General features: G+C 37.0%; 5 protein-coding genes and 1 long non-coding RNA gene across 9 annotated transcripts; 2 read left to right on the forward strand and 4 right to left on the reverse strand.

The window, feature by feature from the left end:
• Positions 1 to 23234: 23234 nt before the first annotated feature.
• LOC147410050 (geraniol 8-hydroxylase-like) lies at positions 23235 to 41828 on the forward strand. Of its 2 annotated transcripts, none has more exons than XM_086432241.1 (2): positions 23235 to 24149; positions 32745 to 33254. In XM_086432241.1, the coding sequence occupies exons 1-2, from the start codon at positions 23277 to 23279 to the stop codon at positions 33057 to 33059; spliced, it is 1188 nt and encodes a 395-aa protein (XP_086288367.1). In that variant the 5' UTR covers positions 23235 to 23276; the 3' UTR covers positions 33060 to 33254. The 2 variants fall into 2 exon arrangements, with proteins under 2 accessions (XP_086288367.1, XP_086288366.1); XM_086432240.1 differs by lacking the exon at positions 32745 to 33254 and adding an exon at positions 41096 to 41828 and having other exon boundaries at positions 23237 to 24149.
• A 46-nt stretch (positions 41829 to 41874) lies between these two features.
• On the reverse strand, positions 41875 to 49852 carry LOC147410051 (CST complex subunit STN1-like). 3 transcript variants are annotated; one of them, XR_015175581.1, is made up of 3 exons: positions 49416 to 49851; positions 43056 to 43235; positions 41875 to 42342 (listed from the first exon to the last, which is right to left on the reverse strand). XR_015175581.1 is itself a non-coding variant. In XM_086432244.1 (2 exons), exons 1-2 carry the CDS (start codon positions 49783 to 49785, stop codon positions 42281 to 42283), a joined length of 432 nt encoding a protein of 143 aa, XP_086288370.1. In that variant the 5' UTR covers positions 49786 to 49852; the 3' UTR covers positions 41875 to 42280. The 3 variants fall into 3 exon arrangements, 1 of the variants encoding a protein (XP_086288370.1); XR_015175580.1 differs by having other exon boundaries at positions 42576 to 43235; XM_086432244.1 differs by lacking the exon at positions 43056 to 43235 and having other exon boundaries at positions 49416 to 49852.
• Positions 49853 to 53096: 3244 nt separating this feature from the next.
• On the reverse strand, positions 53097 to 55796 carry LOC147410052 (uncharacterized). Its single transcript, XR_015175582.1, has 2 exons — positions 55317 to 55796; positions 53097 to 55260 (listed from the first exon to the last, which is right to left on the reverse strand). It is a non-coding gene; the product is annotated as an uncharacterized LOC147410052 (long non-coding RNA).
• Positions 55797 to 57934: 2138 nt separating this feature from the next.
• On the forward strand, positions 57935 to 58712 carry LOC147410053 (geraniol 8-hydroxylase-like). The gene has a single exon (XM_086432243.1). It carries the CDS (start codon positions 57968 to 57970, stop codon positions 58577 to 58579), a length of 612 nt encoding a protein of 203 aa, XP_086288369.1. The 5' UTR covers positions 57935 to 57967; the 3' UTR covers positions 58580 to 58712.
• A 366-nt stretch (positions 58713 to 59078) lies between these two features.
• Positions 59079 to 66643, reverse strand: LOC147410054 (CST complex subunit STN1-like). Its single transcript, XM_086432245.1, has 2 exons — positions 66207 to 66643; positions 59079 to 59281 (listed from the first exon to the last, which is right to left on the reverse strand). The coding sequence occupies exons 1-2, from the start codon at positions 66574 to 66576 to the stop codon at positions 59220 to 59222; spliced, it is 432 nt and encodes a 143-aa protein (XP_086288371.1). The 5' UTR covers positions 66577 to 66643; the 3' UTR covers positions 59079 to 59219.
• A 3289-nt stretch (positions 66644 to 69932) lies between these two features.
• Positions 69933 to 94207, reverse strand: LOC147410055 (uncharacterized). The gene is made up of 5 exons (XM_086432242.1): positions 93380 to 94207; positions 91249 to 91307; positions 90954 to 91082; positions 82437 to 82572; positions 69933 to 70620 (listed from the first exon to the last, which is right to left on the reverse strand). The coding sequence occupies exons 1-5, from the start codon at positions 94076 to 94078 to the stop codon at positions 70303 to 70305; spliced, it is 1341 nt and encodes a 446-aa protein (XP_086288368.1). The 5' UTR covers positions 94079 to 94207; the 3' UTR covers positions 69933 to 70302.
• Positions 94208 to 144179: the final 49972 nt, after the last annotated feature.

Here is a 144179-nt window from a genome sequence, read left to right on the forward strand (position 1 = left end):
TTTGAGGATTATTGTAGGATTTTAGCAGTTATTAATTATAGATAAGAAACATATGTTTGTTTGAGGATTTTGTAAACTAATGTATTATGAGATTGAGGATTTGGATTATGACTATGTTTGATGATAGCTTCCACATACTCTAGATATTTATGGTTGTTAGTTATTTTGTAGTTCCGCTGCATTATATCTGTTTAAATCAGGAAGTGTTGTGTTTGTTATGTAGAAAATGAATAGTATTTTCATCACACCTCAAGATTCTAATATAAGAAACCTTGGGATTCGTGTTGAGAATTTGGGGTGTGAAATGTTATAATGAGCTACAATGTCTTTATTCAAGAGAAAATACTATTTCAAAAACTTCCCATGTTACTACTCTGTTCGTGCCTTTTATCATATATCCTACTTACTAAGAAAGTATAAATAATCTAAGAAACATCATTGCATGATTCTCTATTTTCTTATAACTAGCAATAAAAAAAGAAAGTTTAATAAAGAAAATAGAGCAAAACAAAAGAAAGGAAATAATGTGATCCATTGACTAAAATCATATCTTTACTCCTTAACAACAACAACAATCACTTTCCCCATTAGTCACAGAAATGTGCTGGTTTTCAAATCTCATAGGGTGGCCTTTTGTTAGTTTTATCCTCAATTAAAGTGGGAGGGATAGTTTCATCATAGGCCTCACTATCCATCTCCGCATCATGCACATCATGGTCATTGATCATGCCATCAATCTCTCCTAGCTGGGAAAGACTCGACCTCGAGTCAAAATTAAACTCATTAAGCTCACCATAATACGATTGTAAATTAAAAACATTAAAGGTAGTTGAAAGACTTATGTTTCCTGGAAGTTCAATCTAATAGGCATTATCACCAATATGTTTAGGACTCAAAATGGTCCTATAGCTCGATCTTGCAAATTTTCCATAATTGCCAGGAGGAAACCTTTATTTTTGGAGGTGATCCAAACAAGATCACCCTCCTTGAATTCAACATACTTCTTGTGTTTCTCTGATGCCTTATACTTGGCACTACTCTCTTCCAATTTCGTTCGAACTTGTGCATGAAGGTCTTTAATATATTCTGCCATTGCTTCTGTATCACCACTGAATCGATTTGTGATTGGTAATGGAAATAGATTGAACGAACTATTTGGGTTTTTTCCATATACCACCTCAAAAGGGCTTTTCCCCGTAGACTTACTTTTTGATCGATTGTATGCAAACTTTGCTTGTAGTAAGCTTAGATCCCATTGTCGCTTGTTCTCCCCAACTAAACTCCTTAGTAAATTGCCTAATGTCATGTTTACAACCTCGGTCTCTCTATTGGTTTGAGGATAGTGAGAACTATTGACTTGTAACTGAGTCCCCATCTTGTGCCATAAGGTTCTCTAGAAATGTCCCACAAATTTGGCATCGCGATCAGAAGTCACGATCTTTGGTATACCATGCAATCTCACTATCTCCTTGAAATACAACTAAGCTACTCGATTGGCATCAAACATTTTGTTGCATGCTAAGAAGTGAGTCATCTTCAGAAACCTGTCAACCACCACAAGAATAGAGTCTTTACCTTGTTGAGTCCGTAGAAGACCCAACACAAAGTCTAGGCTAATGTCCTCCCAAAGTACCTTTGGTACAGGTAATGGTGTATATAGTCCTGTGTTTTGAGAGTGACTTTTAGCCACATGATATATTTTACATCGTTTCACATATCAGTTGACATCGTTGTTTAATCTAGGTCAATAAAAATTATTTTTGACCAAAGCTAAGGTTTTTTCCCTACCAAATTACCTGCCAAGTCCCTAACCATGACTTTCTTTAATGATAACTACCCTAAGAGAGCAATTTGGGATGCAATTCCCCTCGAACAAGAAGTCATTCTGTAAGGTGTACTCGCCACAGTTACCTCCCTTACATTCAGCCTATACTTTACCAAATCCAGATCTTTCACATACAACTCTTTTAGGAGCTCAAACCCTATCACCTTTACTTGCATAATAGATATTGTGGGGTCAGATTTTGGTGAACGGTGCTGATGGACTCTACCTCACGGATCCAAAATCACTTCTGCCACCTCCTTGCTAGTACTGGCATGGTACCTATAAAAAACTCTTCGATGCTCAAGTTAGAAAACTAAAGGAATAATCAAATATATTGGTTAGACCTCCAATTTTCCAAAAGATTATTTGCTCTATACAAATTGTGCTATTTATAAGTCTTTTCTCCGAATCAAGATTTCCCTTTTCCACGAGAGGTGATCCTAGAAAATCTCTTGATTTCTAGGATCCTAAACAGAATGGGAATCTTCTAGACGAGATATGCTATACAAGAGAGATCTCTAAGCTTGGCGTGTGTGTAGACACCTTATTTTTGCACTCGCCTGATTAGTCAACTCGTCAACCTGATTGTAATGATTCCCAATGATGGATGAATGTTTCACTACTCTATTTTGATGCTAGATATGTTTCAGAAATTCGGATAAGGTATCTCAAACTAACAAAACTGTAGAAATCACGCTACGCTAGAAAAATATAACCCCAAAAACATAGAAATCATCATTTTACAGACAAAAAGAAGCTTTACGATAAAAATCACTAAAAAATTATCAAATTATAAAAATACCCCTAACATCAAAACATTCTTAGAGCCCCCCTTATCCTTAGGAAAATCTTTTTGAATACATAAAACAACAAACTAAAATCAAATAAATTATTTCGCCATTTTTTACCAAATTCTACAAAATTACGAAAATACCCCTCATAGGGTTCACAATCGTTTCATGCAAAAAAAATCGTAAATGAACAACCCATAATCCTATTGAATTTCTAACGAAAAATCGATTCCAAAATATTCCAAAACATCGAAAAATGACTTCTCAACACAAAAATCCTCTTTGGAGGTAAAATGGTAATTTTCCAATTAAAAAATTTTAAATTTTAAAATTAATAAATAAAATATTAATTAACGTAAAGTGAAATCATAATAAAATTAATTTAAAATTTTGAACTAAGAAAATTAATCAATCAAGCCCTCAGGCAAAATTGTTAATAGTTGCCTACTTATTTAAGTGGAGCCCCCTGATATTTATTAAAAGACCCTTCCATCTGAGGGCCTGTAGACACCCCATTTTTGCACTCGCCTGATTAATCAACTCGTCAACCCGATCGCAATGATTCCCAATGATGGATGTGTATTCCATTACTTTATTTTGTTACCAGATGTGTTTCAAAAATCCGGATGAGGTATCTCAAACTAACAAAACCTTAGAAACCACGCTACGCTAGGTAAATACGACCCCAGAAACATAGAAATCATCATCTTGCAAACCAAAAAGAAGCTTCACGATAAAAATCACTAAAAACTATCAAATTACCAAAATACCCCTAATCTCAAAACAACCTTAGAGCCTACGTTACGCTTATGAAAACTCTCTCAAATACATAAAATAACAAATTGAAACCAAATAAATCATTTCACCAATTTTAACAGAATTTGACAAAATTACGAAAATGCCCCTCATAAAGTTCACAATCATTTCACATAAAATTTTTCATAAATGACACAAACCAACATTCTCATTGAATTCCTTACGAAAAACCGATTCTAAAACATCCTAGAACATTAAAAACCGACTTGAAACGTGAAAAGTCCTCTCCGGGGGCAAAATGGTAATTTCACAATTTTCATAATTAAAAAATTCGAAATTAATAAATAAAACATTAAATAATTAAAGTGAAACATTAATGAAATTAATTTAAAATTTTGAACCTAAAAAATCGATCAATCGGGCTCTCAGGCAAAATTGTTGAGGGTTCGTGGGATATTTCTTTAAGGACCCCTCCATTTGGGGGTCCAAAGAATTAAAGAAATAATGAAGGGGGTTCTCCAAAAATCAAAGTAAATCAAGCAAGACTGTAGTCAAAGTATTAAATTCAATCAAGTGAGACTAAAGTCAAAAATTAAAGTCAATTAAGCAAGACTAAAGTCAAGATATTAAAAGTCAATCAATTAAGACTAAAGTCAAAATATTAAAAGTCAATCAAATAAGACCAAAAGTCATAATAGAGATCTAATTAAATAATAACTCTATCTAATAGAGTTCTAACTAAAAAATAATTCTACCTAAAACAATTCTAATTAAAACACAATTCTACCTAAAACAATTTTAACTAAAACACAACTCTAATTAAAAGATCTCTAATTAAACACTAACTCTACCCAAATCAACCCCTAAAAACATCTATAAATAGAGGTGCTCACACCCTATTTTCGTATCAAATCATAAACCCTAAGAGAAGTAGGTCTAGAAGCTCCCCTAGCCCCCCATAAACCCTAGTTTTGGAGCCCCAACTCCTTACCTAACATCCCTCCTTCAATTTTAGTCTAGAAAACACCTAAAATCCCTCCAAAAATACCCCCAAATCCGTAACAAACTTGAAGAGTTCAGATCCAAAAATAAGGAGATACCTTGATCTAGGAGATCCGAAGTCAAATCCGGAGACAGAACAAAGCAAGGGAGTACAGTACAAGTAGCTCTTTTTGTCAGATCTGAGGGAACAAAATCCTTGCTATCAGAAAGGTATGTAATTTTTTTATTTTTATCTAGGTTTTTAGCAATGTGATATATTTGGGAAGTTAGTAGAGACCGGCTTTGGCCGGGCGGGGTTGGTGCCTAACACCTTCCAACCCCGTAACATGATCCCCGAATTCAGATTTTTTATGGTAGATTAGTTCTTTTTATCCATGTTAGAGTCAGTTTGGTTCCTAGACCACAATAACTAGGTGGCGACTCCCAAACCTCAAGGGTCAAAAGCGGATCCGCGCACCCTGCGGATAGATGGCGCTTTCAGGGCCTAATGAATTAAAATATAATTAAGGAGGGTTCTTCAAAAATTAAAAATATATTATTTCATTGTACGTAAGAATTAAAACCCTAATCTAAAGAAACTTAGTCAATCAAATAAGACTTAAGTCAAAATCCTAATTAAAACCTTAATCTAAAGAAACCTAGTAGTCAAATAAGACTTAAGTCAAAATCCTAATTAAACAACCTTATCTTATCTAAAACAAGACCTAGTCAAACCCTAATTCTTTCAAAAAAATTTATAAATAGGAGCCTCCATAACTTAATTTCACAGGTCAAAAAGTCCTCCTAGCCTTCTCCAAATCTTGATTTTGAAGTCCTAACTCCCTACTTATCATCCAAACCCTAGGTTTTGTAGAAAAACTTCGAAAAAATCTTCAAAAAATTACCCATAAATCTCTTTAAAAAATTTAGGAAATACTCAGATCTAAGAAGGAGGTACTTCATTTAAGATATCCGAAACAGATCAAGTGACGGAAACAAAGTGAAGAGTATTTTACGATGAACCATTCTACCATTTCTGAGGGAACAAATTGTTGCGATCGTCGTATAGGCATATTTTTTATTCTATTTATTTTATTTATTTATTTTAGGTTTGTTAGCAATGTAACCCCTTTTTAAAAAATAGTAGAGATCGACGTTTGTCGGGCGGGGTTGGTGCCTAACACCTTCCAACCCCGTAACGTGATCTCCGGACCTGTTCTCTTTGTAGATTAATGTTTTATCTATTAGAGTCAATAATCGGTTCCTAGACCGTAATAACTAGGTGGCGACTCCCAAACCTCAAAAATCAAAAGTAGATCCGCACACCCCGCTGATCGAGAGCGCTTTCAGTGACGTCTCCACTGGGGACATTTGAGGATCAGACTTGAAAACTTAAAAAATTGTTGTATTGCAAAATTAACCTACTTTATTTGTTTTTTATTTAAGTTAATTTTTTTAGGGTATGTTAGTAGAGTTTTTTGGTTAAGTAATTTTTTCATTATTTTGAATTTTTTATTTTGTCGAATCTAATAACAATGAAAGATTCAAAATGAGAATGAAGGATGACGAGAGAGAAACAAAACATGGGTGATGTGAAAAAAATATTTTTAAAATATATATATTTTGCTTTTCGTTTTTTTTTTCTTTCCTCTTTTATAGAATTTTTTTTCCTATTTTGATTGGTATCAAAGAAATAAAAAAACAAAAAAAAACAATATCTCTCTTCTTCTTTCTTTCAATCCAGATAATTCTCGTTGATCTAATTCCATACGAAATCGATTTTCTTGACTTGGTTTCAATAATCTTTGCTTGCTGTTGAAGATTGAATACTTTTGAAAAATTTTAAGATTTTTCTTTTCTCAAACGGTGAGTGGTGATTCCATTTAAGAAATTTCTTTGTTGTTTCTCTATTGTTTACGAGTTTTGATTATTGGGTTTCTCACATTGATTAAAGAAAAACTTCTTTTTGATTGATTATATGTCAGGAATGATGGTCTCATTGATGATATCTTTGTTGGGTTTACGCTTGCTTGGTCGTGGCCGAACAACCTGACGCGCTCCTGAGGATTTTCTGGAGATTAGAGTTTGGTTGCTGATCTATTCATGGGTTTAAGGGAAAAATGGGAAAACCAAAGGGAAGATGCGAAGAAACCCAGATTTCTATCTCCATGGATTCAGAACTAGTGATGAAATCCACACACACACAAAAAAAATATAGGTTAGAAAGTGGCCAGAATCGATTCTTGAAAAGTTAGATCTCGTGTTCGTTGATACCCCTTTTATGGCTGAAGGGAAATCCAACGACAAAGGGATCTTCCTCCTTACTATGAATGGTTCCAGTTCAATGAAGAATTTACAGAGTATAGGAAATTCGATGAATGTCTGGTTTCCCTCCGATGGTCTCCTTGGTTTCTCTCAAGGGGCGATTCTCACAATGGCTTTCCTGGTCTACAAGAATGGGTACTGGTGTAGCACTTACAAAGGTCCCCAAAATAAAATTTCTCATAATTATTGAAGGGGCAAAATTTGGGTTACCAAACCTGAATGAAGAAACTTAGGGTGCGATTGATTGCGCTTCAAAACGCAAATTTACCGGCGTTTGCGTTAAAACGCGGTTTTTTTTTTTTTTTGAGCGTTTGATACAGCGTTAAAACGCAGCGTTTTGATGTTTTAAACGCAATTTTACCATTTTTACCGCTGTTTTGAAAAGCGGGATAGAGGAGCTTTGCGCAATCACGTTAAAACGCGATGATATGAAAAGACCGTTTTGCCCTTCCACTTTTTTATTATTTACATCCCTATCCGCGATTTTAACCTCATTCACATTTACCATTCGATTTCACAGCCGACTGATCTCATTGAAGACGACGACCAGCCGACCGATCTCATCGACGACGACGACCACCGAATCGCCGATCTAACTCTTTGACGACGACGACGACGCCGGTAACTTTGTTCAAACGAAACCCATCGGCGACGACGCCGGTATCTTTGTTCAAACGAAACCCATCGACGACGACAACGCTAGCTTCGGTCAAACGAAACCCACCGACTTGAAAAACCCACCGTCGATCGACACCATCATCTCTGTGAGCTCTCTCTCTCTCTATCTCATCGATTTCACTATCTATTTTTGACGAAATTGCTTATTAACAGAAATTTTTCTGTTAGGTTGTAATTTTTTGGTTGATTTTTATTAAAATAAATTTTTGTTAGAAATATTTGTGAATGATTGTTGTCCATTAACGCCTCTTAGAAATTTTTTTGTTAGAAATTGCATCGATTAATGCCTTTTAGAAATTTTTGTTAGAAACAAGCAATATTTGTTATGAAAGAAGAAAACATTTGGGATATTGAAATTGATTGGGCCTTTACAACGTTGGGATTTCAGCTTTGGGGATTGGAAATTTCTCCCCAATTCAATGAGAGTAATAGCTCACCTTAGAAAAAATTTCAGCTTTGGGGAGGATTTTCATGAATGGCGAGATCATGCCATGTCCACAGCTTTAGAAAAAATTTCAGCTTTAATTTCAAAGCTTTTCTATTATTCTTTATGCTCATAATGCCTACGCCTATATGTTTATGTCATCCAATGACTAAGTGCCATGTTGACTAATACTACTATCTTTTAACCAATGAGATCATGCCATGTGGACTGTTGTAACTTTGTCATACATTTGTAGCTCATCCTACATTAGGAATCGAACTTATCTAATATTTTGATCCAACATTTATGGATTCTTTTATTCCAATACAATCCAACTGCAACAAGGATTGTAATATAATTAAACTTGAGGCTGCAAATGCTCCTTGTAAAGAGATTCCATTTTATAATATTTTTAATTATTAAAATATATTGACTTTTTAATATTTTTACTAATAATATGAAGTAGTGTTCATCGGCCAACTAGATCATTTATTAGCTAATGTGTCTTAATTAGTGGTTGTCTTTGGAGTTCTTTCCCTGTGTTTTATGTGTCTTGTTGTGCGTAACTTGATATCGGAAGGTTTTTTTACTTTATTTACTGTTTTCTTCTCTCTCTATCTCTCTGTTTTTGTCTTTCTCTATTTTTATAAAGGTAGTGTGGTGTAGTGTAGTGTGATTTATACAAATTGAGGGACTACGTGGAATTCACAGAGTCTCATTTTTTTTAATTAATAAAGGTCTTAATTTTACATTGGTAAGGAAATTATCATTTTGCCCTTTTTTTTTAACCTTTATAATTCTTCTGATCTAAGAAAGGTTGTTTACTTGAAAGTCAATGGAGTAAGGATAGGATGAACCTAGAACTAGTAGTTATAACTTATGGGTTATATGTATCACGTTCATATTTTGTGGTCCATACTCCCTAACACCAAATAAATATAGCAAATTAAATTGATGGCACACTTTGACTTCAAGATGTTGAAGCAGCCGCTACTACACCGTCCAAAATTTAAAAAAATATTTTTCTTGACTAATAGCCATGAAAGAAGTCATGTTTTGCTCGGAGACTCTCAGTGCTTGCCATGTCAACCATATAGAAGTAGTTTTGTATTGTTATAAATCACAGTGCCATTCAATCCACGTGGGTACATGTGATTGGTGGATCCCAGATTTGAGCAAATGAAATTATTACGCCTTTTGTTATGTTAGTAAAGCTAGCTTAACTCAAAAGAAAAGAAAAGAAAAATGCTACCATAGTTCATTTCCAATTCTGCCTTTTGTTACAATCTCATTTTTCACAAAGATGATCAATTTCCGAATAGGTAGATCTTTCGAGCTGTTGCTAGACTGATTAACAAGCAAGAAGCAACCAATTGTGCCAAACTTTGACTCAAAATTCTAATGGTCTCATGCACGATGAATCTATTTATTAGATAAACCAACTAGTTTTGTTGAGGACACTGTTTACTCAATTAGTAATTGGCCTCCATATGGACCTAGAATATGACAAGTTGCAATCCATAGACCATATGAATCATCTATTTAAAAAACACATGACCATGTTGTTCTAAACATTAGTATTGTTATCCAAACTCTGTTAGAAACAAGCAAATTTTGTTAGAAATTGCATTTATTTGAAAAAATAACTTGGTTTTACTTATTTTAATTATGTCGATGAGAGTTATATAAATTTTTTATTTTTCAAAACTAATCTAAAGGGGTTTAAGAGATCATTTTCAAACTATGGCCACTAGTTATACCCAAAAATAAGCTTACTTTCTAGATTGAAGAGCAAGAAGCTTTACTAGTGTAATCAGCAAAATCCTAATATGGATTGAGAATTTCTCAAGTATATATCTTTCTCCTCCATATGTTAAAAAAAAAATTATGATTGATTGTACATGTTTAAATTGAGTGCGAGTTATTCTAAGTTCTCCTTCTTTAAATTGTAGATTTTCTTACATTTATTGTATGTATCGTTCATGCACTAGTAGAGCTAAACCAATTCCCTGTGTATTGGATCCAAACCACAATTGGTTTTTCTTATAATATATATGTCTTCTCTAGAGTCCAACGTTGTTGGATAATGTTGAAGTATCTTGTTGGATAATGGTTTTGTTATAGAAGGATGAGCTCTTCCAACCCCCAAAGGATAAGGCATGGATGATGTATGAACTCTTCTAACCCCTTGGGATAAGGCTTTGAATCTGTTATTTGAATCTTGTATTGATACACATTGACTTGTTCTTTGGTACATGGATTAAACTTTCTTCTTAGTAATTTTAAAATTCAATGCAATCTGTTTCTAAGTTCAGTATGGTTTTAAACAATTGAAATTTAATTGTTTCACTCTCATTATCTCAATGACTACCGTGAGACTGAGAATACACACACACACACACAACACACATACAACAATTACTGTGTTTTGTATAGTCAAAGATTGAGAACACAGGGCTCCCTCACCGTGGGACTGAGAACTGTGCATTCTTCCGGCTATCTATATGATAACCTGACATTGCCTCCTGGTTTCTCTCTTTGATTATACACTGTGCAAAAATTGTAGGTTGAGATGGTGTAAATAATTTACATGATTAATAGAAATAGACCATTTAATATTCTGTTCTACTGTCGTCTCTTGTTATTACCATTGGCAGATGGAAGATAACAATTCAAAGAATGCAAAAGCAGATTGGACACCCAAACAACATGAAGTTTGGGTCGAGATTTGCTATGAATTAGTTAAGAAGGGGAGGAGACCGCACAAAGTGCTTGACAAGACCGGTTATGATTTCTTAGTTAAGGAGTTTAATAAGAGAACTAATGTTTATTACGATAGAGGACAAATGAAGAACAAGTGGGATAGACAAAAAGGCATTTGGGGACGTTGGAATAAGATTTGCACGAATACTGGCGTCTCTTATGATGTTGATAATGGCATATTAGATGCAAGTGATGAGTGGTGGGATGGGTGGTTAGAGGTACATTTCTTGTTAATTTTTCATTTTATTTATTTTAAGATTTTTGTCTATCCCACTTGTTGTAAAATAGGGTTTTTTATTTTTTATAGCATCATCCAAAAGATGCAATATTTCGAAAGCAACCTCTGAAGTTTGCGAAACAATTGGATTTCATCTTTGGAGGGACATATGCCACTGGTAGCCGGATGTGGTCACCTGCATCTGGTACAATGCCATCTGCATCACTACCTCAGGATGAGAATCTAGATGAGGATGATCTAGATGATGTCATGCCAACCCAGCATCCAGAGTCTCAGACACCTCTACAGGAGACTCCTGATGATGCTGATGAGTTTGAGGATGATGCTACTCCTATTGTACCCTCACCCACAACCCACGTTCGACGCAGAAGTGGAGATACTCTACTACCTCAAAGTCGTAGGCAGAAGACGACCACTGCTAGGCAAATTGGCCAGTCATTGGAGATGCTCGCAAATGCAGTCCAGAGTCAGATATCCGCTTCTACCAATCCCACTGTAATTAAGAAAGGCAGTATTCAAGAGTCAATCGAGCTCTTAGACCAGCTACCAAATGTACCTACCAATAGTGATCTCTATCGTTATGCATTGAAGATGTTTATAAAAAACAAACAATTCAGAGAGGTTTTTTGTGCATTACGATCAGCAGATGTTCGTCTTGAGTGGTTGAATGGCGAGATGTCTGATTTTATGGCTGGAAAAGGCATTTAGACTTGTTTTATATGTAACTAAAATATTTTTTTGGGTTTTATGATGCACTTATAGAGTGCAATATACATTGGTTATTTTTGGCTGTTAGATGGATATTGTACATATTATATTTTTGGCTGTTAGATGGATATTGTATATATTATATTTTTGGCTGTTAGATGGATATTGTGATTAATATTTCTATTAGATGGATATTTTTATTTGTTGTTAGATAGATATATACTACTAATATGAATTCATAAGCAGGTCATGGATTCAGATGTTGATACGATGAATACTATCGATTCAGCTGATACGGCTGATACTATCGATTCAAATGATGATTCCACCAATACTGTCGACTCAAGTGTTTTAAGTATGACCGCTACAGGAGGCGTCCTAGGTTCTTCATTTTATTACGAGAATTTTTTACATAGGGAGCCACATAATAATAGTCAGTTAAAGGGGATTGATTTTGTGCGGGAGACACTGGATGATAATCGTGCGACGTGTCATTCATTATTTAGAATGGAACGACACGTATTTCTGAATCTGTGTAGTCTTTTGGAAGTTCGAGGTCTATTGAAGATGGAACGCTACATTACTATTCAAGAACAACTAGCGATGTTTTTATTGATAGTAGGACATAATCAAGGACAAAGATTAGTTGCAAATAGTTTTGATCACTCTGTTCATTCAGTTAGTAAGTATTTCAACAAAGTTCTTTTGGGTATGGTGAACTTATCAATGTCCTTAATTGTACCTCCCGACCTCAATGAAGTCTCTTCGCACATCCGTAACAATCCTCGTTTTTGGCCATATTTTAAGGTAATATATATATATATATATATATATATATTTGAAAAATACTTGTTTCATTAATGTTTATATATTAATATACCTTAAAAATATGTAGGATTGTATTGGAGCGATAGACGGGACGCATGTTAGTGCATTTGTACCAATAGCGGAACAAATACGATATCGAGGACATAAGGGACTCACACAAAATGTAATGGCAACATGTTCGTTTGACATGTTGTTCACTCATGTGGTGGTTGGTTGGGAAGGGTCAGCTAATGATTCACGTGTCTTCCTTGAGACATTGAATACTCCCAGTTTAAATTTTCCGTATCCTCCACCAGGTCTGTATTTAAAATTTTTTCAATTATATCTGTTTATATATAATCTTAGAAATTAATATATTTTTTTGGATAATAGGTAAATATTATTTGGTAGATGCTGGGTACCCACTCATGGATGGTTATCTCGCACCTTATCGAGGTGTTCGATACCATCTACAAGACTATAGGAGATCACGGGCAAATGGTCGAAATGAATTATTCAATCATTTACATTCTTCACTTCGGAACGTGATTGAACGAACCTTTGGGGTTTTAAAAGCAAAATGGCCAATCTTGAAGTTGATGCGTTCATATAATTTGGACAAACAACGAAACATTGTTATTGCATGCATGACATTGCATAATTTTATCAGAAAACATGCTATCGTCGATGAAGAATTTGCTCGATTCGAAGAAGAAGGATCAACCGGAGTAGAAGAAGAGGGCATCACTAATCAAGAGTATCCAGTTCCCCCATTAGTAGGTCGTCAGAGTCAACAAACAATGAAAATACATAGAGATTTAATAGCTGATGCCATTTTTACTGGCAATCATTGATGTATTTTCATATTCTGTTGGATAATTTTGTATTGTAATTATAAATACTGTTAAACAATGTTGGAAAAAAGATTATAATGTTTTTAAGTATATTTCGAAGATTCTATACTTATTTATTTATTGTCTTTGTGTATGATGAATAGCATTGATGGCAAACTATACGTATCCACCATGTTGTTCATGTGGTCGAGTGATGACATTAGTCACAGCTAAAACAAAAGAAAATTATGGGAGGATGTTTTATAGGTGTCCATCTTGGCAGGTAATATAATATTGATATTAATGTTGGGTGCGTATTTGTATTTGATGACATTGATATTAATTCATATGTTATTTTACTTTATAGAGACATGCAGGGTCTTTTCTGTGGGTAGATGAAGTTGACATTATCAATGATAATGTTCCTCAAGATAAAGTAACAGAGTCAAACAAGAAGAATGAAAAATATATTTTGTATGCATTTGTTGGATGTATATTTTTTATGTTTTTATTTATTTCAGTTTTACTTATTATATTAACTATGATTATTATGTTTAAATGATGTCAGAATCTAAATGTGGTGGTTGTGGATGTGTTATGTATATACGATGTAATGTGGATGTGCTATGTAAAATGTGAAATTTGGATTGAATTATGCAGGTATTTTGTTTATCAGGAAAATTTTATATGTTCAATTTTAAGAGGAGATGCTGTCGAAATTTTTATAGAATTTTATTATATTTATCTATATTTAGTGTAATTATATATTTATAGGGGTATTTTAGTAATTTTTGATGCATTCTGCGTACATTATGTTGGATTGTGTATTATGCAGGTATTGTGTTTATCAGGAAAATTTTATATGTCTATTTTTAAGAGGAGATGCTGCCGAAATTTCTATAGAATTATAAGTTTTTCTAAATTTTTTTTAGAATTATAAATATTTTAAAATTAAAATAATTATTTTTTTAATTTTTTATATAATTTTATTATATTTATATATATATTTAGTGTAATTATATATGTATAGGGGTATTCTGGCAATTTTTATGCATTCTGGTTGCATTATCAACCTTAAGGGCATTCTGGTCATTTTACCCTACTACAGCAGATTTTAGAAGCTGTATCAAACAGTCCACAGTCAGATTCTAGTCAACAGCACAGCAGTTTTAAAAAGCTCTATCAAACAAGTTTTTCAGCTTTTCAGATTCTGACAGCAGAATCAGACAGCAGATTCAGACAGCAGAAGCTGACAGCAGTTTTAAGAAGCTGAATCAATCGCCCCCTTACTCATCTCGGATTTCATGCCCTCTTGTCCACTTTTTAGGTATTTTTCTCGTAATTTCTTTCCTTGACTGGGGCATTCTTGTTATATTAACTAAACTATGATGGTTGGATGGGTATTCATCTGGTACTCCAAACAGTTGGGGAATTATAGAACTTCAGATCTCCTTTACTGACTTGTGGCAGACACTTTGGGTTTCAAATGATTAGCCCAGCTTTTTGGTTAATTACCAATCAAATCAAGTATCAGTTGGACCAAAAGAGTTGAGTGGATGTTGTGCTGGCATCAACCATTCCATACACGATAAAAAAAAATCCTTTATATGCTTGGCAGATCCTTTATTATAATTTTTATCATAAAAATCTAACTTTATTGACTTTGTTACACAACAAACAAATCATGGTGGGGGCCCGCATTGCAATAACAAACTTCCTTTATAAGTTTGCTATTCAACAAACTTTGAATTGGGGAACTATATCTTTTACAGGGTCAAATTGATTTTATTGACATATAAGATGTGGGTCCATTTTTGTTTGAAGTGACTAAAATTTCTAATTTTAAAATTTGTTGAAGCGGTAAGGCTCACTAATCTAGTGAGATTTCAAATCTTGTTAAAGGTCTTGGACCTCAAGACGTGGCATCTAAAAGCATGATCCAATGTCACATGTTTGTGGCAAACAAATTTTTAAGAATTTTTAAAATAAAATTTTCAAGAAAAAATTTTAAAATTAATTTTCATTTTGAACTTTGATTTTAAATTTGAGATTTCATAATCATCCATTTTCAAAACCTTGGATTTAAGTGGAAAAAAAAATTCAATCCAAACATTTTCCATCAAATCTAAAAAAGTTTTGGAATTGGATTATCGATGAGGTGATCACATTGGCGAGTTGACCCTTAGTAAAATTTGAAATTCTATTGTACTTGTTGGGAAAGCTTCGTTTTTATCCTAGGTTTGTTAGGTGACAAACTTCAAAAAGTAAGGAAATTTTATATAAAAATTTTGACGAATGGGTCTGCCCAATAAAAAAATTGTCAAATCAACTTAGTTGACTCAGAAAACCCATGCTTAAACATATCATGTGCTAACTCGGGTCGGATGGCCCTTTTGATGCCCTGTTTGATTCGATCATGTGGTTGAATTTTTGATAGTTGATCCTTATAAGTGCTTTGAGGCATGTTATGACAAGTGATAGCATGTTTGATAATATTTGCTTGTCTTGATCTTGATTATGCATTGTTGGATATCTTTTATGATCTTGATTTATATTGCATGTTGGAATTCCGATTGATTTTTGTGGCCCATTGGCCCATTTATCTGAAAAATGCCCTGAGCACACCCCACCCTGCTTTGCACACACCATTAGCACGTTTATATTGTTGCATTGCACGCTTGCATGTCCCTTTTAGCTAACGTGGCACTAGTGTGTGGCCCAGTCTCCTCGTGAGACAGGACGTCATTCATGAAAATCACAACTCCAGTCACGTAAGTACCGTTTGATCAGGTGACACTGAAAGGTATATCGATGCATCCACACTGGAGTGACCTGAGTCTTTTGTCCTATTGTAAACCACAAAGTCACATGTCCTGATCACCAATCCTAGACTCGTACGCATACGGTATATCAAAGTTAATCTAAATTCACCAACTGCACTTCTTGGTTAAAATCAGTGCTTAAGCAAGATCCTGCCTTGATGTATTACGGTATAAGGGGGATAGACTACGTCTATTTTAGACGAGAGGTGACTTAAGAGTACCCTTGTTCAGCATCATGCGCCACCTCTCAACTGGGGATTAAATTGGCTACTTTTGACTTCAAAGATTTGAGTTGGAGTCTTAGATTATCACCTATACGGTATATCAAACCAAGTCACCACATATCGTCTGATTGAGTACGCTCGAAAAGTATATAGGTGCACTTGGGTAAGGGTGGCTAGATAAATTACATTGCATGTAGTAAACTTAGAGTCTCGAAACTTCCCTATAGGTCACAACTCAAACTTATCGTGGGTGTTCTCGGATTGCTTGTCGGGATGGACCTTACAAATGATGAGATCAGGAATATACGATTTTGTCCTCAAAGGACAATCTTTTTGTTTAACCTGATTTGAAATTACTATATCCCTGGGTATACCAACCCAATAAATAATCCATTTTAAACTTGACAATGATTCATAATGACCCAGCCCATCTCGATCCAACGATCATGATGGACCGAGCCATTTAAATTAAAATGGAATTCAAACTCTTTTCTAATTCAGGTTTCATCCCATTTAAAAGAAGAAAAATATTTTCCAGAAGAAAAGTATTTTCCAAAAGAAAAGGAAATGAAGAATAAATAATTTACAAAATGATTTATTCTTTATGAAAAATGACTCACAAATATATATTATATGGACCTCAGAAAATTTCTGAAATATGAAAAAAGGATTTTTACAAAAAATCTATTTTTTCATGGACCTTGAAAAATTATTAAAATATGTTTTTTAAAAAATAAAATGATTGCAAAAAATAATCAGATTTGTGAAAGTTTTTATTCAATGAAAACATTATTTGTCAATAATTTTCAAATGTGCAATAGAATAATTTTCCTTCTGAATAATCATTGCATAAATGGATTGTTTAATGGATTGGTGCACAGAATTCAATAAAATCTCAGAATTCCTTAAAATGTTATCAAGGAGGTTACACGGAAATTCATAATCCACCTTTGATGGGGTTACAAGGTTGTCATTGCACCTAAGCTCAATCGTTCCCCGTTTTGTTAAGATCACTAGTCCGGTCTATTAGAACGAATATCAACACCAAATAAATTGTCAGAAATGACCCTAAAATTTCTCAAAATTACATAGTTATTCCCAGAAAATCACCGTGCCTCAATCCTGCCAGTTCTAAGCAATGTCTCAAGTCCTCAGTTCGCAATCAAGCCCGTTGTGGGTACTTGTCTCAAGTTTTCATGAGTCATGTGGGTTAGCTTGAGTCCAACTTTTTTTTATCAATCCATCAATGTCATGTTTTCTTTAGATCGAGTATACTATTTTCCTATTGAGTCGAGTTAGTTTATTAAGTCTATAGAGGTGTTTGTCACCCCATCTGAATTTGATTGGATAAAGAAAATTTTTGAATACCTCGAGCACATTAATAAGTTAACTAATAATCTAATAAATTTCTCTCATGAACAAGAAGATAAAAGTCAGGCTCAACTTTTAATCGAGAAAGTAAAAGTTATTAACCTCGAAACAAAAAAATAATAATTTCCAAGAAATTCAAGTATAAACCATCCTATCCCTAGAGGAACACGAGGGGATAATGAATTTATTCAAAAATTTCAAAAGACTAATTCACGTGATCCTATGAGGATACATTAGGTGTAAGTTTGGGTGTTGTTCAATACGGAATAGATACTCGTCCGATGAAATGAAAATACCAATGAGATCAAAAAAGATGTTACAAAGCATATCAATGTTGTCCTCACTACATCTATCATAAGTCGATACAAGGTACCTTCGAAATTGATACCTGATAACGGGTCACACTTCAAAGCCAATATTATTACTCTACATTCAAAGTTCAATATCTAACATCACCTTCCTACCGTTCTCAGACTAATGAAAAGGTTAAAACAGCTAATAAAAAATCTGAAAACAATTATCAAGAAAATGTGTCAAATGCACCAGGATTAGTTAGAGAAGTTACCATTCACACTGGGGGCACATCGTACTTCAATACAGTCTTCCACTGGAGTCACTCTTTATTCTTTAGTGTATGATATGGAAGCAGTCTTACCCATTGAAATGGAAATCCCGTATCTCAAGGTCTTAATGGAAAGTCAATTGTTAGAAGCAAATTGGGTTTGTCAATGGTATGACTAATTAAATTTGATCGAAGAAAAACGACTAAGAGCTCTTTACCACATGCAGGTCTATCCAAGAAGAGTTGCCCGTGCATGTGACAAGAAAATCAAGGTCCGGCATTTGCAAGTCAGGGATTTAGTATTTAAAGAAAATTGGGCACCTATATTTGACCTTAAAAAGAAGTTCAAACCAAATTGAGGAGGTCCGTTCATCATCAAAGAAATATTACCAAGAAAAGCTATCAGACTTCAAGATTATGATGGAATTGAACTACCAGAATCAACCAACCTTGACCAGATCAAACGGTATTATATTTAAGGAGGTCATCTTTGGCCAAATCAATTTTTCTACTACCCAGTTCAATATTTCCTTTCTTAGCCCTTTGCAGTCTTTTAAAAAAATGCATTTTTCTTTCTCAACCTGATTACCCAACCCAGGGGAAGAAAAAATTCAAACTATATTTTGGTTTGATCCCAAAATTCTGAGATACGTAGGCAACCTGAGAAGTTACTTCAAGCCCGACCACATGAAAAGAAAATAATTATATTCTCCCACAAAGAAATAAATTCAAAAGAAAAAGAAATATTGTCAAAATGGAGAAGAAAATTCGAAAAAAATGAAAACAAAAAAAAAATACCATGGGTTTTTGAAAAAGTCCTAAGGAAAGGTAACAAAGAATGATCAAACAATATCTCCAGAAATTCAAAAGGGAAGAAAAAGAAAATGGGGCCTGCTAGGTTAAAAACCCGAAAGGGCTACTTAGAGAAAAATTAAGGTAAGCTCGCAAGGTTGAAAATCCAAAAAAACAACCTTGGCAATAATTAGAGAAAAAATAAAAAAATATTAGCCAGCTAGATCGAAAGCTTGAAAAGGTGGTCTAGGTAAAAGCTAGAGCAAACTTGTTAGATTGAAAACCTGAAAGGGCAATCTAGGTAAAAATTAGAGTAACAAAAAAAATCTTCAAGGAGTTGAAAAGCTAAAAAACGGTCTATGCCGAAACATTAAAAGTCAAAATGATCAAGTTTCAATATCCAGTTTAAATCAAACATAGACTAAGTGGATACAAGTATCTCGTTTACGATTGATCTGAAGTACTTTATGTCCATAAGTGAACCGACAGGGAGAAAGAACAGATTCTATGATGAATTTCAGAAAGAAATATTTTGTTCCAATTTCTTTGACCCGGACTCAAAATCTTTAGTCTAAAAAGTCAAAGTTAAAAGTTAAATCTTTATTGCGCTTACGATAATCAAGGATTTCAAATCTTCAAAACGAGGGGCACTTTTCTTTTCTAAAGTATGTAGTTTTCCCCTTTACACTAGGGGTAATTTTTTTCAAACTGAGTCCAACTATTCTTAATGCAATATTTTCTATTAAACTAGGGGCATTGTGTTCTAAAGCTTAATCAACTCCAAAGGATAAGGTTAACACTGAATTAAAAGGTTACCCTCTTGATAGTAATTTGTTGAAAATCCATGGTCAAAAGTAAGTTAAAATGTTAACCGGACCTTCATAAAATCCAACTCTTTGTTTTTTTTAAAAGAAAAAGTCAAATGCAGTGTTAATCCCCCGTTTGTTTCTCCCAAGAAATTAGTTCATTACTCTTTCACCCCGAGTAGGTAGAGTAGAACTCCCATAAAATTAGTTCATTACTCTTTTACCCCAAGTAGATAGAATAGGACTCTTTAAAAAATTAGTTCATTACTCTTTCACCCCAAGTAGATAGAGTAGGACTCTTTAAAAAATTAGTTCATTACTCTTTCACCCCAAGTAGGTAGAGTAAGACTCTCCAAAAATTAGTTTATTACTCTTTCACCCCGAGTTGGTAGAGTAGGACTCCTCAAAAAATTAGTTCATTACTCTTTCACTCCGAGTAGGTAAAGTAAGACTCCTAGAAAATTAGTTCATTACTCTTTCACCAAAAGTAGGTAGAGTATGACTCCTCAGAAAAATAGTTCATTATTCTTTCACCCTGAGTAGGTAGAGTAGGACTCCTAAAAAATTAATTCATTACTCTTTCAGCCCAAGTAAGTACATTAGGACTCAAAAAAAAATTTGTTCATTACTCTTTCACCTAAGGTAGGTAGAATAAGACATTCAACTTTTTCTCAGATTATGCTCAGTTTATGCCCAGATTTTGTTCAGGTTATGCTCAATTTATGCTCACTTATGCTCAGTTTATGCTCAGATTTTACTTAGTTTTTGCTTAAATTTTGCTCAAACCCTCTGAGATTTATCTCAAATTTTAATTACACATGCTTGCACATTTTTAGTCAAGGAGAATTTTCTAAAATTCAAAGATCTGATGCCGTCGGTGAGAGCTCACGCTCCAAGACCTGATAATTTTTAGTTCGGGGAGAGTTTTACCCTCAAGGATCCAAACGTCCCGACGAATTGTTAAATCAGGCTACAAAAGGAACTATTACTAGTTTTGGTATTCGGTTATCGCACTATCTACCAAATTAGATTTGCTATCTAGTTTGCTTCAGCCCTCTGCCAAAGAGGGGCATCTGTAGACACCTCATTTTTGCACTCACCTAATTAGTCAACTCGTCAACCTAATTGCAACGGTTCCCAATGATGGATGAATGTTCTAATGCTCTATTTTGTTATTAGATATGTTTCAGAAATTTGGATGAGGTATCTCAAACTAAAAAAACTATAGAAACCACGCTACACTAGGAAAATATAACCCCAAAAACATAGAAATCTTCATTTTATAGACAAAAAAAAGTTTTACGATAAAAATCATTAAAATATGACTAAATTATCAAATACCCCTAACATCAAAAATTCTTAGAACCCCCTTATGCTTAGGAAAATCCTTTTGAACACATAGAACAACAAAATAAAATCAAATAAATCATTTCACCAATTTTTATCAAATTCGACAAAATTACGAAAATGCCCCTCATAGGGTTACAATCAAAAGTTTGAGGTTACCACTAATGGTGGATGGAGTAGGGTGCCTAACACCTTCCCTACTCCATAAAATAGACCCCCTTACCTTGAATCAAAAGTTGGACCAAATGAGTCATATCCGTACGAGTCATCAAATGCCAAAAACATGATTTTTCAAAAAAATACAATCCGGGTGACCATTCACACCCATTTCAAATATGAATGGTGGCAACTCCAAACCCCCAAAAAGTGATTGATATATTCAAAATTGAATAAATCACGTGTCCACAACCACTTAACGCCTAGTCCGTTCATTGGGAGTTGGTAAGTCTTGGCTCATTGCGATAGCCAAACCTGACAAGTCTTAGCTCATTGTGGGAGCCAAGCCTAACCATTTGGGGTCAACAAGTCTTGGCTCGTTGGGAGAGCCAAACCCAACCGTTTAAAGTTAGCAAGCCTAGACTCGTTGGGAGAGTCAAACCCAATCATTTTTGGTTGGTAAGTCTTGACTCGTTAAGGGACCAATTGTGTGGGGTTTGCAAGCCTTCTCTCATTGCGGGAGCCAAGTCTGACCGTTTGGAGTTGGTAAGTCTCGACTTGTTAGGGGAACCAAGCCCGATCTTGTGGGGTTGGCAAGTCTCGACTCATTAGAGTTGGCAAGTGTTGACTCATTGGAAGAGCCAAGCCTGATTGTAAGGAGGTCAACACACAACGAAAGTTTTAGTGCGTAAAGGGAACCAAACCTAATCATTGAAGGTAGGTCTTTCTCTAATTAAAATTTGGTTCATAAAAGAACCAACCCCGACCAATGAGAGTCAAGCTAACTCATCTTCATTTTTAATAATGACTGGTTCGTTTAGGGACCAAGTCCAACCATTGGGGATGGATTTAAGTGATTTTTATTCCAAGCCCAACCATAGGAAGTAATATTTATTAGCTTAGGAGTTTTTGTTCATGAGTCCCAAGCCCCAATTGATAAGCAAAAAATGACAAAAAATAGAGGAATAAACAATGTATTTGAAAAAGAAAAATACCTCGAAGTATGTAACAAAAGCAACAATTCAAATAAATCGAGGTCATTACAATCATCACACTTTCGAAGGTAAAATAAGCAGATGAAGCAAGGCATGGACACTGACTAAACAATTCTTAGACCTCGAAATGATAATTTATAAGGTGTATAACCACTTGTCACATAATACTGTTCATTTATTCTCGGGCACTTGAATTAAAAGTCCCAACCCTTGAGAGAGTATTGTGGAGGATATTTCTCGTTAGGTATCAAGAGATGACACGTGGTACATAAGAATTCGAGTTTGGTATGAAGATACGAGGGTAAGTTCGACAGTTTGATCACAAATCAACCATGGGATTCGAGTCTCAATTGGTGAAAATCAAGAATTAGATCAAAAGGGGTTAAAATTCTAATTTAGGAAAGTCCCCCCAAAAAAAAATGTATGAGAATCGGATATTTATTAGATACATTTCAAATCACCAATGAAAATCTACTTTCTAAACTAGATAAGGGCCAAATCGTTAACAAGATCTAAAGGGATATTAGGATTTCATTTTTATAAATAGATGAATAAATGTATTAAAAAGGATGAGTTCTTCCCCCTGAAAATTTTACACTATTTTTATACTAAAATTCTGACTTGAACATTAGAGATGTATAACATACACACCTAAGAACATAAGAAGTAGAGATAAAAAACGTATGATCACAAATATTTAAGTAGAATAAATTTTTTGCATCTACACTTTGCATATCATTAGGTCCGTTATTCGACTTGTTCCATGAAACAGATCAACTCCCATTATCTCCAAGACATCATGTCATGACGGCTTGTTTTCCATTTAGCATGGTGACAACAGGTTGCTCGTGTTGGTATTGTGAATAAAAATATATTATCTTTTACAAGACTCCAAGATTAAAGATCCAACCAACATCTCAAATCATGGTGAGTGAATGAATAACAGCACGCCACGTGTCACTATAATTCAATTCCTGGAGTAGTGGACCCTTCAGTCACTCTGCTATTAATGGACCTCCCAACTCATCCGTGATCCCACAGACGCACACCCAACTCATCTGAGAGAGAGAGAATGAATTACACAATACTTGTTTTGTTTGTTTCTATTGTGGGTATATGTCTTCATATCCTCATCTCTTCTACAAGAGGAAACAAGAAGTCTTCCCATTGTAAACCTCCACCTGGTCCTCTTCCTCTTCCCTTAGTCGGAAACCTCTTTAAACTAGGGAAAAAACCACACGAATCACTTTCCGAGCTGGCAAAAACCTATGGCCCTCTCTTGACTCTAAAACTCGGAAGTGTTACCACAATAGTAGTTTCTTCCGCAAGCATGGCCAAAGAAATCCTTCGAAACAACGATCAATCCTTCTCTAGTCGAACCACTCCTGATGCAGTTCGATCTCTCAACCACCACAACTTCTCCGTGGTTTGGTTACCTACTTGCCCTACATGGCGTAACCTTCGAAAGATTTACAATTTGCAAATGTTCACAACTCAAAGACTTGATGCAAACCAAGGCCTTCGACAACAAAAGGTGAATGACCTCCTCGATTACATTCATGATATATCCAAGACTGGAGAAGCGGTGGATATCGGTAAAGCCGCTTTTGTCACCACGCTTAATTTGTTATCGAACACTATGTTCTCCATCGACATGGCTCATTTTAATTCCAAATCTGCACAAGAATTCAAGAATCTTGTATGGAAAGTAATGGAAGAGGCAGGTAGGCCCAATTTAGCAGACTATTTCCCAATGCTCCGATCAATTGATCCACAAGGTATAAGGCGTCGTATGGAGGGTTATTTTAGTAAATTAGATGATGTTTTCGATGGAATTATAAACCAGAGGTTGTCCAAATCTAATGATTTAATAGACACTCTTCTCGACTTCAGCCAAGAGAACAAGGTCGAGTTCAGCCAACAACATGTCAAAGCTTTTCTCAAGGTCCGTACCCCTACATCTCTATTGCTATCTCATGTTTATCATTTTTTTGTTGAGGGTTATTAGTAATTTGGGGTAAAATGATAAAATAAAATAAAATTACCAATGGCTACTGTTGTGGCTCTCCCTCCATCGAAGGAAGAATGTTGAGATCCTAGGGATTCTCAAGAAAAATGTCTCTCTAAAAAAAAAGTGTTTTTTAACCGACTCAGCCCACAATTGAGGCCCTCAATCAAACAAAGAGTGAACTCTAGGAAAGTCATTCTTTTCCTCTTCATTAATCATCGACAAAAAAAAAAAAAATCACTCTCACAATTATATATATTGTCGAATAACTCAATCTAATTTCTAACTTAACTTGGAGCATTTTCAAGTTGACTTTCCCTTGTTTCATTCGAGAATTTAACTGACTCACCTCAGTTTTTGAATTGACACAATAAGTTCTAAAATATACTTGAAACCATCTCTCTTTTTTATATTTTCATAATTGCAATCAAATGGTAGAATGGACTATATTTTGGATGTAAGTGATTTTTTTTTTCAAAATAATTAACCCTTGGAAAGGGGAGCGCAACGAATCCCCTGTGACCCATCTTTCCTATAGCTATCTGTAGCACTCTCTCTATAAGAAAAAAAGTTATTGTTGAAATAAAATAAGAACACATACTTTTTCATAGTTCATATTTATTTTTAAAAAAATAAAAATAAAAATAAAATTAATTTTTTTATTAGATCCAAGACTTTTAAAATAAACCGTCACTATCCTCTCAAATACAAACATTGATATTTCACGATCTTAATGAAATGACGGTTTTTCAACTTTCCAATTGTGTTACAGAGGGTTACAGAGAAAAACCGCTTCAGAGATCCATTCCCCTTAGAAAGATATCCCAACATGCATGCATATTTTTGTTTTTTGTTTTTTTCCAATGATTCATCAGCTTAGCATGTAACTTCAAAATAGCAAATCACAGTTCCTTTGAAAGATATCCCATCACACTTCATGGTACTATCTAAATATCATAACTATCTTTTGACTTTTCTAGCCTAAATCAACACCAAACTTATGGTTGGGAAGGGATGAGAAATACAACTTTTCTAAGGAAGGGTGTAGGAGTCATGGATATTTACTCGACTCCAACTAGTCTTACTTAGTAAGGATTTCACCTTTACTAAGGGTTGTTGGATTCACCTTGTGACATCTAAAAATATGATCCAAGGATTTAGAATTGTAGAACAAAATTCGATGAATTTAAAAAAAACAAATTAATTTTTACTGTTGAATTTTAATTTTTTAAGATTGGGAGTTATGTGGAAGTGTGGTAGCCATCCATTTTCAAAATCTTAGATTAAGTCATAAAAAAATTGTCTATTAAATTTTTTTATTTTATTTTAGATCTTTATGTAATTTAGAGGGTTTTGATGTTAGATTGCTAATCTGACAATCCATTTGAGCAAATCAACCTTTAACAAGACTTATAATCTTTACTAACTTATCAAGGAAAATGTTTCTCTATTTAATTTCCTTTATAAGCCTTGGGACTGGAGGATAGTGACATGTGAGAACAGCAATACAAGTTTGTATGCTAGGTCACAACTCTCCTGTTCTTTTCCTATGAGTTCGTGTCGGGAAGCTTCATGAAAGCCATTTACTGCGAAGCTTCAGGAAAGTCATTTATTGCTATTTATTGCCATCATGCCGATGGTTAGTCCTTGGAGAAATTAATCTTGTCTTTTGTTCTTTTGAATAATGATTTTCTAACTAAAATGTCTTTCAAAATACTGAAATGCAAATCCGTAAAAGATGTGCATTTGTGTATCTCAAGAAAATAAATTTTTGATTTCACGTATGTAACACGTCAATCAAGTATTGATTGAGGGAAGATTTTTTAGTTAGAATATCAACACTATTATATTTTATAGTAAAAATTACTTGTAAAGTACCCTGATTGATTGAGGGATTTATTTTTAACTAATACCAAAATTTTGCATAGTAACTTGATTGGACATTTAGTGCCTTTTTTATATTTTAATGATCCCTCATTAATTATTGGTGAGCTCATCGTTTTGTTTTTTTATGTATTGTTGTGTTTATCACTTTTTATTTATTGCGAATTCATCACTTTTTTATTTAGTGGCGACTTCACAATTTTATACTTTCGAACTCACTATTATTTATCGTCAAAGTTTACCATTTTTATTGTCAACCTCACCATTATTTATTGTCAAACTCACATTATTTACTATCGAGTTGACCACTTTTTAAATAAAAAGTAATGAACTCGACATTGGTAAAATCCACTCATTTTCAATTTATAAGTTTTTTTAACTAAAAACTTGAAATAACTACTTATTTATATGATTTCAACCTATAAGAACCATTCTTGATCGATTTTCATCTAAAAAGTAAGAAATAAAAAATAAAAAATCGTAGTTTTTACATACATCTTCAAAATGTTTGAAAAAAATCTTTTCAACTTATAACATAGGATTAGAAATTTCGGAATGGATTGATTTTTGGTGAGGAGGATCTTCTAATCGTAGAGATCATCCTCACCAAAAATCAGCCCATTACAAAACTTCTAACCCATGTAGGACAAAATACGTTTGGTAAAGCATAAGGTAACGTATAGAGTGTTGAACATTTCCCATATATATATATATATATATATATGGGTCGGGTTCCGTAGACACATAAAACTACAACGTTTTTGTCTTATATGGTTAAAAAGGTTCGAAATGGACTGATTTTTTGTGAGGATGATCTCTGTGGTGAGGAAATCATCCTTACAAAAAATCATTACATTCCAAAACTTCTAACCCCATCAAAAGTGATTTACAAAAATTGGATTGCCTAAAATTTTTCAACTTGTAAACATGGGGTTAGAAGTTTCATAATGATCTCCTCACCACAGAGATCATCCTCACAAAAAATCAGTCCATTCCAAACATTTTTGCCCATATAAGACAAAACACATTGTAGTTTTATGAGTAGTTTTATGTGTATACGGATCCTAATCCTCTCTCTATATATATATATATATATATATATATATAAAATTAATTTTAATCTCCTAATAGGTGGCATGTGCAACGGACATCTATCATAAAGGTGCTTTTAGATTTCTTATTTTAGCTAAGTGGATTTTGAAGAAAGCATAAAAAGATATTTTGTAATTTAAAAAATGAACTAATTTTATAGGGTCATAGAATGTAATTTGGGTAAAATGTCATTTCATGTGCTGAATATTTAAGAGTTCATTTTAATTCTCAGTTAATGCAAAACGTATAAAAGTTTTTTTTTTTTTAAGTCCATTAAAATGAAATTATTATTATACCATTTTTTATTTCATCACTACAAAAATCAACAATCTTATAGCTTTTCTATCGATTTCATTGCCTTGTAAAAATCAACAATATCCTAGCTTCCAAAAATTAATAACATCATAACTTTTTTCAAATAATGGCAAGATCATGGATTCTATGAATTGGTTGCTTCATAAAATTGTGGAAGGGGGTATAAAAGTAATTTTATTATTGGGTTTACTTACACGATTTGGAAATTCAGTGATATGGAATTGGAATTATACCGAAAAATGTTCATGTTTTGGTGGTAATCTCTCGTAAGTTTACGGGCAAATTGCACTTTCACCCACTCTGGTTTGGCATAATTTTATGTTGACCCTCTAATGTTGTAGTAATTGTACTTACCACTCTTGTAGTTATTTAACAAGCTCAAATACCTCTCTTCCTACTTCTTTCCTTTGTATCAAATAGTTAAAAATAATAATTTTTATAGTTTATGAAGGTGATGTATTTTACCCTTTTAAAAATGTCATTCTTTTTCATACATAAAAACATCTTGTGAAAGATGGGTTCATTGGGAAGAATGTAATAATGTATAGTAATGATTTTTTTTTTTTTTAATTTTTTTTTTCTACAATGAAAAAGATAAAATGAGAGGATAAAAATAGTAAAATAACATCTAAATGTTAACACTATCTCCAATTGGGATGTAGAGCAATTGTCGAAATGTTAGGGGGTCATCATAGAATTACACTAAATCATAGGAGGTCAAAGTGTAGTTTATCCTAATTTTATTGGGTTTTTGATGAAAATTGCCTTGGATGTATTTAGTCTAAAGGAAAGAATAATGATGAATACACATGGTTTTGGTACGTGAATAGGTACGCGGTTGATGTTGCATGGGTACAAAATCACACATCTTTTTCTTGTGTATCCCAAGGAAAAATATCAATGGGTGCCCTTGTCACATCAGCCACGTACTTATCCGCATATCAAAATCGCGTGCATTCATCATGATTGTAGATGCTAGAATTTGCTCTACACTTTTCCTCTCTCTTTACTCGGGCGGACCTGTGAATTCGCCCACTCCGACGATCAAGTTAGACACTATGAGAGTTGATCAATCTTAATTTAGTTTAGAGAGAAGAAGAATTCGAACCTCCCATTTACCCATGGTCCTCTTCCTTTTATAAGCATCCAACTTGATTATTTTTTGTGCCATTCTTTGAAGTAACCTAGGGCAGTTAGCTCACTCTCTGACATGCTAGCTGCAGGAGTAGTTACAACTGCCCTGTCAATTCTGGGATAATCAGAGCTGACCTGTCATGAGGTGGGTTGTCAGAGCTGTCAATCAATGGCACATCTGTCAGTCTCGTTCTGCCAACCTACACTGATACCTGATATCCACGGAATAAGCCATCCATGCCACTTGATGGATTGGTAGTGCAGGCTCAAGCTGGTGTCCGTGCATCCGACGAGTCTATCCAAGTGGGCACACATAACAGTCTATCTGAGCTTCAAGTCCATACTTCCGGGCTTCATTCTAGCCACATGTCCATGTTTGAGAATTTCCCCCACAATACCCCCTCTCGAGGGCTCGGGCAGATTGCTCGGGTGCTTAAGAAATTAATCTAAAAAATTAAAAAATTGACACGTGGCAACTTCTCAGCGGGTTGCAGCTAGGATTAATGATTTTACTGTGACGAATCGTTACTTAGCCCGTTCGTTTTTTGAAGGCGACTGTCGATGGGACTGTTCTTGTAAGGCGTGTCCTGTCTATTGGTATATGAAGCGCAATTATGTTCAGAGTACACATGGCGCTCTGCGAACGACTTGATTCGCGTGTAAGGGGCGAACGGTCATATCAGATCTCCTGGTATTTAATGTCCCATTATCATTAGCTGATGAGATCCCAACCGTTGATTTCAAATGCGCGTCTCAAGGTTTTTCGTGTCTATATATACCCCCCTCCTTTCTCATTTTCACCTTCATCTCCATCCTTCCTGCTTTTACTCTGCCCACTGCCCTCTCGTGCCTTCGTTGCTTCCATTCATGTTTTTGCGTCTCCGGTCGTCGACTTCCTAGTTATCCAAAGTTTCCGGATTCTTTGAAGAGAAGAACGAAGAGAGGAAAAAGAAAAAAAAAAAAAAAAAGGTAACTGGGTCAAGGCTTGTTCCCCTCCCCTCTGTTTCTTCTTGTTTTTCTTTTTTTTTTGCCTCCTACCCTTATCTTCTTCAATGGCTAGGGGGAAGTCTCATTCCCTCGTTCGTCCTCCCTTGGAGGTGGTTAGGGACACATTCGGTGTCCCTAACAGCGTGAGCATGTCCTATGTGAAAAAAAACACGCTTTTCAGGGAAGGCCCCCTGGGTACCACAGTGGTTCACTTAGGGCAATTTAGAGCAGGCCTTAGAGTCCCTTTGAGTAGGTTGACTCGGGAGGTACTAAATTTTTATAGGAGAGCTCTTGGTCAGATGAGCGGGAATTTTTTCCGACTCATCCGTGCCTTCGAGCACATGAACGATAAGCTGGAAGATGGCCTTAGCTCGGGCTTTGGGGGCCTAATTCGTCTTGAAGAAGTGCCCAAACAGGTCAGGTTTCTTTTATTTATCCAAGAGGAGGGGGAAGACGCCTTTGATCGAGTTACCTGACTCGGACAAGGAATGGTTTCTGTTCCCGATCTTGTTGTCCGGTTCGTGAAAGCGCCCTCGATCCGCGGGGTGCGCGGATCCGCTTTTGACCCTTGAGGTTTGGGAGTCGCCACCTAGTTATTACGGTCTAGGAACCGATCAATGACTCTAAACGGATAAAAACTAATCTAAAACCAAAAGAAAAAAACTGAGTTCGGGGATCATGTTACGGGATTGGAAGGTGTTAGGCACCAACCCCGTCCGGCCAAAGCCGGTCTCTACTAACTTCCCAAGTAAATTACATTGCTAAAACCTAGATAAAAAATAAATAAAAATAAAAATTTACCTTTCCGATGGCAAGGACTTGGTTCCCTCAGATCTGACAAAAAGAGCTCCTTGTACCGTGCTCCCTTGCTTCGTTCTGTTTTCGGATTTGACTTCGGATCTCCGAGGCAAGGTATCTCCTTGTTTTTTGAATCTGAACTCTTCAAGTTCATTGCGGATTTGAGGGTGTTTTTAGAAGGCTTTTGGGTGTTTTCTAGACTAAAATTGAAGGAGGGATATTAGTTAAGGAGTTGGGACTCCAAAACTAGGGTTTATGGGGGGCTAGGGGAGTTTCCAGACCTACTTCTCTTAGGGTTTATGATTTGATACGAAAATAGGGTGTGAGCACCTCTATTTATAGATATTTTTAGGGGTTGATTTGGATAGAGTTAGTGTTTAATTAGAGATCTTTTAATTAGAGTTGTGTTTTAGTTAAAATTGTTTTAGGTAGAATTGTGTTTTAATTAGAATTGTTTTAGGTAGAATTGTGTTTTAATTAGAATTATTTTAGGTAGAATTGTTTTTAAGTTAGAACTCTATTATCACTTTTGGTCTTATTTGATTGACTTTTAATGTTTTGACTTCAGTCTTAATTGATTGACTTTTAATATCTTGACTTCAGTCTTGCTTAATTGACTTTAATTTTGACTTCAGTTTCACTTGATTGACTTTAATACCTTGACTTCAGTCTTGCTTGATTTACTTTAAATTTTTGGAGAACCCTCCTCTAAAATATCTTTAATTCTTTGGACCCCCAAATGGAGGGGTCCTTAAAGAAATATCCCACGAACCCTCAACAATTTTGCCTGAGAGTCCGATTAATCGATTTTTTAGGTTCAAAATTTTAAATTAATTTCATTAATGTTTAAATTTAATTATTTAATGTTTTATTTATTAATTTCGAATTTTTTAATTATGAAAATTGTGAAATTACCGTTTTACCCCCGGAGAGGACTTTTCACGTTTCAAGTCGGTTTTTAATGTTCTAGGATGTTTTAGAATTGATTTTTCGTAAGGAACTCAATGAAAATATTAGTTTTTGTTATTTATGAAAATTTTTTGTGTGAAATGATCGTGAACTTTGTGAGGGGCATTTTCGTAATTTTGTCAAATTCTGTTAAAATTGGTGAAATGATTTATTTGGTTCCAATTTGTTATTTTATGTGTTCGAGAGAATTTTCCTAATCATAACGTAGGCTCTAGGGTCGTTTTGAGGTTAGGGGTATTTTGGTAATTTAATCATTTTTAGTGATTTTTATCGTGAAGCTTCTTTTTGGTCTACAAGATGATGATTTCTATGTTTCTGGGGTCGTATTTTCCTAGCGTAATGTGGTTTCTAAGGTTTTGTCAATTCGAGATACCTCATCCGGATTTCTGAAACACATCTGGTAACAAAATAAAGCAATGGAATACACATCCATCATTGGGAATCATTGCGATCGGGTTGACGAGTTGATTAATCAGGTGGATGCAAAAATGGGGTGTCTACAATTCGTAGGAGCATGCTTCGGGGGACAGCCTTCCCCCTCTCACTTATCTTTCCTTCAACCCTACTGGTGAGTTTTATTCTGCACATTCCCTGTTCCCTTCATTATTTTTCCTGTCATTTATGTTTCGCTGACCCTTGTCTTTATTATGGCAGATCCGACCAAAGATAAGTTCCCCGGAGAATCAGTGGTGATAGCTCACTTCACCTCGAACCCCGAACTTTTTCGTTTTGTTTCAGACTCCCTTCCTTCTTCCAGCCATCCTTCAGACATGGCTCTGCAATAGAAGCGCCTGCCCCCAATCTTGGGGTCTGACTCGGAGGACAACGTCGCCGACATTCCTCCCAGCCTACCTACTAGTGTTCTAGAAGGGATCCCTGGGGTGGGGCACACGGCCGCCGAAAAAGAAAAAGACCACCAACCCCTCCTCAAGAGGTTGAGGAGGGGGTCGAGGCCTCGTTCCCCCATGCCTGTGCTCCCTCTACCTCCCCCTCCAACTCCTGAAGGGAGCCAACCAGCCGACCTATCACAAGCCTCCTCGGCTGGCTAGGAGCAGAGGGGGAATCTGCCCCCCCTTCCCCCTGGGTGATACGACCCATGGTTGGGGGGAAGTCGGTCATGGACAAGGATTCGATCTTGTCCAATCTGACCGTTGCTAGGGCGGTTTTCGAGGCGTCCGTGATGCCGCGAGATGTGGAGAAGACTCGTCGCAGTTTTGCCGACAACCCTGCGAAATTTTCGAATGATGCATTACGAGCTCTGGCCGCGATAAACTTCTTCCTTCTTCCTTCTTCTGTCATTCATTCCTTTTATATGCTTGTAACTTGCTAACAATTTTTCTCTTTCCTTTCCAGGCGCAACATGCCGTGGCCAAGCTCGGTGAGGCCCGTGACACTTCTGCACGTGAACTCCGTGTTGTAGAAGGTCGCATACTTCAGCTTCAGGCTGAAAGGGATGCGGCTGTGGCTGCCAATTCCCAAAAGCTCCAATCAAGCTTGAATAGGGCACTATCCAAGCTGAAGCAAAATAAAGATCGCTTGGCCTTGGTGGCGGGGAAGATCTCTTCGCTAGAAGAACTGGTGAAGGCTAAGAAGGTGGAGCAAGAGAGGGCTCTACAGGATCAACTTAACTCCCTCCAAGCCCAGTTGGATTCTTCGGAGGAGGCATAGGAGAAGGCATATAATAAACTAAAGGCGAAGCTGAGGAAAGATGAGGTTGCAACCAAGAAGCCGGACACCACTCCAGAAGCTGCCCCAATCACTGCTCCCGAGCTAACTCTCGAAGCTCCCGCCGCACCTGTTGAAGATCCAACCCCGATGATACCGTGGCCGTAGTAGAAGCAGATGCTTGATGATTGTTTTCTTTTCGTAATAATTTTTGTACTTGTGAATACTCTAAATGTACTTTTATCTTCCATATTAATGAAAATTTTGTTTTTCTTGGAATGTTTGCGTCCCATTTTATTTTACTTAGCTCTGTCGCTTTAGGTTTTAGTAATCTCGAGAACAATTAATACTATTTTTATTTGAACCCATTTTTTAAATAAGCCGGCATTTTGGTGGGCAGATGCCAAGGCTTTTCCTTAACTCATCTACCCAGTTGTGCTTGGCTCTCGTGAAATGCCTAGGCTTTGACCTGAACCAACTCCTTAGTTGGGCTCGGCTCCTGTTGAGGAACTAAGGTTTTCCCTTAAACTAACTCCTCAGTTGGGCTTGGCTACCATAAAGAGCCAAGGCTTTAACCTGAACCAACTCCTCAGTTGGGCTCGACTCCTATTGAGAGGCCGAGGCTTTCCCTTAAACCAACTCCTCAGTTGGGCTTGACTCTCGTAAAGGGTCAAGGCTTTGACCTGAACCAACTCCTCAGTTGGGCTCGACTCCTGTTGAGGGGTCGAGGATTTCCCTTAAACCAACTCCTCAGTTGGACTTGGCTCCCGTGAAGGGCCAAAGCTTTTACCTGAAACAACTCCTCAGTTGGACTCGGCTCTTGTTGAGGGGCCGAGGCTTTCCCTTAAACCAACTCCTCAATTGGGCTTGGCTCCCGTGAAAGGCCAAGGCTTTGACCTGAACCAACTCCTCAGTTGGGCCTCGGCTCCTGTTGAGGGGCTGAGGCTTTCCTTTAAACCAACTCCTCAGTTGGGCTTGGCTCCCGTGAAGGGCCAAGGCTTTGACCTGAACCAACTCCTCAGTTAGGCTTGGCTCCTGTTGAGGGGCCGAGACTTTCCCTTAAACCAACTCCTCAGCTGGGCTCGGCTCCTGTTAAAAGGCCGAGGCTTTGATCTGGACAGTTAGGCATAGGTGCACAGATAACTTTTTATTGATAGTATCTCTTCAAATTGAATACATTCCATAGTGACTGAACTACATCCCCTGTTGATGTTTCTAGGCAGTACGCTCCAGATTCTCCGACTTTACTTACGATTTAGGGCCCTTCCCAATTAGAGCCAAGCTTTCCACTGTTAGTTTCCTTCGTGTTGGAGAATACCTTTCAAAGCACCAAGTCGCCGACTTTGAATTCCCTGTGACGGGCCTTCCTATCATAAGACCTTTTTAACACTTGCTGGTATCGTGCCAGTCTTTCTATGACCCTTTCTCGTGTTTCGTCTAACCAATTCAAATTCCGAGCCACCATTTCCTCATTCAATTCAGTTTTGGCCACTTGTATTCTGGTAGTGGGGACCTGAATTTTGATCGGGATGACGGCTTCGGTCCCATAGGCCAGCGCGAACGAAGTGAACCTTGTTGCCCTCCTGGCTATAATCCGGTAAGCCCATAAGACACTGTGTAACTCGTCCACCCATCTTCCTATATGCTCCGTCAATTTCTTTTTTAAGTTTCCGAGGATGGTCTTGTTGGATGTTTCCGCCTGCCCGTTGCCTTGTGAATACCTCGATGATAACTGGAGTGATCAGATCCCGTACTCCTTGAAGTACGATTGCACACGGTTACCCTTGAATTGTGTTCCGTTGTCGGAGATCAGTGCATAGGGGATTCCGAAGCGCGTTATTATATGCTCCCAAGTGAACTTCATGACTTCTTCCTCCCTAATTCGAGTGAACGGAATAGCTTCAACCCACTTAGTAAAGTAATCTATAGCTAGTAGGATGAAGAGCTTACCACCTTTTCCCCGAGGTAAAGGTTCGACAATGTCCATCCCTAATATAGAGAACGGCTAGGGTGACTTCATAGGGTGGAGCTCACTGGCTGGCTGTAGATGCATAGGGGCATGTTTTTGGCATTTATCGCATGTCCTTACGTACTTCTTGCAATCTTCCTGCATCCTTGGCCAAAAATAGCCCTGGTTGATTACCTTATTGGCAAGTGATCGTCCTCCCGAATGGTTTCCATAGATCTCCTCATGGATTTCTACCATTATGAGCTCGGATTCCACCTTATTAAGGCATTTCAGAAGTGGTCTCCTGAACGACATTCTATAGAGTTCTCCTTCAACGGGTGTATACTTCCCGACTTGCCATAGCGTCTTTCTTGCTTCCTTCTTGTCCCATGGCAGTAATTTAGAATGCAGATACTTCGTGTATACTTCCATCCATCCCAAGGCTCGGCCTACCTGCGTGCACTCACCTTCGCCGTAATCAATGTTTGCTTTAGGTAAGTACTCTATCGGTAAAGCCCGACTTTCTGTCTCTCCTAACATCGAAGCGATGTATGCCAACGAATCCGCATACTTGTTCTCATCCCTCGGTATTTGGCATATCTTTACCTGATCGAATCTGCTGATCTCCCGATTCACCACAGATAGATATCTCGCCATCCGCTCATCCCTTGCTTCGTACCTACCATTATACTGATTTACTACGAGTTGTGAATCAGTGCACAACATAATTCGATCCACTTTCAATTCGGTAGCCATTTCCAGCCCATGGATGACTGCTTCATACTCGTCCTCATTGTTTGATGCCGCATACCCGAACTTGATTATCTTTTCAAGTCTGTCATTGCTCGGTGTTACTAGCATTATTCCAACTCTTGAGCCGGAATAATTTGACGAGCCGTCGACGAACATCCTCCAACCTGCGTGTTTGTCCCACAATTCTGTCTCTTCCACCATCTCGTCCTCCTCTTCCAACTCTTCCCAGTTTGGATCTTCGACCGGGAAATCTGCGAGGAAGTCCGCTAGCAATTGCCCTTTCAATGTTGTTCGTGATTCAAATTACAAATCATATTCTCCGAGAATCACTGCCCATCTTGCCATCCTCCGGGATTTCTCCATCCTGTGCATCATTTCTTTCAAAGGGCTATCTGTTACTACTCGGATACGGTGTGAGAGGAAATAAGGCCTGAGCTTGTGTGCTGAGTAGACGAGCGATAATCCCACTATTTTTGTCTTTGTGTATCTCATCTCTGATGGACCTAGCGTCTTACTGATGTAGTAGATAGGGTACTCCCGTCCCAAGTCGACTTTGAAAAGAATCGAGCTTACCGACGATGAGTTGGCTGCCAGATAAATCCCTAACTCATCTCCTTCCTCTAGAGAGCTAAGGATCGGTGACTGCCCTAAGTACTTCTTCAGGTGGTTAAATGCCATTTCACATTCTTCGCTCCAGGAGAAGTTCTTTTCTTTTTGTAACAGCTTGAATAATGGGCGGCATCTGTCGGATACCCGGGAAATAAACCTATTCAACGTTGATATCTTTCTTGCAAGTTTCTGAACCTGTTTTTGATTATTTGGGCTCGGCATCTCCATCAAAGCCCAGATCTGGTCTGGATTGGCCTCGATGCCCCTTCTGGTGATGATGTGTCCGAGGAATTTTCCTGAAGAAACTGCAAACACGCACTTCTTCGGATTTAACTTCATTTGAAAACTCCTCAATCGGTCGAAAGTCTGCTTGATGTCTGCCAAGTGGTCTTCTACTTTCCTGTTTTTCACTAACAGGTCGTTAATGTACACTTCCACAGTTTTCCAGATCAACCCCTCAAACATCCTTGTCACGAGCCTCTGGTAAGTGGCCCCAGCGTTCCTCAAACCGAACGGCATGACCTTAAAGTAGAAAAGCCATTGCTCGGTGATGAACGACGTTATTTCCTGATCTTCCACTGCTAAGGGGATTTGGTTATAGCCCGAATATCCGTCCATGAACGACATTCTCTCATGCTCGGCCGTAGCATCGACCAACCTATCGATCATCGGCAAAGGGAAACTATCCTTTGGGCACCCCTTATTGAGATTTGTGAAATCAATGTATACTCTCACCCTTCCGTGCTTCTTTGGCACTGCCACTATATTGGCTATCCATTCTAGGTAATCTACTTCCCTGATGAATCCTGCCCTCAATAGCTTCTCGATTTCCTCATTTACCCCTGCCTTAGGTGGGGCGATAGTCTCCTTGGCTTCTGTCGAACAGGTCGGAATTCCTCGTCAATGTTTAGTCTATGGCATGCAACCAAAGGGTCTATTCCAGGCATATCTTCCAATGACTATGCGAGCACGACCTTATTTGCCCTTAGTAGTTGGACCAATGTTGTTTTCTCCCCCTGCAACATTGTGGTGCCAATACTAACCAGCTGACCTCCACTATCGTCAAGGTCTACCGTCTCAACTTCCTCAACTGTTGCCAATCGATCCTGCTGTGGCTCCTCTTATAACTGCTATAATGTTTCTCCTTCAACAAGTGACTCCTTCCTCTTCTTCTGAAGAATGGCATAGACGCACCGTCCTTGCTTCAAGGTCAGGTGAAAACACTGCTGTGCCATTTCTTGGTCACCCTTGATCTCCATCACTCCTTCCTTACTCGGGAATCGAATAACCTGGTGATAAGTTGAAGGGATTGCCCTCATTTCGTGTATCCATCTCCACCCAAGGATTGCGGTATAGGCTGAGTCCGCTTCTATTACCACAAATCTTGTCATTACCACCTTCGACCCTGCTGTGATCAGGAGTGTGATCTCTCCCATCGAGCTACTGGGAGCCCCATTAAACCCGTAAACTAGGGTCGGGGTTGGTTCCAAACTGTCTGAAATCCCCATCTTTCTTGCTGCACTCAAGAAAAGAATATCCACTGCGCTTCCGGAGTCCACCAGTATTCTCCGGAGCTCAACATTCCCAACTGGGAGTGCTATCGCGAGGGCGTCCTGATGGGACATTGTCGTTCCTCTCAAGTCGTCCTCTGTAAAAGTTATCGTCCGCGTATCGGCTCCGTTGCCTGGCATCCCCGCTGCCTGTACTCCAGATGCTACCTGATTGACACCAACCACATGTCGAATTCTTTTCACCCTTTCCCGAATTATCAGCCTAGATGGGCTTCCAGCCCCCAGCACTCCCGTGATGGTATACACTATCTGCGCTCTTCTGACTTGCGGTGTACCCCTTCTTTCGGCCACTTAGGTCTGGGCTTTCGTTCACCTCCCTCGGGGCTCTCTCTCCTTCTTTTTCTCCTTGACGAGACATACCTCTTGAGTTTCCCATCTTCGACCATATCCTGGATGATATGGCGTAACTTGTAACAATCCTCGTCGGGTGATCCTCTGCCTCATGATACTCGCAATACGGTTTCCCGGGTTTCCCCCTATACCGCCACGGTGGCTGAATGAAACTGGGGTCGCCTTTTATATGCCTCAATATCACAGACAGTTTTTCATTTAGTGGCATATATACCCGACTTCTTTTCCATCTCGACTGCTCATTCGACTCTCTCCGCCTTTTCTTGCTTCCTTCCACTCTGAGCTAGGTCGGTGCTTTTGGTGCTTCATTTCCTCCCTCACTATTGGCCACTATTTGAGCGCTCCGTCTCCTGCCCTTCACAGATTCCTCCACGAGGATGTACTTCTCCACCTTTGAATACAAGTTTTCCAAACGGGTTGGGTCAGATTTGATCAATGACTCGTGTAACCGAGTTCCCGGAATGACTACCGCGATGTACGCCGCACAAGCGGTCGCCTTGTCCATGCCTTCTACGTCTAACACTTTCATTCGGAAACGAGTTACGAAAGATCGGATACTCTCCCCGACCTCCTGTCGAAGATTGAACAAAGTGTTAACTCCGACCTTCTTCTTTCGTAGATGCACGAACTAGCCGATGAATGCCTCTTCTAGTTCGAAAAAGTTAATGATTGACCCAGCTGGCAACGCCTGGAACCACGTCATTGCTCCATGCTTCAACGTTGAGGGGAATAGCTTGCAGAGCAACGAGTCATCATTCTGGTACAGCACCATCTGCCTTCTGTAGTGAAGGATATGGTCCATGGGGTCCCTTGTTTCGTCATAGGTCTCAAACTTCGGTGTATGGAACACTCTTGGGGGTTCCGAACTCATTATCATTGGTGAGAACAGTGTCCCCTTGAGCTCCCAGATTGCGTTCCTCACCTTCTGAGCGGGGTCCTTCCCACATGCAAGTTCCTCATCCCTCCGCCTTAACATTACCTCCACTTCCTTCCTTGTCATTAGGTCCTTGACTTCTGAGCTTCCCTGCTGCGTTTTTACTGCTGTTGAATCTTCAGTCCAATCTGCCTCTATCCACGTTGTTCGAACAATATGATCTCTGCTCTGTTCTACACTTGGGCCTTCTTCAATTTTCGCGCGCTCGCCCAGTCTTCGCCTGAGTTCCTCATTCTCCCTCCTTATATTCGTTATCTCATTATTCTGCTTCTCCAAACCCCTGCGCATTTCCTCCCTCATCTCTGTGAGTAAGTTGTACATTGCAAGCATTGGGTCTTGCGCGTTTGGAGGTGAATCTGCTGGTAAGGGATTTGATGGCTCTCCGCGTGTTTCACCTCTAACTCTTCCCATTTTGGTCGTTTTTCTCCTTGTAAATATCCTACAGATGGCGCCAAATTGTAGATGCTAGAATTTGCTCTACACTTTTCCTCTCTCTTTGCTCAGGCGGACCTGCGAATTAGCCCACTTCGACGATCAAGTTAGACATTATGAGAGTTGATCAATCTTAATTTAGTTTAGAAAGAAGAAGAATTCGAACCTCCCATTTACCCATGGTCATCTTCCTTTTATAAGTATCCAACTTGATTATTTTCTGTGTCCATTTTTTGAAGTGACCCAGGGCAGTTAGCTCACTCTCTGACATGTCAGCTGCAGGAGTAGTTGCAACTGCCCTATCAATTTTGGGATAATCAGAGCTGACCTGTCATGAGGTGGGTTGTTAGAGTTGTCAATCAATAGCACATCTGTCAGCCTCGTTCTGCCGACCTATACTGACGCCTGATATCCACGGAGTAAGCCATCCGTGCTACTTGATGGATTGGTAGTGCAGGTTCGAGCTGGTGTCCGTACATCCGACGAGTCTATCCAAGTGGGCACACATAGCAGTCTATCCGAGCTTCAAGTCCATACTTCTGGGCTTCATTCAAGCCACGTGTCCATGTTTGAGAATTTCCCCCACAATGACTAATGGAAAAGGTGGTGGCATTTGTGGGATTCCAAATTTTGGCGTCAAAACATACACAATGTGAAAAAAGCTCAAATTTGATGGCCTTGGCCATCAAATTTCATAAAATTCGACAGTCAAGAGGTCGAATTGGCGTCGAATTTTTTATTGTCAATTTTTTTTTTCGACAAGTCGAAACCATCAAATTAATGAAGGATGAGAGAAATTCGACAGCTCTAAGTCATCAAATCTAGGAACATCAAGAATTTCGATGGTCCTAGAACGTCAAAAGTCACTTTCTAAAATTCATGGGCCTTGGCCCGTCAAAATTTTTTGTCGAATTTTCTAGTTTTCATGTAGTGATACTTACTTGCCTTCTCTCGCTATAATAGTAAAGATTCAACTCATCCTCAATCCATCTTGAATTAACTCCTTATGAATAACCCTTGTTACCTAAAATTTCATGATCTACTATTTTTACCAAAACAATATCTTGTTCTTGAGGTTTGAAGGTTAAAATAGATAAATTCTTGAGGTTGAAACAAATGCATTTAGATCATTTTTAATTTGTATATTAGAGACTAAAAATATAAACTTCTCCCTTTTTTCCTTCCAACTCAAAATTTCCCACTTGCAATTCATCTCTCCCTCATTTGCATGTTTAAGTGATAATGATTAAAGGTCATTTTCACATTTTTAACTGATAATTCTTAAGGTTGAAACAAATCTTGTTACTACACAAAAAAATATCATAATCCACATTTTCTGTTATTCGTACACACATCTAATATGGTCCATTAGTTATGTAGATAAGTCATAGGAAAGCCCTAAACATGAACTAGACATTCTAATGTAAAATGATTTATGCAGGATATATTTGTTGCAGGAACAGACACAAGCTCAAGCACATTGGAATGGGCAATGACAGAGCTACTCCGCCACCCGAATATAATGGAAAATGCTCGATTGGAGCTTGAACAGAATATTGGCAAGAACAAGCCCGTGGAGGAGTCAGATATTGCTCGACTCCCTTACTTACAAGCAATCATTAAGGAAACATTGCGTCTACACCCACCCGTTCCACTCTTAATTCCTCGTAGAACTGAAACCGAAGTAGAAATATGTGGATTCACTGTGCCAAAGCATGCACAAGTTTTGGTGAATGTGTGGGCTATCGGCAGAGACCCTAACATACGGGAAAAGCCCAATTCATTCATGCCTGATAGATTTTTGGGGTCAGACATCGATTTTAGAGGCCGAGATTTCGAGCTCATCCCATTCGGTGCAGGAAGACGAATTTGTCCAGGATTGCCATTGGCATACCGAATGATTCACTTGATGTTGGCATCACTTCTCCACTCATTTGGTTGGAAGCTTGAAGAAGGCATAAAGTCAGAGGAAGTGAGTGTGAAAGAAAAGTTTGGGCTAACTTTACAAAAGGCAGAGCCTCTCCGAGCTATACCAATCCAAGCCTGAGTTTATTTTCATTTGTATTAGTACCAGGTTGTGTTGCACGTGGTTGTATCTAGTAACTAACTTGTATGATACAACTTTCCTATAAATAAAAAATTAAGGCTAAATAAAGCAGCATACCCAAAAGACTCTTGGAAGTGATGTGAATAGATTTGATTGCGGAGAAAATTAAACAACTCCCACCTATGTAGTTTTTCCTAATATTTTTAGGTGAGGAACTAAAAACTAAATAAATAAAAGCACTCAAAACCAAAATAACTAAAAAGAAAGACCCTAAAAATGTGGAGTAGCAAGCATCTTCTAATAAAAACCAAAGATTAACCACAAAGACAAAGCTATAAATTAGACCCCTAAATTTCTTGTACACTTTTGACTATAAAAATAGTAGACCTAAGATTGATAATACGAGAGATCGAGAATCCAAAATTTTATGACACCCAAATTGTGAAAATGAAAAAAAAAATTAATAAGATAATGATTATGAGTTCTAGACTTCTAGGCAGATACAAATTGAAAATTACAAAGAAAGAAGCTTTTGTTTAGCATTAAGAGAAAACTTCTCTTGGACATTTTATCAAATAGTTAGTATATAAACAATAGTAGAGCTTCCTTCCTCAGAAGAACCAAATAGAAATCCAAAGTTCCTGCAAAAATCATCCAACCCATCACATTCCATTGTATGATCAAAGGATTATTGCAAGAAATTTATAAAATGGTAAACGTAAAACTCTTATGACACCTAACTTGAATCCTAATATGGAATGCATGATATTCTAGGTGGCATCTCAAATGGTTTCACTATTGCGTGTCACGTGTACCAAACAGACTATGCAAGATGCACATAACGATTCATCTTTCACATATCCGCTTAACTTACCTTTTCCTTTTGGATGAACAACCATCTTGATTCAACCTTTAGATCGACTATAGATGGCATGATCTCTACATTTTTAATTTCTCACAAATCAAGTTCAAAGAATGTCCAAAATATGTTCAAGGAAATAAAAACCAGTGAAAGGATAAGAACCTACCTTCTCTAGAAATATGGTCATTTATCTACTATGCGTCATAAATAATTTTGACCTTGGAGAATATAATCACCTTCAAATTGAAGTTTGTTTAAACATTGCCATCAAAATTAGATGATATGAAGAAAAAATAATTTGTTTCCCTTCTTTGATCGATTGATGTTCCTAATGCATTTTAAAGATAGCAATATTTGAAAAGGTCTTTCCGTGTATGACTCCATGAGATTGATAGGTTGTTGCAAGTGACTTTGTTTATTACAGCAAAGTTCAAGAATGGGAACAACCAACTATTCATAACAACACTCTGAAAGATGCATAGTCTAACAAACCTTATAAAATGGTAACAAACCCCCATCCCCACTACGTGGTCAAAATCCGGTAAACGGTACTAATGGACTCTGTCTTACGGGTCTGAAGTCAGTCTTGTCCCCTCCTTCCTTGTGCCAACATGGTACTTGCTAATGTAGACACCCCATTTTCGCACTCGCCTGATTAATCAATTCGTCAACCTAATTGAAACGATTCCCAATGATGGATGAATATTCCAATATTTTTTATTTGTTACAAAATATCTTTCAAAAATTTAGATGAGGTATTTCAAGCAAACAAAACTTTAGACACTACGCTACGTTAGAAAAATATGACCCAAAGGCATAGAAATCATCATTTTTAGACAAAAAGAAGCTTTACGAAAAAAATCACTAAAAAATGATCAAATTACCAAAAATATCAAAACATCCATAGAGCCTACATTACACTTAGGAAAATCCTTTCGAACACATAAAACAACAAATAAAAATCAAATAAATCGTTTCGCCAATTTTCACAATATTTGACAAAATTACAAAAATGCCCTTCATAGGATTCACGATTATTTTACATCAAAAATCTATAAATGATATTAAACCGATACTCTTAGTAAATTCCTTATGAAAAACTGATTTCAAAACATCTCAAAATGACCTCTCAACACAAAAGTCCTCGTCAGGGGCAAAATGATAATTTTTCAATCTTAAAAATTCAAAATTTTGAAATTAATAATTAAAACATAAATTAACATAAAATAAAATCTTAATAAATTAAATTAAATTTTTAAACAATTAAAATCAAATAATTAAGCCCACGAGCCAAATTTTAAATGGTAACTCTATAAATAGGAGCATCTACAACTCAATCTCGTAGGTAAAAATAAAGCCTAAGAAAGAGAGGTCAGAAACTTCTCCCAGCCTTCCCAAAATCCTATATTAGAAGCATCAACTCTCAACCTAACATCTAAACCCTAGTCTTTGTTTAAAAAACACCAAAAAAACCCTCCAAAAACACCCAGAAATCTTTCAAAAAGCATCCAAAAAATTAGAAAAAAAAAAAAAAAACTCAGATCTAGGAGGAGGATACCTCAACTTGAAAATCGAAAACAAATCTAATGAAAGAGAAAAAAATAAGAAAACTCACACAAGGAGGCTCTCCACCAGCTCTAAGGGAACCCGTTGTCGTAATTACTAAGGTAAAAATAATTTTTATTTATTTATTATATTTTTTTAGGTCATTATTTTTAGCAATGTAATTTTTGGAAAAGTAAAAACTGGCGTTTGTCGGGCAAGATTGGTGCTTATATAAATATTGTGTTTTCTTATAAAAATATTGGATCCCTGTACTTATTAGAAAAAAGTTTTCAAATGGTACATATGATTAAAAAAAAATGCATAAAATTAATTTTTTTTTTTTATGGAACCCCAAAATCCGTGTGAGCCCAGCTTATATTAGTTAGGATTGGGTTCGGGCTTAGTCAACTTAGGCCCGAGTATAGACTGGTCTTTAGCTATACCCCTCTCTTTAGAGCTGGATTAGAGCTCAACGAAGCCCAGTCCGAACCCATCCATTTACAGCTCTACCTAATGCTGTACATTGAAAGTAGTTTGGTAGGAAGACAACCTAACTAGTATGCACTTCCACAAGCATTCAATGTCTATCTTGATTTGAGTTGATCAGTAATGTTCAATTTAAACAATCAGACGTCCTTCAAGGATTCTTTTTAGTTTATTTGAACTAGAAGATCACGAATTCAGACACAATAAGTATTTGCTTAGTATGGATTAGATTTAAAAATGATTAGGTTCGTAACAAATATGTGGCTTTAATCAGGTCTTAGAGATGGTGGATGGAAAGCGATAGGACATATAGAGATAAAAATAATAAAAAATAAAATGTTTGAAATTTTAATCATTTTACTTTCAGAGAACTGCCATTGACACCCCAACTTTTATTTATTACACCCTGATTCTTAAATTATTTATCACCATAATTAAAGATTAAAACAAACCACTCAAACATTACAAAAGTTTGATTTAAGTTATTACTTCCATTTTACAAAGTATTATAACACATTCAAACAATTTCAGCAGTTGTTTACAATTAGGATTAATCCCATATAAAATCCTAAATTTAATAAATAGAAATTATAAATAAATAAAAGGAAAAAAAAAAAGAGTTTCTGTTGGCACTCCAACTTTCACTTATTCTCAATCACTGACTTAATTTTTTATTTTAATTAGGGTGTAAGAAGTAAAAGTTGGGTTGCCAATAGAAGCTCTATCATTTTCAACATTTCATTATTATTGAAGACTTTTAACCCAAAGATTTGGGGACATAGCTAAACGATTTTTATTCGCTTATAAGAAAACATGTCTAACATGACACATTATTGATAAAAGTGTGTTTGTGTGTGTTAGTGTTCGGCAGCCAATGTTTGGGAGCCAAAATTTGTCTTATATGATTTAAAAGTTTTGGATTGGACTGATGTTTTATGAGGATAATCTCTATGGTGTGTAGATCATCTCACAAAAAATTAGCCCTATTTGAAACTTTTAACCCCATCAAAAGTGGTCGACAAATTAATGATAAAAAACAACTGTCCACAATTCTAAATCACTTTTGATAGAGTTAAAAGGTTCAGACTAGGCTGACTTTTTGTGATGATGATCGCCTCACCATAGACATCATCCTCACAAAAAATCAGTCCAATTGGAAACTTTTTATAAGATCAGATTCAAGAACCAATAAAATAGCCAAAGTATTTTGTCTTATATGGGTTAGAAGCTTTTGAATGAGCTGATTTTTTGTAAGGATGATCACTATGGTGAGGAGGTCATCCTCACAAAAAATCAGATCATTGTAAAACTTCTAACCCCAATTTACAAGTTAAAGAATCATAGATTGTCAATTTCTAACATTAATTTGTGAATCACTTTTAATGGGGTTAGAAGTTTCGAAATGGGCTGCTTTTTTAGTGAGAATTATCTCCTCACCATAGAGATCATCATCACAAAAAGTCAACCTATTCGAAAACTTTTAGCCATATAGAACAAAACTTTGGCTCTTTAAGTTTTGGCTAACGAACGCTACCCACATATATATATATAGGATCAGGTTCAATCGCCAACAATAAAAACCAACATTGGTAGCCAACATCTTGTCCTTTATGTGAGGAGATCATCCTCACAAAAAATCAGCTCATTTTAGAGTTTCTAACGCCATCAAAAGTGGTTTACAAGTTAAAGAAACGTGGACCATTAATTTTTACTGTTAATTTGTAAATCACTTTTGATGAAATTAGAGGTTTTAGAATGGGCTGATTTTTTGTGATGATGAACATTTATATATATATAGGGTCACGTTCCTAAGACTCATATTGAGACTCACATTGCGACACACCGTTTTGTCTTATATGGGCAAAAATGTTTGGAATGAGATGATTTTTTGTGAGGATGATCTCTGTGATGAGGGGATCATCCTGGCAAAAAATCATCCCATTCCAAAACTTCTAACCCCATAAAAATTGATTTACAAAAATTGGACGGTCTATAATTTTTTAACAAAAATTGGACGGTCTAGAAGTTTCATAATGAGCTGATTTTTGGCAAGGATGATCTACTCACCATAGAGATCATCCTCACAAAAAATCAGCCCATTCCAAATATTTTTGCCCATATAAGACAAAATGGTGTGTCGCAATGTGAGTCCCAATATGAGTCTTAGGAACGCTGTTCATATATATATATATATATATATGGATAGGGAGCCGTTCGGATGCCAACGATTAGGTGAGGAAATCCTCACCAAAAATCAATCCATTCTGAAACTTCTAACCCCATCAAAAGAGGTTAACAAAAAAAAAAGGATGGTTCACGATTCTTCAACTCATAAGCATGGGGTTAGAAGTTTCAGAATGAGCTGATTTTTTGTGAGGATGATCTCCTCATGATAAAGTTTATCTAGACCAAAAATCAGCCCATTCCAAAAATTCTACCCATGTAGGTCAAAACGTGTTGGCCATAACATTGGCACATAAACATATACTAATGTAAAACGAGGTATGCAGGACATATTTATCAGGGGAACAGATACAAGCTCAAGCACATTGGAATGGACAATGCAGAGCTACTCCGCCATCCGAATATGATGGAAAAGGCTCAATTGGAGCTCGAAAGAGCTATTGGCAAGAACAAACCCGTAGAGGAGTCAGATATTGCTTGATTCCCATACTTACAGGCAATTGTTAAGGAAACCTTGCGGCTCCACTCTTAATTCCCCATAGAGCTGAAACCAGTGTTGAAAGTGCCAGTGAACGTGTGGGCTATCAATAGAGATCCTAACATATGGGAAAAGCCCAATTCGTTCATACCCAATAGATTTTTGGGGTCAGATATTGATTTTCGAGGTCAACATTTTGAGTTCATCCCATTCGGTTCAGGTAAGCGGATTTGTCCAGGATTGACATTGGCATACAGAATGGTGCATTGGATGTTGGCTTCGCTTCGCCACTCATTTGGTTGGAAGCTTGAAGATGCGATGAAACCAGAAGATGTGAGTGTGCACAAAAAGTTTGGGTGAACTTTACAAAAGGCAGAACCTCTCCGGGCAATACCCATCTAAGTTTAAGAATGTTACTTGATTAATATTTTTTGACTACTAGCTTTGAGAATTGTTTTCTCCATTTATGGGTTATCTCCATGAACACACCCTCAACTAATTGTCAAATTAAACATACACATCGTGTCTTAATTGAAGAAAGTTTCCTAGACAGAACTGAATGGGGGGACAGAATTCATTTGACCAAGACTTAAGATGTTTGAATAGTACTTTTTTCATGAAGACTCTAGAGTATCATGATTTTGATGTTGTCTCTAATCTGTCTTTGCCATTAGGGTTGTCAATGGATTCTATCAAACATTAAATCTGATCCATTCCAATCTGCAATCTTCGGATTTTGATCAAGGATTTGGTTTCAATAAGAATATCAGGTCGGTTCTAAATCATTTAATGCCCAATCCAATAAAATATGAGAAATTATGGAATTTATATATGTACATAAAGTTGGCCTAGTGGCAAGTAGAACCTTGATAAGCTCCTTAGGAAGAGTACGTTAAGCACTCGAAACCCCACGAAACTATGAATTTCTTGGGGCCACCCACTAGGGTCCGGTTGACCCTCAACTCAACCTGTTGCACGTAGGACTTTCCGAGGGGGGTGGGATGAGTGAGGCGTGATTGTTCGCCATCTCCGCCATTAATCGAAGATCAGAGGGATTGCGCCTTGAAAGTAAGGAGAATTGAGATGGTTGAGCCAAAGCATACCTGGAATGCAACCAGTGCCATCGTCTATAAGGAATTTAATGAATTTGTCTGGTTTGTCCAATCCAAAACTTTTAAGTCATATAAGACAAATTTTGTCTCCCAACATTGTCCCCCTGAGATTGAGTCCGAACTTGAAATCAAAACTCATGTATGATGATAATGACGACGATCTAAAATCAGATCTGATATTTAACCAAGACCATTATCAGAATTAATATCTATCAATTGTTCATGGCTTGCAAGCCCATTCTTAAATATCTAAAATATATAGATAGAGTTCAACATGAAGAAATCGCGTTTTCTTACCTATGGAAGACAAACAGAAACTCGATCGGATACTTGGACGGAGATCTGTTAAAGGTCATGACCTAAACCCCTTTTGATTTCCCCGCTCTATGCTTTTATCGAGTGTGATAATGGTAGAGGAGGAGCTTCTTTTTTTTTTGGTTTATGTTAGAAATATAAGAGGGGTAAAAATGATATTTCACCCAAAGCCCATTCAGTGGAGGCTTTCTCGAATTAGCTCTCGCGCAAAAGCAACCCCTAACTTGCTTCTTGAAAATGGGATTTTTGACCTCCAAAAAAACGTCAAAAAAAAAAAAACACCCCTAACAAACGTGACAAAAAGCTAGAAAAGCCTGGGAAAAAAAGCTCTAACAAATAACCCCCAAGTATATACAGTGCTCACAACTCAACTGATTTGACTCAAACTCAATTGACTCAGTCTCAAATCAATTCAAGCTACAAGAAAAATGAAAAAAAAACACTCTCGATCCCTGTCATCCATGATTTTCAGTCTCGGTTTCATAACTCGTACGAGTCATGTCCTTAGATTGTTGACCAAGAATGACGAAGAAATGGGAGTGACTTGGTCATGGCATCTCATCTCATTCACGAAAGGTCCCAAGATGACTCAGGCGGGTATGGACAAATTTACAGTAGGTCTGATAATATTGTAACAATTCTTGGCTAACTTGATGCAATCCAACCAATGCAAGATCTCCATATTGGGATCTCTCTCAACAAAAACATCCGAAACAGTAATCTGCAACATACCTCTGTACACAGTAATCTTACCACGAACCCTAGTGAGAACACCCAATTGGATGAGTGAGGCGTGATTGTTCGCCATCTCCGCCATTAATCGAAGATCAGAGGGATTGCGCCTTGAGAAGTAAGGAGAATTGAGATGGTTGAGCCAAAGAATACATGGAATGCAACCAGTGCCATCGTCTATAAGGAATTTAATGAATTTGTCTGGTTTGAGTTCTCGGGTAACAACTACGCCTAGGGTTTCGGCTCTAGAGATTCGTTTGTCTTTTATATACAAGGAATTAGGATCTGAAGAAGAAGAGGAGGGCTTTTGTGTGAGGGAGAGGAAGTCGAAGGCGAGGAGCTTTATGTGAGATCTCTGCATTGAATCCATGGTTTATCTTCCCATTTCTCTGATTTCATGCCTCTTAGTACTCTTGGATTTTTAAAAGAAAATGACTTAAATATCCTCACCTTCAACCGATTTTCCTCATTATTAAAGAAAATTTGGCGATTTAAACATACCCCTCCACTTTTTTGTTCAATAATAGGAATACCCGCTATGTTTTCAAATTTGATAACATCCTCCCCTCCACGTAAGTTTTGTACAGGAGGTTAAATATAAAGTGACTTAGGGCTTGTCTGAATACACCTCTCCATGCAAGAGTAAAAGTTCAATCATTCCCCCCACAAGAGCAAAAAATCTCTCCGTAGAAGAGTAGGTCTTTGAAACTTTTCAATAAAGAGTAAAAAACCTCTAGCTCCCCACAAAAGCAAAGCAGAAGTCTTCAAGAAGCTCTATTCAAACGTAGTGTTAAATGCTCTTATCTTCCACTTCCCCCAAAAAATCTAGTAGTATCTACCAGTGGCCTCAAGATTGTACCTCACATCACACTTTCATGCAAGTGTATCCGAATCATAAATGCATTTTTCACTCATATCTTGAGGTACAATCATCCATGTTAGGAAGAAAGTGATGTGAGGTACAATCTTAATCTTGAGGTCACTCCAGCACAACTCAAAAAATAAAATCATTCATCTTCAACCTTGAGGTAGGTTTCTTCAAAAGGAAGGGAAGGGGGTAGGTTTTTTCAAAAAAGAGAGGGGGGGGTTATAATGTTGAAGAGTTTAAAGATAATTGATTTTGAGGAGAAAATTCAATTACGCCTAAAGTTTTGGCTCTGGAGGCTGGTTTATCTTTTATGTAGAAGGAATTAGTGTTTGTAGTAGAAGAAGAAGAGAACTTTGGAGTGAGGGAGAGGAAGTCAAAGTCAAAGGCGAGGAGCTTCATCTGAGGTCTCTACGTTAGATCCATGGCTTTGCTCAAGTATAGAGATTTTTTTTTTTTTTTCTTTTTGGCGACTTCTCTAATTAGCTGATGGTGAGGATTGAATGCTTGGTGGGGAGTGAATATTTGAGATACTAGCACTTTCAAATGGGTCAATCTATTTTCACACACCAAAATGATCAAATACACCCACCTTAACTTTAAAATACCTTACTGCACACACCTAATAAATGTACTTCAACCTAAATTATTTATTTCGCCCACATCAAGGAAGATGATTAAATGCAAAAAAGTATAAAAAAATTTAAAGAAATAAAATAACTTGACAAAAAATCCTAAAACCTAATCTACATTGATTCAACTTCTCACATAACTCAAAAGGAGATAAGTATGAGAAAAAAGAACATGAAGTGGGCTTCAAGTTATTAATTCAATGGGTGGTGGTGTGTGCAATAAGTAATAACAAAAGGATAAGATGATAATTTGCTCTTTTACAAAAGTCATTTAAGTGGGTGCAATTGGCCATTTCAGTATATGCAAATAGACCAACTCCTTTCAAATTGATGATTCACCTTTTCGACCTTAGTTTACTCATGAATAATAATAAAAGAGAGCTGTTATTAGCAACCCAACTACTACTTATTATACCCCAATTAAAAATCAAGAATAAAAAAAACTTAATAAATGAATGGGTTGAGAATGAGGGTAAAAGTTTAGGTGTCAATAGAAGCTCTCTCTTTTTCTTTTTTGACTAAATTTTTTTTTTCTTTTTGATTTAGGATTTTATATGATATGAGTTATTGATGCAATTTCTTGCTCTACTTTGTAATTCTCACGAACCACTTGATATCTGCAACCTTCAAACTTCTAAGTGTGCCTAAAACACAACTTCATCGATGCCCAAGTCATGTTAAGTATAAAAAAAGACAGAGTAACAATAAGGGGGAAGAAAATCATATCTTTTAGTGTTTCTATCCATGTATTTATAGAGCTGAAACCTTCAGATCCATTTTGATCTTGTTACCAATTTGACCCTCATCCAATTTAGAAGGTAAATCTTAATTAATTATTTGAAAATGTATCTAGTCAATATCCCTTCTACATACATTTATTCTTTGTTGGGATTTTTCCTTATCAAGATTTTAAGCACTTTTGATCTAATAATTGATTTTTAGGGATTTGGACTGATTGAATGACCTTACCATATGTCATTAACCTAACAAACTCCGACCAACCGAGGTCCAAACCCATGATTGATTTGCAGACGAGCTTACCTTCAAATGAGTTATCTCGGATCTTCATGCATAACTTGAATCACTAGGTGCGACGTGTCATCTCTTGGTATCCAACAAAAAAGATCCAAATGAGCCTAATATAATTGTAAACAGCTATTGAAATTGTTTGAACGAATGTCATAATGTTTTGTAATGATAAGATTATAATTTCAGCCAAACCTTGATAAAGTTAGAAGAGTGTGTTTTAATCTTTAATTGAGGTCTGATTACTAATTTAAGAAATTAGGGTATAATAAGTAAAACTTGGGGTGCCAATAGCATCTCTAATAAAATGACTTAAATCTCCTCCTATTAAATCAGTACCTATATTTTACTCATTATATTCAAAGAAGAAGAAAAAATACTTCTTTTTCCCCAAAAATCTATATCTTCGAGCTCATCTTGAATCCATAGATTTCAACGATTTTTTCTACCCAATCAAAATGTTGGTTGAGTTGAATCTCCTAATAGAAGATTCACTCCTGAATAATCTTGTTATATAAACAAATAAGAAACATGTGGTTGTAAGGTCCAAGAAGCTAAATATAGAGTATCTCATATTGTTTATGAGCTAATATAGCTCCGATCTTTCATGGAAGAATTGGGATTCAAAAGGGAAATACATTTGAAGTTAAAACCATTGATTATGAGACAGTCTCATTTATTGCGAATAATCCCATCTTTCATAAAAAAAAAAATAAAGGACTTTGAGGTAGATTTTCATTTTGTTGCGGAAAAAAAAAATTTGGTAAACAACATTCTAACAACTCCATTCATTCAATCACATTAGCCACCGAAAGCAATCCACTCCAATCGATTGAATTTCACTTTAAGGGGAAGTGTTGGAACTTGTTTTAACTCATGATGTATATCATTCCCACGTTTGGTTGGAAACTAATTATTAATATAAGAAGTTAAAGAAGAGAATCTGTGAATAGTGACTCTGAGAACAGAAACTTCACCTTCTCTAATCTCATTTTCCCCATACTTACATCATCTTTTCTACCTCATATTCAAAATCAGTAACACTTGTAACTTTAAAACATGATATTTCAGCACTTCTCTAAGAATTAAGGAAATTTTGGCCTCTTCAACATATGAAAATGGAAATCCAAAAAAACGCTGAGGAATCTAACAAAATGAAGCACACATAAAGACAAGTGCTGTGATTCAAAAATGATAGTTGAATGTTTTATACAGAGAAATACCTTCAAATGCTACAATAAATAACAATCAGTATCTCTGAAATTGGTTTGTATTGAAACGTGGTAGAACATGAACGCCCCCACAAAAACATTAAAGATCACATCATCTCTCTCCAACAGAGATGAATCTCTCTTTTTTTCAACTTTCTGGTAGACAACCTGGGGTAAGGCTGGGCACACCAGTTTTCATTTTATATGAAAAGATATGTGCATAATGAAAATTTAAATAAATAAATAAAAAGGGCCAAAGAAAGATGTACTCAACCGCAAAATAAAAAAAAGGAAGAATCAGCATTCATCTGGGAACAACATCCTCCTTTAGAAGAAATTCACCCGACTCACTTCTGTTGAAAAGCTTCTCAACTAGAAGATCCCATTTAGTTCCTCCATCACTGGACTTTGATGTCGTGTGAGAGCTTTCTGTATCTGAACTATGACGAGCCATAGCGTCTGCATCTCTGGCCGGTTCCTCTGGTGTCACGGCATGAGGGACGTTCAAGGACACAGCTCTTTCGAGAGCGTCCTTGTGCTCTATTTCAAGGGTCTGCAACCTTTCAAATCTTTGAGGTGTTGGTGCATTTGTCACTGCCGCGGCGCTGTTCTCCGTCATCCTCTGTGAGAAGTAAATGACAGTCAAAATTCAATGAAAATACTTCTGCTTCCCCTCAACTTTAAAAAAAAAAAATCAAATTTACTTTATGTTGCTTATGTTTAACCATTTTCTTCTCTTTTAGTTCCTGATAGACATAAGGGTGAAGGTGGGATTTTGTGATCCCAAATATGCGGTTACCATTCAAGGACTTAACCAACTTACCAAGTTGGCATCTACTTGTAAACCTAATCAATCATTTTCATTTCTTTTTTAATAGGTAAAAACATTTATGTATTAAGAAGCTTAAACAAATAGGACATCAACATAGCCTACCAGCAAACAATAGACAAGAAGCAGAAACAAAAAAAGGTTTACAAGCTATAAAACCTTCAAGATGAACAAAACAAGTCCCAGTCTAACAAAAAATCCTCAAAGCCAATCCAATTCCCTTAAAACAAATACCCCCATGTTGCCCTCAAATAAGAATTCCTCTACCTTGCCCATTACTAGTACACTACTTGCATTTGGCATCTGATGGGGATATCAAATATGATGGATCATTATTTAGTAGATTTTGTAGCCCATTAATGGGTTGGATAAATTTTAGAGATGTAAGAATCTTCTGTTTATTTGGTTTTTTATTATTTTAGGAGTCATCTATGAGCCAAAGTATTATTTACGTCAATCTTCTTTAGGGCTAATTTTGAGGGGTTAAAATTTGTCATATTAGATTGATATTTGTGTCATTTGAAAGGTTATTCAGTTAACTATCTAACAAGACCAATGATACGATCCTAAGATCGTATTGTGATGATCAAACCACAAAATAAAGAAAAAAAGTGAATGAGGTTAGAGATTGATCTAATTAGAGGCAGATCGGGCCTCAACCAATTCAAGATGGTCAATCTCCTAAACCCAAAAGGATTTTTTGATTAATTTCTCATTGATTCGCAAATTCGCAAAACCAAAATACGTGAAGTATTTATAGATAAAACCAACTAATCCTAATCCTAATTAAATCAAAATTAATCCTTATCCAATCCTAATCATAATCCAAATCTCCACTAAGAATCCTAATCCTGATTTAAATATCAACTAGCAATAGTATTATGTAACATGATCTATACTATTAATGTACTCCCTGTTACTATAATCTAGGTACGTAGCATTCCACCTCTCTTGAAATTGACCTTATCCTCAAAAGGTCGGATCCCAAATCGCATAGGAAACAATTACATCCATCTTAACACATGTCTTGTAGACCATTTGGATCTTGAAGTGAATGATGATGTCATCACCAATAGCATCTCGGACCTTCGTGTCTTGGAATTTCTACAAGATAATTGACTTGATGACATATACCTCAAAATCAATTGGGAATACAAAATTGAATGCTTTTTGTTCTTCATAATTATTGGAAAATAGTAGATAGTAGTAGTCTAATTCTTTTATTTATGTGTAAGGGCATTTATGTCCATTCACCTATGTAAGGGCATTTATGCCCATTCACCTATGTAAGGACATTTATGTCCATTCACCTATGTAAGGACATTTATGTCCATTCACCTTTTTATTAGTATAAATATCTGCCAAGCTCTTAATTAGAGACTTGACAATTCCTTTCTACAATTCTTCTTGGTATCAGAGCCAAAAAGGATCCATCGACCTCCCTTCTCCTCTCTTCTTTTGCTTCCTTCATCATCACCTCTAAACCTTGAAACTTAATAACTTAGTAGCAACTTCGTTGTAAGGTCTCCCCTTCGGGGGTTTCTTTTTTTTTTAATTCATGATCCCTTAATTGCATGTTGCGATAAGGATTGTTCCCGTTTTCATATGGTACGATTTTCTGTGCTGTGTGTATACCCTATCATAGGGTTTTCTGCCTGTCAATAAAAAAAAATTTTATCTATCCCTAGCCTGCGGTGGCCTGCAACAACAGTTTGGTGACTATTTGGTGGACGGCAACAGTGTTGGTGGCTGCTTGGGGACCTTTAACAGCACCATATACCTATTGGAAGACCGGCGGTGGCTTGTGACAGCAATAGACTACAGCTGGGTGACCTACGACAGCCTCCCTGTTAATGATTGACCCAGCTGGCAACGCCTGGAACCACGTCATTGCTCCATGCTTCAACGTTGAGGGGAATAGCTTGCAGAGCAACGAGTCAATCATTCTGGTACAGCACCATCTGCCTTCTGTAGTGAAGGATATGGTCCATGGGGTCCCTTGTTTCGTCATAGGTCTCAAACTTCGGTGTATGGAACACTCTTGGGGGTTCCGAACTCATTATCATTGGTGAGAACAGTGTCCCCTTGAGCTCCCAGATTGCGTTCCTCACCTTCTGAGCGGGGTCCTTCCCACATGCAAGTTCCTCATCCCTCCGCCTTAACATTACCTCCACTTCCTTCCTTGTCATTAGGTCCTTGACTTCTGAGCTTCCCTGCTGCGTTTTTACTGCTGTTGAATCTTCAGTCCAATCTGCCTCTATCCACGTTGTTCGAACAATATGATCTCTGCTCTGTTCTACACTTGGGCCTCTTCAATTTTCGCGCGCTCCGCCCAGTCTTCGCCTGAGTTCCTCATTCTCCCTCCTTATATTCGTTATCTCATTATTCTGCTTCTCCAAACCCCTGCTCATTTCCTCCCTCATCTCTGTGAGTAAGTTTGAATCTGCTGGTAAGGGATTTGATGGCTCTCCGCGTGTTTCACCTCTAACTCTTCCCATTTTGGTCGTTTTTCTCCTTGTAAATATCCTACAGATGGCGCCAAATTGTAGATGCTAGAATTTGCTCTACACTTTTCCTCTCTCTTTGCTCAGGCGGACCTGCGAATTAGCCCACTTCGACGATCAAGTTAGACATTATGAGAATTAGCCCACTTCGACAATCAAGTTAGACATTATGAAAGTTGATCAATCTTAATTTAGTTTAGAAAGAAGAAGAATTCGAACCTCCCATTTACCCATGGTCATCTTCCTTTTATAAGTATCCAACTTGATTATTTTCTGTGTCATTTTTGAAGTGACCCAGGGCAGTTAGCTCACTCTCTGACATGTCAGCTGCAGGAGTAGTTGCAACTGCCCTATCAATTTTGGATAATCAGAGCTGACCTGTCATGAGGTGGGTTGTTAGAGTTGTCAATCAATAGCACATCTGTCAGCCTCGTTCTGCCGACCTACACTGACGCCTGATATCCACGGAGTAAGCCATCCGTGCTACTTGATGGATTGGTAGTGCAGGTTCGAGCTGGTGTCCGTACATCCGACGAGTCTATCCAAGTGGGCACACATAGCAGTCTATCCGAGCTTCAAGTCCATACTTCTGGGCTTCATTCAAGCCACGTGTCCATGTTTGAGAATTTCCCCCACAATGACTAATGGAAAAGGTGGTGGCATTTGTGGGATTCCAAATTTGGCGTCAAAACATACACAATGTGAAAAAAGCTCAAATTTGATGGCCTTGGCCATCAAATTTCATAAAATTCGACAGTCAAGAGGTCGAATTGGCGTCGAATTTTTTATTGTCAATTTTTTTTTTCGACAAGTCGAAACCATCAAATTAATGAAGGATGAGAGAAATTCGACAGCTCTAAGTCATCAAATCTAGGAACATCAAGAATTTCGATGGTCCTAGAACGTCAAAAGTCACTTTCTAAAATTCATGGGCCTTGGCCCGTCAAAATTTTTTGTCGAATTTTCTAGTTTTCATGTAGTGATACTTACTTGCCTTCTCTCGCTATAATAGTAAAGATTCAACTCATCCTCAATCCATCTTGAATTAACTCCTTATGAATAACCCTTGTTACCTAAAATTTCATGATCTACTATTTTTACCAAAACAATATCTTGTTCTTGAGGTTTGAAGGTTAAAATAGATAAATTCTTGAGGTTGAAACAAATGCATTTAGATCATTTTTAATTTGTATATTAGAGACTAAAAATATAAACTTCTCCCTTTTTTCCTTCCAACTCAAAATTTCCCACTTGCAATTCATCTCTCCCTCATTTGCATGTTTAAGTGATAATGATTAAAGGTCATTTTCACATTTTTAACTGATAATTCTTAAGGTTGAAACAAATCTTGTTACTACACAAAAAAAATATCATAATCCACATTTTCTGTTATTCGTACACACATCTAATATGGTCCATTAGTTATGTAGATAAGTCATAGGAAAGCCCTAAACATGAACTAGACATTCTAATGTAAAATGATTTATGCAGGATATATTTGTTGCAGGAACAGACACAAGCTCAAGCACATTGGAATGGGCAATGACAGAGCTACTCCGCCACCCGAATATAATGGAAAATGCTCGATTGGAGCTTGAACAGAATATTGGCAAGAACAAGCCCGTGGAGGAGTCAGATATTGCTCGACTCCCTTACTTACAAGCAATCATTAAGGAAACATTGCGTCTACACCCACCCGTTCCACTCTTAATTCCTCGTAGAACTGAAACCGAAGTAGAAATATGTGGATTCACTGTGCCAAAGCATGCACAAGTTTTGGTGAATGTGTGGGCTATCGGCAGAGACCCTAACATATGGGAAAAGCCCAATTCATTCATGCCTGATAGATTTTTGGGGTCAGACATCGATTTTAGAGGCCGAGATTTCGAGCTCATCCCATTCGGTGCAGGAAGACGAATTTGTCCAGGATTGCCATTGGCATACCGAATGATTCACTTGATGTTGGCATCACTTCTCCACTCATTTGGTTGGAAGTTTGAAGAAGGCATAAAGTCAGAGGAAGTGAGTGTGAAAGAAAAGTTTGGGCTAACTTTACAAAAGGCAGAGCCTCTCCGAGCTATACCAATCCAAGCCTGAGTTTATTTTCATTTGTATTAGTACCAGGTTGTGTTGCACGTGGTTGTATCTAGTAACTAACTTGTATGATACAACTTTCCTATAAATAAAAAATTAAGGCTAAATAAAGCAGCATACCCAAAAGACTCTTGGAAGTGATGTGAATAGATTTGATTGCGGAGAAAATTAAACAACTCCCACCTATGTAGTTTTTCCTGATGTGAATAGATTTGATTGCGGAGAAAATTAAACAACTCCCACCTATGTAGTTTTTCCTAATATTTTTAGGTGAGGAACTAAAAACTAAATAAATAAAAGCACTCAAAACCAAAATAACTAAAAAGAAAGACCCTAAAAATGTGGAGTAGCAAGCATCTTCTAATAAAAACCAAAGATTAACCACAAAGACAAAGCTATAAATTAGACCCCTAAATTTCTTGTACACTTTTGACTATAAAAATAGTAGACCTAAGATTGATAATACGAGAGATCGAGAATCCAAAATTTTATGACACCCAAATTGTGAAAATGAAAAAAAAAAATTAATAAGATAATGATTATGAGTTCTAGACTTCTAGGCAGATACAAATTGAAAATTACAAAGAAAGAAGCTTTTGTTTAGCATTAAGAGAAAACTTCTCTTGGACATTTTATCAAATAGTTAGTATATAAACAATAGTAGAGCTTCCTTCCTCAGAAGAACCAAATAGAAATCCAAAGTTCCTGCAAAAATCATCCAACCCATCACATTCCATTGTATGATCAAAGGATTATTGCAAGAAATTTATAAAATGGTAAACGTAAAACTCTTATGACACCTAACTTGAATCCTAATATGGAATGCATGATATTCTAGGTGGCATCTCAAATGGTTTCACTATTGCGTGTCACGTGTACCAAACAGACTATGCAAGATGCACATAACGATTCATCTTTCACATATCCGCTTAACTTACCTTTTCCTTTTGGATGAACAACCATCTTGATTCAACCTTTAGATCGACTATAGATGGCATGATCTCTACATTTTTAATTTCTCACAAATCAAGTTCAAAGAATGTCCAAAATATGTTCAAGGAAATAAAAAACAGTGAAAGGATAAGAACCTACCTTCTCTAGAAATATGGTCATTTATCTACTATGCGTCATAAATAATTTTGACCTTGGAGAATATAATCACCTTCAAATTGAAGTTTGTTTAAACATTGCCATCAAAATTAGATGATATGAAGAAAAAATAATTTGTTTCCCTTCTTTGATCGATTGATGTTCCTAATGCATTTTAAAGATAGCAATATTTGAAAAGGTCTTTCCGTGTATGACTCCATGAGATTGATAGGTTGTTGCAAGTGACTTTGTTTATTACAGCAAAGTTCAAGAATGGGAACAACCAACTATTCATAACAACACTTTGAAAGATGCATAGTCTAACAAACCTTATAAAATGGTAACAAACCCCCATCCCCACTACGTGGTCAAAATCCGGTAAACGGTACTAATGGACTCTGTCTTACGGGTCTGAAGTCAGTCTTGTCCCCTCCTTCCTTGTGCCAACATGGTACTTGCTAATGTAGACACCCCATTTTCGCACTTGCCTGATTAATCAATTCGTCAACCTAATTGAAACGATTCCCAATGATGGATGAATATTCCAATATTTTTTATTTGTTACAAAATATCTTTCAAAAATTTAGATGAGGTATTTCAAGCAAACAAAACTTTAGACACTACGCTACGTTAAAAAAATATGACCCAAAGGCATAGAAATCATCATTTTTAGACAAAAAGAAGTTTTACGAAAAAAATCACTAAAAAATGATCAAATTACCAAAAATATCAAAACATCCATAGAGCCTACATTACACTTAGGAAAATCCTTTCGAACACATAAAACAACAAATAAAAATCAAATAAATCGTTTCGCCAATTTTCACAATATTTGACAAAATTACAAAAATGCCCTTCATAGGATTCACGATTATTTTACATCAAAAATCTATAAATGATATTAAACCGATACTCTTAGTAAATTCCTTATGAAAAACTGATTTCAAAACATCTCAAAATGACCTCTCAACACAAAGTCCTCGTCAGGGGCAAAATGATAATTTTTCAATCTTAAAAATTCAAAATTTTGAAATTAATAATTAAAACATAAATTAACATAAAATAAAATCTTAATAAATTAAATTAAATTTTTAAACAATTAAAATCAAATAATTAAGCCCACGAGCCAAATTTTAAATGGTAACTCTATAAATAGGAGCATCTACAACTCAATCTCGTAGGTAAAAATAAAGCCTAAGAAAGAGAGGTCAGAAACTTCTCCCAGCCTTCCCAAAATCCTAAATTAGAAGCATCAACTCTCAACCTAACATCTAAACCCTAGTCTTTGTTTAAAAAACACCAAAAAAAACCCTCCAAAAACACCCAGAAATCTTTCAAAAAGCATCCAAAAAATTAGAAAAAAAAAAAAAAAAAAACTCAGATCTAGGAGGAGGATACCTCAACTTGAAAATCGAAAACAAATCTAATGAAAGAGAAAAAATAAGAAAACTCACACAAGGACGCTCTCCACCAGCTCTAAGGGAACCCGTTGTCGTAATTACTAAGGTAAAAATAATTTTTATTTATTTATTATATTTTTTTAGGTCATTATTTTTAGCAATGTAATTTTTGGAAAAGTAAAAACTGGCGTTTGTCGGGCAAGATTGGTGCTTATATAAATATTGTGTTTTCTTATAAAAATATTGGATCCCTGTACTTATTAGAAAAAAGTTTTCAAATGGTACATATGATTAAAAAAAAATGCATAAAATTAATTTTTTTTTTTTATGGAACCCCAAAATCCGTGTGAGCCCAGCTTATATTAGTTAGGATTGGGTTCGGGCTTAGTCAACTTAGGCCCGAGTATAGACTGGTCTTTAGCTATACCCCTCTCTTTAGAGCTGGATTAGAGCTCAACGAAGCCCAGTCCGAACCCATCCATTTACAGCTCTACCTAATGCTGTACATTGAAAGTAGTTTGGTAGGAAGACAACCTAACTAGTATGCACTTCCACAAGCATTCAATGTCTATCTTGATTTGAGTTGATCAGTAATGTTCAATTTAAACAATCAGACGTCCTTCAAGGATTCTTTTTAGTTTATTTGAACTAGAAGATCACGAATTCAGACACAATAAGTATTTGCTTAGTATGGATTAGATTTAAAAATGATTAGGTTCGTAACAAATATGTGGCTTTAATCAGGTCTTAGAGATGGTGGATGGAAAGCGATAGGACATATAGAGATAAAAATAATAAAAAATAAAATGTTTGAAATTTTAATCATTTTACTTTCAGAGAACTGCCATTGACACCCCAACTTTTATTTATTACACCCTGATTCTTAAATTATTTATCACCATAATTAAAGATTAAAACAAACCACTCAAACATTACAAAAGTTTGATTTAAGTTATTACTTCCATTTTACAAAGTATTATAACACATTCAAACAATTTCAGCAGTTGTTTACAATTAGGATTAATCTCATATAAAATCCTAAATTTAATAAATAGAAATTATAAATAAATAAAAGGAAAAAAAAAAGAGTTTCTGTTGGCACTCCAACTTTCACTTATTCTCAATCACTAACTTAATTTTTTATTTTAATTAGGGTATAAGAAGTAAAAGTTGGGTTGCCAATAGAAGCTATATCATTTTCAACATTTCATTATTATTGAAGACTTTTAACCCAAAGATTTGGGGACATAGCTAAACGATTTTTATTCGCTTATAAGAAAACATGTCTAACATGACACATTATTGATAAAAGTGTGTTTGTGTGTGTTAGTGTTCGGCAGCCAATGTTGGGAGCCAAAATTTGTCTTATATGATTTAAAAGTTTTGGATTGGACTGATGTTTTATGAGGATAATCTCTATGGTGTGTAGATCATCTCACAAAAAATTAGCCCTATTTGAAACTTTTAACCCCATCAAAAGTGGTCGACAAATTAATGATAAAAAACAACGGTCCACAATTCTAAATCACTTTTGATAGAGTTAAAAGGTTCAGACTAGGCTGACTTTTTGTGATGATGATCGCCTCACCATAGACATCATCCTCACAAAAAATCAGTCCAATTGGAAACTTTTTATAAGATCAGATTCAAGAACCAATAAAATAGCCAAAGTATTTTGTCTTATATGGGTTAGAAGCTTTTGAATGAGCTGATTTTTTGTAAGGATGATCACTATGGTGAGGAGGTCATCCTCACAAAAAATCAGATCATTGTAAAACTTCTAACCCCAATTTACAAGTTAAAGAATCATAGATTGTCAATTTCTAACATTAATTTGTGAATCACTTTTAATGGGGTTAGAAGTTTCGAAATGGGCTGCTTTTTTAGTGAGAATTATCTCCTCACCATAGAGATCATCATCACAAAAAGTCAACCTATTCGAAAACTTTTAGCCATATAGAACAAAACTTTGGCTAACGAACGCTACCCACATATATATATATAGGATCAGGTTCAATCGCCAACAATAAAAACCAACATTGGTAGCCAACATCTTGTCCTTTATGTGAGGAGATCATCCTCACAAAAAATCAGCTCATTTTAGAGTTTCTAACGCCATCAAAAGTGGTTTACAAGTTAAAGAAACGTGGACCATTAATTTTTACTGTTAATTTGTAAATCACTTTTGATGAAATTAGAGGTTTTAGAATGGGCTGATTTTTGTGATGATGAACATTTATATATATATATATATATATATATATATATATATATATATATATATATATATATATATATATATATATATATATATATATATATATATATATATGGATAGGGAGCCGTTCGGATGCCAACGATTAGGTGAGGAAATCCTCACCAAAAATCAATCCATTCTGAATCTTCTAACCCCATCAAAAGAGGTTAACAAAAAAAAAAGGATGGTTCACGATTCTTCAACTCATAAGCATGGGGTTAGAAGTTTCAGAATGAGCTGATTTTTTGTGAGGATGATCTCCTCATGATAAAGTTTATCTAGACCAAAAATCAGCCCATTCCAAAAATTCTACCCATGTAGGTCAAAACGTGTTGGCCATAACATTGGCACATAAACATATACTAATGTAAAACGAGGTATGCAGGACATATTTATCAGGGGAACAGATACAAGCTCAAGCACATTGGAATGGACAATGCAGAGCTACTCCGCCATCCGAATATGATGGAAAAGGCTCAATTGGAGCTCAAAAGAGCTATTGGCAAGAACAAACCCGTAGAGGAGTCAGATATTGCTTGATTCCCATACTTACAGGCAATTGTTAAGGAAACCTTGCGGCTCCACTCTTAATTCCCCATAGAGCTGAAACCAGTGTTGAAAGTGCCAGTGAACGTGTGGGCTATCAATAGAGATCCTAACATATGGGAAAAGCCCAATTCGTTCATACCCAATAGATTTTTGGGGTCAGATATTGATTTTCGAGGTCAACATTTTGAGTTCATCCCATTCGGTTCAGGTAAGCGGATTTGTCCAGGATTGACATTGGCATACAGAATGGTGCATTGGATGTTGGCTTCGCTTCGCCACTCATTTGGTTGGAAGCTTGAAGATGCGATGAAACCAGAAGATGTGAGTGTGCACAAAAAGTTTGGGTGAACTTTACAAAAGGCAGAACCTCTCCGGGCAATACCCATCTAAGTTTAAGAATGTTACTTGATTAATATTTTTTGACTACTAGCTTTGAGAATTGTTTTCTCCATTTATGGGTTATCTCCATGAACACACCCTCAACTAATTGTCAAATTAAACATACACATCGTGTCTTAATTGAAGAAAGTTTCCTAGACAGAACTGAATGGGGGGACAGAATTCATTTGACCAAGACTTAAGATGTTTGAATAGTACTTTTTTCATGAAGACTCTAGAGTATCATGATTTTGATGTTGTCTCTAATCTGTCTTTGCCATTAGGGTTGTCAATGGATTCTATCAAACATTAAATCTGATCCATTCCAATCTGCAATCTTCGGATTTTGATCAAGGATTTTGGTTTCAATAAGAATATCAGGTCGGTTCTAAATCATTTAATGCCCAATCCAATAAAATATGAGAAATTATGGAATTTATATATGTACATAAAGTTGGCCTAGTGGCAAGTAGAACCTTGATAAGCTCCTTAGGAAGAGTAGGTTAAGCACTCGAAACCCCACGAAACTATGAATTTCTTGGGGCCACCCACTAGGGTCCGGTTGACCCTCAACTCAACCTGTTGCACGTAGGACTTTCCGAGGGGGTGGTGGGTGTGACCACGGGATTAGCCCTCGAAGGGTGAGGATACCCACGATGTATGGATTAGAAGTTTCAAAACGGCAAATTTTTTGGGAGGATGATCTCTATGATGAGGGGCGCATTCAACAAACAATCTTAGGGGGGGACAACATTGAGAGAGAAAATTTATCTTATATGACTTAAAATTTTTGGATTGGACTGATTTTTTGTGATTTACAAAATTGAAAATTTATGAACCCCCAATTTTTATCATCAATTTGTAAATTATTTTTGATGAGGTTAGAAGTTTCAGATTAGGCTCATTTTTTGTGTGGATGATCTCCTCATCATAGAGATCATCCTCACAAAAATCAGTCCAATCCAAAACTTTTAAGTCATATAAGACAAATTTTGTCTCCCAACATTGTCCCCCTGAGATTGAGTCCGAACTTGAAATCAAAACTCATGTATGATGATAATGACGACGATCTGAAATCAGATCTGATATTTAACCAAGACCATTATCAGAATTAATATCTATCAATTGTTCATGGCTTGCAAGCCCATTCTTAAATATCTAAAATATATAGATAGAGTTCAACATGAAGAAATCGCGTTTTCTTACCTATGGAAGACAAACAGAAACTCGATCGGATACTTGGACGGAGATCTGTTAAAGGTCATGACCTAAACCCCTTTTGATTTTCCCGCTCTATGCTTTTATCGAGTGTGATAATGGTAGAGGAGGAGCTTCTTTTTTTTTTTGTTTATGTTAGAAATATAAGAGGGGTAAAAATGATATTTCACCCAAAGCCCATTCAGTGGAGGCTTTCTCGAATTAGCTCTCGCGCAAAAGCAACCCCTAACTTGCTTCTTGAAAATGGGATTTTTGACCTCCAAAAAAACGTCAAAAAAGCAAAAACACCCCTAACAAACGTGACAAAAAGCTAGAAAAGCCTGGGAAAAAAGGCTCTAACAAATAACCACCAAGTATATACAGTGCTCACAACTCAACTGATTTGACTCAAACTCAATTGACTCAGTCTCAAATCAATTCAAGCTACAAGAAAAATGAAAAAAAAAACACTCTCGATCCCTGTCATCCATGATTTTCAGTCTCGGTTTCATAACTCGTACGAGTCATGTCCTTAGATTGTTGACCAAGAATGACGAAGAAATGGGAGTGACTTGGTCATGGCATCTCATCTCATTCACGAAAGGTCCCAAGATGACTCAGGCGGGTATGGACAAATTTACAGTAGGTCTGATAATATTGTAACAATTCTTGGCTAACTTGATGCAATCCAACCAATGCAAGATCTCCATATTGGGATCTCTCTCAACAAAAACATCCGAAACAGTAATCTGCAACATACCTCTGTACACAGTAATCTTACCACGAACCCTAGTGAGAACACCCAATTGGATGAGTGAGGCGTGATTGTTCGCCATCTCCGCCATTAATCGAAGATCAGAGGGATTGCGCCTTGAGAAGTAAGGAGAATTGAGATGGTTGAGCCAAAGAATACATGGAATGCAACCAGTGCCATCGTCTATAAGGAATTTAATGAATTTGTCTGGTTTGAGTTCTCGGGTAACAACTACGCCTAGGGTTTCGGCTCTAGAGATTCGTTTGTCTTTTATATACAAGGAATTAGGATCTGAAGAAGAAGAGGAGGGCTTTTGTGTGAGGGAGAGGAAGTCGAAGGCGAGGAGCTTTATGTGAGATCTCTGCATTGAATCCATGGTTTATCTTCCCATTTCTCTGATTTCATGCCTCTTAGTACTCTTGGATTTTTAAAAGAAAATGACTTAAATATCCTCACCTTCAACCGATTTTCCTCATTATTAAAGAAAATTTGGCGATTTAAACATACCCCTCCACTTTTTTGTTCAATAATAGGAATACCCGCTATGTTTTCAAATTTGATAACATCCTCCCCTCCACGTAAGTTTTGTACAGGAGGTTAATATATAAAGTGACTTAGGGCTTGTCTGAATACACCTCTCCATGCAAGAGTAAAAGTTCAATCATTCCCCCCACAAGAGCAAAAAATCTCTCCGTAGAAGAGTAGGTCTTTGGAACTTTTCAATAAAGAGTAAAAAACCTCTCCCCGCAAGAATAAAAATCTCTCTGCTCAAAAGCAAAAATTTATCCAAATATTTGCTAGCTCCCCACAAAAGCAGAAGCAGAAGTCTTCAAGAAGCTCTATTCAAACGTAGTGTTAAATGCTCTTATCTTCCACTTCCCCCAAAAAATCTAGTAGTATCGACCAGTGGCCTCAAGATTGTACCTCACATCACACTTTCATGCAAGTGTATCCGAATCATAAATGCATTTTTCACTCATATCTTGAGGTACAATCATCCATGTTAGGAAGAAAGTGATGTGAGGTACAATCTTAATCTTGAGGTCACTCCAGCACAACTCAAAAAATAAAATCATTCATCTTCAACCTTGAGGTAGGTTTCTTCAAAAGGAAGGGAAGGGGGTAGGTTTTTTCAAAAAAGAGAGGGGGGGGTTATAATGTTGAAGAGTTTAAAGATAATTGATTTTGAGGAGAAAATTCAATTACGCCTAAAGTTTTGGCTCTGGAGGCTGGTTTATCTTTTATGTAGAAGGAATTAGTGTTTGTAGTAGAAGAAGAAGAGAACTTTGGAGTGAGGGAGAGGAAGTCAAAGTCAAAGGCGAGGAGCTTCATCTGAGGTCTCTACGTTAGATCCATGGCTTTGCTCAAGTATAGAGATTTTTTTTTTTTTTTCTTTTTGGCGACTTCTCTAATTAGCTGATGGTGAGGATTGAATGCTTGGTGGGGAGTGAATATTTGAGATACTAGCACTTTCAAATGGGTCAATCTATTTTCACACACCAAAATGATCAAATACACCCACCTTAACTTTAAAATACCTTACTGCACACACCTAATAAATGTACTTCAACCTAAATTATTTATTTCGCCCACATCAAGGAAGATGATTAAATGCAAAAAAGTATAAAAAAATTTAAAGAAATAAAATAACTTGACAAAAAATCCTAAAACCTAATCTACATTGATTCAACTTCTCACATAACTCAAAAGGAGATAAGTATGAGAAAAAAGAACATGAAGTGGGCTTCAAGTTATTAATTCAATGGGTGGTGGTGTGTGCAATAAGTAATAACAAAAGGATAAGATGATAATTTGCTCTTTTACAAAAGTCATTTAAGTGGGTGCAATTGGCCATTTCAGTATATGCAAATAGACCAACTCCTTTCAAATTGATGATTCACCTTTTCGACCTTAGTTTACTCATGAATAATAATAAAAGAGAGCTGTTATTAGCAACCCAACTACTACTTATTATACCCCAATTAAAAATCAAGAATAAAAAAAACTTAATAAATGAATGGGTTGAGAATGAGGGTAAAAGTTTAGGTGTCAATAGAAGCTCTCTCTTTTTCTTTTTTGACTAAATTTTTTTTTTTTTTGATTTAGGATTTTATATGATATGAGTTATTGATGCAATTTCTTGCTCTACTTTGTAATTCTCACGAACCACTTGATATCTGCAACCTTCAAACTTCTAAGTGTGCCTAAAACACAACTTCATCGATGCCCAAGTCATGTTAAGTATAAAAAAAGACAGAGTAACAATAAGGGGGAAGAAAATCATATCTTTTAGTGTTTCTATCCATGTATTTATAGAGCTGAAACCTTCAGATCCATTTTGATCTTGTTACCAATTTGACCCTCATCCAATTTAGAAGGTAAATCTTAATTAATTATTTGAAAATGTATCTAGTCAATATCCCTTCTACATACATTTATTCTTTGTTGGGATTTTTCCTTATCAAGATTTTAAGCACTTTTGATCTAATAATTGATTTTTAGGGATTTGGACTGATTGAATGACCTTACCATATGTCATTAACCTAACAAACTCCGACCAACCGAGGTCCAAACCCATGATTGATTTGCAGACGAGCTTACCTTCAAATGAGTTATCTCGGATCTTCATGCATAACTTGAATCACTAGGTGCGACGTGTCATCTCTTGGTATCCAACAAAAAAGATCCAAATGAGCCTAATATAATTGTAAACAGCTATTGAAATTGTTTGAACGAATGTCATAATGTTTTGTAATGATAAGATTATAATTTCAGCCAAACCTTGATAAAGTTAGAAGAGTGTGTTTTAATCTTTAATTGGGGTCTGATTACTAATTTAATAAATTAGGGTATAATAAGTAAAACTTGGGGTGCCAATAGCATCTCTAATAAAATGACTTAAATCTCCTCCTATTAAATCAGTACCTATATCTTACTCATTATATTCAAAGAAGAAGAAAAAATACTTCTTTTTCCCCAAAAATCTATATCTTCGAGCTCATCTTGAATCCATAGATTTCAACGATTTTTTCTACCCAATCAAAATGTAGGTTGAGTTGAATCTCCTAATAGAAGATTCACTCCTGAATAATCTTGTTATATAAACAAATAAGAAACATGTGGCTGTAAGGTCCAAGAAGCCAAATATAGAGTATCTCATATTGTTTATGAGCTAATATAGCTCCGATTTTTAATGGAAGAATTGGGATTCAAAAGTGAAATACATTTGAAGTTAAAACCATTGATTATGAGACAGTCTCATTTATTGCGAATAATCCCATCTTTCATAAAAAAAAATAAAGGACTTTGAGGTAGATTTTCATTTTGTTGCGGAAAAAAAAAATTTGGTAAACAACATTCTAACAACTCCATTCATTCAATCACATTAGCCACCGAAAGCAATCCACTCCAATCGATTGAATTTCACTTTAAGGGTTAGTGTTGGAACTTGTTTTAACTCATGATGTATATCATTCCCACGTTTGGTTGGAAACTAATTATTAATATAAGAAGTTAAAGAAGAGAATCTGTGAATAGTGACTCTGAGAACAGAAACTTCACCTTCTCTAATCTCATTTTCCCCATACTTACATCATCTTTTCTACCTCATATTCAAAATCAGTAACACTTGTAACTTTAAAACATGATATTTCAGCACTTCTCTAAGAATTTAAGGAAATTTTGGCCTCTTCAACATATGAAAATGGAAATCCAAAAAAACGCTGAGGAATCTAACAAAATGAAGCACACATAAAGACAAGTGCTGTGATTCAAAAATGATAGTTGAATGTTTTATACAGAGAAATACCTTCAAATGCTACAATAAATAACAATCAGTATCTCTGAAATTGGTTTGTATTGAAACGTGGTAGAACATGAACGCCCCCACAAAAACATTAAAGATCACATCATCTCTCTCCAACAGAGATGAAAATCTCTCTTTTTTTCAACTTTCTGGTAGACAACCTGGGGTAAGGCTGGGCACACCAGTTTTCATTTTATATGAAAAGATATGTGCATAATGAAAATTTAAATAAATAAATAAAAAGGGCCAAAGAAAGATGTACTCAACCGCAAAATAAAAAAAAGGAAGAATCAGCATTCATCTGGGAACAACATCCTCCTTTAGAAGAAATTCACCCGACTCACTTCTGTTGAAAAGCTTCTCAACTAGAAGATCCCATTTAGTTCCTCCATCACTGGACTTTGATGTCGTGTGAGAGCTTTCTGTATCTGAACTATGACGAGCCATAGCGTCTGCATCTCTGGCCGGTTCCTCTGGTGTCACGGCATGAGGGACGTTCAAGGACACAGCTCTTTCGAGAGCGTCCTTGTGCTCTATTTCAAGGGTCTGCAACCTTTCAAATCTTTGAGGTGTTGGTGCATTTGTCACTGCCGCGGCGCTGTTCTCCGTCATCCTCTGTGAGAAGTAAATGACAGTCAAAATTCAATGAAAATACTTCTGCTTCCCCTCAACTTTAAAAAAAAAAAAAAAAAAAAAAAATCAAATTTACTTTATGTTGCTTATGTTTAACCATTTTCTTCTCTTTTAGTTCCTGATAGACATAAGGGTGAAGGTGGGATTTTGTGATCCCAAATATGCGGTTACCATTCAAGGACTTAACCAACTTACCAAGTTGGCATCTACTTGTAAACCTAATCAATCATTTTCATTTCTTTTTTAATAGGTAAAAACATTTATGTATTAAGAAGCTTAAACAAATAGGACATCAACATAGCCTACCAGCAAACAATAGACAAGAAGCAGAAACAAAAAAAGGTTTACAAGCTATAAAACCTTCAAGATGAACAAAACAAGTCCCAGTCTAACAAAAAATCCTCAAAGCCAATCCAATTCCCTTAAAACAAATACCTCCATGTTGCCCTCAATAAGAATTCCTCTACCTTGCCCATTACTAGTACATTACTTGCATTTGGCATCTGATGGGGATATCAAAGATGATGGATCATTATTTAGTAGATTTTGTAGCCCATTAATGGGTTGGATAAATTTTAGAGATGTAAGAATCTTCTGTTTATTTGGTTTTTTATTATTTTAGGAGTCATCTATGAGCCAAAGTATTATTTACGTCAATCTTCTTTAGGGCTAATTTTGAGGGGTTAAAATTTGTCATATTAGATTGATATTTGTGTCATTTGAAAGGTTATTCAGTTAACTATCTAACAAGACCAATGATACGATCCTAAGATCGTATTGTGATGATCAAACCACAAAATAAAGAAAAAAAGTGAATGAGGTTAGAGATTGATCTAATTAGAGGCAGATCGGGCCTCAACCAATTCAAGATGGTCAATCTCCTAAACCCAAAAGGATTTTTTGATTAATTTCTCATTGATTCGCAAATTCGCAAAACCAAAATACGTGAAGTATTTATAGATAAAACCAACTAATCCTAATCCTAATCCTAATTAAATCAAAATTAATCCTTATCCAATCCTAATCATAATCCAAATCTCCACTAAGAATCCTAATCCTGATTTAAATATCAACTAGCAATAGTATTATGTAACATGATCTATACTATTAATGTACTCCCTGTTACTATAATCTAGGTACGTAGCATTCCACCTCTCTTGAAATTGACCTTATCCTCAAAAGGTCGAGCCCTCTTGGATCCCAAATCGCATAGGAAACAATTACATCCATCTTAACACATGTCTTGTAGACCATTTGGATCTTGAAGTGAATGATGATGTCATCACCAATAGCATCTCGGACCTTCGTGTCTTGGAATTTCTACAAGATAATTGACTTGATGACATATACCTCAAAATCAATTGGGAATACAAAATTGAATGCTTTTTGTTCTTCATAATTATTGGAAAATAGTAGATAGTAGTAGTCTAATTCTTTTATTTATGTGTAAGGGCATTTATGTCCATTCACCTATGTAAGGGCATTTATGTCCATTCACCTTTTTATTAGTATAAATATCTGCCAAGCTCTTAATTAGAGACTTGACAATTCCTTTCTACAATTCTTCTTGGTATCAGAGCCAAAAAGGATCCATCGACCTCCCTTCTCCTCTCTTCTTTTTCTTCCTTCATCATCACCTCTAAACCTTGAAACTTAATAACTTAGTAGCAACTTCGTTGTAAGGTCTCCCCTTCGGGGGTTTCTTTTTTTTTTTAACTCTTGATCCCTTAATTGCATGTTGCGATAAGGATTGTTCCCGTTTTCATATGCTACGATTTTCTGTGCTGTGTGTATACCCTATCATAGGGTTTTCTGCCTTTCAATAAAAAAAAATTTTATCTATCCCTAGCCTGCGGTGGCCTGCAACAACAGTTTGGTGACTATTTGGTGGACGGCAACAGTGTTGGTGGCTGCTTGGGGACCTTCAACAGCACCATATACCTATTGGAAGACCGGCGGTGGCTTGTGACAGCAATAGACTACAGCTGGGTGACCTACGACAGCCTCCCTGAGTGGTTTTTCTGCCCCACAACAGCAGCAGTTGCCGTTTAATGACTTGTTTTGTGTCTGCGGTGACCTGCAACAGCAGTTTGGTGACTATTTGGTGGTCTGCGACAGTGTTGGTGGCTGCTTGGGGACCTGCGACAACACCATATACCTATTAGGAGGCCTGCAGTGACTTGTGACAGCAATAGCCTACTGCTGGGTGATCTACGACTGCCCTCTCAGTATTGTTTCTACTCCACGACAGCAGCAGTTGCTGTTTAGGTCTGTCTAACAGCAACTAGATCAATTTTCTGGGGTTGCAGTACTCTTGCGATAGCAGCAGATTTGTGCGACAGCAACAGTGGCTGTGTGTAGCCTTTCTTATGCCCTGCAACAGTGTTTGGGGCAGTGTTTGGTGCTGCTAACAGCAACAGAAGTGATTTTTTTTCTAGGGTGTGTTAATATCTTGTGTGGTTGCTGTGTTTTGCGACAGCAAAACCTGTTACTTAGGCAACTATTCTTAATTTCGACTATTCGAGATCTCCCTTCAATCCACAAGCACTTTTACTTCTAGTTCAGAGTAAGCCATGACATCTACTCACGAGACAAAGGACTCACACACTGCTCTTGGGGCAAATTTTTCTACACAGCGAATTACCACTGCTCTGTTAGATGGTCGTAATTTTCAATCCTGGTCGCGGTCTGTGTGACTTTATTTGGGTAGTAGGGGTAAATCCGGTTGGTGATTAGGCACCATCCCTAGGCCACCCCTTCTCAAATCTCTGTATGGCCTGAAACAGTCCCCGCATGATTGGTTTCAGCGTTTTTCAGAAGTTATTTTATCTATGGAGTTTACCAGATGCCACTTAGATCATACTTGCTTTGTTCATCCAGGATTGGATGGTCACTGTGCCATTGTTCTAGTGTATGTAGATGTTATTATCTTGACAGGAGATGATGCACAATGGATTGAGAGGGTGAAAATGATATTGGGTCGTGCCTTTGAGGTTAAGGACTTGGGTCCTCTCAAGTACTTCTTGGGAATAGAAGTAGCTCGTTCTCGACGTGGTATTTCGTTATCTCAGCGCAAATACACACTAGACCTTCTTCAGGACACCGGTATGCTTGGTTGTCGTCCTACCTCTTCTCCTATGAATCAGAATCATCGACTTCATATCGAATCTGGTGATCTATTATCTGATCCTTCTTCGTATCAGAGGCTTGTAGGTCGTCTAATTTATTTGACTAACACTAGACCAGACTTGACCTTTGTGGTTAATGTAGTCAGTCAATTTATGCATGCTCCGCATACGTCTCATCTTGATGTCATTCACCGTATTCTTCGCTACTTGAAGTCACGTCCTGGCCTTAGCCCTTTTTACTCATCCATTGCTTAACCACATTTGTTGTGTTTCACTGATGCTGACTATACAGGCTCTCTTATAGATAGGAGATTTACATCTGGTTTCTGTACATTCCATGGAGGCAACCTTATCTCATGGAAAAGTAAGAAACAAAGTGTGATTTTTTGCTCTTCCGCTGAAGCTGAGTATCGTGCTATGGCCCTTGGCACATGTGAACTTCTTTGACTTCGATCTTTACTAACAGAGATGGGATTTTCTCCTTCTAGTTCTTCCTCGTTGTTTTGCGACAACAAATCTGCTATCATGCTTGCTTTTGACTCAATTATTCATTAACGAACTAAGCATATAGAGGTTGATGTTCACTTCCTTAGGGAGAAAGTTCGATCTAGTGCCCTTTAGATAGTATTTGTATTTTCTTCAGATCAACTCGCAGACATGTTTACAAAGTCTATTGGTCCTTCTATCTCTAACTCTCATCTTATCAAGCTGGGTTTAGTTGATATATTTGCTCCAGCTTGAGGGGGAGTATTGGAAAATAGTAGATAGTAGTAGTCTAATTTTTTTATTTATGTGTAAAGGCATTTATGTCCATTCACCTATGTAAGGGCATTTATGTCCATTCACCTTATTATTAGTATAAATATCTGCCAAGCTCTTAATTAGAGACTTGACAATTCCTTTCTACAATTCTTCTATAATAACCAACTACATCAATATTATCGTTCTTATCATCAAATTTGTCTTGTTTTCCATCTTCATTATGTTTGTTGATATTGACATTTATTTTCTGCTCCTAGGATAATGATTGTAAGGAATGATCTAATACCAATCCTCTAATATTTGTTTCACATCCCTCCACGATGTGATCATCTTCAATGGCATCCAAATATAGATCTATAAGATGGTATGTTGTAAGATACATGGCTTGATTTTGTTGTTGCATTTCTTTGATTAATCAATCAACTTCTTTCCAGTCATCACCCAGTGATTCCACTCCATGATCTTCATCAAACTGTAGGATCTCTCCAAAGATGAGGATCGATCAATGTGATTTAATGGATAATATTGGGGTATGAAGTGGGTTGGTGCCGTTGTGTGTGGGTTTGGTGGCAATATGGGATGGTGGTTGGGCCTTATTGCAACTACTTGTTAAGTGGGCTGGTTTTGACATTGGTAGTCTATACTAAAATGGTTTTAGGGAGAAGGTTAAGACTGAAGGACTTGATGGTTTTATGCAAGTAGGTGGGCTAGTTTTTGGGTGTTAGGTGGGCTTGGAATGGATCAAGTATTAATGGAGTTGATCTTAGTGTTAAAGAATGGGCCAGTTGTAATGGTAGTGGGCCTATTTTAAGGATGGGCCAAGGGTATAGTAGGCAATGTCAACATATGGCAGGGAATGTCAATGTGGGAGTTTTATGCTTACACGTGATTGGTTTCGAAGTGGGTCGGACTTCCAACTTGAAGGGTTAGTGGGTCAAAGTTCAAACAGGGTAGGGTTTGTGAAACCAGAGTTGAGACTTATGTAGATTAACAAATCCCTTGGTAGGATCTTCTTCAACCTACACTGATGAGAAGGCTTCTGGAAGTTTTCTCTTACCATTATCCAACAAGTACAATGCATTGAAGACTTCCCACGAGTATCTCTCCAAGATTTTGAAAGAATCTACGGTAGATGGTGCTGATGCAGAACTGGTCGTCCAATGGTTGAATTTTAAAACCTTCAAAGATTAAGCCACTCCAACAGTGATTCTTTATAATCTAGGCATGTTTGATGGAGATCATCTAAGATGGAGATTTCACTGGTTGGATAACGTGAGGAAGATCAGATTCCATTAGATTAGAGGATAATTAGACGCAACTATAGTGATGATGATTGGAGATGAAGACGATCATAATAGGTTGGAGGACAAGATTCAGATCTAAAAATAATTTCTCCCTTGATTTGTCGATGGTAATGGTTGTGGAGGCAACTACGATGCAAATTTTTCCCAAACAATCCGAAGAACACTGCACTAATACCACTTGATACAATCCTAGATTGTATTGGGAATATCGAACCTCAAAATAAAGAATAAAAAGTGAATGAGGTTAGAGATTGATCTAATTAGAGGCAGATCGGACCTCAACCGATTCGAGATGGTCAATCTCCTAAACCAAAAAGGTTTTTTAGATAAAACCAACTAATCCTAATCTTAATTAAATTCAAATTAATCCTTATCCAATCCTAATCATACTCCAAATCAGCTAGCAATATGATTATGTAACATGATCTATTCTATTTACGTACTCCCTATTTACTATAATCTAGGTATGTAACATCCAAGATTTTGTGAGTGTTGAGTATGGTCAAAATACTAATAGGCTATCAATTCTACATGAAATTGGTTTCTCAAGGTTAAAAGCGTCAATGTTTAGAATTAAGGTTTTGAGTTTAACATGTGAGAGTCTATATAAATGGGAAGCATTCAGAGGCTCTAAAGAAAGCCAAAATTGTGCCAAACATTTTTCAAAATAGAGAGATCATCCTCACCAAAAATCAGCTCATTCCAAAACTCCTAACCCTAGTTTAGAAGATGAAGAATCGTGGACCGTCCGATATTTGTAAAACACTTTTGATGGGATTAGAAGTTTCGGCATGAGCTGATTTTTTGTGAAGATGGTCTCTATAAAACTTCTAACCCATACATTGAAAAATATTTGGCTCTCTTTAGGGCCTCTGAATGCTTCCCTATTGTAATTGATTTCACACAATTTTGACATTAAAAAAAAAAAAAAAAAAACTAAAAGAAGTTCTGGTTTTTTTCTTGTTTGAATGTTAGTGCATTCAACTTAGTGATGTCAAGAGAATCATTGGGATGATTCCAAAGTAAATAATTCTTCTTCTCTTTTTTATCTTCTTTCTTTTTTTTATTCCTCTTATTTTTTGTTTACAACCTATCAAGAAACCATCCAGAACTCATCAAGAATCATCTAACCCCATCAAGAAATCCATCAAATCCTCCCTAAACCATAAATACCTATATCATTAATATCTTCCCCAAATCTACCCTATATTCTATTATCTGATCCTATATTATACCTCTAATTCGAAAACTAGTTCCAACACTCTAATTGCAAAACGTCATAAGTAATCCCTGCAACCCAAACCCTTTGGGGTACCCTAAACCTTTAGCCCAAATCCTTAATTGAAACCCAAACCAAGTTCCCTTACATCACTTATTTCACCTTCTTCCCTTTCCGTCCTTAATCACCATCCTTGAGGGTTTTGGTGAATATTTGACTTACTCCTATGTTTAGAAACAGATGGCATACAGTCATCCTCCATAGTCAGGTCTTGTTTCAGATGCTAACAAAAAATATGACATGAATGCCTTTTTCTTCAGCATCTAGCAAAACACCCTTGATTTTTCTCCCCAAATAAAAAAAAGGTTCCATTCTCTGGAAATTTTCTCACTTCAAATGGTCTAAGTCCTGCAACTGAAGAACTTTGGGAAGAAGTAATCTAATTTAACATTTCTTTTAACAATTGTGTAACCTTGATCTGCAAAGGTGAGCTTTAATTTAATTCATTATCTATTTAAATTATTTAACTCATGAGAATTGCACAGAGATCAAAGCTCAAATCCAAGATAAATCAAGTCCAATTCACCCCATGATAGTTGAAATAAATCTGTAGATTATTTCTTCTCTATGATAGGAACAAAGGAAGAAATCAAGAATTCAAAAACAGAGGGTTATATAATCAATTTGAAAACATGGAAACTTCTAAAATATACACTGAAACGTGGATGAGTATGTCAACTTAACTTTTTTTTACTTTAGTTTTTATTGACCTTGGGCCATCATTCTTTTTATTGATTCACTGCCCATCTCTTCCCCCAACAACAAACATTCACCGCACCCCACCCAATCACTCCCACCAAGGGGAGTATGTACCACAGATCATAAACATCCAACAATCCATGAATAAGCCCATGACCTTAGCAAAGAACTTGATGAGAAAAGGAAGTTTCTCCCAAAGCAAGATGAGAGGCACATCATAAATATCCAGCAATCCATGAAGCCCCGGATCTTAGCAAAGAACTTGACGGGAAAAGGGAGTTTCTCTGCCTTGAATAGCCCATTTTTTGAGATTTTATAGCATTTTAGCCCTCAAAGGACTCGTGGACCTTTTAATTGAGATAAATAAGTGAGAGAAAAGAGGTTTTGGTGAAGCCAAACCACAACAAGGGCTAGCAAATGGTGGACTGACCACACATTCTTATATATATCTTGAGGAGACATCCAGTCTTTGTGGGTTTTGGGCTTTGGGGCACGTTTCATCCATAAATAGTGGGCTTTAGAAGCGCAAGTTTTTTTTTTATAAGCAAAGATTACTTTATTAAAACGAGAAAGAACGTGGAGAGGTTGAGATGACCATCCCAGAGACTACAAAAAAACCAACCAACTACTAAATAGGAGCTACCCTAAAGACAAGTTACAAACCCTTTCCCATCTAATAATGAAATCCTCAAAAAAGACCCCTTTCGAAGCACAAGTTCAATGCTCAATTGAGGGTTTGGGTTTTTGGTAGGATATTCCAAGTTTAGAAAGGTTCTAATTTTTCAATTAAGGGTCACACCAGGGTTCATAGTTACTGGAGAGAATTGAACGGGGTTTTGAGGGCCAAGGGAATGTATTTCTATCACATTTGCAGAGACCAATTAGCCTGGGAATACAAGGTTTTGAAAATTTGATATGGAGGCAAAGGTTATGAACTCAAGGTACGAGGTGTTAAAATTTTGATTGGAAAATCAATTTCGGTCAATAGCCAGTACAGGTCTAGGATATTCCAGTTCAACATAGTTTGCACAAGTTGAAGAATCTTGGACCGTGCAATATTTTGTAAATGACTTTTGATGGGGTTAGAAATTCTAGAATAGGCTGATTTTTTGTGAGGATGATCTCTATGGTGAGGAGATCATCCTCACCAAAAATCAGCCCATTCCGAAACTTAAACCCATGTAGGACAAAAAGCGTGGGTTTTGTTATTGGCTGGCGGTTCTGTCTCATATATATATATATGGAAACCATTTAAAGGCCCTAATGTGTGCCAAGGACCGCGCCAAGTTTTTAAACCATTAGATATCGGGAGATCCGCGGTCGGGATTTCATTTTACAATTGTCATCAACTTTTTGCTATAGAAAGTTTTGAATTAAAAGTGGGTCCCTCAAATTTATTAATACCCTCTCTCTCTCTCTCTCTCTCTCAGGTGAAGATCCTTGCACAGACTCGTCTTCTCCATCTCTATCAAAACCCTCTCCATAGAATAGTTTTATTAAAATGAAAGGTTTTGGTGGAATCATCGGACTCAATCATGAATCCACATGTCCACTTGGCACACATGACTTGAGAATTGTTGTTGAATCCTCAACAACAAAAATATTCTGATGGACAACTACAATGGGGGGAGCTACACATCTGTCTGGAGTCTAAATTCAAATAAAATCCAAAAGCTTCCCCCTTTCTCCATTACCATGGGGTTTGGTACCCTCACCTGTGTGATCTAAGTTGTTGGATTGCTTTGAAAGAATTCAACCACTCAAATTCTTGAGAGATAAGGAAATACCTCCTTAGGTAAAATCCTAAAAACAGTCCTAAAAGTTTTACCAGTTGGGTTCTCAAAAACAATGGGGACCCCTTACCTTCAATTAGATAAAACATACATGACATCTGAACTTCCCAAAAATTATTAATTTTTGCAGTTGTCCATTGTTAGATCTAAATGCCTTCTAAACTGTAAACTCCCATTCGGTAAAATCAGTTAATCGAACTCCAACTGAAGTTTTTTAAATTCTACAAACTAAATTTCTGAGTCTAGCAATCCTTAGAGTTTAAGCATCTTAGTTTATTAGCCCCATCAAGCAGATTTTTTGTCGTGATCTTGAGAGAAGGAAAAAAAAAATCGCATCAGATTGGGACACAAATAAGTTGTGGACTAAGTACGAAACTAGATCGTGGTTCATTTCTATGTTTACTTCAACCTGAAAGCTTTATTTTTATTATGGCTAAGCAATGCAAAATTATACTCATGTAATAAGCAGCTGTTTTGTTTCATTATTATAAATGTTTTGGATCCCTTTTATTTTTTTTTTAATTTAATTTTGTCTTGTCTCATATAGGTGTGTGAGGCAATATCATGGGGAGTTGCTTTCTTATCTGCCACTGCAATTTTATTTGGTATTATATATAACATTATATTGTAAAACCACCATTCAAAAGGGGGTTGAAACCTAATTTGGACTTTGGAGTAGACTGCTATGGCATGGTTCAAGGATGTAACCATTATTACCACTGTAACAAAGTTATTTTGAAGTTCGATTGAGAAGGTTTTGAGAGAGATGGAGAAGACAAGTGTGTAAAAGGATCTTCACGTGAGATAGAAGACGAGAGATCAAAAGAGAGTTCTATGAAGAAGGTTTCGAGAGAGAGAAAGAAAAGATGAGTTTGTGCAAGGATCTTCGTGTGAGATAGAAGACGAGAAAGAGTTTTGTGGAGAGAGTTTCGGGAGAGATGGAGAAGACAAGTCTGGTTTTGGACGTACATGAGAGAGTAATAATGAGAGAAAGAAATGAGTTAAAGTGAGATAGGGGGTCGTTAATAAATTCAAGGGACCTAGTTTTAAATTAAAACTTTTAAGTCAAAAGTTGATGCCAATTGTAAAATGAAATCCCAAGCATCAAATCTCGCGATATCTAACGGTGTTAAAAACTTGGCGTGATCCTTGGCACACATTAGGGCCTCTGAACGGCTCCTTATATGTATATATACTACTATTATCAAAAAAAATTGAGGTTAACGGGGTAAAAGATAAAAAACAACAAAATGGGTTAAGCTTAGGGGTAAAAGATGAAATATGGTAAAATTAGAGGGGTGAAGGGTAAAGGCAATGAAGCAAGCTCCACAAAAATTGTAGCTCAAAGAGATGTTTATCCCCAAAAAACTATAGCATGATGGGAAGTTTATCCTCATGAAATTGTAGCAACTATAGGAAATACATATATATATATATATATATAGGGAAATGTTCAGCACCCTAAGTTTTACCACACACTTTAACAAACGTTTTTTGTCCTACATGGGTTAGAAGTTTTGGAATGAGCTGATTTTTGGTGAGGATGATCTCTATGATTAGAAGATCATCCTCCCCAAAAATCAGCCCATTCCGAAATGTTTAGCCCCATGTTTACACGTTGAAAAATCGTGGACCGTCCATTTTTTGTAAATCAATTTTGATGGGGTTAGAAGTTTTGGAATGAGCTGATTTTTGGTGAGGATGATCTCCTCACCATAGAGATCATCCTCACCAAAAATCAGCTCATTCCGAAACTTCTAACCCATATAAGACAAAACGCGTTTGTTAAAGTGTGTGGTAAAACTAAGGGTGGCGAACGGGACCAATATATATATATATGGAGCGGTTTGGCAGCCCTAAAGGCATTTTTTGTAAATCACTTTTAATGGGGTTAGAAGTTTTGGAATAGGCTGATTTTTTGTGAGGATAATCTCTACGGTGAAGAGATCATCCTCACCAAAAATCAGTTCATTTTGAAACTTCTAACCCTAGTTTACAAGTTGAAGAATCGTGGACCGTCCAATTTTTGTAAATCACTTTTGATGGGGTTAGAAGTTTTGGAATAGGCTGATTTTTGGTGAGGATGATCTCCTCATCATAGAGATCATCCTCACAAAAAATCAGCTCATTCCAAAGCTTCTAACCCATGTTTTGAAAAATGTTTGGCAAACTTATGGCTGCTGAACCATCCTCATATATATATATATATATATATATATATATGTGTGTGTGTGTGTGTGTGTGTGTGTGGTCAAGATCCAATAACTCATGAGAAAACACTTGATCCCATCCGTGTAAACACAAAATCCAACGGCCAAGATTTATACATATCTCCATAACATACATCTCGGAGATACTTATCTCGAGGATAAATCTCAACCGTTGGATTTTGTATTTAAAAGGTTGGGGTCATGTTTTTTCCATGAGTCACCAAATCCTGAACCCACCAATATATATGTGGCTAGTGTTCTGCAGCCAAAGTTTTGTCCTATAGGGCTAAAAGTATTGGAATGGGCTGATCTTTTTGTAAGGATGATCTCTATAGTGAGAAGATCATCCTCAAAAAAAAATCAGCCCCATCAAAGTGGTTTACAAATTAACGGTAAAATTGATGGTTCACAATTCTTCAACTTGCAAGCTGGGGTTAGAAGTTTCAGAATGGGCTGAATTGTTGTGCATAGAGATCATCCTCACAAAAAATCAGCCCATTCTGAAACTTTTAGCCCATATATGACAAAACACTTTGGCTATGTTATTGGCTCTTACAACCGGCCTTACATATCTACAAGTAGAAATAGAAATAGAAGAAAAGATAATGTTAGAACCCACTTACTTCCAAAGCCTTCTGTGCTTCTTTTTCTATCCAAATAATTGCATGATCTGATGTGGCATTGCATGATAGGACAATATGTTCAAATCTTCCCTCAACTGGAATCGCAGTCCTCACTTCTGGAGGAAACCTCCCACATCTGTATATACCAACATTAAAGAACTCAATTTCACCACCATGTGAACATGTTTCTGTTCTATACTTGACCATCCAAGTCTCCTTTCAGCAGTATCACAGTGATTAACGCAGAAAATAAGGAGAAACAACATGCAACTTGTATATCTTTATTTTGTAACTTTTCTGTATAAATAGTAAGAAGTACTACTGAATTTTAGAGGCAAATTTCCAAGGCCAATATGTTTATGGAGAAGATAGTAACAAACAACAAGCTTCATAAAGCACAACTAGATCAACACTATATCTGACCCTTAAAGATACACTGTTGGATTCTTTTATTATGACATTTGCATTCCACAACAGAAGGAGCTGAACTTAAACTCTAGTATCAAGTGACATTTAATGCAATTGCACAGCTTTCTAAAACAATGATAATGAAGACCAGGCTGAGCCTTATAATGGCACAAAGTGTTCAAGATAGATCTTTAGCGGACATAACAGAATATATCAAAATATCTATTAGAAAGACAATTTCATAAATTACCAATCTCAATGAAGATCAAACTTTGTTACATAGTAAATTACGAATTTTGCTCACCAAAGAACATGAACAAGGACAAGTCCTAAGAGTAACACCAACCGGTCTTCAAGTCTCTATATTTAGAGATAGAGGCTTCCAAACGAAACTCCAATGCCGCTATTCAAAATGAAGATTTCATCTCTATATCACTGTTCATATCTTTAAATATAAAGCAGAGAGAGAATTTTTGAAGCCACCTATCTATCACTGTTTACCTTTTCAAAATACCTATCATATCCCCATTTTTCCATAAATGCCAGTTTTAAACTTTTCATGGAACACATTTTAAATACCATTTTTGTCCCTTACCCATGACATTCCCCTTTTTATTTTTGTGAGACAGTGAATAGTGTTTTAGAGAATGAATAGTGATTTGAAAATGGAGCTGGTTGGAGTTCAAAGTGGTTCAAAGTCTTCAGATTTGAAGAAGATACCAATTTGAAGAAAACAAGAAGGAGAATAAGAGAGAATTAAATGATAGGATTAAGAATAGAGATTATGATGTTATCCTCCTCTTTATAAAGTAGTCAATAGCGTTAACATCCGCAAATTTTTTTTATATGTATAAATTCATTAATGAAAAGAAAAAATACATCGATCTGTCAAGATGACCAACAAAACAAAAGACGTCGACAATAAATTTCAACTGATCTACCTCGAGATTCGTGAAATAAGATCGCAAATGATTTTATTGATTTTTGATGAAAAGTGGATACAGATCTCAGTGTTTCCTCTGATTAACAGTCAAATACAAAATAGTGATGACGTATGTAGCTTTTCTTCTCTCCGTGTTTCGCGCTTTATCGGCTAAGAAGGATGCTTTGACGTTGGCTTTGCTTTGTACTTGATCTTCTATAGAAGTTTCTGTAGATTTTCTTCTCTCCGGGCTTCGCGCTTTATCAGATGAGAAAGTTTTCTTAGCTTCCGGAGAAGGGCTTTATGCTTGATCTTCTCTTTAGTCGGAGTTCGGATCTCTGAAGAACCTTACTTTGTCTTTGAAGGAGGGCTTGAGAGCTTCTTCTTTTCTAGAAGGAGAGCTTCTATCTTCTAAGATAAAGTGATCCAGATCCCCTCTCAATGAGAAAGGCTCTTGTATTTATAGACTTAAGGTAATTTAGCTTTCCAATTATACCCCAACTTAAAGAGGTTTAATTGATTTTTTTAAAGGGCTAAATTTGTCCAAATCCAATTTTAAGGATTCTATGGATCATTATTGGGTCAAACTCATTTACTTGGGTTTGAGGCCCAATATTTAATATGTGGATCACTTGATTTTTATTTAGATCATGGGCCTTATCTGCAAAAGCACAAAATCCAGGCTTGTAAGAGGCACGGTCCCATTTAATGGACTCAATTTGGATTTGAGACCCATTATAAAATTAGGGATCTTTATTTATAAAATTTGTAAAGGCCTTCTCAAAATTTTGGTGCCTACAATCAACAATCACACAAGGAGTCCCAACAATATAAGAACTCCTCGAAGAATACCCCTTTAAAATCGGGATAAAGTTTACACCAAAAAAATAACAGTCCTAAAATATTCAACATGTGTATTTCTAGAAAAAGAATCAACCCCTTTGAATATCCTCTTGTTCCTTTCCAACCAAAGCCCCCAAGTCATTGAAAATGGAAGTAAATTCCACAGGATTTTCTTTCCCTCCAAAAACAAGGTAGAATCCCAACCCTCAAACATAGACAATGTCAAATTTTGGTTGCCCCAATACACTTTTAACAATTGCAAAAAATGGGACGAAATGAGATAAGAATATTCACAATGAATTAATATATTGTCAACTGATTCTCCATTCGAATAACATGGGAAACAACAATTGGGGGTCAAAAATCCTCTTTTGATAAGGAAGTCAAGAGTCGATAATCTGTTATGGGAAGCAGCCCAAGTAAAAAAAACAAACCTTTGAAGGAACTTTTGAACCCCAAATGAACTTAAAAGGGAATTGCAAGGTGGAGTCTGTAAGAGTGTTCATACCTGGAGCGAAGGAGCTCACAGTAAAATTAGAACCTTTAGTACAGATTCACACCCTTGCATCGTCTTCCGTATTTACCCAATTAACTTGATCGAGCTAAGTTATAAGTTCTTGTAAGTCTTGCATCTCCCAATCATTGAAATCCCTCCTAAAACTCAAGTCCCACGCGGGTTCGTTTCCTTCGAAGTTCAAGAAAGTAACACATGACTTCTCTTTTTTAATGAAAAATTGTAGAGACAAGGGAAGCGATAACAAAGGACTAAGTCTCCACACCACCAATCCTCCCAGAATCTGACCCTCACCCTTACCAACTCTAAATCACACCCCCTTCTTGAAATCCAACCCAACTTTCATTATGCATTTCCAAACACTACACCTATACGACGATTTGACCTCCCCACTTTCCCAACCGTTCCAACTTTCCCCGTACTTGGCCCCAATAGTCTTCCTCCAAAGGCTATTGGTTTCAACCCCGAATCTCCACAACCACTTTCCTAACAAAGCTCTATTGTAAATCTTAAAACCCTTGATTCCTAGACCCCTATACCTCTTAGCATCGCACACCACCCTCCATTTCACTATATGTGGTTTTTATGACCATTCTTGTCAAGCCATAGAAAATTCTTGACCAATTTTTCCAATATTTCCTCCACACTATTTGGGATACTAAACAAGGATAAATGGTAAACCAAAGTGCTTGCCAATGTACTCTTAATTAGAGTGAGTTTCCCTCTTTTAAATAAATACTTTATTTTGCAAGAACTCAACCTCTTCTCCATACATTCGATCACGGAATCCCAAATCGACTTACACCTATACTCCGCTCCTAGAGGTAAGCCCTAATAGGCAGTCGATGGAGATTCCTTTTGATAATCAAACATGGCCACCCATCTAGAAACCCCTAATTATTTCCTACTAATCAATGGAAGAAAACATAAATTACACGTTAAATGGTAAAAATAATCAAGTTTGATAATATTTCCATTCAAGTTGGAGCATAAACATGCCTAGCTTGACCAGTATCAATTATAGTTTGTCGAAGTTTTAGGAAAACTGTTACGATATTTTATTTTCTATCAAATAAAATCTGAGTTAGTATCTCAGATTATGATTAAGCATATTTTTTTGTGTTTTGCAGTAATTAAATTTTCCTCTTTTATACGAAAGTTAGTTACAGATTTGTTAGTATTCTAATTAGGTTTTTCTCTTTTATAGGAAAGTAAATTATAGATTTGTTAATATTCTATGCTATATATACCTTGTACCTCAAGCATTATGATGAATAAGAAAAACAATTATTTTCTTCTCTAAAATTACATGGTATCAGAGCCTCGAACTCTCAATCCAAGTTTTTCTTCATGGCGAAAACTGCGACGACCAGCACAACAAGAAATCCTACCGCCTCTGCAGATTCATCAGAAAGCATCCAATATGTTGCTTCGACATCGAATGGCGACTATCTCTCCCAGACTCGCTGAGAAAAATTATCTCGAATGGGCACAGTCCATGAAATTAGCGATTGATGGAAGAGGAAAATTGGGGCATTTAACAGGAGAAGTGACAAAACCTACTTCAAATGATCTGTCCCTGAAAAAATGGCGATCTGAAAATTCCCTTATCATTGCATGGCTTATCAATTCTACAGAACCAGCGATTGGGAAGCCCTACCTTTTTTTTCCGACAGCCAAGAAAGTTTGGGAAGCTGTACGAGAATGTTATTCAGACTTGGAGAATTCTTTCCAAATCTTCGATTTGAAGACACGACTCTGACAATCCAAGCAGGGCGACCGTGAGGTTACCATATATTACAATGAGATAGTGACTTTATGGCAAAATCTGGAATAATGTTATGATGATGATTGGGAGAATCCTAATGATTGTGCTCATCACAAAAAAGGGAAGAGAATGATCAGGTCTACATGTTCCTCACAAGTCCCAATCGGAACCTGAATGAAGTTAGGGGACAGATTCTGGGTCGACGACCATTGCCTTCCATTCGTGGAGTTTTCTCTAAAGTCAGGCATGAGGAGTCTCGAAAAAGAATCATGTTGCGGAATCCAGAGCATGGTCTGAACCAAGAACCTGAAGGTTCGGTATTTGTTACTAAGGGATCAGATTCCGAGGGAGATAAGCGAAAGAAGCCATGGTGTGAGCATTGCAAAAAACATTGGCACACAAAGGAGACTTACTGGAAACTTCATGGTAAACCACCAAATTGGAAGAAGAGATCTGGCTGAGAAGGACGTGCTTTTCATACTATAACAAACGAATCTCAAGAGCACCAAATCAATTCGAAAACTGTCCCATTCACGAAGGAGCAGTTAGAGCATTTATATAAACTTTTTCAATCTCCAAAATTGTCTGTAAACCCGTCTTGTTCGTTGGCTCAAAAAGGTAATTCTTTCACTTCTGCCTTTCTTAGTGAATGTCTTTCCAAATTCAGAAAATTCTTGGATCATCGATTCTGGAGCAACCGACCACATGACAGGTTGCTCAAAGTTATTTGTCTCTTACAATCCTTGTGTAGGCGACAAAAAAGTCAAAATTGCAGATGGTTCCCTCTCTGTTAAAGTCGAAACCGGATCTATCCATCTTTCTCCTTTCTTAATACATCATAATGTTCTTCACATTCCTAACCTGTCTTGCAACTTATTGTCCATCAGTAAAATAACTTCTGATCATAAGTGTCATGTTAATTTTTATCCTTTATATTGTGAGTTTCAGGAGTTGAGTTCGGGGAGGGCGATTGGCAGTGCTAGAGAGTGTGCTGAACTCTATGTCTTTGAAGATGGGACCAACTCGAGTAAACAAGACCACCGTTCCTGCTTCAATTCTATTTATGTTTCTGAGGATATTGAAATAATGTTATGGCATTATAGGCTAGGCCATCCAAGTTTTCCGTATTTAAAGTACTTGTTTCCAATTTTTTTTCAGAATATAAGTCCATCTTCTTTTGAATGCGAGATTTGTCAGTTTGCTAAACATCATCATGCATCTTTTTCTCCACATCCTTACAAAGCCTCTAAACCATTCACTGTGATTCACAGTGATGTTTGGGGACCTTGTTGAGTTTCTACAAATTCTGAAAAAATGTGGTCCTTTACATTTATTAATGATCATACATGGTTAACTTGGGTTTATCTAATGAAAGAAAAATTTGAAGTGGAAACTATTTTTAAAATGTTTTACACCTTAGTGCAAACACAATTTCATGAGAAAATTCAAATCTTTAGGAGAAATAATGGCAAAGAATACTTTAATAAAGTTTTAGAGTTTTTATCTTGAAAATAAGGATTATTCATCAAAGCTCTTGTAATGACACTCCTCAACAAAACGGAATAACTAAGAGAAAAAACAAACACCTGTTAGAAGTGGCTCGGGTATTACTTTTTACAAATAATGTACCTAAATATCTTTGGGGCGAATCCATTCTTACTGCAACTTACCTCATAAATCGAATGCCTAGTAAGGTTTTAAACTTTGAAACTCCTTTGAATGTTTTCCACAAGTTTTATCCGAGAAATAGGCTTTCATCATCTTTGCCTCTAAAAATATTTGAGTGTACTATTTTTGTTCACATTCATGATCACAATCGAGGAAAACTTGAACCCCGTGCTAGGAAATGTGTGTTTGTTGGTTATGCTTCTAATAAAAAAGGATACAACTGTTTTGACCCAGTTTCTAAAAAACTGTTTGTTACCATGGATGCAATTTTTTTTGAAAAAACACCTTTTTTTAGTACTCATCTTTAGGGGGGGAAGAAAAATGAAGATTAGGACCATCTAGAATATTTTCAACTTAAGGAAATACCAATTGTTCATTCTCCCACACCTTTGGTTCATTTTGAGAGTCCAAACATTATTGTATCAGATTTGAGTGAATCAAGTTCTTTAAATAATGAAAATGAAGGTCCATCTAAAATGTTGTCTCATAATGATCATTATTCTAATAAAACAAATAGGAAAGAAACAGATACCAAAAACATAGGGTTAATACCCTTTGATATTGTCTATTCGCCAAGGAATACAACTCAAAGGAAAGAGTCAACTGATCTCTTGCACTGCCAAGAGTCCATAGATCCTCCAGGTAACATTTCTTCTGAGTCTATACAACCAGTTCAGTCTAATTCTGATTTTGGTCCCAAGTCCATGAATCGTAGGTTTGAGTCTTGTGAGTCCACTGATTCTAATATTTTCATTGCTATCCGAAAAGGTGTAAGGTCATGTACCAAACACCCATTGTCAAATTATGTGTCATACAAAAATCTCTCACCCAATTTCTATGCTTTTACCTCACAAGTGTCTTGTATGGAGATTTCAAAAAGTTTGCAAGATGCTCTAAAGGTTCCTGAGTAGAAGAAGACTGTTTTTGAGGAAATGAAGGCTATTGAGAAAAACAAGACATGGGAAATAGTGGATCTACCCGGAGGGAAGACAACAGTGGAGTGTAAATGGGTGTTCACAATTAAATACAGGTCAGACGGATCACTTGAAAGGTATAAAGCTAAGTTAGTTGCTAAAAGATTTACTCAAACCTATGGCATTGACTATCTAGAAACTTTTGCACCTATAGTAAAGCTAAATACTGTGAGAGTTCTCCTGTCACTTGCAGCAAATCTCGAATGGCCTCTACAGCAATTAGACATGAAAAATGCTTTCATTAATAGTGACTTAGAAGAAGAGGTATATATGGATGCACCCCTGGGGTTTGATGGTAGATTTGGCTCAAAAGGGTGCAAATAAAAGAAGTCCTTATATGGGTTAAAATAGTCACCAAGGGTAGATAAAGAAGTCCTTATCTAAAAGTTAGTTATAGATTTGTTAGCATTCTAATTAGTTTTTCCTCTTTTATAGGAAAGTAAGTTATAGATTTGTTAGTATTCTATGCTATATATACTTTGTACCTCAAGCATTATGATGAATAAGAACAATTATTTTCTTCTCTAGAATTACAAAGTTGTCCACGACCAGGATTTGCACGAAAGCTGGCTCTCTTAACTAACAAAAGGAGTTAACATCTCCTTGGAGATCATCACGTGACAGGTGAAAGGACAGTCCATCTTGATATTTTTTATCCAATCAAGGAAAACCAGATCATAATATATAGATAGTTTACCTTACCAAACTCTCCTAAAAGGTCATCATCCAAATCTAGATTGGTGGAACTCAATACTTATTGGCTGCAACCTCGGAAATAGGAAGAAAAAACCTGATTGCATGATTGGAACCAGCCTCGACTTGTAGAGTTCATTGTTCACTTATTGTCCATTTAACAGTCCAAAAGTTTGAGATAGGGGGTTAATCAATAAGAATTGGGTGATTTTATGCAATATTAAATGGGATTTGGAAGGCTGATTAAATCACACATCTGTGGAATCCGTACACTGTTTCATGTTGTACCTGACAGGGACATTAATTCTCCTATCATAAGTAAGCACCGCATGGTTTCAAGACTAGGCTGCGTGCGGTTCAAATCAGTTTGGGTTATTTTAGAATTTAAATTGGCGTTATTTGATATAAAGGTAAAATTTTGTGATTGTAGCATACTAGAATCTATTAGTCCAATTTTAACAGGGAAAACTAGTTACTTATAAAGTCAAAATCAATTATACCAATATGGATGTTGAACCGATTTCAGATAGTGACCTGGTAAATCGATATCAAAACCAGTTTTTAAACCATGTAACACAATACAGTTTCTAGAAACAAACATCTGCAAAAGTAAATTCAAGGAGAGGCACGTGCACGGTTTTGGGGCCCTTGTCATCATGACATAAGATATTTTAGATTATTTGTATGCAAATATAAACATTTAATAATAATTTAACGATTCTTGTACCTGCAAAATTTTCTCTCCACAATGTGATACATTCGTCCAGGTGCATAAAGTCTTCTTGGATCACTAAGCTTCCTACCTTCCGGTATAAAGGTATCACTCAAGCAAACGAAAAATAATAAGCAGGGCAAGCTGTCCAAAGGATTAAGACCTGATTTAAGAGATAATAATAGTTTACTCTAAATGTTTAGAAAACAGCATTTTTTGCTCCCTTAAAATGAAAATGGGAGCAGAAGAATAAAGAAAATAAAAGGCCATTACATAGCCACAGAAATATCATAGAAATAAGATGACTAACCAGCAGATTGATTTAAAAATATCTTCCAAGGGTGTCACCGTTCTTGGTAAGAAGTCATCCTGGAAGAGATCATATTTACAGTTAAACTAAATAGGAGGACTCATCCAAAACAAGATTGATGGTTAGATGTTTAACTAATGAAAATAAGGTGAGGAAGTAGCAACATTACTGTATTATGTCCCTTAATAACTGCTGTGAAAATAAAATGTATATGGGCAGAATGTAAAATATATACATTAAAAAAAAAAAATTCAATTAAAAAGAAAGAACGCAAATAATGCTAACTACAAAATAATAATAATAATAATAATAATAATAATAATAATAATAATAAATAACAAGAATAGTAGTGCAACTAAAGAGAGAAAGAACTGCACTCATGTTTTAATTTTCAAAACAGAGTTCCCTGCATAGTAACAAGGACTCCTCATTTTCTAAATGATTTTAATTTGTATAAGCTACCTAAAATGTTACACAAAATATGCTTCCCTAATTAATTACACAACTATGACATGCTTCCCTATATTTTGAAAATATATACTTCTTTTTTTTTTATCAATATATTTTGAAAATATATACTTGCTTCCCTTATCTTTCGTGTTTTTTTTTTTTTTTTTTTTTTGATAGGTATACTTGCCTCCCATATGACTGACTATGACCATTTAACTTCGACTTACCTTTGCATTTTTTTATAATTGACTTTTCATGTGAACCACTCTCTTGTCCCACGTGGAAAGGTAGTCTTATCATTTTCTAATATTTGGGGTTTGTCAATATTCAAAAGCAACAAGTCTCTTCGAACCTAGAAGATGTTCCCACTTATCAAAAATTAAAAATATAAAAAATAAGTATAATCTCGACCTCACAAAATCGAACAAACTGAGAATAGCATTATCATCATCATCTATGCCTCATCCTAAATATTGGGGTCAGTAATATGAATGCCAATTCAGCAATAGTAACAAGTTTGGATTGAGGTTAAGGGGCTTGACATTGTAATTCCGCTAATTGTCAACCTATCATTATCCTAAGAATGCAAGCCTACTGATCAAACAAATGGAATTGAAAGAACTTAAGAGTGCTCCTAGTTAATTTTTTTTATTTATTTTTAGATAGATTTAAGTGTGAAGGAGTGATTTTGATCCCATGTCTATAGTATTATCACACCAACTTTACCAGCTTACATAATCCCAAAATTCTCCATTTTTTTTTTTAAATTCATAAAATTTGACGAATAAGAATTCAGTTGATTAAATCTGTAAAATCAACAAATCAATCATACCAAATAAAGTAACATTTTTACTCTTCAACCTCAAAATTTTATCTTCTTCAACCTTCAAATTCCAAGAACAAGATGGGGTTTTCGGGGATGTTGAAGACAATGAGTTTTGGGAAGAATCCCAAAAACATCATTTGTATAATCCTCAAAAGTTTCCCAAACTTATCCAAACTAACCAAACTGAACCTTGAACCTTCGTCGAAAAATTGTTGAATTCGAACTTAGTTATCATGTGTCACCTCATCAAGATGGCATCTTCATGAATGCTACTAGTTAATTTATCTACAAAGAAATGTCAAATGCATCCGAAACTCAATTTGTACATGAGACGTAAGATTTTGCAGTGTAATATCCAAATATGCCAAATAATTTTTCAACCCTAATCTATTGATAGCAAATCCAATTCAATTATAATCTAATAAACTCGGAGGATGGGGGAACATGGATTGAAATTTTATGAGCAATTGAGCTTCAAATTAACTGCAACACCACAAAATGTATAACATTTTCGACCCTTGTCTATTAATAGCAATCCAATCTAATTATTATCCAATAAACTCAAAAAGTGAAAAAAGATCATGAATTGAAAAAAAAAAATTAGGGTTATTGAGCATCAAATTACCTGCAACATCACAAAATGGAAAACATTTTCAACCCTAATCTACTAATATCAATCCAATTCCAATCTAAATAACATGAATTGGAAAAATTAGTGCTATTGTGCTTCCAATTACTTGTAACACCACCAAAATGAATAACATTTTCAACCCTAATCTATTAATATCAATCAAATTCAATTATAATATAAAGAACATGAATTGAAAAAATTAGGGCTATTGAGCTTAAAATTACCTGCAACACCACAGAGTAGATAACATCAGCGTACTTCACTGCCAAATTAAGCGACATACACCTCGCAGGCGCAACTGCATAACACCGTATTTTATTCCTCGGGATTCCACCTAACTGATCCCGATGATTTACAACGACCACAGTAAGCAAAGCAGCCACACCAGATCCCAACGAATGCCCAGCAAAAACCATTTTATAACAGGATCCATTATCAATCCACAACCGGTTCAACGTCTCCGATTCTTGATTCAACAACCAAATCGCAGATTTCAACAAACCATGATGAACGTAACCTCCATCAAACATTTGCATTCCCAATTTGTTGTCCAACAAAAGTTTGTAATCGCTTTCTTTGATTAGATTGAGACCACGAATGGCTAAGATGATCTCTTTGTAGTTATGATCGATGTAGATGAGGTAAGGAGGAGCTCGGCCTTGGGTTTGTTCGTATGTGACGCGTTTGACGACCCAATCTGGGTTGAGACGATATCCACCTTTGGGGATGAATTTGGGGTTGTTGAGGTCATCTTCATAGACGGCTAGGATTACTCGACAGATACGAGCGACTGGTTCGAATTCTTCAGGAGTGGCGAGAGGCCAGGTGGCGCTGTCGTCGGAGCCGTGGTAGGTACAGCGTTTCCATGCCCAACGAGAGAAACCTAAGCAGACGACGCATTCGAGTCCGCACGTGAATGACATTTTGTAGCACGTGTGAGTTGATCTCACTCGTGTGAGTTTCGGGCTTTAAAAAGGAGGGACGAGAAAGTCCAGAGAGAGAGAGAGAGAGAGAGTGGGAGTTTACAAGTGGTTGGCTGAGTGGAGACAGCGTGTTTGCTTCCCCACTCGCCGCGTAGTGTTTGTTGTTTGTCTGTCACCAACTACTTTGAAGTGTCTGCCAAATGGAGGAGGCGTGTCAAAACCGTGTTTATTATGCGTGTGAAATCCGTGTTTTATGATTTTTTTTTATAAAAATTTTGATAATGCTGGTTCAATGATTTAAAAAGCGGATCGAAATTTTGCTTAATTGGTTGACCGGTACGACCGAAGTTCAATTTGGTTAGACCAATTTCTTTTATTAAATAATTATATTAATAGATAGAATGGTACTGGGGTGACATAGTATTTCTTGTGATTCTCACAATTCTGATGTGGACATGCATATATAACTGTTGATGATTTTTACTCGTATAGTATAAAAACACATCTATGATTATGTGCACATCCTACGTCAGACTTGTGAGAATTACAGTAAATTTTTTTTGTCATATCAGCATTTTTCTAATAGATCTAGGAGAATGCTAATGTTCAAAATCTTATGATGACCTTAACATTCTCCAACACTATTTTTTCAATAATATCTCTATTTATTTTATTTTTTAATAAAAATAAATAGAAATTTATTAATTTTTTATAGAATAAATATTTATTTGTATTGATTGTTAAATTATTTATTGCAACAAGATATTTAATTTTAAAAATAAAATGTCCTTAGCATGTATTATGAAAGAAATAAGTATTAATTACATAAATAAGTATTTATTATGTAAAAAGACTAATATACCTTTGTTTTTTTTCACTGAATGATAAAAAAATATAAGGTATTATTGAAAAAAAATAAGTGTTAGAGAATACTAACGTCCCCATGAGGTCTTAAACGTTAACATTCCATATATATATATATATATATATATATATATATATATATATAAATTAAATTATTTTAAATTACATAAGATTCTCATTTTTAATATTTATTATTTAATTAATAGTAAATGGATTAAAAAATAACAAACATCACTTTAGAAGAAGAAATGTAATGATTTCATGGCATTTCTTCTAATTCAACTATTTAATTTTGAATAATGTTGAAGTGACCTCAAACTAGAACCTCATATCGCATTTCATAATGTGAGAGTGGATAGGAACCATAGATGTTTTTCATCGAGATAAAAGTAAAAAAATATTTATATATTGTAGACACGAAAAGTTCATCTTTAAGCCTCAATGCTACATTATTTGGAGTCGTCACCATTTTTTTTAAATGAGTGTGAATGGATACTCGAAATGATTTTGAAATTATTTTTACATTATAGTGACTATTGGAAAATTTATAGTCTACTTAGGATCTAAGTAAGGAAGTCCGGTTAAAGGATAGGAAAGGTGTTAGGCACCCCATCCTCTCCACCAAAGGTGGTTACTTTGCTTGGTCATTATTTTTCTTTTTTGTAAAATTTAAGGAAATAAGTGAAAATGCATGAGAATGCATGCTAGAGGTGATGTGTGCATTGAGTAAAATGTTCTCTTAGAAAAGGAGTTTTGATTTCAATGCGACATTAGGAGCATCCTATGGAAAAAGGATGACTCGTGTAGCCACATTATTTTTTATGAATATAAATGTTGGTTTGAACTTTTAGAGAGACTCCATAATGGAGTTCCCTTAAGGCCACAACCTTGATGCATGTATGCATGACTATAAACTTAGTGTTTCACCTCATTAAGAGGGTGACATATTTCTTCAGCATTGTCATGCATATGTGAGTGAGTGCATTATGTACAACATGATCCATGAGATATAAAAAAAAAAAAAAATAACTTCAACCCCCATCTTTTCGATCGAACCTTAGTCTAACCTACTAGAGATGGGAGAGGGTATGCATTACATCCTAAGGTTCCTAAAAAAAAATAAAGAGATAGAAAAAGAAAATGCAAGCTTTAAAAGTAAACTACATCCTAACCCACATTGTCCCTTGATAATCTTGAATGAACTTAATCTTTGAGAAGTAAACTTGAGTATTGAGTAATATGATTGAGGGTTGGGTGAGTTGAAGGTTAGGAGATGAGGGAATGAGTAAGGATTTTGGTAAAATTTTATATTGAGAGATGGGGGCTTGAGAGCATGAATTGTTCATAGAAAGTGGGGTTATTTATAGAATTTTTGTAGAACTTTTGAGGATAAAATGGTCCAACCCTAAAAATAAAGAGAATAAACATGAGGTTTATGTTATTTTTTTGGATTTTTCATTTGTATGAGGGTAAAAATTACATTTGCAAAGAAATCTAAAAAGCATTATTTGTTCTTTGATTTTTTGGTAAATAAATACGAGATAATAAAAAATACTTTTGGAATGGTGAATAGGGAAGTGACATGTGTAAATGTGAAGTGGTAGGTGAAAAGTAAACTTTGGTTCATTTGTAAATAACTCATAAAGTAAGAGTGAATGCATATTTTTAAAATGGGCTAAAATGAGAGCTTCATGTATGTACTTGAAGATTTTTACCTTTCTGGGGTATGATTGGAAATTCTCTCAACTTTATGGATTATTACCAATGACTAAAATACCTTTTTGGTTTGACCATACTTTTTGGGAAATGATATTCTTGGGTTTTCATAAGGAGGAGTTGACTCTCCAATGGGGTTAGAGTATAGGGTATTGAGAACTTATGAGAGATCAACATGTGTCACCTTTTTGGGAGGATGTGTATATCATAGATTTAGAATAGGCTTAGTGTTGAGCTTAGAATGTACTTGGTTTGGGGTTTAAGATATGGACTTAGTTTTGAGTTTAAGATATGGACTTTGTTTTAAACTTAGGTTAGGGTATGAACTTTGTTTTGGACTTGGGTTAGGGTATAGGTGATGGATTGGATCATGGAGAATGGATATGGATTCATATTGGATTATGAAAGTGGTATAGAATTATATTGGATTAGGGACAAAGTATGAGCATGCAAAACAATATAAGATGATGCATGGGTACATGTATGCATGAGGAAAATATGTCAAATGACAATTTTTATGCAGCGTGAGCCCATTGAAGGATTTTGAATTTTTGATCGAAATCATCTTGTGATTTTCAGAAATTTCTAATGGATTCATGCAAATTAGGGTGTCTACATGGTTCCTATCCACTTTCACGTCATGAAGTGCGATATGAGGTTTTAACTTAAAGTCACTCTAGCACAACTCTTTAATTTTTGAAGGTGTAGACAAAAATTTATATCATCCTTCAATGTAAGAAGGTTTTTGTAAATTTTTCTTAATAAAGAAATGTTTTAAAGTAAGGGTGCACATGGTTCAATTTGGTTCAGGTTAGGGGCAAAATTGGAATCAAACCGAACATGATCAGTTATACAAATTCGAAATCAAAACTGAATCGACTACCCCCCTAGAATCGAAACAATCCAAACCAACCTTAGTTCAATTTGGTTCAGTTCAATTTAGTTCCCAGTTCTCCTAAACCATAATGGAACCATTTTCAATCAAAGCCTCTAAGGGATGTTTTTCTCAAATGGATGACCACCTCAGCTTGCCTCTAAAGGTTATTTTCCACAAATGGATTACCACCTTAGTGGTTGTTTTGCTGAAATGTATTACCACTTTAGTAAGACTAAAATTCCGTCCTTATTTAGTATTACTAAGTCAAATGGATTACCATCCAATTGACCTTTGGCAAAGGGTCAAGTCAAGCCCATTTGCATTAGCTGGCAAGGATGTCTTCTTATATGAAAAAAGATCTAACAAGAACTTATTTCATTGTCTTAGTAAGAAAATTAAAAACAAGGAAACTCATTGGTTTACTTTGAAAGTTGACTATTCTCCACAATTATGAATTCCAAAAGTCACTTTAGAAAAATAATATAAATACCCATCACTCCCTCCACAATCAAGAATTCCAAAAATCTCCTTAGTATTACTAAACCAAATGGATTACCACCCAACTGGGTGCACACAATTAGAAAAAAAAAAGTACGTTTCAGTTTTCTAGTGAGGTGGCGACAGTGAGGATCCAGTCTCTGGCTCTCTACTGGTAAGGGATGAGAATGGCGACTCTAGGGTTTCGCTTGAAGAAGTGAAGAAGATGAAAGAAATAAATGAAAAGATTTTACTTTTATTTAGTTGTTTATTTGTTATATATATAATAAAACACAATTGAGTTAGAACAGTTGTGTGTGACACAAACATTCAATCATCTACAATGTTGTGGGAGACAAATCTAATAACAAACCTCCCATCATCTATAATGTTGTGGACTAAACTTTTCATCAAACTATAGTGCCATGGATCCACTTTATTTCCTTTATTATTTACCTCCTCTAAATTTACTATATTTTATCTTCTACCATTTTAATCTATTTTATTATTTTTCATTTCACCCCCTTAAAGCTCAATTGTTTTAATAACACCCCTTCAATTTTATTTTTTTCACTTTTACTCCCTTAACTCAAAAAAGGATGCCTCCTCTAACTTTATTATATTTTCTCTTTTACCCATTCAATCTACTTTATTATTTTTCATCTATTACCTCTTTAATCTCAATTTTTTTAATAATACCCTTTCCATCAACGTATAGTTTCTTTGGACCCATTTTATTTCATTTATTCTTCACCTCCCATAACTTTATTATATTTTCTCTGTTACCCTTTTAATCCACTTTATTATTTTTCATCTTTTACCCCTTTAATCTTAAATTTTTTATAGCAATTATGAGTTAAATCTCTCATCAAACTATAGTTTTATGGGACCCATTTTATTTTATCTATTCTCCACCTCTTCTAATTTTACTATATTCTCTATTCTACTCTTTTGATCCACTTTATTATTATTCATCTTTTATCACTTTAATCTCAATTTGTTTCATAATACCCCTCCAATTTTATTTTTTTCACTTTTACCCTCTTAACCTGAAATAAGATGACCCCCTCTAACTTTAGTATATTTTCTATTTTTCCCCTTTAATGCACTTTATTTTTTTCATCTGTTACTCCTTTAATCTCATTTTTTTAAATAGTATCCCTTCTATCAAACTATAGTTTATTTGGACCCATATTATTTCATTTATTATTCACATCCCCTAATTTTTCTATATTTTCTCTTTTACCCTTGTAATCCATTTTATTATTTTTCATCTTTTACCCTTTTAATCTCAATTTTTTATTTATAATAATACTCCTCTAACTTTATTTTTATCGTTTTTACCCCTTAACCTAAGAGAGGATGCCTATGTCGTAGGCATGGGTAAACTCTAATATATATATATTGGTTTGATAGTAAGATACCTCTGAATCGAAAATCGAACTGAATCAATCGATTTTTAATTTAGCAACCCATAATTGAATCGAATCATTAGAAAATCGAACCAAACTAAACCGAAATGCTTTGGTTTGATTCAGTTCTTTGTTTGACCCGATCCAATGTGAACCCTTACTTTAAACATTGATTGCAAGTTATTGTTGTTGTTGTTTTAAAAAGGTTTCTATTGAAAAAAAGGAATCATAACGTATGTGTAGCTGTTGGATAAGATCAAAGAACTTTTTTTTGACTTTTTATTCAAGAAATCGATGATTCAAAAATTATCAATTTTCACAATTTAACCTCAAATCTAAAAAAAAACAATGGTTCAAAATCAATTTTCGATTTTCAATAAATTGAACCGTTAGTCCGGTCTGATTTTTAAAACACTGGTGGGGTTAAGGCAAATCCCAACAAGGAAAAAAATTAATACAATTTAATGAAAGCTCGACCATGGGAACTGCAGGTAAAAAAAAAAATACCTTGCCACCAAATTCGTATCTCGATAATAATATTCATTATGTTCCTTGCAAAAAATCTCAAATGTATGAGGGGTTTTGAGATTAATATTCTCCAACGATTAGTTAACATAAAAAAGAAAAAAGGTTAAATTAGAGCACAAGTCCAAAAAAATTGTGTTTTGATAGTTATATCTATAGATTCTTAGAGTTCTTCATACATTGATAATTTTCTTCTTTGAAAATCTTGCGCATCTTCTAAAATCTTACCTAAATTAGGATCTTTCTACCTTTATCTCATTGATTTTGTGATAAATTACATTTTTTTTCGAGTTAATCTTTTTTCAATTTAATATTAAAATTTTAACTCTAATTTAGATCTTTAGAAATCTTTTGTTAGGGTTTCATCTGATCCCCTTGTTATTTCCATAATTTTTTTCTTAACGAACTAGCGTCTCTGTTAAACTACGCTCCTCCAAATGGCCTTACTTATCAAGGACAACACTTTTGTCCCTTTCGATTATTATTAGTCCACATTGTAGACACCCCAATTTGAACGGGCCACTACTCGAAAAGACCCAAAAATACAGATTTTCCAAATAAATGGGCCAACGGGGCCTTAAGGGCCCAAGTCGTTGAAAAGTGATATTTTAACCAAACCGAGGCCCCTAAGACCTCTCAATGGTTTAGGAGGCCACCAAAAGGACTCGGCCTACCTTACGTTTTCCCAATATTCACCGCTCCGCTTCCAAAATCAAAAACGTCAAATTTTCGATAAAGTTCACCAACGGGCCTAAAAAGCCCGATTCGCCAACACGTGGCATCTCGATCAAACCAATGATTTCAAAAATTTTAAAAAAATAAATAAAATTAAAAAACGAGACTTGGGACGCCTACCACCTCCTATACCTTCCACCGCTCCATTTCCGAATCAAAAAAAAAATCTAAACCCACCTAAGGCTCATAAATCCTTAATTTTTCAAAATCCATTTTTCTCACTACCCTAACCTAAACTCAATCCCACATCACCTAAAAATCTAAAACCAACCTACACCCTCAAAATCCATTCCAAAATAACCCCCAACCAATTCCTAAAATCCAAAACCATTTCATAACCCAAGCCCAAAACACTCCAAAGCCCCTAAGCCCAAATCCATATCCAATTCATATCCAACCCACAACCCTAACCCATCAACCACTACCCACATCAACCAATCACCATCTTGATAATCAAAGATGACACATGTCATCACCCCATCTCACCTCCCTCACCCAACTACTTACCCCATTAATTTGCTTTAAATCCCATCTACCCACACATCAACCCATCACCTTTCTCTCAAATCAAACACATCTACCCACACCCCTAACCTATACCTCCCCTAATCTACCCTCATCATTCCCTACAAAATCCACATCTACAACCTAAACCTACACCATCCTCTCAAGTCAAACACTCAACCTCTCCCATCAACCTATCCCAACCCTTCATTTCCACCCACTTTAACACATGGCATCATCTCCCTCACCCTCCCAAAATATCATCAACCACCTCTTTAAATCCTCCATTCTCTTAAATCAAATACCATTTAATCACAACCACCATCTTAAACTCACCTCACCAAACACTCCACCCAAATGGGTTGGGTAGGATCCAAACCATTTGGGTCAAAACTCACTCATTTAACCCCCCTTCCTTAAATACCCTCCAATCTCCTCTAAATTACACCCACTTCTTTCTCAAACTCATAATCATTCTATCATTTTTCTTCACTTTACCCCATTTTATCCCTAAAATAACTCCTCAACATTTATAAATACCATCCTCCTCTTCCCAAAAATGGCCCCCAACTTTCACTACAAAATTATCTCCAACTCTCACTACTAACAACCATCACCAATCCTCCCCAAGTCTCATATACAAAAAAAAAATATTATACTCCACTCATCTCTCTCATCATCTCTTCTCTACTCCTTCAACCATATAAGAATTGTATTTTCATAAAATACTAAGGATTCAAGAAAAAGAAAAGAAAAAAGAAGATACAAGGTGGGTTCAAGGCAATCTCCCCCTCTCTCTTCTACACCCTCTCCTCCTCCCTCTTCTATCACCCTCTCCCTTCATTTTATTTTTTAGGATGAATGGACCCCAAGGCTAAAGGTCTATAAGGGTCATTTCCATCAATGGAATGACCCTATGATCAAGCCGAAAATGAACTCCTATCTAGGGTACAAATGCACAACACGTGGCACATCGTTTTTCGTATTTTTTTTAATCAAAATTACCGAGTTGAATTGAGGTTACCACTATCTAGTGGGGAGAAAAGGGTGCCTAACACCTTCCCTTTTCGCCAACCGAGCCGCTTACCCTAATCTCAAGGGTTGATTCATCTTTATCCATCGAGAGTCACCAAATACCAAAAATATCACATTTTCTAAAAAAAATGCACATCGGGTAACCATTCACACCCACTTACAAAAATGAATGGTGGCGACTCCAAACCATTGTAGATGTGGTCATCGTAATGGCGAAATCACGTGTCTACACACGTGATTAAACATAATTATACCTCCATAAGAATCATCCCTAACATTTTGTTTAAACTCTTTATGGAAACTGTCTACATTAATAATACATTCACCAATATAATTTAAAAGGGAAGCGAAGTAATTGGTTGATTTATTAGTTTCTGATCAGGGTCTAGAAAGTGATTTTTAGAACCCTAATTACATAGACTTTATCAGTAAATCATATACTAAACCTTCTAATTAGATATAGTTCATTGTTATTCCATAATAATTCTTGTTTTCAATTTAATTATGTATTTTGAAACTAATTGTTATTATTTTCATGTAATAGAAAAGAGTTGCAATTTTCCAAAAATAATTCAAAAAATTTGAAGATAACACTGCGATAACAATACTTGTTGTGTTTGTTGTATTTATTTTTAGGTAGGTTTCCTTTATTTATTTACTCACTTGAAAAGAAAAAAACAAAAAAATCCGATTTTCACTTTATTTCTCCGATTATGTCCTTTTAAGCATGCGTATCATCAAACAAATGAAAAAAAAAATTTCTTTTTTGGCCCAAGCCAAAAACCAGAGGCAATGTGCCTCAAAATGGGTATAAAAAAATAAAAAAATAAAAAAAAAGTCATTTTTCTTCTTTTTTGGCCGAATGGACAGTCGAACTTAAAATGATCATAACTTTCTCGTCCGATCTCCGATTAGCTATTAGTGCATATCGATTTGGGGTAGAACAAAATTTTCTACCAAATGTGACAAAGTCAACAACATTTTGACAAGTCAGAATTGATTTTTGAGCTCCTTTACTATCGTTTACGCTATCATTTCCTTTGACGTCTCGTCGCGATACAAAATGAGTAGGAAAAAAAGAGCATAAAAAAGGAAAAAAATTTGGCCCAAGCCAAAAACCAGAGGCAATGTGCCTCAAAATGAGCACAAAAAAATTTTATTAAAAAAAATTAATTAATTAAAAAAAAATTAATTAAATTATAAATTTTTTTTTTTTGCTCAACTTGTTCCTTACATCAGTCTTGGAAACTTTCCTTTTGAAACTTATTTTTATTTTAAGTTTTAAAGCTTCAAAAGATCAAACGGATCATCTTTTTCAAACTCAGGGCGTACTGCTCACCACTTTTTGATTGATCGAAATGAAAATTCAAAGTGATCATCGGTTGGACTATAATAAAAAAAGAGAAGTCCTTTTATGATTAGTTCATTCGTAAAATTGAAAAAAATGATAAAAAAATTAAAAAAAATTAAAAAAAATCGATTGGTTGATGCTTAACTATGAATGTGCAACCCTTATGGACAAATTATCTAAAAAGTTATGATCTGGCCAACGGGCCCACCCATCTGGAAAATGCCCCGGGCACACCCTATCCTATTTGCACACATCATTAGCACGTTTACTTTACTGTATTGCACGCTTGCATGTCCCTAATAGCCAACGTGGCACTAGTACGTGGCCCGGTCTCCTCGGAGATGCGACGTCATTCATGAAAACCACAACTCCAATCATGTACCGTAAGGTATATAAAATTGGGGCATCAATACCGTTTGATCAGGTGATTCTGAAAGGTATATTGATACACCCACGTTGGAACGACCTGAGCCTTTGTCCTATTGTAAGCCGCACGGTCACATGTCCCGATTGCCAACGTAGTACTAGTATGTAGTCGGTCCCCTCGCGGGATGCAAAAACCATTTATGAAAGCTACAACTCTTGACTCGTACTTGTAGGTATATAAAAGATAATCCAAGTACATCAATTGCACTTCTTGGTCAAAATCAGTGCCTAAGCAAGATCCTGCCCCGCTGTACCCTACTGTACGAGGGGGATAGACTACGTCTATTCTAGACGAGAGGTACTTAAGTGGGCCCTTGCTCAGCATCGTGCGCCACCTCTCAACTAGGGATCAAACTGGCTGTTTTTGGCTTCAGAGAAGTAATTGAAGTTTTAGATTATCACCTATACGGTTTATCAAACCAAGTCATCATGTACCGTCTGATTGAGTACGCTTGAGAGGTATATAGGTGTGCTTGGGCAAGAGTGGCCAGATAAAAATGCATTGCAGTAGTAAGCTTAGAGTCTAGAAACTTTTCCTGTAAGTCACGACATCGAACTTATCGCGGGTGTTCCCGGGTTGTTGAAATGAAACCTGATGATTGATGTATGTGAATGATGTGAATAATGAGATCAAAGTGTATGATTGTCCTCAAGGATCAAAATTTTGTTTTCAGAAATTAAAATGGGTACACCGACCCAATAAAAAAATCCATTTCTTGCAAAAATTCAATAATGACCCAGTCCATCTCGATCCAATGATCATGATAGACCGGGCCATTTAAATCAAAATGAAAATCAAATTTTCAAAAAAGAAAAGTGTTTTCAAGAAAGTGTTTCAAAAGAAAAGTAATTTTACATAGACCTTGGAAATGTACTGAACTATTCTCTTGTGTCAACTCAGGATGCTGGTTGCAGGCAATAATCCAATCGACCAATTGGTCAAAACAACCATCACGGGGATACACACCGTAGAGAAATTCAACTTTGCAAAATTCATGTTGAGATGCGCCCTGTACTTTCACAAGTTTGAGATAGATTGGAATCTTTTGCGCGCTATGGCTAAGCGTTGGAACCCTTATCTTCACATCTTCCACATTGGGCATATGCACTTGTGTCCTACCCATGAAGACTATTGTGGCATCATGGGGATATCTACTTCAGGTCCTCTAGTCAGGCCTTCATTGAAGACAGGATATTCAGGTGACCTCGCCACAGGCCTAAACATTTCAAAGGAAGAAGCCAAAGCCTTAGTCCGTAACGGGAGATTGGATTTAGTACCCTTATTGAGTCCATACCACTCTCGTAGTCATCCCATCAATGTAAAGCCAGAAGCTTGGAGAGCCACTAGAGACTATCGATTGTGTTTAGGAATCTTAGTCCAATACATACTGACCTCCAAAAGTGAGGGTCAAACTGTTCCTGAGTTTTTCATAGACATAGCTTCCCAGCTCTCTAGAAAAGCCAATCCCGTACCTCTTATTCTAGCTGAAACCTTCTCAGGTTTGGATGCCATAAAAAATGGTGAGGGAAGGGATTTCAAAGGAAGCCCTCACCTACTTTATATGTGGCTCTGTGACCGTCTCAAAATTGTGGACATTCCTTCAACCCTCGAGTATAGGCTAGAGCACTTTTCCAGGAGAAACATGTTAGTGCGTCACAACTCAGTCAAGGCTTGGGGCAAATGGTTGGATTCTCGTCTTGCACGTCATATTGGTTTGAGATGCCCTTGGTGGATGACGGACTACCCTGTTTTAGGTACCAAAGGATCTTATTATGTCCGTTTGATCAGGCTGGATGAGACATCTTTTTACCAACTTGCTTTGATCCCAGAACAGTATGGAGTACCTATAGAGTTTTCGCTACCTCAACACAAACAATTCTTTTCTCCCGAACCATTGACTGAAAAGTTAGTGCATCTCATTGAGAAGGCTTGGAACAAGCGCACCTTAGGGTATCCAGATGGACCAGCAGAGTTTAAGGAGCTAGTTGTTAGAATCAAGAGAAGCAAGCCTAATTGTCTCAGCAATCCTGATGACGATCAAAACAAATCAAAGCGTCCATGTAAAAGAATGTAAGACAGAGTTATTGAAAATTTTTATTCAAGGTAAATCTTATCTGTCAAGTAATTTTCAATAGTTCAATAAAATTTCTTTTAGTTTCTTTGTGGATAATCATGGCATAAATGAATTGTTTAATGGGTCGGTATACAAAATTCAAAATATAATCTTCTTTTTCAAAATGTCATACCGACTCCGTGTCGATGCCAGCTCCGTGCTGATGAAATTTCTTTTTTAAAATGTTTTACCGACTCCATGTCGATGCCAGCTCCGTGCTGATGAAATTTCTTTTTCAAAATGCTTTACCAACTCTGTGTCGATGCCAGCTCCGTGCTGATGAAATCGCTTTTAAATTTTATCGACTCCGTGTCGATGCCAGCTCCGTGCTGATGAAATCGCTTTTAAATTTTATCGACTCCTTGTCGATGCCAGCTCCATGCTGATGAAATCATTTTTAAATTTTATCGACTCCGTGTCGATGCCAGCTCCGTGCTGATAAAATTTCTTTTTCAAAATGCTTTACCGACTCCGTGTCGATGCCAGCTCCGTGCTGATGAAATTTCATTTTTTCAAAATACTTTACCGACTCCGTGTCGATGCCAGCTCCGTGCTGATGGAATCATTTTTAAATTTTACCGACTCCGTGTCGATGCCAGCTTCGTGCTGATGAAATTTCATTTTTTCAAAATACTTTACCGACTCCGTGTCGATGCCAGCTCCGTGCTGATGAAATCGTTTTTAAATTTTACCGACTCCGTGTCGATGCCAGCTTCGTACTGATGAAATTTCATTTTTTTTAAATACTTTACCGACTTCGTGTCGATGCCAACTCCGTGCTGATGAAATAGTTTTTAAATTTTACCGACTCCGTGTCGATGCCAGCTCCGTGCTGATGAAATTTCTTTTTCAAAATGCTTTACCGACTCCGTGTCGATGCCAGCTCCGTGCTGATGAAATTTCATTTTTTCAAAATACTTTACCGACTCCGTGTTGATGCCAGCTCCATGCTGATGAAATCGTTTGTGAATTTTACCGACTCTGTGTCGATGCCAGCTCCTGCTGATGTAATTCTTTTTCGAAATGTTGTACCGGCTCCGTGTCGATACCAGCTCCGTACTGACGAAATCTTGTTAATTTTACCGACTCCGTGTCGATGCCAGTCCCGTGCTGATGAAATTTCTTTTTATTTTACCGACTCCGTGTCGATGCCAGTTCCGACTGATATAATTCTTTTTCAAAATATTTCGCCAATCCCGTGCTGATGCCAACTTCGCATTAATGTCGGCTCCGAGCCTAAGAACTCTTTTTTAAAACTCGTTTACTTTAAAATAAATAACTTTACCCGACCTAATAAAACATCATGCGTACAAACACCCTGAGAAGCCTCCGTATTTCCTTCGATCTACATCAACTATGAGCAACTCAGAGGACCCACAACCTGCGACAAGTGAACTTGCTGAAGCTAATGCAATGATAGCGAAGTTAATAGAAACAACGAAAAGACAAGAACAAATGTTGATGGCTGTTTTTAGTAATACTAACTTCCTACAAGCGCAAGCCGCTCAGCACCAAGCATCTGAATCAAATCCGGAACCCCTTGAACAGACACGACCAGATCAACAGACCACCACACCGCCTACGGTGCCAATGTGTCAGGGCCCTCTACTTTACATCCCACAGAATCAACCACCTCCGGTGGTAATCCCAGATGATGAGTGTGACTTCAGAGTGCCTGAGGCCAAAAATGCCACTGATAACAAAATGGCCCAGCAGATAGAGTCTCTCCAAGAAGAAATGAGACGGATGAAGGGTACAAATACTTTAGGGGGGACAAGATTCAGGGACCTTTGCTTTTATCCTAATGCACAGTTGCTGGTCAAGTTCAAATGTCCGGAGTTTGAGAAGTACAGTGGGGTGGGGTGTCCTCTGTCACATCTAAAGCTATACTGCGGATCCATGTGCCAATACGGCGAAGATGACAGGCTACTGGTGCAGTTGTTTCAAAGAAGCTTGACAGGGCCAGCACTTAAATGGTTTTCCGGATTGGACCATACGCTTATCAAAAGTTGGCAAGACTTTGCTGAAATGTTCTGGCATAATTATCGGTTCAACACAGATGTAGGTTTGGATCGAAATGATATGGCCAAGATGACTAGAAAGCAAATGGAAACAGTAAAAGAGTACGCCCAGAGATGGCGGGAGTCTGCTTCGCAAGTAAGGCCTGCAATGACTGAACAAGAGATGAACACCACGTTCATCTCAACACTAGGGCATGCCTTTTATACTCATCTGGTTGGACACACCACAGGCACCTTCTCAAATTTAGTTCAAGTGGCAGACCGGGTCGAGGACAGGATCCGGACTGGTTTAATATTTGATTTCACAGCCCTAAGTGTAGTGGCAGGGACATCGGCACAGAAAAAGTTCGTGCCTTTTGTCAAAAAGAAAGAGGAAACTCAAGTCAACAATGTACAACCCAGCCAACCTCTTTTCATTCAGACACCAGTTCAGAGGCCGTAGGCACCACAAGTCCCTTGGGCGCCAGTACCTCGAGCTGCTTGGGCTCCAGCACCGCAAAATCCCTTTCAGACAGTTCCTCTGCAAGCACAACCAGCACCACAGTATGGGCAAAACAGCAGGCACGACCTAATAGGGTAAACAGAGTATTTACCAGATTACCCATGACACTATCAGAATTACTGCCACTCTTACTCAGAGGAGAATATCTGGTAAAACGTCCACCAAATCCTGAGGCTGTGAAAGGCCAGGGTACAACCCTAACCTGTTATGTGAATTCCACATGGGTGCACCAGGGCACTCCACAGATCAATGCTGGCAGCTCAAGCATCAAGTACAGAACCTGATCGATAAAAAGGCTATCATCTGAAAGCGCCCTCGATCCGCGGGGTGCGCGGATCCGCTTTTGACCCTTGAGGTTTGGGAGTCGCCACCTAGTTATTACGGTCTAGGAACCGATCAATGACTTTAAATGGATAAAAACTAATCTAAAACCAAAAAAACTAAATTCGGGGATCATGTTACGGGATTGGAAGGTGTTAGGCACCAACCACGCCCGGCCAAAGCCGGTCTCTACTAAATTCCCGAAGATATCACATTGCTAAAAACCTAGATTAAAATAAAAATAAAAATTTCATACCTTTCCAATAGCAAGGATTTTGCTCCCTTAGATCTGACAAAAAGAGCTCCTTGTACTGTACTCCCTTACTTCATTCTGTCTCCGGATTTGACTTCAAATCTCCTTAATCAAGGTATCTCTTTATTTCTGAATCTGAACTCTTCAAGTTTGTTGCGGATTTAAGGGTGTTTTTAGAGGGATTTTAGATGTTTTCTAGACTAAAATTGAAGGGGGGATGTTAGGTAAGGAGTTGGGGCTCCAAAACTAGGATTTATGGGGGGCTAGGGGAGCTTCTAGACCTACTTCTCCTAGGGTTTATGATTTGATACGAAAATAGGGTGTGAGCACCTCTATTTATAGATGTTTTTAGGGGTTGATTTGGATAGAGTTAGTGTTTAATTAGAGATCTTTTAATTAGAGTTGTGTTTTAGTTAAAATTGTTTTAGGTAGAATTATGCTTTAATTAGAATTGTTTTAGGTAGAATTGTGTTTTAATTCAAATTGTTTTTAGGTGGAATTGTTTTTTAGTTAGAACTCTATTAGATAGAGTTATTATTTAATTAGATCTCTATTATGACTTTTGGTCTTATTTGATTGACTTTTAATGTTTTGACTTCAGTCTTAATTGATTGACTTTTAATATCTTGACTCCAGTCTTGCTTAATTGACTTTAATTTTGACTTCAGTCTCACTTGATTGACTTTAATACCTTGACTTTAGTCTTGCTTGATTTAATTTTAATTTTTGGAGAACCCCCCTCCATTATTTCTTTAATTCTTTGAACCCCCAAATGGAGGGGTCCTTAAAGAAATATCCCACGAACCCTCAACAATTTTACCCGAAAGTCCGATTGATCGATTTTTTAGGTTCAAAATTTTAAATTAATTTCATTAATGTTTCACTTTAATTATTTAATATTTTATTTATTAATTTCAAATTTTTTAATTATGAAAATTGTGAAATTACCGTTTTGCCCCCGGAGAGGACTTTTCACGTTTTAAGTCAGTTTTTAATGTTCTAGGATGTTTTAGAATCGGTTTTCGTAAGGAATTCAATGAGAATGTTGGTTTGTGTCATTTATGAAAATTTTTATGTGAAATGATTGTGAACTTTATGAGGGGTATTTTCGTAATTTTGTCAAATTCTGTTAAAATTGGCGAAATGATTTATTTGGTTTCGATTTGTTATTTTATGTGTTCGAGAGAGTTTTCCTAAGCGTAATGTAGGCTCTAGGGTTGTTTTGATGTTAGGGGTATTTTGGTAATTTGGTAATTTTTTAGTGATTTTTATCGTAAAGCTTCTTTTTGTCTGAAAGATGATGATTTCTATATTTCTGGGATTGTATTTTCCTAGCGTAGCGTGGTTTCTAAGGTTTTGTCAATTCGAGATACCTCATCCGGATTTTTGAAACATATCTGGTAACAAAATAAAGTAATGGAATACACATCCATCATTGGGAATCATTGCAATCGGGTTGACGAGTTGATTAATCAGGCGAGTGCAAAAATGGGGTGTCTACATCATCCTAGATGGGCCTGCCAACCTACCCCAACAACAGAACATCAACCAAAATCCCCTACCTACTCACAATGGAGAGGAGAGTGGGCACAGGGTAAACGTTATCTGTGGAGAATTCGACTTCAATCCCTCAGATTTAATAGCGCCTATCGGGTCCAAAATCAGGGTTTACCTAACTCAGGGATCAAAAACACCAACAATCAGCACAGTCAACCACCACATAACAAACTCATCCCAAAATTCACTACCACCTCACAGATTGTCTGACCTCACCATCTATCCCACTCATCAAAATACCATTACCCGACCACCTTTAGTTATACCTTACGAATCATTAAGCCATCAAAGTTCAACCCGACCTCCTCTTGTTATACCCTACACATTGTCAACTTCTCCGGGATCAACCCGACCCCCCTTCATATACCATACACTTCACCCTCACGTCCACCACTCGTCATTCCATACACGCCATCAACTTTTCATACAACTCCTCCTATCATCACCACATCAAAATCATCACCACCACCCCTTATTCTCAGTGTTAAACCTGACCCACCTCCAATGACCATCCACTCACCTAAACCATTCCCCTATAGCTCCAACCAAGCAATTCCTTGGAGCTACGAGACTACCATCACCACAACCGCAGCGGTTGAGACCATGAAGAAAGCAATGGTAGCTGACATTGGCCATATGACAAAGGCAGGGAAGTGCCAAAAGTTGCTAGAAAAAGGGGGAAGCATCAGGGAAGAAACAAAAGAAATAGTGATGAGGAAAAAATAAAGGAAAAGGGCAAAGGCAAGATAAACGAAGAGGACAAAGAAGAGAAAACAGGGAAGGTGACAGACAAGGAAGTAGCAGACTTCATTAAACTCATTCGTAAGAGTGAGCACAATGTCTTGGATCAACTGAACAAACAGCCGGCTCAGATCAGCATCTTGGGTCTGCTACAAAAGTCAGAAGAACATCAAGAAGCATTGCTGAGAATTCTGGGAAAATCGCATGTACCTACAACTACTTCGTCGGCACAGTTAGAACAAACGGTGGGTCAAATCATGGCTCCCAACCCCATCATCTTCACAGAAAGTGAGTTCGTACCAGAGGGACGGGGGCACGTCGAGCCACTAAATATCATGGTCATGTGCAAGGGCATGATGGTTGCTAGGGTGTTAATCGATAATGGTTCAGCTCTCAATGTCTGTCCTCTCAAAACCTTTCGAAAACTTAATGCGGACTAGTCGCATGTTAAACCCAACAATAAGGTTGTCCGAGGTTTCGACAGCTCGAGAAGAGACTCTCTGGGAGAGATAGATTTACCAATCACTATAGGACCCTGTACCTTCGAGGTAACATTCGAGGTCATGGAGATACCTACAACTTTCAACTTGCTGCTAGGCAGGCCATGGATTCATATTGCTGGGGCAGTGCCTTCCTCTTTGCATCAAAGAGTCAAATTTATTTTGGGACAGAGGATGATATCTGTACTAGCAGAAAACTTGATTCCAGCTGGGAGAGCTCCGGACGTCCCCTTTATTGACATAGAGATGAAGAAATACAAGGCGTTATATCATTCTTATCAGTTTGTTGTTGTTAACCACGTTGAAAAAGGGAAAGAGAAGGTGAAGGCAGAACTATCAAGGGCAAATCTTATGATCGGTCGGATTATGAAAATGGGAGGTTATCGACCCAAGCAAGGGTTAGGACTTGGAGGAAAAGGGAAAGCTACACCAGTTGAAGCAAAGAAACATACTCCTTATTTTGGTTTGGGATTCAGGCCCACGAAAAAAGATATTATGGAAATGAACGACAAAAAAAGGGAACTCCGATTAGCTAGAAAACAAAATTGTGAGCCTAATGTTTGGAATCTGGGTAGGATTCCTCATATTAGCGTCAGTTTCCCGAAATCACAAGTCAGACCCGACAGTCCTTCAGAACTACTATCAACAAAGCCAGCCAGAAAGAAGAAAGTGAGTTTCAAACCCCAGCATAGTCAAGAAGACTTAGTCGTTGAGTCCCAATCATCCTTCATAGAAGGCATTGATGTCTTATTCAATGGGGATTCCAATGAAAGTCTATCAGAAACAACTCCAGAATCCATCGACATGAAAACCACCGTGAGCCAAGAGAAAAAATCACCCTTCCCCACTGGCATCGACTGGGCATCAGTCGTCATCCCACCAAGCTTGGGAGGGACTATGCCCCAATCTGACAAAAATCAATCAGAGATCATGGATATCTCCGAACCGCCAACCAAATCATCCAACGAATCACTTTCACATCTCATCCGCCCCCTCAGAGAAGGGGAAGTTCTGAACAATTGGGAGGAATTCCCATTGACCCTTGAGGCTGTTGAGGCCTAAAAAAAAACACCGTTAAACGAATCTAGTTTGCCCGAGGATCATAACGAGCCCTCGTCCTCGGGTAAAGACTGTTTTGAGGGCTCCCTATCTTTATTAATGAATTCGCATGATTGTTCTTCTTACTTCAGGTATTCGAAAAGCAACAAAAAAACAAATATTCCTCAAAAAACAAAAAAAATCAAAAATTTCTCAAAAGTCAAAAAAATCAAAAAGCTTTCAAAGTTACAAAAAAATAGATATTTTCCAAAAGTCAAAAAAAGAGTTTTCAAGGGATATGTCTCAATCAAATGAGTACCCAGATAAAACAGAATTTGAAAGGGACGAGTATGATTTTAATCTTGAACTCGACTTTGACCTCATGGGGATCGAAGAAGAGTCTGAGGACGAAATGGAGTACCCGCCTAAAGAAATCAAAGACTTGGTAGATCGTCACGAGAAAAGTGTTCAGCCAAACATTGAGGATACAGATTCAATCAATCTTGGTACCGAAGAGGACCCACGAATTGTCAAGATCGAATCCTTATTAACGTCACAACAGAAAGAAGAAATGGTCGAACTCTTACGAAATTATCAGGACGTTTTCGCATGGTCGTACAGGGATATGCCGGGATTGGACACAGATCTTATTGTACACAAGCTACCAATTACTTCCGGAAGTAAGCCAATCAAGCAGAAATTGAGAAGATTAAAGCCAAAATGGACCCTCAAGGTCAAGGACGAAGTCATGAAACAGTTCGAAGCCGGATTTCTTGCAGTCTCTACGTACCCTGAGTGGTTGGCTAATGACGTCCCAGTACCCAAGAAAGATGGGAAGGTACGCATGTGTGTTGACTATCGGGACCTGAACAAGGCCAGTCCTAAAGATGATTTCCCACTTCCACACATCGACACTCTAGTCGATAGTACGGCAGGGCATGGCATGTTCTCGTTCATGGACGGCTTTTCAGGCTATAACCAGATAAAAATGACGGAAGAAGACCAGGAAAAGACTGCATTTATCACACCATGGGGTACTTTCCACTATAAAGTCATGCCATTCGGACTGAAGAACGCAGGGGCGACTTACCAACGGGCAATGAACGCACTATTCCACGATATGATCCACAAGGAAATGGAGATCTACGTAGACGACATGATTGCTAAATCCGGCATTGAAGAAGATCATCTGGTAAATTTAAAGAAGTTGTTCGACAGGCTGAGGAAATACAGTTTAAGGCTAAATCCTGCAAAATGTGTATTCGGGGCAACATCGGGCAAACTACTGGGTTTCATCGTTAGTAGAAGAGGCATCAAGATAGATCCGGCAAAAACTAAGTATATCCTCGAGATGAAAGCACCCATTTCAGAGAGAGATGTTCGGGCATTCTTGGGAAGGATACAGTATATTAGCCATTTCATTGCTCAGCTTACGCCTATCTGTGAGCCAGTCTTCAAGCTACTAAGGAAAGACACGCCAAAGAAGTGGAATAAGGACTGTCAGGAAGCTTTCGACAAGATTAAACAATATCTGCTCAATCCACCAGTCTTAGTCCCTCCTACTCTAGGGCGACCTTTGTTGATGTACATCTCGGTGTAAGAAACGTCAATGGGGTGTGTGCTAGGGCAACACGATGAATCGGGACGGAAAGAACAGGCCATCTACTATCTCAGTAAGAAATTTATCGAGTACGAAGCAAAATATTCAATGCTTGAGAAGACTTGCTGCGCATTAGTCTGGGCATCTCAATGACTACGTCACTATTTGTTGAGTTACTCGACTATGCTAATAGTAAGGATGGACCCCCTGAAATACCTATTCGAGAAACCAGCATTAAAAGGTCGCACTGCAAAATGGCAACTATTATTATCTGAGTTTGACATCACCTATGTCACTCAAAAAGCCATCAAAGGGCAAGCAATCGCCGACCACCTAGCCGAGCACCCGTTGCCTGACTACGAGCCATTAAAAATGAACTTTCCTGATGAAGCCATACTGATCACTGAGGTTGAAGACGATAATGAGGAACCAGGATGGAAAATGTACTTCGACGGAGCAGCCAATCAGAAAGGAAACGGAATAGGGGCAGTTCTGATCAAGCCAGATGGATCCCACGTGCCAATCGCAATCAGACTAAAATTTCAATGTTCCAACAATGAAGCTGAATACGAAACATGCATAGCAGGGTTGAAGGCAGCACTGGATCTCGAGGTAGATGAAATCGATGTTTTCGGAGATTCAAGCTTAGTAGTCTATCAGACGACTGGAGAATGGAAGACCCGAGAGCAGAGACTGGTCCTTTACCACGAGTATCTGGAAGAACTAAGCTCGCGCTTTGATAGGATTTCATTCACGTACATGCCGAGAGCTAAGAATCAGTTTGCAGATGCACTAGTTACACTGGCCTCTATGATCAACATCTCGGAAGATTTAATCATCGACCCTATTGAGATTGGAATTCAAGATGAGCCAGCCTATTGCTTACCCGTCAAAGTAGAAGAAGCTGAAGAAAAGCCATGGTATTCTGACATCAAGGCATATCTTGAAGATCGAATGCTCCCTTCAGACGCAACGCCAAATGATAGAAGGACCATTCAGAAGCTAGCAGGACAATTTTTCTTGAGCAACGGTATTCTGTATAAGAAGTCGCACCATGAGATCTTACTTAGGTGTGTGGCAGAAACAAAAGTGAAACGACTAATTGAGACTGTACATGGAGGAGTCTGCGAACTTCACATGAATGGTCATATGCTTACTAAGAAGATCATGAGGATGGGATACTATTGGTCGACAATGGAGAGTGACTGCTATCAACATGTCCGCAAATGTCACCTATGTCAGATCTACGCCAACAAGATTAATGCCCCACCTTCAGAACTACATAATATGACTACTCCTTGGCCCTTCTCACTCTAGGGCATGGACGTCATTGGGCAGATCTCACCAAAAACTGCAAATGGGCATCGTTTCATCCTTGTTGCTATCGATTACTTCACAAAATGGGTAGAAGCTGCATCATACGCCAATGTTACTAAGAGCAACGTCATGAAGTTTGTCAAGAACAACATCATTTGTCGGTATGGCCTTCCAAGTGGATTGGTAACTGACAATGCGAAGAACTTCAAGAACAAAGATATGATCAAAATGTGCGAAGACTTCTAGATCACCCATCACAACTCTGTACCCTACAGACCTAAGATGAATGGAGCAGTCAAGGCAGCCAACAAGAACATCAAAAAAATAATCGAGAAGATGACAGTTACATACAAAGATTGGCACGACATGTTGTCCTTTGCACTACACGCCTACCGAACTTCGTTCAGAACTTCGACGGGGGCAACTCCGTATTCATTGGTCTACGGAATGGAAGCAGTCTTGCCCGTAGAGGTTGAGACTCCCTCCCTTCGAATCTTAAAATAAACAGAGATAGATGAGACTGAATGGATTCAAGCTCGGTTCGATCAACTGAATCTGATTGAAGAGAAACGCCTTGCAGCCATTTACCATGGACAGATCTATCAGCGACGAATAGCTCGTGCCTATAACAAGAAAGTTAAGCCTAGGGATTTCTCGCTAGGAGACCTGGTCTTAAAAAAGATTCTGCCAATTCAAGAAGATGCTAGAGGAAAGTTCAGACCAAACTATGAGGGACCATTCATCGTACAGAAGGTAATGACGTGATGAGCTCTGATTCTCACAGAAATGGACGGACAAGTCTTCCCGCAACCGATCAATGCTGACACTGTTAAGAAATATTATGCTTAAGACCTGACCCTAAGATGACGAAAGGCCATTTTTGTTATCCCAAACAAACCATCACACCCTAGTCAACCCTTTTGAGCCATCACGTTCATTTCTTAACCTAAGACTGGGACAAGTCAAAAACTACAAAACGAAAAAAAAAAAAAATCAAAAGCATCAAAAGTACTCCTGGCCCGCATGAAGATAAACTGTGAACGGCTAAAAATACAAAAAAATCAAGAAAGTCAAAAACTCGAACACTTGATCTTGGCTCGACCCAAATCTCCAGCCTAAACAAGTTCGAGAGACGCTGGGAGGAGACATAGATCACATTTCCGAAACAAAAATAGACGAACCCCTTTATTCCACTTTAGATAAACTAAGACCCAGACCTTAACCTTTTTGTAACATTCCACTACCATAAGCATAAGCCAACGTTTCGTCCTACTTAAAGTCCTTTTTGATCAGGAAATGTTCTAAGGCAACATAATTACAGTGACAGCACCAATGATCTTGCAACTTGGTCCGGACCTCAATTAGTCGTTGGAAGACTTGAGAGGGGAATCCAGATCGGATATTCGAAAAAAAAAAGTACTCGAAGTGTAGAGTAGTCGATCTCGCGGCTCAACTTGAGTTGTCGAACCACGAATAGTCGTCAGCAAGCTCGAGAGGGGAATCTAGATCTATTACTCAAGAAAAAGTACCACTACAAGAGTAGAGTCGTCGATCTTGCAGCTCAACCTAAGTCACCAAGCCACAAAAACACAGAGACTCCGAGCAGAATTGTAATGAAAAATCTAGAAAAATACAAGCATGGTCTGAAAGGGCATAGTGAAAACCTGAAAGGGCGCTATGAGTAAAAGAATCAGACTATGGCAAGATCAAAGCCACCAGCCGATGAAAATCCCAAAAAGGACGTCGATGCGTAAAAATGTGGAAACCGGATCTGATGAAAATCGTAATTGGCATCAGGGGCAATAAAGGTTAACAAAAAAAAAACTCCTGGCCCGCAAGAGTATAAACTGTGAACGGCAAAATCTTTCCAAAATCCTGAGACCCAAACGGATAATAGTCTTCCAATACCAGGGCACTGGGAATGACTCTAAAGGAATCAAAAGAGCAATTAACGTTTATATCCTCTGTGATTGGCAAAAATACCAAGATCGTCACAACCAAAGGTTTTACAAACTTTGAATTTATCGTACTCATTTGATAAAGATATTTCATAAAATTTCAAAAAAGAAAAACTACTATTTTGGCCGATGATGAAGATTCTAGGACTTATTCAAACTTCAAGTTTTCAAAGCATTAGATACACCTGAGGCCAAGTAAGTACAAAACCTATTTTCTTTGCATTAATCTTTCAACATTTTGTAATGAAATCAATCAAACATCATGAAAAAAAGAGTCAAGGCGTTCTTACAAAACACGGAGCCGGACAGCCCGACTCATCATCAATTTTTCAACCTGACTCATCATCACGACTCACTAGACAAGACGCGAAGGCATCGAAGAAGGGACCGTAAGCAAGCCCTTCCTAAGATCACTCTCCGAGCCTACTGAGGTAGATAAAAAATTGATCATCGAACTCGCAGTTGTAGCAATGGAAAAGTTTATAAGAATGACCCAACTAGGGAAATCCTTATGGATGCATAGCCTTGATCATGCTTATGAGACTCTAAGTGAAGATGAGTACGGGTGAACATTCTCGAGGGGAGTGGGGCCAAAATCATTTGGATTGAAATCAAAAGCTTCTCAAGAAACGGCCGTTGTTATCATGAATCACATTAACCTTGTTGAGATCCTTATAGATGTGAATCAGTAGTCCACCGTGTTTTCTAACATTATTTCAAAAGCAACAACTCTTGAGGTCGTATCAACAGGCTAGCAGAAAACTATAATGGAGCTCTTCAAGTGATGACAACAGAATTTCAAGTCCCTTCACATCTTGTTCCGACTCGAGAGAGTTTCTTTGTAAGGTATTGTAAACAACATGCTGAGGGAATTTGGGTGGTGGTCGATGTTTCCTTGGATCATTTGCGTCTTAGCCTGATATCGAGATGTCGAAGAAGGCTATCAGGTTGTTTAAATCCAAGAAATGCCAAATGGTTACTCCAAGGTTATATGGGTCGAACACGTAGAAGTAGATGATAAAGCAGTTCATAGTATATATAAAACACTGGTTAACTCCAGCCTTGGATTTGGCGCAATGCGTTGGGTTGCTACCCTAGATCAACAATGTGAACGCCTTGCAAGTGTTATGGCTAGTAACATGCCCGTTGGAGATGTTGGTGTGATCACAAGTCAAGAAGGGCGAAAGAGTATGTTGAAGTTAGCTGAAAGAATGGTGATGAGTTTTTGTTCTGGTGTAAGTGCTTCTACTGCTCACACATGGACAACATTATCGGGAAGTGGCGCTGAAGATGTAAGGGCAATGATTGGAAAAAGCATAGATGATCTCGGCAGGCCTCCTGGTATTGTGCTAAGTCCAGCTACTTCTTTCTGGCTTCCAGTCCCACCAAAGAGAGTTTTCAATTTCCTTCGCGATGAGAACTTTAGAAGTGAATGGGACATTCTTTCTAATGGCGGTGCTGTTCAAGAAATGGCACATATTGCTAATGTCAGAGATCCTGGTAACTGTGTTTCTCTACTGCGAGTTAATACTCCAAATTCCAGTCAGAGCTACATGTTGATATTACAAGAGAGTAGCACCGATGCAACGGGCTCTTTTGTAATCTATGCTCCTGTTGATATTGTTGCAATGAACGTGGTTCTAAATGGGGGAGACCCAGACTGTGTAGCACTCATTCCCCCTGGTTTTGCTATACTCCCCGATGGGCTAATAGTAAATAGAGGTAGAATTACTAAAGTTGGGTCTGGTGGATCCCTATGGACTGTCGCATTCCAGATCTTGGTCAACTGTGCTCTAATTGCAAAACATTCTCTTGGATTTGTGGCGACTGCTAACAACCTCAGTGCTTGCACCGTTGAAAGGATAAAAGGTATCAAATGACAATGTATGAATTAAGAGGGTTAGCTTATGACAGAAACAGAGCAAGATCAATAAAAGAAGGCAATAAAGAGGAAATTAAAAAAAAACCAAAAAAATCAAAAGAATTTCAAAAATCTTTCGAGTTGCACTCAACTCTGATTTGTCAAAACACGATCGAAGAAATAGTCGGATTTCAAAACTCATCAAATCCAAGATCTCACACGAGCTCTGCGCCATCTAGATCAAGGAATTAATAAGGCAAAACTCTGTTAGACCCCGTGCTTGAGGCGCCATTTTTCACAAAATTCATCAATTTAATCTGAAATTCGAAGTCGTGTTTTACAAAGTTCTCTTTCCCGTGCAAATAGGGGTTTAGTCTATTTTTTGCAGTTATTTGCAAGCAATTCCTGCAAAGAAGGGCAGCTGTTGACACCCCAATTTGAACGGGCCACTACTCGAAAAGACCCAAAAATACAGATTTTCCAAATAAATGGGCCAACGGGCCTTAAGGGCCCAAGTCGTTGAAAAGTGACATTTTAACCAAACCGAGGCCCCTAAGACCTCTCAATGGTTTAGGAGGCCACCAAAAGGACTCGACCTACCTTACGTTTTCCCAATATTCACCGCTCCGCTTCCAAAATCAAAAACGTCAAATTTTCGATAAAGTTCACCAACGGGCCTAAAAAGTCCGATTCGCCAACACGTGGCATCTCGATCAAACCAATGATTTCAAAAATTTTAAAAAAAATAAATAAAATTAAAAAACGAGACTTGGGATACCACCTCCTATACCTTCCACCGCTCCATTTCCGAAAAAAAAAAAAATCTAACCCACCTAAGGCTCATAAATCCTTAATCTTCAAATCCATTTTTCTCACCCCTAACCTAAACTCAATCCCGCATCACCTAAAAATCTAAAACCAACCTACACCCTCAAAATCCATTCCAAAATAACCCCAACCAATTCCTAAAATTCAAAACCATTTCATAACCCAAGCCCAAAACACTCCAAGCCCCTAAGCCCAAATCCATATCCAATTCATATCCAACCCACAACCCTAACCCATCAACCACTACCCACATCAACCAATCACCATCTTGATAATCAAAGATGACACATGTCATCACCCCATCTCACCTCCCTCACCCAACTACTTACCCCATTAATTTGCTTTAAATCCCATCTACCCACACATCAACCCATCACCTTTTCTCTCAAATCAAACACATCTACCCACACCCCTAACCTATACCTCCCCTAATCTACCCTCATCATTCCCTACAAAATCCACATCTACAACCTAAACCTACACCATCCTCTCAAGTCAAACACTCAACCTCTCCCATCAACCTATCCCAACCCTTCATTTCCACCCACTTTAACACATGGCATCATCTCCCTCACCCTCCCAAAATATCATCAACCACCTCTTTAAATCCTCCATTCTCTTAAATCAAATACCATTTAATCACAACCACCATCTTAAACTCACCTCACCAAACACTCCACCCAAATGGGTGGGTAGGATCCAAACCATTTGGGTCAAAACTCACCCATTTAACCCCCCTTCCTTAAATACCCTCCAATCTCCTCTAAATTACACCCACTTCTTTCTCAAACTCATAACCATTCTATCATTTTTCTTCACTTCACCCCATTTTATCCCTAAAATAACTCCCCAACATCTATAAATACCCTCCTCCTCTTCCCAAAAATGGCCCCCAACTTTCACTACAAAATTATCTCCAACTCTCACTACTAACAACCATCACCAATCCTCCTCAAGTCTCATATACAAAAAAAAATATTATAATCCACTCATCTCTCTCATCATCTCTTCTCTACTCCTTCAACCATACAAGAATTGTATTTTCATAAAATACTAAGGATTCAAGAAGAAGAAAAGAAAAAAGAAGATACAAGGTGGGTTCAAGGCAATCTCCCCCTCTCTCTTCTACACCCTCTCCTCCTCCCTCTTTTATCACCCTCTCCCCTTCATTTTATTTTTTAGGATGAATGGACCCCAAGGCTAAAGGTCTATAAGGGTCATTTCCATCAATGGAATGACCCTATGATCAAGCCGAAAATGAACCCCTATCTAGGGTACAAATGCACAACACGTGGCACATCGTTTTTCGTATTTTTTTTAATCAAAATTACCGAGTTGAGTTGAGGTTACCACTATCTAGTGGGGAGAAAAGGGTGCCTAACACCTTCCCTTCTTTCCAACCGAGCCGCTTACCCGAATCTCAAGGGTTGATTCATCTTTATCCATCGAGAGTCACCAAATACCAAAAATATCACATTTTCTAAAAAAAATGCACATCGGGTGACCATTCACACCCACTTACAAAAATGAATGGTGGCGACTCCAAACCATTGTAGATGTGGTCATCGTAATGGCGAAATCACGTGTCTACACACGTGATTAAACATAATTATACCTCCATAAGAATCATCCCTAACATTTTGTTTAAACTCTTTATGGAAACTGTCTACATTAATAATACATTCACCAATATAATTTAAAAGGGAAGCGAAGTAATTGGTTGATTTATTAGTTTCTGATCAGGGTCTAGAAAGTGGTTTTTAGAACCCTAATTACATAGACTTTATCAGTAAATCATATACTAAACCTTCTAATTAGATATAGTTCTATTCCATAATAATTCTTGTTTTCAATTTAATTATGTATTTTGAAACTAATTGTTATTATTTTCATGTAATAGAAAAGAGTTGCAATTTTCCAAAATAATTCAAAAAATTTGAAGATAACACTGCGATAAAAAACCCGAGGGAAGTCAACTGGCCAAGACCCAAGTCACTTGGGCCTACTTGGAACGAGGCGCCATGGTCAACGTGGGTGGCACGGCCAACACAGACAATCCTACCTAGAAATTCATACTGAAGGCTGGTGGCTGAAAGGCATTTATAATAGACTAGGGTTTTAGTATTTTTGTAAGTACGAAATGTTTCCCAAATCCTAATTCCCACAAGAAATCCTAATATAGTCTCTCTATAAATAGAAGACTAGACTAAGAGTTACAGGATCTTGAGAATTAGAAGAATAGAGCTTTTTTATTTTTTATTTTTCTTTTTAATTTGGTAGAAGACGGAGTTGTAATCGAAAAACCTTAGCTGGTTTTAAAGTTCAAGGAGCAATAAAGATCTTTCTTTCTTTCATCACTCTCATGCCCTTTACATTATGTTTATTTCTATTTATTTTATTGTTCTTGCAATGATCATTTGTTAACTTCTTTGTTAGATTGGTTAAAGAAGCTAGAGTAAGACTTTATCGGTAATTTTATTTTCATAAGTTCGTAATAGTTTTTATTGTGATAATGATTAAGTAGATATTATTATATTAATATTAATTGTTTCTCAAGTTTTGGTGGTTCATTCTTTAATAAGTTCAAGATGAACCATACTTCACAGATAACAATTAATACTTATCCAATAATCTTGGCTTAACTTATTGTATATTTCGATCCTATTTTTATTATAACTATTTGATTTTCTGATCCACAAACATTAGTTTTGTTTAGTGGATCAAAGTAAGTAGAGAATCAAAGATTATTGATGAAGCTTGCGAAAGTAGATCCGACTGATTTACATTTCTCCATCATATTCTACAACTTTTCTTTAGTAGTTTATTTTAGATTATTCCATCTCAAAAACCATTTTAAAACACGTATTAAAATTGGATTGGATTTAAAAGTAAAAAATATTTTTGGATTAATGTTGTCTCTATGGTTTGACCTTGCTAAGATTTTCTTTTATTCTTATTTTATCATCTACAAATCAAACAATTTGGCTTCACTACCAAGGACAACGGTGTAATCCAACATCTTTTATCCGAAAATCCAATTCGATTTTCTATAGATCAAAATTTTTGTTTCAAAAAAATATCGTTGGATTCCTAAAGTCAGTATGAGCAAAATCCTAAAATTTGAGTCAATTTCATCAAAACATTTCCACGACGCTTGAGTCAACTGAGGCACCATGATCAAACATCAAGATTTACACTTCAAATTGTTACAGAGTATTTCTTTAGACTTTTGGATCTCAATGAGCATACAATTTTTCTAGAATTCTAACTTTGATTTTTCTTCTATTTCAAACTAAAAATTTGACGAAGAGCAATGTGGTTGAAAAGTTTTATTGTACCACCTAGATCCGATTCTTTGACGAAGAAACAAGAATTTATTTTTGTTTAGAATAAAATTATATTATGATTTTCTTTTTATAAATTTTAATTTATTTTCAAAATTTAATTTTAATTTTAATCTGAGAAGGCTCGGACTATAATAAAATTAAGGGAGGACGATAGTAGGACGTAACTATCTTAGCTCATCGGGTTCATTCATCGTGTTTGGTGTTGATGGCCCAAGTCGACTCAATTCAATCATTACCCATCGAGAATGGGAGGTAAAACTCAAAACCCCCACGCAACTCTTGGAAGTAGGTTTCTGTATTGAATTTGAGTGAGTTAACTCCACACTTTCGATTGCATATTAGTAAAAAGGGTACCCTTACGAGGATGACACGAACATGATAAGGATCGGATTTCATCACTGAATTATTACTGTAGATACCCTAATTTGCACGAACCAGTTAGGAGAATCCAAATTTCCTTGAATTGATGCCCATTTAGAACTCAAACTTTTCGACAGACTCGCATTGTCACTTGACATTATTTTCATGCATACATACATCATGTCATATAATTTACATGCTCAACCTTGTCCCTAATCCAATCTAATTCCATACCATTTCCCTAATATAATCTAAATCCATACCTAACCCACCTTCCTAATTATGAACCAACCCGGATCCATATCCCTTTCTCATTAACCGTTCCATCACCCATGCCATAACCAAGGTCCATTTTCTAATACAACCTAAACCCAAAACAAAGCCTACCTTCTAACCCAAAAGATGACACATGTTAATATCTCATAAGCCCCCAATACCCAATGCATCATCTAATTGGAGAGTCAACTCCCCCTTATGAAAATTCAAGATTGTCCTTCCCAAAAAGATTAGTCAAACTAAAAAGATACTTTGATTTTTGATAATAATCCATAAAGATGATAGAACTTCCAATCATACCCTCAAAAGGTGGGAATCTTCAAGTACATACATGAAGTTCTCCCATTAGTCCATTTCAAAATTATATTTCCACCCCTTGCTTTATGAGTTATTTACAAATGAACCAAGGTTTACTTTTCACCTACCATTTCACCTTTATACATGTCATTCTCCTACTCATCCTATCAAAAGTACTTTTGTTCTCCCATTGGTCTATTTCAAAAATATACTTCCATCCTTATTTTATAAGTTATTTACAAATGAACCAATGTCTACTTTTCATGTACCACTCCACCTTCATAGATGCCACTCTCCTATTCACCCTCCCAAAAATACTTTTATTCTCTCACCTCTATTTATCAAAAAATTAAAAATCAAAGAATGTTTTTAGGGTTTCTTCACAAATGTCATCTTTACCCTCATACAAATTAAAAATCCGAAAAAGAAATAACCTAAACCTTATGTCCATTCTCTTTATTTTTAGGGTTGCACCACCTTATCCCCAAAAGTTCTCCAAAAACTCTATAAATACCCTCATTTTCTATGAATAATTCATGCTCTCAAGTCCCATCTTTCAACCTAAAACTCTACCAAAATCCCTACTCATCTATCATCTCCTAATCTTCAACTCTCTCACCCCTCAACTACATCCTTCAACTCTCAAATTCATCTCTCATGCTCAAGTTCGTTCAAGACTTCCAAAAGGGACAAGGTGGGATAATAGTTGTTTATTTATTTTTTAACTTACAACTTCTTCTTCTATCACTCTTTTTTTCTTTTTAGAAGCCTTTAAGATGTAAGGGAAAACCTTCCTTCGTCCCGAGTAGATTGAACCTCAACCTTAGGCATGGAATGCTTGAGGCGGTTTGGTTGAAAGGATGGAGGTTGAAGTCGTATTAAACCCACTAATATCATGCATCTTAATGTACACTACGCACACATACCACACATGCTTGACAATGATGAAAAATTGTGTAGCTCTCTCGATGGGGCTAAAATAATAAGTTTTTAGCTAAGCATGCATACATTAAGGTTGTGGATTTAAGAGAACTCCATCAATGAAATTTCTCTAAAATCTTAAACTAACATTTCAACTTATGCAAAAATGTGTTGACTCCATAGAATATCATTTTTCATATGATATTTCTTATGCCAACACCAACATTAAATCCTCTTTCAAAGATGTATATATTCACCATATGCACACACCCACTTCATGCATTTTTTTTATTGTTATGTTTCTTTTCAAAAATGGCCAAATCTAAAGGTGACCACTTTAGGTGGAGAGAATGGGGTGCTTAACACCTTTCCCATTCTCTAACCGAATCTCCTTACTTAGATCTTAGGTAGACTATATCTTTTTCATGATTGAGAGTCACTACAATGCCGTGAAAAAATAATTTTCAAAGGAATCGATTCGGGTGCCCATTCACACCCATTTTCAAAAAGGAATGGTGGCGACTCCAAACAACGTAACATTGAGGTTCAAGGATGAACATTCTAATGTCTACAACTTGGCGACTCCACTGGGGAGATTGTGAATTCAAACCATTACCATTTGGCCATTTTTACAAAAATAAAAATAAAAATTCAATTTGTGTTTACTAACATTGTTGTTGTTTGTGTTTTGCTTGGTACTTAATTTTTTTTCCTTGGGGAATGGTTGTAATATTTTCTTTGACTCTTTTGTGGGTTGAATGCTTGTAAAGGGGGTTGATACTTGTTTTTTAAAATGCACTTGTTCACTTGCACTTGCATAGCCCATAACACAAACCTCCTCTACCTATAAAAGTTTAAACCCAGATGCTTAGTAGTTTCACGACTCGAGATAGCTTATTTCGGGTACGGGGACGAACACATCCAACCCAATCACCAACTTAAGACATGTGTACTTCGGTATGCATTGAGGTTTGAAGAATGGGTAACCGTGAAACTACCTATAGCCGCATGCATTAAATACGATTAGAGGCATAGGACACAATTTTGGAAAAATGATTTATCAACCCTCTCATTATTATAATTTTTTCGATCCAAGGAGATGACTTTGCAATTTTTTTTTTAGCCCATGAAGGCAAGTTGTATAGATTTTAGGCTTGTTTTTTTTTATTTCTTTACATGTCCCCCTAGGTAAAGGAGGAAATCTTTGTTTATACTTTGCATTATAAAAAAAAAATTTTGTTTTCCTTGTGGCTTAAATTAAAAAACAGAAGCTATGTGCCTTCAAATCTATAAAAAAATTTTTTTGGAAAAATTAAGGTTCTGGTCCGTTTTTAAAGCACGGACTAGTACAAGAGCCCTCTAGTCCGTACATTAAATCCGGACCCTAAAAAAATGTTTTTTTACTCATTTCGTCCCTTATATCAGTCCTGACAACTTTTCTCTTGGACTTTATTTTTCTTTTGAGTTTTAAGACTTCAAAATGATTAAATAGATAATTTTATCGTTAAGCTTAAGGCTCACCCCTCATCACTTGGTGTTTGATCTAAACGGAGCTCACCTACACTCTACCTATTGATATTGATCTCGACCTAACATGGCACACTATCAACCTTACCATCATCCATTATCGAGGATCAACTTAAATCGAGCCCACAACCCGTAACCACTCCGAATCGGGTCCACGACCCGTATCTACACCAACATGGGTCCACGACCCATACCAACTTCCAACTGGGTCTACGACCCATATCTACTTTCAAATGGGTCTAATACCCATATCCATTTCTAAATGGGTTCACGACCCAAACCCGCTTCAAAATGGATCGTTTACCCATATCCATTTCAATTGGGTCCACGACCCATATCCATTTCTAAATGGGTTTATGACCCATATCCACACCAAAATGGGTTACGACCCATACCCACTTCCAACTGGGCCTACGACCCATATCCACTTTCAAATGGGTCTACGACCCATATCCATTTCTAAATGGGTTCATGACCCAAAACCGCTTCAAAATGGATTGTTTACCCATATCCATTTCAAATGGGTCCACGACCCATATCCACTTCCAGATGGGTTCACGACCCATATCCATTTCGAGTCGGGTCCACGACCCATACCAACCTAAACCGGATCTATCCTTCAATCTCAATCATGTCCATAACCTATGTGTGAACCATCAAGATCAACAATCAGTTGATCAATTCAAATAAATCCAGTCATTTTCCAACAAAATGAAAAAAAAAAAAATACCAATTGCAATTCTTGATCAAAATCGGTGCCTAAGAATGATCTTACCCTGTTGATACGAGGGGGATGGACAACGTCTATTTAAGGAAATAAGGTGATTTAAGAGTGCCATTGTGTGCCACCTTCTTCTTAGGGATTTGACTGGCCGATCTTGATTTCAAAAAATTAAATTGAGGGATTAACAAAATGATTTTTCCTACTCAATCTTTCTATAGTAATCCGTCTTTACAAAATATTTTTTATAGTCCCGTGCTAACAAACCTCTGGCTCTGTGTTGATAAAGTTCTAGCTCCGTGTTGACAAACCTCCAATTTCGTGCCGACAAATCTTTGGCTCCATGCCGATAACCTTCTAGCTCCGTGCTGACAAACCTTTGGCTCCGTGCCGATGACCCTACAACTCTATGCTGATAAACCTCCAGCTCCGTGCTGACAAACCTCCGACTCTGTGCCAACAAACCTTTGGCTCCATGCCGATAACCTTCTAGCTCTGTACTGACAAACCTTTGGCTCCATGCCGATGACCCTCCGGCTTTGTGTCGATAACCCTACAGCTCCGTGCTGACAAACCTCCGGTTCCGTACCGACAAACCTTTGGCTCCATGCCGATAACCTTCTAGCTCTGTGCTGACAAACCTTTGGCTCCGTACCGATGACCCTACAGCTCCATGGTGACAAACCTCCGACTCCGAGTCGATAAACTTTAAGCTTTGTGCTGACAAACCTGCGAACCTTCAACTCTGTGTTGACAAACCTTCAGCTCCATGCTGATAAACCTCCGGCTCCGTGCCAATGAACCTCTAACTCCTTGTTGACAAACCTCTGGCTTCGCGTCGATAAACCCCAAGCTCCGTGCTGGCAAACCCAAGCTCTATGCTAATCAATATCTGATTTCGTGTCGATGAACCTTAACTCCGTGCTGAGAAAAAAAATCCAACCCCAACCAAATTCAGGACTTTCTTAATGCAATTTTACCAATTAATCCAATCTGACCTAATAAATTATCATGTATCTTCATTATGTAAATGATATATTAATATCTAACCTCTTGTCCACAGGTTGCCAAACGACTCAGAAAGAAGTACTTACCACCTGATAATCCTCCATAGTTTCTACGCTCGCAACAAATCATAAGCACTTTAGAGCAACCTCAGGAGACAGTGACAGAAGTAATAACAGATTTCACTTCAAAACTAGATATAATGGTGAAGGCATTGGAAAAACATGACAAGATTTTAGATCTGTTAATAGCAAATCCAAACATCATTCAAGTTGTACAACATCAGGCATCCGGCTTGAATCAGGCCATGCCAAAACAACCACAACAACTGCCACTAGAGTAGAATACCTTACCACCCATGGCACCCACCAATCAGGGGCCCCCAATTCACATCCATTGTAATCCACAACAACCTGAGGTCATTCAAGAGGAAGAATGTGAATTCAGGACAGTTGAAATAAGAGTACCACAGAAGAGAAACTTGCTAACAAGCTCGAGGCAATCGAGGAGGAGATTAGAAAAATGAAAGACAAGGACTCCGGAAGTGGAATGAGGTTTAGAGATCTCTGCCTATACCCCAATGCACCATTACCACCGAAGTTCAAATGTCCTGATTTTGAGAAGTATAACGGCATCGGATGCCCTCTGTCATACTTGAAGCTTTATTGTGGATCCATATGCCAATTTGGGGATAATGACAGGTTGTTGGTTCAACTCTTTCAAAGGAGTCTAACAGGGGAGGCTCTTTTATGATTTTCGCAATTAGATCACTCTCGAATCAAGAGCTGGTAGGATCTAGCTCAATTTTCTCAAAAGAGTACAAATTCAATACAGATATGGGATTGGACAGGAATGACATGGCCAAGATGACTCGGAAGCCAAATGAAAGTGTGAAAGAATATGCCTAAAGGTGGGGGGAATCGACCTCTAAAGTGAAGTCACCAATGATAGAACAAGAAATGAATACCATATTCATCTCAATTTTGGGTCACTCATTCTATACGCATCTAGTGGGTCATACAACTGCAAGCTTTTTGTCATTAGTCAAAGTGGCAGATCAAGTTAAAGACAGTATTCGGTCCGGTCTGATCTACGACTTGTCTAGTCTAGGGGCACCAATAGGGGGGTCTACTCAACGGAAACTGGTAGTCTTGAATAAGAAGAAAGAAGAAGCACAAGTTAACAATGTACAACATGTTTGACCTTTCTTCATCTTAACACCAAACTAGAGGCCACCAGTACCTCAGGTCCCCTTCAAAGTTAACCCACCCTAAGCTGCACCTATTCCACAAGCATCTCAATTTGGCCAGAACCTAGGATTTAGTCAAAACCCACAGTTTACCCAAAATCATCAAGTCGAACAGCTTAAACCCAACAGGGTCCCTCGAGTCTTCACTTGTTTGCCTATGACTCTATCAGAACTACTCCCACCCTTACTCAGGGGAGAATATCTCACCAAGAGGCAACTAAATCCATAAACAATAAAGGGGCCAAGGTACAACCCCAATCAATTTTGCAAATTCCATATGGGTACACCGGGTCATGTCACGACCAATGTTGGCAACTCAAGTACCAAGTTCAAAATTTGATCGACAAGAAAATGATCATTTTCGATGGTTTGGTAGCCCAAGAACCTCAGCAAAACATCAACCAGAACCCATTACCAACTCACAACGGGGGAGGTGATGGGCCTACGATCAATGCTATAGAGAGAGACGAACCAAGTTTCGACCCTTCATCCTTGATAGCACCTGTTGGCTCAAAGGTTAGAGTCAGCTTGAGAAAAAAACTCACATCCTCGAGCATCAATGCTGTACCTCAAGACGTAACTAATCAATCACCATCTCAACTTTACATTAGAATGATCAATCTCACTATTCATTCCAACTCCCAAACTTTGAATCCTTCACGACCACCGCTCATCATACCTTACACCTCACCAACTGCAAGTCTTTCCTCTCGACCACCTCTTATCATACCCTACTCTGCACCTACCTCTCAAATTTCAAACTTCTTCTCTCGACCACCTCTCATCCTATCTTATACCAACCCATAAACCCCAAACATCACTACGTCAATCATCAAATCCAATCCACCACCTTTCATCCTTCATCTAAAACCAGACCCTCAACCCATGACCATCATATCCCCTAAACCATTTCCATACCGCTCAAATCAAACTGTCCCGTGGAGTTACGAGACAATGATTGTGACATCAACATGAGTTGAAAAGTTGAAGGAGGCTATGATCACGGACATTGGTCATATAACCAGATCAAGAAGATGCTACAAAGTACCGAAAAAGGAACAGAAGAAGTAGAACGAGGAGGAAGAAAGAAGGAAAGAAAAGGGGAAAAGGAAAGCTTGTGGAAGAGGAACAAATACAGCCAAAAACGCAAGAAAAGAAAAAGAGTAGAGTAAGCGACAAAAAAGCATCGGACCTCCTCAAACTCATTCAGAAGAGTGAGTACAACATAGTAGAGCAGTTGAACAGAATGTCAGCTCAAATCAGTATCTTTGACTTGCTATTAAACTCAGAGCATCATCCGGAAGTATTGCTCAAAGTCCGTAGTAGCGCGCATGTACCTGAGACCACCTCACCAGAAGAGTTGGAAAAGACAGTAGGTCAGATCATAACCCCCAATCTGATCACCTTCACAGAGGATGAATTTATTAATGGGGAGCGTGGATACATTGAGCTATTGCACATTATGATAATGTGCAAATGTATGATGGTAGCAAGGGTACTGATTGACAACAGCTCGACTCTTAATGTTTGTCCTCTACAAACTCTATACAAGCTAAATGTAGATTTGTCTCACCTCAGGCCGACTAAGAGGATCGTCAGAGCTTTTGACAATAAGAAAACTGAGTCGCTAGGGGAATTGGATCTCTCAGTCACCATTGGATCATGCACGTTTGAAGTGACATTTGAAATTTTGGACATACCCTCAACATTCAATCTCCTTCTAGGAAGACCTTAGATCCATATCGCAGGGATAGTCCCTTCTTCCCTGCACCAACGGGTAAAATTAATCATGGGGCATAGGGTGATTTCCGTCTTCATAGAAAATCTCATACCGGTTGATCTATCATCGGATGTACCATATATTAACATAGAAATGATCGGAGAAAACGAGGGGTACCATTACTTTCAGTTCACATCTGTCAATCATATCCTAAAAGGGAAAGAGAAGACAAAGGAAGATTTGTCAAAATCAAATTTGATGATTGGATGAGTGATGAAAAAGGTGGGATATCATCCGAAACAAGGGTTAGGGCCTAAAGGAAAAGGTAGGGCCACTTCGATCAATGCCCAAAAACATACTCCCTACTTCGATCTTGGGTTCAGGCCTATAAAGAAGGACATCTCTGATATGAATGATAAGAAGAAGGAACTTCAACTTGCACGAAGACATAATCGTTAGCTTAACGTATGGAACTTGGGCAAGGTACTACATATCAATGTTAGTTTCCTACAGTCGTAGAAAAGACCAGAGGAGCTATTAGAATCGCCACCAGCTAACTGCATGAGATAACCAAGAGTTGTAAGTATCTAACCCATCCAATCATAAGAAGACTCATTTGTTGAGTCTCCACAATCCTCATGGACGGTATGGATGTCTTATTCAAAGGGGATTTCGAATGAAGTCAAAAAGAAGAAATAGAGCCCGCTAAGGCGGAAGTTGCGATATGCGAAAAAGAAAAATCATTGTTCCCCTTTCAAATCGATTGGGGATCTCTCGTAATTCCACCCACCCTACAAGTACCCGGACTTGACAACAGTCATCCGGAAGTGATGGTCATATCTAAACTATCAATGGAACCACTTTCCCAATTTAACTGCTCTGTAGAGGAGGAAAAAGTCTTCAAGAATTGGGAGGAGTACCCAATCACTTACGAGGTCGCTATGGGGTCCAGAATCCCTACGCCCCCCCCAAAATGCCATTAGCAAAATCTCGTCTGGCCGAGGACCATAATAAGCCCTCATTCTCGGAGCAAGATTGTTTTGGGGGCTCACTTTCGTCGCTAATGAATTTGCATGATTTTTTTTATCTTGTTTCAAACATACGGATAGTCCGTAAAATCTAAAAAAATAAAAACTTCTGCAAAATTAAAAAAATCAAATATTTTCAAAAATTCAAAAAAATCAGAAATCTTCAAAATACCAAAGGTTTTCAAAGAATTTCCTCAGCTGAATGAATCTTGTGATAGAACATAATATGAAAGAGATGAATACAACTTTGACTTCGAGCTCGACTTTGACCTCATGGGGATTGAAGAAGACTCAGAGGAAGAGATTAAATATCCTCCAAAAGAAATCAAAGAACTCATAGAACGTCACGAGATGGGTGTTCAGCCAAATATAGAGGATACAAACTCAGTGAACCTAGGCACTGAAGATGACCCACGGATTGCTAAGAACAGGGTCCTATTGACGATTGAACAGAAAGAAGAGATGACAAAGTTCTTACAGTAGTACCAAGATGTCTTCGCATGGTCCTACCAAGACATGTCTGGTTTAGACACAGATCTAGTCTTTCACAAGTTACTTATTAGATCAGAAAGTAAGCCAGTTAAGTAGAAATTACGAAGGTTAAAACCAGAGTGGACACTTAAAGTCAAGGATGAAGTAATAAAGTAGTTCCAAGTAGGGTTTCTTGCAGTATCCACCTACCCTGAATGACTCGCTAACATCGTTCCTGTATCAAAGAAGAACGGAAAAATGCGCATGTGTCTAGACTACCGTGATCTGAACAGAACCAGTTTTACCACACATCGACACTTTGATCGATAATACAGCGGGGCACGGTATGTTCTCATTCATAGATGGTTTTTCAGGTTACAACCAGATAAAAATGGCAGTAGAAGATCAAGAGAAGACTGCATTTATTATACCTTGGGGTACCTTTCACTACAAGGTCATGTCATTCAGTCTCAAGAACGTTGGGGCAACTTACCATCGCGCCATGACTGCCTTATTTCATGACATGATCCACAAAGAGATAGAAGTATATGTGGACAACATGATAGCTAAATCAAATCATGATGATGATCATCTGGGGCCACATTAGGAAAGTTATTAGGGTTCATTGTCAGTAGAAGAGGCATCGAAATCGATTTGGCCAAAATAAAGTACATTATAAATATAGAGTCACCCAAATCAGAGAAAGAGATCAGGAGATTCCTAGGGAGAATTCAGTACATTAGTCAGTTCATCACACAACTAACACCAATCTATGAGCCAATATTCAAACTACTGAAGAAGAATGATTCAAAAGAATGGATTGAAAACTATCAAGAAGCTTTCGACAAGATTAAGAAATACCTACTTAACCTACCAGTCTTGGTACCGTCTACACTGGGTCGACCTCTACTGATGTATCTATCCATGCAAGAAAACTCCATAGGCTGTGTATTGGGACAACATGATGAAACTGGTTGGAAAGAGTGAGCCATCTACTACCTTAGCAAGAAGTTCACAAGTTATGAGGCGAACTATTCAACTCTAGAGAAGACATGTTGTGCCCTTGTCTGGGCATCACAATGGCTATGCCACTACTTGCTCAGTTACTCGACTATGCTTATTGTTCGAATGGATCATTTGAAGTATCTCTTCGAAAAGTCGGCACTCACAGGACGCACTGCGAAGTGGCAACTACTATTATCTGAGTTTGACATCACCTATGTCACTTAAAAAGTCATTAAAAGACAAGCTATCATTGACCACTTAGCGGAACACCCTCTGCCCGACTATGAACCACTAAAGATAAATTTTCCTGATGAAGCCATTTTGTTTGCTGAAGCCGAGAGCGATGACGAAGAATCTAGTTGAAAAATGTATTTCTATGGAGCAGTAAATCAAAAAGGAAACGGAATTGGGGCAGTCCTGATCAAACTAGATGGAACTCATATCCCCATTGCAGTCAGATTAAGGTTTCAGTATTCCAATAACGAAATCGAGTATGAAGCATGCATTGTGGGGTTAAAAGCAGCAATCGACCTCGAAGTGGATGAAATAGATGTATTTGGAGACTCAAGTCTGATAGTCTACCAAACAACGAGAGAATGGAAGACCCGAAAGCAGAGGCTGATTCCGTATCACGAGTATCTCGAGGATCTAAGCTCAAATTTCATTCGGATCTCATTTACATATATGCCGAGAGCTAAGAACCAGTTTGTAGATGCGTTGGCCACTCTAGCCTCAATGATCAGCATCTCCGAAGATACCATAGTCGACCCTCTTGAGATTGGTATTTAAGAAGAGCCGGCATATTACTTGCTAGTGGAGGTTGAAGACCCAAAGGAAAAACCATGGTATGCAGACATCAATGCATTCTTAGAGGATCGAACTTTCCCACCCGATGCTACAACAATCGATCGAAAGACTATTCAAAGATTGGCATGACAATTTTTCTTGAGTAATGGAGTCTTATACAAAAAATCGCACCACGAGGTCTTCCTCAGATGTGTAACAAAAACAGAAGCTCAACGTTTAATTGAGATCGTGCACGGTGGAGTCTACGGACCCTATATGAATGGATATATGCTAGCAAAGAAGATTATGAAAATGGATTACTATTGGATGACCATGGAGAGCAACAGGTACCAACATTTTCGGAAGTACCACTTGTGTCAAATAAATGCCAACAAGATCAATGCACCACCTTCAGAATTGCACAATATGACTTCTCCCTGTCCTTTTTCACTATGGGGCATGGATGTCATCGGGCAAATCAATCCTCAAGCTTCCAATGGGCATCGCTTCATCTTGGTCACCATCGACTACTTTACAAAATGGGTAGAAGCAGCATCTTACGACAATGTTACAAAGGGCAATGTCTTGAAGTTTGTGAAAAACAACACCATATGTCGGTACGGCCTCCCAAGTGGGATAGTAATCGATAACGTCAAAAATCTCAAGAACAAAGACATGTCCAAGATGTGCAAGGATTTTTAGATCACCCATCACAACTCAGTCATTTATAGATCAAAGATGAATGGAGCAGTCGAAGCCACTAACAAAAATCTTAAGAAGATCATCAAGAAAATGACCGTTACTTACAAGGATTGGCACGACTTGTTACCATTCGCTCTACATGCTTATCGAACTTCAATCCAAACTTCGACGGGGGCAACACCTTACTCATTGGTTTACGTAATGGAAATAGTCCTACCCGTTGAGGCCGAGATTTCCTCCCTTTGGATCTTAAGAAAAGTTGAATTAGATGAGACAGAATGGGTCCAAGTTCGATTTGACCAGTTGAACTTAATAGAGGAAAAATGACTTTAAGCAATCTATCATAGGCAAACTTATCAATAGAGAATGGCACGTGCATATAACAAGAAGGTTCGACCTTGAGAATTTGCACCAGGAGACTTAGTTCTAAAGAAGATTTTATCGATACAAGAAGATGCGAGAGGAAAATTTTGCCTGAATTACGAGGGGCCATTCGTCGTCCCAAAGGTACTATCAGGAGGGGCGCTAATCCTTACAGAGATGGATGGGGAAGTCTTTTCACAACCGATCAATGCCGACACCATAAAAAAAGTATTACGCCTAAAAGTCATCCTTTGAAATGAAGAGAGGCCATCTTTCTACTACCTGAATAATTATTTACCTTTAGTTAACCCTTTTTGAGCCATCACATTCATTTCTTAACCTAGGACTGGGGCAAGTCACCGCTATCAAGAAAAAGACAAATATATATAAAAGAAAAAAATATCAATCAAAGTCAAAATAAAAGTACCAAAGTATACACCTGGACCGCATGAGGATAAACTGTGAACGACTAAAAGTACAAAAAAAAAAAAAAATTCAAAAAGTCAAAATCTCGAATACTTGATCTCAAGCTCGACCCAAATCTCCAGTTTAAACGAGTTTGTGAGACGCTGAGTGGAGACATAGATCATACTTTCAGAACAAAAATAGACAAACCCCGTATCCATTCTATCCCTTAGTAAATCCAGATTCAACATTTCTCATCTTTCGCAACCATAACCTAAGCCTACATTTCATCCTATTTAAAGTCCTCTCAGATCAGGGAATGGTTCAAGGCAACTCAATCATATTGGAAGCACGTCATGAAAAACATCGTCAGTGTATAGTTGATTTTGCTACTTAATAGGATTTCAAGCCACCAAAATCGTTGGAAGACCCGAGAGGGGAGGTCAAGTCAAATATTTGAAAAAAAAATAGCGACCTGAAGTGTAGAGTCATTGATCTCAAAGCTCAACTTGAGTCACCGCACCATAAAAATCGTCGGAGGAACTCAAGAGGACAGTCTAGATCTGTTACTCAAGAAAGAGTGTCACTAGAAGAGTAGAGTGCTCGATCTCGCAGTTCAACTTGAGTCACCAAGCCACGAGGGGCACAAAGAAATCAAATAGGTATTCAAAGTGAAAATCTATAAAATAAGCATAGACTGAAAGGGCATGGTGAAAACCCGTAAGGGCACTGTGAGTAAAAAAATCAGTCTATGGCAAGATCAAAATCACCGACACGATGAAAACCTAAAACGGGCGTCGATGCGTAAAAATGTGAAAATCGGGTCTGGTGAAAATCGTAATTGGCACCAGAGGTAAAAATGAAAAAAAAAAAAAAAAAAAGAAAAAAAAAAAAAAAAAAAACAACTCCTGGCCCGCAAGAGTATGAACTGTGAACGGTAAAAATCTCGAAGTCCTCAATGTTCCAACGGATACAGTGAAGATAACTCAGTCAAAATTCACAGTCTTGGGGATGACTCTAAAGAGACTAAGGATTAGCTGACATTTGTATCCTTGACATTTGGCGAAGGCACCATGATCGTTAATTTTTAGAGTTTTCAAACACAGTCTGTCACAGATTACTCGACAAAGGCAATCTTTTAAAATCTAAAATAAATAAAAATGTATCATCAAAATTACTATTTTTGGCCTATGACGAAGAATCTAGGACTTTTCTTAAAATCAAGAGTTTTCGAAAGCAGTAGATATATCTGAGGCCACTACGTAAAAATACTATTTTATTTATTTCAAAAAGTGCTACATCATTCTCATTAAAAGCAGGGTACAAGAAGGAATAACGGGCAAAGAGTCACTCAAGCATTTCCCTGGAAAGCGTAGTAGGCATCAAGTCATCCTCTAAGGCTTCGATCTGAGCAGCTTGGTCAACGATGATTCTTTCCATATCCGAGACATGACGACATACCAAATACTCAAATATCATACCATCATGCAAGTCTTTCTCAATGACAATCACACTATGTTAAGCTCTCTCAAAACGATCTCGTAACTTTCATGAAAAGGGAAGATGAAAGTTTGAAATTTGGAATTAACAAGGGAAAAAAATATATCTCAAAATTACATTGCATGATTTAAAATGTCAATCACTTTAAAAAATTTCAAAAAATTATATCCAAGATTTCAAACAAGCTCCATGCCACGAAATCAAGGGTTTCAAAAAGATTAACCCTGTCAGACCCCGTGCTTGGGTAGTCATAATCCACAAAAAACAATTTCTCAATCTATCCGACGTTTTTAATCATCATGCAATAAATTATTTCAGATTCGTGCAAATAAAAGGTCTAATTTATTCTTTGTAGTTCTTTGCAAGCAACTCCTACAAAGAGGGGCAGCTATACATACCCTAATTTGCATGAACCGATTAGGAGAATCTAAATTTCCTCGAATTGTTGTCGATTTAGAACTCAAGCTTTTCGAAGAACCCGCATTGCCACTTGGCATTATTTTCATGCATACATACATCATGTCATATAGTTTGCATGCTCAACCTTATCCTAAGCCAATATAATTCCATACCACTTCCCTAATATAATCTAAATCCATACCTAACCCACCTTCCTAATCATGAACCAACCCGGATCCATATCCCTTTCTCATTAACCCCTCCGTCACCCATGCCATAACCAAGGTCCATTTCCTAATCCAACCTAAGCCCAAGACAAAGCCTACCTTCTAACCCAAATTCAAGTCCATTTTTTTAGCCCACCCTTAAAGTCCATAGTCCATAACCCAAGTCCATCACCTAAGCCCAATACCAAGTCCATTCCAAGCCCATTCTCTCACACCCTTTCAAAAGATGACACATGTTGATATCACATAAGCCCCTAATACCCGATGTATCATCTAATTGGAGAGTCAACTCCCCCTTATGAAAATTCAAGAATACCCTTCCCAAAAAGATTAGTAAAATCAAAAAGATACTTTAATATTTTGTAATAATCCATAAAGGTGAGAGAACTTCCAATCATACCCTCAAAAGGTGGAAATCTTCAAGTACATATATGGAGTTCTCCTATTAGTCTATTTCAAAATTATACCTCCACACTTGTTTTATGAGTTATTTACAAATGAACCAAGGTCTACTTTTCACCTACCATTTCACCTTTACACATGTCATTCTCTTTTTCACCCTATCAAAAGTACTTTTGTTATCTCATTATTCTATTTCAAAAATATACTTCCACTCTTACTTTATGAGTTATTTACAAATGAACTAAGGTCTACTTTTCACCTACCACTCCACCTTTACACATGTCACTCTCCTATTCACCCTCCCAAAAATACTTTTGTTCTCTCACCTCTATTTATCAAAAAACCAAATATCAAAGAATGCGTTTAGGGTTTCTTCACAAATGTCATCCTTATTCTTATACAAATGAAAAATCCAAAAAAGAAATAACCTAAACCTTATGTTTATTCTCTTTATTTTTAGGGTTAGACTATTTTATCCCCAAAAGTTCCCCAAAAACTCTATAAATACCCTCATTTTCCATGAATAATTCATGCTCTCAAGCCCCCATCTCTTAACCTAAAACTCTACCAAAATCCCTACTCATCTATCATCTTCTAACCTTCAACTCTCTCACCCCTCAACTACATCCTTCAATTCTCAAGTTCATTTCTCAAGTTCAAATTCATTTACTTCCAAAAGGGACAAGGTGGGATAATAGTTGTTTATTTATTTTTTAACTTGCATCTTCTTCTTCTATCTCTTTCTTTTTCTTTTTAGAAGTCTTTAGGATGTAATGGAAAACCTTCCTTCATCCCGAGTAGATTGAACCTAAACCTTGGACATGGAATGCTTGAGGCGGTTTGGTTGAAAGGATGGAGGTTGAAGTCGTATTAAATCCACTCATATCATGCATCTTAATGTACACTACGCACACACACCATACATGCTTGGCAATGATGAAGAATTGTGTAGCTTTCTCGATGGGGGTAAAACACTAAGTTTCTAGCTAAGCATGTATACATTAAGTTTGTGAATTTAAGAGAACTCCATCAATGGAATTTCTCTAAAATCCTAAACTAACATTTCAACTCATGCAAAAGTGTGTTGACTCCATAGAATATCCTTTTCCATAGGATATTTCTTATGTCAACACCAACATCAAATCCTCTTTCAAAGAGGTATATACTCACCATATGCACACACCCACTTCATGCATTTCATGCATTTTTTTATTGTTATGTTTCTTTTCAAAAATGGCCAAATCTAAAGGTAACCACTTTAGGTGAAGAGAATGGGGTGCTTAACACCTTCCCCATTCTCTAATCGAATCCCCTTACCTAGATTTTAGGTAGACTATACATTTTCCATGATTAAGAGTAGATACAATGTCATGAAAAAATAATTTTCAAAGGAATTAGTTCGGGTGCCCATTCACACCCATTTCCAAAAAAGAATAATGGCGACTCCAAACAACGTAGCATTTAGGTTCAAGGATGAACATTCTCATGTCTATACTTACCCTATTAGAAAATTAATTCACATTAGCCTAAAATTAATTAAAATCTAATTAGACTCAACCATAGGTCCCATTGAGCTCAATAGGCAAAGCTAGCTTAGGTTGTACCAATTACACTTCTTGATCGAAGTCAGTGCCTAAGTGTAATCCTGTCTCGTTGTATCATACTGTACTTGGGGGATATACTACATTTATTCTAGATGAAGAGTTGATTTAAGAGTGCTCTTGCTCATCATCATGCACTACTTCTCATCTGAAGATTAAATTGGCTGATTTCGATTTCAGAGAACTAGGCTGGAGACTTAATTTATCCCTTTGAAATAGTTAGGAGTTGTCTAGTCTATTAGGAACCCATCAAGCACATGTGAAATACTTCCCTACTATCTGTGTTTATCATTAGTGTATGTTAGGTAGGAGATCTCAAAAGAATATGTTTGAACCATTCGATTTCAAAATCATAAGATCTTATTCACTTCAAGAGATTATAAAAGAATTTGATTGCTCACCTATCTTTCAGTCACCCGAGATGGCTCAACTAATTGCCCACCTCAAATTATCCAAGAAGATCAATGAACTCTAAATGAGTTATTTATCCCCACTACAGATACTCTCCTTTCATGTATTATCTTACAGCAACCAATGTGGCACAATTCAAAATTAGGGCAACTACCATCAATATGATCCCGAAGTTTCATGGTTTCGAGAGTGAACAACCCTATAACCATTTGAGAAAATTTCTGACCTTATGTCAAATCTTTCGAAATGGTCACCTCGATGATAAAAATGTCAGCATGGTTGAATTATATGGCCTCTAACTTGATCACTACTTGGGACGAATTATCAAGAAAATTTATGGCCAAATTCTTTCCAATGGTAGAAACAAAACAAATCAAAAATGCCATTAGAAACTTCAAGGGCAGACCCAATGAAGAATTTTCCTAAACCTGAGAAAGATTTAGTGACTTACTTGTAAAATGTTCACATCATGGGATTGATAAAGTCCAATTGGTCAATTTCTTCAATCGTGGTTTTACTACAACCCAACGTATCCTCTAAGAATCTATGCATAAAAGAAAATTCATAAATCAAACTCCAAATTAAGCCTATGAGTTCCTCGTAGAACTTGTTGAAAGTGCTCGGAACTGGAGCACCAATTTAAGAAACTTTGATAGGAGTGAGTTTGAAGCCAATAAACTAGGCATGTATGGAATCAAAAGTGATCCTGATCTCAAAAACGTAATGAATAATCTCGTTAGTTGAAAGCGCCCTCGATCCGCGGGGTGCGCGGATCCGCTTTTGACCCTTGAGGTTTGGGAGTCGCCACCTAGTTATTGTGGTCTAGGAACCAAACTGACTCTAAAATGGATAAAAAGAACTAATCTACCATAAAAAATCTGAATTCGGGGATCAAGTTACGGGGTTGGAAGGTGTTAGGCACTAACCCCGCCCGGCCAAAGCCGGTCTTTACTAAAGTCCCAAGTAAATTACATTGCTAAAACCTAAATAAAAAAATAAATAGAAATAAAAATTTACCTTTCCGATGGCAAGGACTTGGTTCCCTCAGATCTGACAAAAATAGCTCCTTGTACCGTGCTCCCTTGCTTCGTTCTGTTTCCGGATTTGACTTCGGATCTCCGAGGCAAGGTATCTCCTTGTTTTTTGAATCTGAACTCTTCAAGTTCGTTGCGGATTTGGGGGTGTTTTTAGAAGGCTTTTGGGTGTTTTCTAGACTAAAATTGAAGGACGGATGTTAGTTAAGGAGTTGGGACTCCAAAACTAGGGTTTATGGGGGGTTAGGGGAGCTTCTAGACCTACTTCTCTTAAGGTTTATAATTTGATACGAAAATAGGGTGTGAGCACCTCTATTTATAGATGTTTTTAGGGGTTAATTTGGATAGAGTTAGTGTTTAATTAGAGATCTTTTAATTAGAGTTGTGTTTTAGTTAAAATTGTTTTAGGTAAATTGTGTTTTAATTAGAATTGTTTTAGGTAGAATTGTGTTTTAATTCAAATTGTTTTAGGTAGAATTGTTTTTTAGTTAGAACTCTATTAGATAGAGTTATTATTTAATTAGATCTCTATTATGACTTTTGGTCTTATTTGATTGACTTTAATGTTTTGACTTTAGTCTTAATTGATTGACTTTTAATATCTTGACTTCAGTCTTGCTTAATTGACTTTAATTTTGAGTTCAGTCTTACTTGATCGACTTTAATACCTTGACCTTAGTCTTGCTTGATTACTTTGATTTTTGGAGAACCCTCTTCCATTATTTCTTTAATTCTTTGGACCCCCAAATGGAGGGGTCCTTAAAGAAATATCCCACGAACCCTCAACAATTTTGCCTGAGAGTCCGATTAATCGATTTTTTAGATTCAAAATTTTAAATTAATTTCATTAATGTTCAAATTTAATTATTTAATATTTTATTTATTAATTTCGAATTTTTTTAATTATGAAAATTGTGAAATTACCGTTTTGCCCCCGGAGAGGACTTTTCACGTTTCAAGTCAGTTTTTAATGTTCTAGGATGTTTTAGAATCGATTTTTCGTAAGGAATTCAATGAAAATAGGTTTGTGTCATTTATGAAAATTTTTATGTGAAATGATTGTGAACTTTATGAGGGGCATTTTCGTAATTTTGTCAAATTCTGTTAAAATTGGTGAAATGATCTATTTGGTTTTAATTTGTTATTTTATGTGTTCGAGAGAGTTTTCCTAAGCGTAACGTAGGCTCTAGGGTTGTTTTGATGTCAGGGGTATTTTGATAATTTGATCAATTTTTAGTGATTTTTATCGTGAAACTTCTTTTTGGTCTGCAAGATGATGATTTCTATGTTTCTGGGGTTGTGTTTTCCTAGCGTAGCGTGGTTTCTAAGGTTTTGTCAGTTCGAGATACCTCATCCGGATTTCTGAAACACATCTGGTAACAAAATAAAGCAACGGAATACACATCCATCATTGGGAATCCTTGCGATCGGGTTGACGAGTTGATTAATCAGGCGGATGCAAAAATGGGGTGTCTACAGATGCCCCTCTTTGGCAGAGGGTTGAAGCAAACTAGATAGCAAATCTATTTTGGTAGATAGTGCGATATCTGAATGCCAAAGCTAGTGACAGTTCATTTTGCAGCCTGATTTAGCAATTCGTCAGGGTGTTCGGATCCTTGAGGGTAAAGCTCTCCCCGATTCAAAAGGTTGTCAGGTCCTTGAGCGCAAACTCTGACTGACTGCATCAGATCCTTGAATTTTAAAGAATTCTCCCTGACTAAAAGAACAAGTGTGCAAGTGTGTGCACTGTGTGAAACTGAGTAAAATCTGAGCATAAACTAAGCATAACTGAGCATAAATTGAGCATAAAA

This window comes from Akebia trifoliata, chromosome 2 (assembly GCF_017979445.1).
Source record: "Akebia trifoliata isolate Shusen 1 chromosome 2, ASM1797944v1, whole genome shotgun sequence".
Lineage (NCBI taxonomy): Eukaryota > Viridiplantae > Streptophyta > Magnoliopsida > Ranunculales > Lardizabalaceae > Akebia > Akebia trifoliata.

Excerpts from the sequence above, each read along its gene's own strand:
- LOC147410053 (XM_086432243.1), top strand. The coding sequence starts at position 57,968 with ATGCAGGATATATTTGTTGCAGGAACAGACACAAGCTCAAGCACATTG.
- LOC147410051 (XM_086432244.1), bottom strand. The coding sequence starts at position 49,785 with ATGGATTCAATGCAGAGATCTCACATAAAGCTCCTCGCCTTCGACTTC. Across the intron at positions 42,343-49,415 it reads TAAGATTACTGTGTACAGAG|GAACTTTGGATTTCTATTTG; the intron begins GTATGTTGCAGA and ends TGATTTTTGCAG.
- LOC147410054 (XM_086432245.1), bottom strand. The coding sequence starts at position 66,576 with ATGGATTCAATGCAGAGATCTCACATAAAGCTCCTCGCCTTCGACTTC. Across the intron at positions 59,282-66,206 it reads TAAGATTACTGTGTACAGAG|GAACTTTGGATTTCTATTTG; the intron begins GTATGTTGCAGA and ends TGATTTTTGCAG.
- LOC147410055 (XM_086432242.1), bottom strand. The coding sequence starts at position 94,078 with ATGTCATTCACGTGCGGACTCGAATGCGTCGTCTGCTTAGGTTTCTCT. Across the intron at positions 82,573-90,953 it reads GTGGAGAGAAAATTTTGCAG|ATGTGGGAGGTTTCCTCCAG; the intron begins GTACAAGAATCG and ends TGGTATATACAG. Across the intron at positions 70,621-82,436 it reads AAGCACAGAAGGCTTTGGAA|AGGATGACGGAGAACAGCGC; the intron begins GTAAGTGGGTTC and ends TACTTCTCACAG.
- LOC147410050 (XM_086432240.1), top strand. The coding sequence starts at position 23,277 with ATGAATTACACAATACTTGTTTTGTTTGTTTCTATTGTGGGTATATGT. Across the intron at positions 24,150-41,095 it reads ATGTCAAAGCTTTTCTCAAG|GATATATTTGTTGCAGGAAC; the intron begins GTCCGTACCCCT and ends TGATTTATGCAG.